Source organism: Monodon monoceros, unplaced genomic scaffold (genome assembly GCF_005190385.1).
Source record: "Monodon monoceros isolate NGI ecotype Baffin Bay Population unplaced genomic scaffold, NGI_Narwhal_1 Super_Scaffold_21, whole genome shotgun sequence".
NCBI lineage: Eukaryota > Metazoa > Chordata > Mammalia > Artiodactyla > Monodontidae > Monodon > Monodon monoceros.
In genome coordinates this window covers 77,127,869-77,267,821 of record NW_021703778.1, presented here as the reverse complement: position 1 = coordinate 77,267,821, position 139,953 = coordinate 77,127,869, and the positions used below count along the sequence as shown (strand labels likewise).

Below are 139,953 nucleotides of genomic sequence, written 5' to 3'. Positions count from 1 at the left end.
ATTCTGATACATGCTACAACATGGGTGAAACTTGGAATCATTATGCCAAGTGAAATAAGCCAGACACAAAAGGACAAATATTGTATGATTCCACGTATAGGCTGTACCTAGAATAGGCAAATTAGTAGAGACAAAGTAGAATGGTGGCCATCAGGGGCTGGAGGCAGAGGAGGGGGTGGGTACAGAGTTTCTGTTTGGCAAAATGAAAAAGTTCTTGAAATGGATAGTGGTAATGGTTTACTGCATTGTGAATGTACTTAATGCCAATGACTTGTACACTTAAAAATGGTTAAAATGGTAAATAAACTTCATGTTATATATATTTTACTACAATTTTTTTAAAATCTTTACCCTTGAAACTAATGTTGTATGCGAATTATATCTCAATTTTTAAAAAATCCAACACACACTGCCATGCAAAGCTCCTGCCACCTCTCCCTAATCTCAAGAGGGCATGGGACTTCCCTGGTGGCACAGTAGTTAAGAGTCCGCCTGCCAATGCAGGGGACACAGGTTTGAGCCCTGGTCCGGGAAGATCCCACATGCCACAGAGCGACTAAGCCCGTGTGCCACAACTACTGAAGCCCGCACGCCTAGAGCCCATGCTCTGCAACAAGAGAAGCCACCGCAACGAGAAGCCCGCACACCGCAACAAAGAGTAGCCCCTGCTCGCCGCAACTAGAGAAAGCCCGCGCGCAGCAACAAAGACCCAACGCAGCCAAAAATAAAATATAATAAAATAAAAAAAAATAAAAAGAGAGCATGTGCCTAGAATGATGGGAGAACCAGAAGTCTTGCCGAGTACAGGTAAAGCCACCACAGGCACGCGGTTCATCCCCTGAATGACCCTCTGTCCTAGCCTCTGCAAACTGATGCCGCCTCCTGTCGGCACCATGTCCTGTCCTGTCTCCGTGACTTTGCACGTGCTGTTCCTTGGCCTAGAACTCCAGCTCCCCCTTCACTTCCTGGCTAATGCCAGCTGGTTCTTCAGGACTCTACGGATGTGCCACCTCTCTGTGAATTCTCTCCCACCATGCTCGCTACACAAGCAGAGTTAGAGCCACCCTCCTCTGGGCATCCACATCTCCTTGGATGCCTGCATCAAGGAACCTATGCCGACATGTGCTGAATTTGTGGACACATAAGATGATACCACCCTCTTGAAGTGAGGCTGGACAAGACAGCCCAAGACATCAGAGAGAAGACTCCAGTTTCACTTGCTGTAGGTATTCTTAATTAAAGCAACAACAATAAGCCACATCGCTGATCAGAGGTAGAATCTGGGTTACTTCCTAAGCACTTTCAATTTGAATGTAAGCCATGGCTTAAAAGCAGTAGATTCATTTCTAGGGTCAAGCTTAATATTAACTTCCCAAGAGAATGCAGTGATATTTTGGTCCACCAGCAACTGAGAAAAAAAAAAGAAGATAAGGACTTAGAGAAAATCAGAAGAGCACCTAAAAGCTGGAGCTACACATCTCTCTAGGAGAATTTTTAAGTGGCCCCAACTAGAAGAATTTAAAACATTGATATTAGCTTAAAACCTTTATGATCTATAAAAATGATAATCTACCAATCAAGATTTGATTTCCTATTCTATTTCGGTACAGAGGATACTGAATTTACATAAGTAAAATTACATTCACTAGATGGATGGATAGACAGATAGATAAATAGAGACATGGAGGCATAGAGACATAGACATATATGTAACTAAAAATACTTAGATTATTTGAATCCTTGTAAATCCACGATGTGACTTGCACCCCTGCACATCTTATACATCAGCAAGTCCAGTACTGTGTCTATGTCCCTGTTTCCTCATCTAGACCGGGAACCACTTGAAGACAGGTCCCTTTGTTTGTGGTCCCAGCCCAACAGAGTTTGGCACTTTGTAATTTAATGAGTTAGTCTTTATTTCTCCAGCCCCCAGCACAGGATGTGGTTCTCAGCCAAAGCTTAGGATGTGCTGGAAAAAAGGAAGAAAGGACCCGACCACTGACACAGTGTCCTCCACTGTAAAATGGCCCGTCTCCTGACATAAGCACGTGGAGAAGCAGAAGTAGCTGCAGACAGAGAGCTGTGTGTCCCTGCTCACTAGTCCTTCCGCTGGGGAGGACAGCAGGAAGGTGAGGAGGCCCAGCAGAGTTGCCTCCATCGCTGAGAGGCCAGAATGCCTGAGTTCTGGGGCCACAAAGGCTGAGGCAGGAGCCGCTTGGAACTCTCCACGAGCAGCTCAAAATCTGCAGTTTGGGATGATGAAATCCAAGTGAAATTTCAAGACGAGACTGTTCACAGTAGCAGTGTTTGTAAAAGCAAAAACCAAAACAAACACAAACAAATAAAACCTGAACAATCCAAATGCTCTTTGAAAGGAAAATGGGTACATGGTGATAGAATCATTCTATGAAATACTGAACTGTAATAAAACGGGAGAAATCACAGCTACATACAATCGTATGAATAAATCTTAGCAACATAATGTTGAGTGAAGAAGTAAATCTCAGAAGATCACATGCAACATGATGGATGCCTTTCTATAAGGTTCACAACTAAAATCAAAAACATATTTTCACTCATCACAAGGAAAAAAAATTTTCTATTTCTTTAATGTTGTAGCTATATGAGATGATGGATGTTCACTAAACCTATCGTGGTCATCATTTCATGATGTACGTAAGTAAAATCATTATGCTCTACACCTTAAATTTATACAGCACTGTACATCAATAATATCTCAATAAAAACAGAAGAAAAACAAAAACAAAAACCTATTATTTCGGTATACACAGGTATGTGATTTTGGTAACATTACCCAAGCTCAACAAAACTTCCAGTTCTTCCTTCTTTCTAGGTACCTGCCCTCTTGAAATTAGGGAGAGCCATGGGAAGAGCTTTGGCAGTGAAACATCACCAAAGCGTTCAGTGTCACTTTGGAGCAGAAACATCTAACTACGTGTGCTTAGTTCTTACTCTCCTCCCCTCCCAGAGCAAACCCCAGATCTTAGTGTTGAATAGCAATCTCGTAGGATGGTGGCTGCACCGTGCCTGGGGCCCATGTCTGCTGTGGTCTCGGCCAGTCTACATTTATTTCTCAGCATGAGTGAGAAATAAACTTTTGTTGGGTAAAGCTACTGAGATTAGGGGTTATTTGTTACTGTGGCATAACCTAGTTTATCCTGACTGATACAATAATAAAATTATATTTAAAGTCAAGAGAATAATAAACACAAAATTCAGCATTGTAATTAACTCTGAGAGGGAGTCAGGAGAACAGGATAAGGTAGGAGCACAAGACAGGTGCAAATATTGTTAAGGCTATGGATCTTGGGTTGAGTTCTGAGCCCATACGTGTTCACTATATTGTAAACAAAAATATATCACTGTAAACTAATGACTTCATTAATTAAAGTGGCCCTGCATGGGCCAATAATGAGTGTGTCATAACCAAGGTTTGTGATTACCCAGCTCTGTGTACCTGAGGTCCATTTAAAAAGGAAAAGAAAAGAAAAGAGAGTGTCGTTCAGATATGAGCTGGAAACCCAGCCACAGTACCTGCTGAAGGGTGCTTGCCTCTCATCCTGTAGCAATGAACACCCGCCAAAGTGCGGAAGGAGGGCAGGGGACGAGCTCAGATGTGTGGCTTTTTCCCCTAATTCCCTGAGGTCCAGGGCCAGAGATGCCATTCCCCGCAGCCCCTCCTCCAGACTCCCCCAAGGAAACTGTCCAGCCAGCTGGTGGGGGAGGTGGGAGACAGGAGCATCACAGAGCCTTTGCTCCTGGCAGCTTATCAAATCCGCCCAAAGCCTCATTTCAATATATTTGCATGAAATGGTTTCATCCCAGAGTCTCCTCCTCCCTCTCCCCATCGCCCGCCCCCCCCCAGGGTGCTCGCAGGCCTGGCCTGGCTCAGTGTCCTCACAGGCCCCTGGACCAACACCAGGCCCCCTTTGATGATGTCATATTTACCAGGAAGAATTCTGCTTTTTCTGCACCCCGGGCATCATGAATCTTACATAATTTTTTCTCCTTCCACCATGATGCTAAAATCACTGCATTCGATGGGGAGCCATTGGGGAGTTTTCAGCAGAAGAGGATGTGGTGGGATTTGCGACTTGAAGGCTGCTCTAGTTACCAGTGAGGGACAAGGGTGGAGGCGAGGGGACCACTGGGGCAACAAACAAGGCATCCGAACTTGGGGTGGGGGGAGGGAGGCAGAGGTGTGGGAGGCCCCTGGGCAGACCGAGAGCCACTCAGAAGGTGGAATCAAGAACTTGGCAGAGAGTCAGAGAGGCAAAGCCTGACTCCACGGTCCCTGGGGAGGAAAGAGGAGCAGGCCTGCCACCCACCTGCTCCCGACATCACTCGGGGTGTGGAGAGGGAGAGAAATATCCGGGGAAATGCCTGCATGAAGTTGTGGCCTCTGGAGGAGACTGGGCCGTAGGAGGGGGTGAGGCGGGGATAGCCATTTATCTTTGAACTTTTAAAACTAGTTGTATATATTAATTTGACCCAAAAAACTCAACTGAAAAAAAAGCACTTAGAGCCAGAGCTCCTCAGTCATGCTTTCTTACACATGTGAGGTTCCAGGAGTTCATAGGCCAAGAAATTATGCCAAGTTGGGTTATGTGGGTGCGGGTTTTTTCTGAAAAGGGGTCTATATATTTTATTGAATTCTCAGAAGAGCCTGGTGACCTGGTAGTACTAATTAACATTTACATAACACCATAATTCAGGCTCTGCACTATATATATGTTCATTTAATCCTCACAGCAGTCCTGTGAGACAATCTACTGTCATCCCCATTTTACATATGTAGGAACTGAGGCACAGGGAGACTAAGCAAGGTGCTGAGGTTTGCTCAGGTCAGTGAGATTTGAGTCTCCAGAGCGTCAGCCACTAACCTGGACCCAGTCTGGTTCTATACTGAACTTGCCCAGACGGACAAGTAAGGTCCCAGGGCACAAGCGCTCACCCCAGGTCTGAGGTCAGACAAAGCTGGGCAGCCAGGGCGCGTGGACCTCTGTGCTCCCAGCCCTTCTCATGATCAAGTTCAGGGGCAATAGGAAATCTGGGCCCCTCACTGTCATCCCGGCCCATGACAGGAAAGGCAATTTTGTGCCAGGGTCAGCTCAGGAGCAAACATGGGGGAGGGAAGCCGCCTTCCAACACCCACTGGTACCCCTGCTGCTACTGGCACCCCAGGCGCCACTGCAGAGGCCAGCCTAGCCTGGCCGACCCCCTGCAGGGACAGGGATCCTCCTTCCTCAATAACCAAGCCTTGTTGTCTCCCTGGCCTCTCCTCCACACCTCTGCCGTCAGCCTCATCTGTGGCTGAGGACGAGCCCCAGGCTCTCCATGCTGGGTGGGCCCAGCACCTCTAGCCTCACTTTCCCTGTCTCTCCTCCCTGCTGTCTAGCCTGAGCAGGGGTTGGTCCCTGCCCACCAGGTCTTGTCCTCTGAAGCCTTGACTGGGTCTAGCCCCGCTCCCTCCTGGGAGTACGTGAGCCCCTCGGCCAGGCTGGAGCCCTCCCCCAGGGAACTGTGGGGCAGAGGCAGGGCCTGGAGTAGAGGCAGGGTAAGAGGCTGCCAGCAGGGTGGGGCTGCCTCAGGAAGTAGCGAGGGCCCTGCCCTAGGAGACATGTGAGCAGAGGCTAGACCCCCAGTCTCTGAGAGGGGCGTGGACCAGCGGTCACGCCCAGATCTCCAATTCTCCCTTTCTAGGACTCTGTGGGGGGCATGGCGACACTTACAGGGTGTCACAATAGCATGTACAATGGGCTCCAACCAGATGGACCTCAGAGCCTGCTCTACCTTGATTTCACAGAGGGACAGTGGCGTGTCCAAGGTGCCACAGCATCTTGAGGTGCACTAGGGGAAGGGCAGCCCTGGCGGGAGTGGGATATGTTTGGAGGAGTGGCTGGTCCCTTGAACAGGAGGATCCGAGTAGCTTCCTGGAGGACAGAAGACATACACAAGGGTCCCTCAAGGTAGATGGGATATCTTCAAGCAAAGCAGATGGCTGGACTCAGACATCCTGATGGTGGGTCTCAGTGGGGACGCTGAGAGCTTGAATGCCGAGCCTAGCAGGAGAGTCCCCTGTCGACAGCCCCCCACCCCGCAGCCCACCTAGGACAGAACCCACCCTGGTGCACCGTCTCAGCCTGACAGGGGGACTGCCCCAATTATCCTAACAGTGTGGCAGTCGGGGGGGGCAGTTCTGGGCCTCCCCACACACACCCTCCTCAAGTCGGAGCTCTGTCTGCCCACCACAGCCTTCCTAGAGCAGGGTCCTGGCACTCACCAGCCCCACCCACCTCCGGGCCCGGCAGGCAGCGCCGACACCGGAGAGGTTGCCCCAGCTGCAGCTCCTGAGCTGATTTTTCCCGGTTCCGGTGGTGACGTCAGCCAAGAGGGAGCGGGCTATTTTTAGCGGGTTCTCCGCTGCAGCGAGAGGGCTCAGGAGTGCCAGCGTGGTCGGTCCCACACCGTTCTCAGCTTTTAGCTCTTGCAGGGAATGATTCTCGCACCCAGCACGCTCTGATTACCAGGGTGACCTGAGCAGCTGCCAGACATCTCCTTGTGGGCTAAGCCCGCAGGCGGGAGACATGAGAGGAGCCAGGGCAGGCCTCCCCACCACTCTGGTGCCCGTCACATTCCAGGACCATGGGGGCAGAGGGTGGGGTGGGTGAGTGACTTCACTGGACTTCGTTGGCTTGATTGGCATAGCCTACCTGATGCTTCACGGGGTGTGAGGAACATTCCAGGAGCCCACCTGCCTCCGCCCTTTGCAGAATGACATGCCATGGAGGGGGTAGACATAGGTCACCCCAGGGAAGCGGAGCTCTTTAAGAAGGGCCCCGCGCACTCCCCTTGACAGGGGTCAGACACTCAAATGTTTTCAGGGGGGTTCAGCGGGTGCCAGGAGTGAAATGATCTGCTTTGCATGTAAATCGTTTGTGCCATTCTTCAATTCCACAGAGGGATGTATGCACACTGTGTTGATGGGTCTTCTCGTTTTTTTAAGAGAATTTTAAAATTCAAAATCTGTTGTGGAATCTCCCAGGTTTTAAATGTTGGCACCCAGGTCAAATTTTAAAAGAACATTGTGTGATTTAAACAAAACACATTCGGGAACCACACCTGATCCACAGGCCAGGAGATGGGAGCAGTGTTAACAGTGGGGGCAGCTTTCTAATGCCTCTCTTGCCCCAAACCAAGATGTGTCCCCATGGGAGGCCCCTCCATACCCGGGGGCGGAGCGGGCCTCAGGACCCCAGATCCCAAAGGACAAGGCACCACACATTAGGGCCCATCCAGCATTTTTCAAACAGTGATCCAGGGAAACTAGTTCCTAGAGCAGTTCAAAGATGTTCCTTATTTATGGGCAAACACTCTGGGAATCTCTGCCTTAATTAAAGAGAAACAGACTTCTTTACTACAGGACTTGTCTGATCCTTTAACATGCAACAAGGCGCCTTGTGAATCTCTGGGAGCTGAAGCATATGCAGTGCTTCTCAAAACAGTTCCACGCGGACCCCATTTTCAAGGCAGGCATACACATTAACTCTGGAAAAACACTAGTGTTCTATGGAATATGGTTCTGGAAGTAGGGCTCACAACACTGACCTAGGCAGTCCACAAACCAACATCCTAGGGTGGCTGGAGCACAGGAAGGGTGTGGAGAGGGGCATCAGAGAAGCTGAGACCAGCAGGCACTGGTCAGGAGCATGGCTTTGTCCTCAGGGCAGTGGGAACCACCAAAGGGTTTAGACAAGGAGGGGTGTAGTTTGGTGGACCACTCTCACTGCATGGCAAGCAGACTGAAGAAGGGACACCAGGCCGGAGGCAGGGAAGCTGGTGCAGAGGGGATGGGTCCCAGGGGTGTTTTGGAGGTGGAACAAATTGTCAGGACTAGGTGGCTGGAAGGCTGTGGGGAGTGTAGGAGAGGGAGGAGGTGAAGACGAGGCCAGGCGATAGGCTAAATGGGCAGAGCCCAGACGGAGGCTCTGAGCCAAAAGCGGGGAGAACTTCAGAGCCCAGGCTGGGAATCAGTCCTCTCCCTGCTCGTCTCATCAAGGAGCCAGCTTCAGGTAAACTTCAGCCACCTGGGGTTCCCATGGCAACCAGGAGAGAGAATCAGCTGAGAATCTGGGCAAGCAGAAGGTGGGGAAGGGGTCAGGAAGGGTTTCTGGCCTGATCAGTGTGCTGTGGGCCCCAGGGGTTCAGAACCTGGTCACCCCGTCCCCCAGGCAGCTGGCAGTGGCCAAGGAGTGGCCAGGAGAGAAAAGCTCCTACCCCCCAAGGCTCCTGATCCCGGAGCCAAGTTAGGAGGGTTGTGCGGGTTCTTGCTGCTGCAGTAAACCCAGCCCCGCTCTGGGACCAGGCCTGTGTCCCTCATCTTTCAGCAGCCCTGGTTACTTCCTCTGAGAGAAAAGGCAGGGCGATTCCCATGACTGTGTTTCCTGCTGCCCTCACAGCCACGAGGCTAATTTTAGCCCTGACATCAGCTTGTAGCTTGGGCGCTGGGTCGGAGAGGGCCATGTGTCTGCCCAGCTCAGAATGTAGGCCCCGGGAGCCCTACCCCCAAACGAACCAAGCAGCTCAGCCACACAGCCCTTCTGACACTCCCACCTCCACCCCCAGCACCCACCTCCCTCTCCACACCCTCGCCCACCCTCAGGCCTCCAGGAGCTGACCCTGCCCACTTTTCAGTTAACTCCCGAGGCTCTGGGCTCTCTCACCAACCGAGTTTAGACTGGTTGGCAGTCAGCTCCCCCAGTCCCCAAAGCAGAGCAAACATGCTACATCATCAATGTCGACAAAGATAGGATGCTTCCAGCAACCCCAGAACCACATGCTAACCACATCCTACCTTGTGGCGCTGGTCAAATATCACCCCTCCGTGAAGCACCCCTACTCCTCAGTCAAAGCTAAATTCTCCCTCCTCTGTGCACCCCAAGCTCCCTGTGTCCCCATATGTCACAGTTTTGGGACACATTGTCTCCCACATGAGACTCTAAGCCCCTGAGAGTAAGGACTGAGTCTTGTTCATCTCCGTCCCCCCATAAGCCGAGCATGGTGCTTGGCACACGGTAAGCATTACTGGAGCCCAGGTGGAGGGGGCCGGGGTGGGGGGCGTGAGTGTAGCCACGGAGGACAAGGCCGCTGAGCCCAGCTCAGCCACCAGTTTGCCCGGTGGTCGTGGTCCCCTGTCCCCCATCCCTCGCTCCAAGGAAAACAGCATCACTCCCAGGTCTGATGGCTCCCTCTGGGTCACCCTGGAGCCTATGAATGTCTGACCTCTGAGGCCACGCTGTGGGCTGTTCACTGACCGTTGGCCTGGTGGGAAATAACCCAGACCAGACTGTCCCCCTAAGTAACTTGACCTGGGACCTTCCACATGATGCAGTCAGTTCATGGCAGAGGCAGAAGCAAAGAGCATACGTCTAGAGTGGCCAGGATGTAGAGTCAGGACCATAATGGATATGTAGGAGATGAAGATGAGGAAGAAGCAAGGAAGAGAAGGAATAGTTCCATCCCGGGCTCAGCCTCAGCCCTCCCTCCAGTGATGCCCCCACCTCCCACTCAGTCCCGCCCACCCAGCCCCGCCCCAATCCCCGCTCTGTGCAGAGGCCCTGGGCCATTCTGCCTGGCAGGTTCGTGAGGCTCATTCAGTGCCTGCAACCCCCCTAAATAGACTCCCCATGCAGCCCAGGTGGTGGGTGACGGTCCAGCTCCCTCTTTCCCGGGTGGGCTCTCGCTCAGGGCAGGGAAGCCCAACCTTACCCCTCCCTGGAGGAGAAGGCTCAGGGACGGTGGAAGGACCGCAGCAGGGAGAACACTGTGCCCTCCCACAGAGGTCAATGGCTTCTCTGCTGGGGGAAAGTGGGCTCCTGAACACGGCTATGGGCCCCAGCTCCAAGGAAAAGACACCCCTCAGCTGTACAGGCCACAGGGATCAGGGTCTCCAAGTCCATGCCACTGCTCTGGGAGGAGAGACAGGGAGTTTCCTCAGGGCCTCTACTTGCCAGCCCACAGAGAAGGGTCCAGCAAGCCAGCATCAGACAAGGCCCGTGACCTCTCCAGCGGGTGCTAGAGAGCTCCCTGCCCACGGGCCATGGCCTCTGCTGTCCAGTCCTGCTGCAAGGACCCTGCTGCTTCACCTCCTAGGCTGGCAGCTATGGATGTGCTGGGCTGAGGCAGGATACCACTGGCCATGTGATTCTCCCCCTGGGTCTCAGTTGCCCCTTGTGTGAGCTCCTGAGGGCAGGACCCAGGGTGGCCCCTCTGTCTCCCAGTCTGGACCCTCTGTCTCCCAGTCTGGACATTCTCCCAGGCAGGGGTGGAGCTCTTCTGATTCTATCCAAGGGCACCAGGGCTGGGCACACGCCAGGCCTGACACAGATTTGTTCCCTCCCACCCCCCTGAGCCAGGAGATGCTGGAGGAGGGGAAGGTGGAGAGGCCCCAAAGCCTGGGATAAAGCAGGCCCAGGAATGACCACCCTGCCTTGCCTCACCCCCACCACAGGCAGCAGTCCCCGAGGAGCCACTTCTCCAGGAGAAGGGACCCAGGTGGCAGCTGGCGGTCATATAGCCATCTCAGAAATGCTCCTGGCAGCCAAACATAAGTGCCCGTGCCACCGTGAGTAGCACAGCTGATAAATTACCACTGAGGGTTGCACACACACCCCTTCTCTATTTACATCCGCCTTGGTGCCTAAAAATGGATATTTATGCATTTTCAATATTCAGGGCAAACGCTCCATCACTCAGCACTGCGTGGCTGCAGCACATCACCCCGGCCCCGCCGAGACATTCCTCTTCCACCTGGTGTGCTTCCAAGTACGGCCTAGGCCCTGAGCCCCTGCACAGCCCCCACCCCCATCTGCAGGCCTGTGTGCCCCAAGGGGAAGTGGAGGGAACAAAGGGCCAGGCCAGCCTCCCCACGGGGCCCCAGGGCCCACTCAGAGGCTGGGTCCCCTCCCCCACTTTACAAACCAGCAGCCAAGGCTCAGAGAGGTAGGGTGGCCTGGGCAAGGTCACACAGCATCTCCTCTAGGTCAGGGTTACACCCCCATGTCCCCAGGTGGAGTGACTCCCTCGTCACCAAGGAAAGTGGCAGAGCCGGGCTGTCTCTCCTGCTCTCCCAATCCTTCTTTTCCTCCTTTACTTGAGGTCTGTCTCCTCTGGCTCTGATTCTCTCTCTAGATTCCTCTCTGTGTCTCTGCACCTGGCTGGCTCTCACCAGCTCAGTCTCAGCGTCTCTCACAACTGTCTTTGTCTCTCCTTAGTGTTCCCATCTCTTTCATCTCTGGTCCCTGTGTCTCTGTCTTCCTCCCACACACACCCCACACACGCACCCTTTCTCTTCCTCAGAGCCCCTGTCCACCCTGTCTGAGATCAGGGTTGGGGGGAAGCAGATGTACTGATGTCCAGGAGGGGCCTCCTTGGGCCATCGTGTCTCCCCCACACTGGCCCTGTGAAAGGGGAGCCTCCACGGCCCCTGAGCTGAGAGACCCACAGAGCAGAGTGGGGCTGAGGTGAGAGGTTCAGGGGGGCAGATTTCCACTCACTGGAAGCAAGTGAAAGATGGGCTGAGTTTCCCATCCCAGGATCTGCAAGATTTCTACATCAGCCCAAACACTTGACTTTAAAGGACCCATCTGGTTTGGTGATTGGGGCTGAGTGATGGGGTCCTGGGCCTGCCCTGAGCTGAAAGGGTTAATGCCCTGGGCCCTGAGGACTTCTCACACCTGCTCCCACCCCCCCTTCACCTGCACCCCTCCAGCTGCTCCTTTTGCTCTCTCTCTCTCTCTCTCTCTCCATCCATCCCTCTCTCCCTCTGTCAGGAATGATAAGAATTAATTAAATGTGTCCTCAGCTCCTGTCTGCTCACTTCCCCCAGGGAATTAACCAGTCCCAGCACTTCAGGCCTTGTTAGATTCCAAGAAAAACATACCACTTGTGCACTCTGTAACATGTATGTGTGCACATAGCTGTCCCTGCGCACAAAAGTGCATGTCCCGTCTGCTGGCTCATCAACATGTACAAGACTGTGTACAACTCCATATGCGCTCCTGAATGTGGAGACACGTCAGGATGTTGTTGTAAATACGCATACGAGTATCTTGGTGTGGCCATGTGTCTACACCCTGAGTGGGCATGCACACGTGTGCATCGTATGTCTTCACATTTAGGTTCACTCTGTGTGTGGACAGGTCTCTACTGAGTCTCTGTGCTTGTACTGTGAGTCTGGGTAGACCTCATTACCATGCAAGTCTGTTTGGATGTAAATATATATGTCTCTGTGTTCTCTGTGTGTGTGTGTGTGTGTGCATAAACCTATATGTGCACATCTAACAGTATGCATGCACTGGTGCATGAGCATGTTGGGGAGAGCACATGGGCCGTGTGTGTGCGGTGTACACACACCCATACACCCTGACTGCCTTGCACTCACATCTCCTTCCTGGCTCCCCGGGAGCCGGCAGCCTTGTCCCCAGCAAGAGCCATATTGCCGCATCTCCAGAGTGATGATGGTGGCAGCAGTGGCAGTACAGGTGGCAGAAGCCCGAAGTTAGGAAGGGGGAGGTGGTGGAGGGGAAGACGCTCGCTAATGAGGCCACCTTCCTTGCCAGCCTGGGAGCTGGTGCCACTCATTATCGTCTCAGTAAGCAGCTCCCCTGGGAAGAGCTGCTGCAGGAGCCCTGCTCTCTCCCTCCCCTGGGATCCCTTTCCCCACCTCCCCACCAGTCGTAAGACACTGCAGGAGCCCTGGGCACCAAGAAGAAGGGCAGACAGAGAGGAAGGCCAGTGCCTGATCCCACCAGGGGACCCAGAATGCCCGCCTGCCTGCCTTCCTGCTGCCAGGAAGCCCACCTTTCAGCGTACTCCTCTGTGTCAGGACCTGGTCTCCAAAAGGCTTCTGGAAATCCAAATGTGCTCCTGGAGAAAGGAAAGCCTACGCACCCTGACCAGTCCCATCACAAACACTTGACAAGCCCCTCCCCTCTCGAGGCATCTGCAAACAATGAGCATGCTCCTGTAAAATAAGCACCAGGCGAGAGTCAGCTTGTCTGGCTGATAATCCCAGTGCTGTGTGACCTTGGGCAAGTGCCCATACCTCTCTGGCTCTTGGTTTTCTTGTCTGTAAAATAGGGGAAGAAGACTAGAGCCACTGTTCTCAAAGAATGGTGCATGCATCGTTGGTGAGATATAAGACTATTTTAGATAATACACAGAGATGGGCATCTGCTATTTTAACTATGTATTTATTTTCATGTATATACTCTCATGTATGTGTGTGTGTGTTTGTGTGTATTTAACTAGCACATCAGACCCCTGACTTCACAAACATTGCTTAAGACAAGGCTTAACACATTTAAATTTTTTTTTTTTAAAGAAAATGTTGGGGGTAGGAGTTTATTAATTAATTTATTTTGGCTGTGTTGGGTCTTCGTTTCTGTGCGAGGGCTTTCTCTAGTTGTGGCAAGCGGGGGCCACTCTTCATCGCGGTGCACGGGCCTCTCACTATCGCGGCCTCTCGTGTTGCGGAGCACAGGCTCCAGACACGCAGGCTCAGTAGTTGTGGCTCACGGGCCTAGTTGCTCCGCGGCATGTGGGATCCTTCCAGACCAGGGCTCGAACCCGTGTCCCCTGCACTGGCAGGCAGATTCTCAACCACCGCGCCACCAGGGAAGCCCCAACACATTTAAATTTTAAAAGTGAGCCAGTTTAAAGAAAAATATTAAGTAAATGAGAGGAAAGGCTAGCATCTGAGTATGACAAAGTCCTGGTGGAAGCTGACAAATGACTGTGGCCCTGGGCCAGAGCATCTCTGAGGCCCTTCCCTCTCTGAGAGGCAGTGGATTTAGGACCCCAGACCCCCGAGAATGAGAAATACACAGATTGGGCCCCGGTTCCCACCTTATCCTCATCATCACCAAGACAGACCATCATGAGGAGCGGCAGGAGAAGCTGCTATGCAGTAAGTGGGGTGGTCCCTCCTGGCACAGGCCCCCATGAGAACTCAGAGGACACAGAAAGTGTCCACACATGTGACCCCTTGGTGTGATTCAGGCCAGATCAGGCCGGGACACAGGAATGGCTGAGACCGAAGGCAGAGGTATGCGGGGTCTGGACAGAGAGGGCTCAGGCTGGGCCTGACGTGTCACGCAGAGTCGGCAGCCGCATCTCCCATAGAGCCTGGAGGGGAGGCTGTCTGAGCCCCCCAGGCCGGTGAATGAGCTATTCCACCTGTGCTGCCCAGGGAGGAGCAGCCTGTCCCACAGCCCCAATGCCTCTGTCCTCCAAGTGGCCGAGTGTGAATCCCAGGAATTTACAGCCCAGCTTCCAGCGGGATTTATGAGTCTGCCTCAAGCCTGGCCTGCAGGGAGTGGCCGCCTGTCAGCCCCCATCGCCCCCCATTGCTGCTGATTGATGAGGATGTTTCCTGCCAAGAAAAACTCCCCTCTGTGTTAGGCAGCAGAGGGAAAGTTTCCCAGGCCCAAGGGCCAGCCCCTCACCCCATACCTGTCCTCGATCTGGTCCCTTCTCCTTCCCTTACAGCCCACGCCTTCCCACGATCCCCCCAGCCCCACGCGCTGGCACCCAAACAGGAGGTGCGCCCAAGGATCCCAACTCCTGGGCCAGAGCTCCACCCTCCCAGACCTGCCACTTGCTCATCCCTTCCCAGTGCCCTTCAAAACAGATCCATCCCGGATCCCAAGGCTAAAATGCCAAATTCCAGAATGAATCACTGAGGGAATCCAGCACACACACACACACACACACACACACACACACTTCACAGATGAGGAACCAGAAGTCCAGAGAGGGCTGGGCCTTGCCCAAAGTCACACAGCAGAACAGTGGTGTGGCTGAGACCTGAACGCCCAAGACCCTGGACCCGTCGTGTCCATGTCTGGTCACGGCTGATTGTCACACAGTCACACAGATAGTTTTCATCTCCAGATGAGGACGCCTCCTCTCCAGAGAGCTGACGGACCTGGGTTTGAATTTCTCCTCTGTCACTTAGGATCTGAAAGTCACCACTTCTCTGTGCCTGTTTCCTCACCTGAAAAATGGGGCTCAAAAATAATCCTGACCTCCTGGGGTCATTATGAGGTTCAAGTGATACAATACAAGACAGAGCTGGGACCCTGGCAGTGCTCACTAGGTGGTGGAGATTGTCCTCCTGCATTCCTGATGTCTCAAAGGGCCCCACTCCCTGATTTGCTAGGGGATGGGATAGGGTAGTTTAGGGCAGCTGGAGCAGGAGGAAAAGGAGAAGATGTATGTGGGGCTGCAGGGCAGGACTGAGGCCATTTCTTGCTGGGGGAAATCCTGGAAGGGTCCCTGGAAGAGGTGACTTCAAGCAGAGGACGCGGAGCTCTACCTCTCTTGCTCTGAGGCCACTTGGGGACTTCCTGAACACCACATGGCTGAGGGGAAGCGCCCTGCCCTGGAAGCCAAGCCCAGCCCCAGCCCGAGCTGCTTCTCTGAGTGATCAGGGTCAAGTCCCTCCCCTCTCGAGGCATCTGCAAAACAGGGCCAGAGAGGACCGGAGAACACACTCTACAGGCATCTTCCAGCTCTGACCTTTATGCAAGCCCATCTAGACCCATCCCATGCAATACCTAAGTTTTACCACTGAGTGGAAGAAGAGAGCGCATCTGGAAGCCAGCCTCCCTGCAGCTGCTGTTGGTCAGTCCCTCGCCCAGCACCAGATGTTCTTTGCTCCCCCACACCATCAGCTGGCTCTCCAGGGAACCAGAGCTGAGTGATCACCCATATCCAGACATCTGCTTCTCCCCACAGCCCTGCAGTGCAGCCAGCATTCTCTACTTTTCAGATGGGGAAACTGAGACCAGAAGAGGGGAGGCCTTGTTCAAGGTCACACATCAGACATGGCAGAGCCAAATCTCTAACCCTTTTTCCCAGCCCCCCACAGCCAGCCCCCTAGCTGAGGCTGTGTGAAGGGAGGACTGGAGTCAGGTAGACTTGGGCTGGAATCCTGGTTCCCCCACCCCTAGCTGTGCATCACTAGGCAGGTTCCCCACCCTCTCTGATCCTTGGCTTATGTAGGCGTCTGGCACATGGCAAGTGCTGAACACACGAAGCCACTGCTTTGTTTCCGGTATATTTTACACTCCACGAGAGCAGACACGTGTCTATCTTACTCACCTTGGTGTCCCCAGAGCTAGCATGGGGTGGATGTTCAGAGAATAGCTGCCTGGAGGCCCTCTCCCTCCTGGCCCTGTCTGGCACTCAGCATAAGGGTCTAGCTTCTTCCAGTCCCTTCCACCATCCCGGATCAACCCATTTCCTCCCCCCCCACCCCGACCCTTGGCAGCCCACACCCACCCAGGCCCTGAGGTAGTGGCTCCTTCCCACCTGCTCACCTTTTCTCCCCGTGTCTCTCAGCCCCACTTTTCCCTGTCCCTGCCTCTCCCTCAGCCCCTGTCTCCTGCTGAGCCCCCGCTCTGCACCATACACTGTGTTTACAAGAAGACCATGACAGTTTTTTATTTCTCTCTTTTGTCTCCCTTCCTCCACTGAAGGGAACGCGCTTCCACTCTCCCAGGAAAAAAGGAAGACTCCGGAAGAGAAAGAGCAAACAAAGGACAGTGGGGCCATGGGTGTCCCCAGCCCCACCCATGGGCCACATGCACACGCGCACACACAATCCTCCTCTTGTCCAGGCCTCCAAGAGCCATTCTGTTATTTGGGGGGTTAATTGAAAAATGTCGATCTTTATTGTAGAGGATAAACTAGGCAGAGGGACATGGGGAGCAAGAGGGAGAGAGAGACGAGAACCAGAGGGAGGCAGAAAGACTTAGAGAGGAGAAGAGTCAGATGGGAGAATGTGGACTCAGAGAGGAGAGAGGAGAAGCCAGAAGGAGCAGGTCAGTGGCAGACTGTTCCCCTACAGGGAGGCTGGCAAGGCAGCTTCTGACCCCACCGGGGATCCCAGGAGAGCCGGGCGGCAGGAGCTCCTATTCGAGTCCTCCTGTCCCTGGGCAGCCCCTGGAGTGGGGTCTCGGAGTGCTGGGGGCAGGGAGAAGGGGTCTGACTTGGTCAGCGAGGGCTCACAACCACATGCGCCCCATCCAGAGGTGGGACCCCAGCCTGGAGGGTTGAGAGCCAGCCAGCAGTTCCTCTGCTCCCGGGATGGGGAATCATGCCCCAGCTCCATCCTGAGCACAGAGACCCTGCTGAGCTCCCTTCCCGAAGGGCCCCCCCCCCACTCCACTCCCTCTGCACGGTGTCGGGGAGGGGAGGGTTCTCACGGTTTATCTACTCTGAATCTCCAGGGCAGTGGGCTCTGCAAAGGAGCCTGGGGGGACATGAGTACTTACGTGAGATAAGGAGGCGCCTGGAGAGAGGGGTGTGTGTGGTAGTAAATGTGCGTGGAGTATGCGTGTGTCTGTGTCTATGCCTTTCCCTGGGAATGTAATTCAAGGCCCGCGTTTGAGTGGGTTTGGTGTCAGGGTGTGTGTGGAGTAGGACGCGCGTGCCTGCGCGTGCACGTGTGAGCAGTGCTGTCAGGAGCCTCTGTGTCCTGTCTCCATGCGTGTGTGGGTAAAGGACATGTGTTTGTGCACAACCCCTACCTGTGAGCCTGTGTGTGGTGTGGCAGTGTGTCCCCGCAGGCAGGGTCCCTCTTTTGCCCCTGGCCCAGGGCCATCATCCCCCCAGCCCTGGGAGCCAGAGTGACAGCTGGCCCTCAGAGTCCCTCCAGCAACAATAGAATGACGGCGACCTATCGTCCACCCCGGCCAGTGTCCAGGAGGGTTATGTGACTTCAGTTTTACCATCAAGCCCTGGCAGGGGTGACCCACGGTGGCCAGGCCTCCCCCTGGCCCTGGGAAAGGAGGGCGGAAGCGCTGGTAGGTGCCCTGCCATGCACTGACCCTCACCCACCCTCCTATGTCTGCCCCCGCTTGGAGAGCGCTGCTTCTCCTCCTCCCACGAAGCCACGCTCTGAATTCCTGGAGGGCGCAGCTGGGACTCCGAGGCACAGCCAGAGCCTGGCATAGGGCGGGAGCTTAGCAAATGTTTGTTGAACGAACGAATGATTGTGTCTGTGTGATCATGTGCCAGGCTCTGGGACCTAAGCACCTGAGGGCACAGGCTTAAGTCCTACAAGAATCAGACCAGGGCTTCCTGCCAGGTCAAGCGTGGCCCCCGATTTGTTCGGAAGGGGCAGGGTCATCACCCGGCCAGGACTGAGACGCCATGCCCACTGACCTTCTCCAAGTCATCTACATGGTCACCACCACAGGAGAGGCAAGGCCAACAGATGGAGACTGCATCGTCCAAAGGTCTGTCTCAAGCTAAATGACCCTGTCACTTCGTGAGCTGAGGCACAAGGGAGGCCCCATTTATCTTCTCTGGAGGCCACATCCCTTTCTTGGCGGGGCCATCTCTCTTCCAAACATCTTCATCCCCCAAAGATTCATACTGAATCCTCCAGCCTCCTCTCCTTCCCTTGGGACCTCAAACCAAGGGTTAGTTCTAGCTCTAGGGCTAATACCCAGCCCCTGCCCATAACTGGTGGCAGCTGGGGCCAGGCTGAAGGTCTGTCACAGACTGAGCCATGGAGGCAAAAACTAGGATTTAGTCCTAATGTAAGTCAAGGGTCTCACCCCAGACTGAGCCCTCACTCTAACCACACTGCCAAACCTGGTCACACATTGAACCCTGACCCTGTCACACATTGAACCCTGACCCTGTCACACATTGAACCCTGACCCTGTCACACATTGAGCCCTGACCCTGTCACACATTGAACCCTGACCCTGTCACACATTGAACCCTGACCCTGTCACACATTGATTGAGCCCTAACCCTGATCACAAACTGAGCCTGGACTTTTATTTAGAGACAGGCTATTAATTTGTCATAGAGCCAAAGCTGTTTCCCTGCCTCTGGGCCTCAGTTTTCTTCTCTTTTTAATGGAGGGCCTTGGGATGGGCTGAACGCTAAATCAGAAAACCCCTACTCAGCGGTTGGCCTGTAGCTTCCCTGACCTGGTGACACAAGAGAGCATCAGCCACTGCCACCTGCCAACCTCCACCCCTACACAACATTTTCAGCCCAAGCTTCCCTAATTTTTGCAGCCGCCGTGATAAATGGCATTGTCAGCAAAATGACATCTTTCCAATCTGCTGCAAGACAGATGGGTCCCCAAGCTCACTTGCTGTCTCTCGAGCCTGCCCAGACCAGCCCTGTGGACAAGTGGGGAGGACAGGACAGACACAATATCCCAGGCATGGGGGCTGGGGCGGGAGGGGGAGGAAATTTCAGGCCCAGAGTCAGGTATGACCCCAGTGGGGTTTTCTACAAGCCCCTTTTTTAAATATTCAGTTGTTTGTTTCTTTTTGATATTCCAAAGATATTCTCTGCTCCTTTCTATCTGAAATTAGTTCTTCAATACCATTTTCATTTTCAATTAAAACCTGAATATTGCTCAAATTCGCAATGATGAGCCACCAGACATTGGTTCCTAGTGGCCCTTTCCTCCTGCCTCCCTGTGCTTTGGGGAGAGTGGCTGCAGAAGGACGTGCTTCTGCCTGAGCCATCAGGCCTGGGGGACATTCAGCCTCCACTCCTCCTTCCCTAAGCCCCTCTCCCTCCACAGTTCCTGCCCTCCCTTCCCCACTTCCGCAGGCTGCAGAGCAGGTGTGGAATTCCTCCCCACATCTCCTGTGACCGGGGGAGCTGGGAGAGGGGCTGGTCCTAGGGCTGGGGACAAGTCGGAACAGGGAATCTGGATACCAAGAATTAAGGAAAGATGACTACCAGACCCTGAGACCCCAGCCTCCCCAGACACCGGCAGGAGAGCTGGCACCAGTCTGTCCAAAAGCGGCGGCGAAGCCAGAAGAGGTAGGGGCTGCGGGAACCGCCTGTACTCATGAGTGAGGCGATACTGCCCCCTCCTGGCTGGTTCATGTCTCTTCCTCTCCTCCTCCACGGGGCCCCTGACGGCTAGGCCGTTGAGGTTGGGGACACACAGGCAAATCTCCAAAGACAGCATGTGACATGCAGACCCTCCTCCCAGCAGCCCCCCTGCGCTTTGCCTATTCCCTAGGCTGATCGCTAGCTTCCAGGCTCTGCCCATCTTGTCCAACTTTCTCTCACTGCCCAAGGAATTCTGAAAAGACCACGTCTTATCTAGCCCCACTCACCAGCTATTCCTGCCCAGCTACAGCCCAGGCGCCTGCCCTCTGAGCCTCCCCCGGTTCCCTGCCCCTGTACACTTCGGTCCCACCTGCACACCTTCCCTCTCATCTATACCTCCACCAAGAATACCCTCCCTCCTACACACTGTCTCTGCTTGTCCTCTTGGGTTCCTCCCGCAGGAAAACTGCCCTGTCCCCCCAGCCCAGCCAGAATGGCTCCTCCCTCCTGCTCCACTTGCCCTGCTCCTCTCTTGGGGGCTGACCACCGTCAGGGATCAGAATCAAACAGTTCGGAAGCTGGAGGGAACTTGGACATCCTCCAGGTCCACCGTCCCCCCTCACAGAGGCCCAGAGAGGTGAGGGAGCTGCACAAGTCCACAGAGCACATTAGTGGCAGAGGTAGGCCTAGAACTCAGCTCCCCGGCGCCTCTGCCCAGGGCTCCTTGGAGGACATCTGGTGAGCCACAGCAGAACATCCCCCAGACAGGGACTCCTACTACACTGCCAGTATCCCCAGCCCCTCATCAGGGCCCAAAGAAAGCCACTGTGAGTGTTTGCAAAACGAAGGAATAAATGAAAATATTTATCTAATGCCTTCTATGTGCTGGACACAGCAGGCATCAGCTCTGCTACTTAAAACCTTGCTAAGTTGCTCGATTTGGTATAGAAACATAACTTCTGGGGACGGGGGGCGGTGAGTGCACCAGGAGGGGCCTCAGTCATGAATGTCAACAACCAGTGGGCACAGGTGGGGCGAGTGCTTGATGCCCATGGTGAAAGCGGGCATGCGGGACTTGTGCACCGTGACCTGCTGGATGTCATGGGAGCCGGGGCCGGGCCGAGGTGTGTGGTCCAGCGGGTAGGCAAAGCGCCTGGCCATGCTGTACATGGGGCTGCGGTTCTTGTAGACAGACGGCTCAGGCCGGGCGTGCATGGCAGGTCCAGGGCCTCCTGCCACATCCTCCTTGTAGAACCAGTTCTTGTGCAAGGGGCTCAGGCTGTAGCAAGGAGCAGCTCTGTTGGCGGGCAGGTTGGGCCCCAGCAGGAGTGGCAGCTGGTACTGGTTGGGGCCCGGGTTGGGGTCCATCACTCTGTATGGGCACCGGTAGCCAAAGGTGTACTTGGGAGCCCTGCGCTCCCCAGGCGGGTGGGTCTTCTCCAGGTGGTAATGGCAGGAGGCCAGGGTGGGGCTCAGGCCTGAAAGTGGATGAATGAAGGGGAGGGGTCTCAGGGCAGGAGCCAGGCCACATCTCCTGGTGTCCAACTAACGGGTCTAGGGAAGGAGCTGAGGTCTTGGTTAGCCTGTTATGACTTCTCTAGAACCACCTTAGCATAGGGCAGGAATATCACCGCCCCTGTGTGGGACTAAGGGATGGAGGTGGGGAGGGACTTCGGCCATCCTGATATCAGGATTGTGACACTCTTTTCATAATATAAAAACCCCAGGTATCATAAGAACATCACCCTTGGGCTGTCATTGTCCCTGTGACAGCACCAAGAAAACATCCTGAAATCACTACAGTCCGTGAACTCATTAACATGACAATATTGCTACCGTGACATGAGCCCTTTGATATTTTTATCATAACATCACCCTGCAACATACATGCATAACGTTGGCCTCAAGACATTAAGTACTGTGACACAGACACTGTGACATCAGTGTCTTGATATGACATTGCAGGGAGAGGCCAAAATCTGCAGACACACCTGGCGAAGGGAGTCATCACCCCTTTGCCCCTGCTCCTGTCCCAAGCATGGACCCCTATCCCCCAGCCTCCCAACCCCGACCTCCCTCTCCCGGCCCATCTTACGCAGGTTAGAGATGCGCTCTGCCATGGGAACCTGAGGGCAGCTGGACATTCCAAACCGAGTTATTTTAGGATCCAAGAAATAGCAAGGCCCAGGGCTGCATATGTCCATGATCCCTACAAGGCAGCCAAGGAAAGGCCCAGTCAGCCCCAGAGGCCGCCCCAGGGTGAGTCTGGCCTGCCTCCAGGCAAGATCCCCCTCCCCCAAAAAGGATCGAAGGCTCCTTTCCAGTTCCTCGGGCTCTTGAATGTTTCGGGAGCCTTGATTTCCTCATCCGTAAAATGGGGCTTTTAACACATGAACTTGTTCAGAGGAACAGATAAAATAACAGCTGCGCAGGAGTTTGGTCAGCCCCCACCCCGCCGGGGATTGGTGCCAAGGGGATAATAATAGGCATAGTGGCTACTGTTAGTATGAAGAAGGGACCCAGCCCTGGAAAGGGGGTTCCCCTGCTGAGGAGGGTGTGTCACCTCTGGGAGGGGCCGAGGTCTCAGACCCCCAGATACATGCCCCTGCCCACCTTCTCCTCTCACTGGCCTTGGCTGTCATCCCCAGCTCTTTGATGGCCCTCTGCTCCCCACCTTCCAGGGGGTTCTAAGCCACCTGGGAAGCTTTGAGGCCACCCCCCACCACCACTTTCCCTCCACTCACCAGCTATTCCTGCCCAGCTGCTATGGCAGTTGAACCCATGGCAGCCAGAGTGGAAGGGCCCCAGCCAAAGACCACACAGAAGGGAGACCCTTCCAGCTGGATGCAACAGGTCCCTTCGAAGCTCCCTCAGGAGGTCCAGTTGGGAAATGCCCAGAGTTGCCTTAAGAGGGATGGGTCACCTCGCACCCCTGCCGGCTTCCTTGTGGACCAGCAGGCCACGTGGGTGTCCCACTCAGGACAGGCCTGGGTTCCCAGGCCTCTGGCTACAGATCATGACTCCTCACCCCTCACCACAGCCCCAAACATCCAACAATAGTAATCCTACACCCACGGGGATGATGGTGTGGTGAGCACTCACGCTTCTCCGAGTGTGGGGTGTGTAGGGTGTAGGCCGGCTCCCGGAACATGGAGACGTCATGGTCTACGTAGCCCGTGCAGGATGGCCGGAGGTATTTAGCAGGCCCCGGACCTGTGAGCACCGACAGGGTGGCCCTCAGCCTGGGCCCGCCAGATCAGAGGCAGGGGAAGCCCCAAATACAGTGTGCCTTAAGAACTCTGAGGTCTTTGCTCTCACTGATGTCACCCTGAGACAAAGACCACCATTGAGGTGCTTCCTTTGGGGAAAGGGTTCCCAGATAAAATGTGATTTCCCTTGGACAGGCAATGCATAATCAGAAAAGTAAGAGTTACAAGTAACTGAGACCTTATTCTGTGCCGAGTACTATGCTGAGCATTTTCTGTGGGTTATTTCAGTTAAGCCTCTCGACAATTCTGTAAGACAGATACCCTTGTTTTTCCCATCTTACGGGTGAGAAAATTGAGGCTTAGAAATATCAATTTACCCAAAGTCACACAAGCCGTTATTGTGAAAATTCTGAGACACCAGCCAACAGAGCCTAAACGTTTAATCACATACTAAACCACCTCCCACATAGAGCAACCATCGGTCATTAACAATGTAGTAAGAATTAGTTTGTCTGCCTTCAGTTGAGAGTAAGATTCAAGGGAAGTGAGGAAAGCTAGAGCTGGGCTAAAGATGCCACAGAATCCCTAGTCTTTTTCCAAAACTGGCCTCACTTCAAACCCCTTCCTCCCACCTCTCCTCCCCCCTCCCCCGCCCAAAAAAATTCCCAGCAGCTAATACCGCCTGCAAAGTTTAGCTTGGAAGTGCTGATCTTCTGTGGCTTTGAGGAGAGTCTGCAAGGGCTTTGCAGGAGGCAGGACTGGAAGGCTAGGACACCTTCAGCAGCTCTGCAGAGAGACAAATGAGCCCAAGCCCAGGTCTCACCTTTAATTGTTGCCAGGACAACAGGGGTCTGCTTTATCTCCTGCCCTGAGGGCACCTGCACCTTCTTCTCTGGCTGCTGCCCATAGAACACAGGGTTCCTGACGCCCTTGGGTAGTTTCATGTCTGGGGCCAAGCAGAGGGCAGTAGCAGCAGCTGAGAGACCCTAAGCAGCAGGAAAGGAGCTGGGCCTGGGTGGGGCCTGTTCCAGGGGCCCCTGCCCAAGCCCCTCTTTCCACTTTCTCTCCCTGATGCTAGAGGCTGTGTGGAGGCTGGGAAGCAAGACAGTCCTCCTGCTTGTGCAGCTGAGGCCGTCTGGGGTACAGCCAGCTGCAGGGCTCGGCAGGCTGGAGCTGGGGATGACATCACTGCAGAACTTAGACTGTTTATTTCCTCCAGTTGCCGTGGCGCCCGAACTGTAGCGTAGAAATTCTACGCTGGCAGCTCAGCTGTGGAACCCTGAGAACTCGGCCCCCCTGTCCCTGTTCCCAACCTGGCTAAGTAGCCTGAGGGTCCCCAGAACCTTGGGGCAGGAAAGAAAAATGGAGAAGTGGAGTGACAGATCCAGCTCTTCACTCCTGGTGGGTGCCCTGAGGTTTCTGAAAGAGCGAACGGGTCATGGGTGAAGGGTTCTTGCCACCTGCACAGCCCCCTGGGGTGGTCCTCTGTTCCCTGTCCCTCCCACCTATCTCCCAGGCTCTGGACATGCCCTCCCTTCTATCACAGTCTTGGGATAGTTTTTTCTTGGGAAAGTATCAAGCCAATTATTTCACACTAAGATGTGACTGTCTGATAGCTTCCCAGACTCCTATTCCACAGTGTCTTTAGGGATCCACATCTAGCTCGAGGAATACTTGCCTGCTGCTGGCATTTCAGGTAGGCACTGGGGAGCAAATAAAGGAGGAGGGAGGGTGGTGCTGAGGCCTCAAGAAGCTACTTCCTGTGCCTGCGGTCAAGAACACCCCCTGTGGGGGCGGAAGTGTGAGAGAAAACATTGAGGGATAGGGAATATACCCAGCTACCATATGATTGATGGATGAGCCCCAGGGCTGAGGAAATGCTAGACACTCCTTCACCCTGAAAAAACCCAGAGGCTCAGGGGCCCTGGGGCCTGCTTGCACCTAGCAGTTCATAGCTCAGACTGAGGGTTTGATCTAGAGGGGTTTCCATCTCGGGGAACAGATGACCGCTGGCTTTAGAGAGAGTGTCTGTCACAGCCCCGGTACACAGATAAGGAAACTGAAGACAAGAAAGGGGCAAAGACTTGCCCAAAGTTTCCCATTACATTAGTAGCAGAGACAGAACCAGAACACAAACCCCAGAGCTCTCTTTAGATCCTAGCCTCTGATCTAATGGAAACCAAACCATGCTCTGAACTCATTCCAACCAACAGGCGCAATGAGGACTCAGAGCAGACCAGCCGGGTGTGCTGGGTGCTCCAGAAACCCCTTGTGGGGCTGAAAGGCTTGGAACAGAAGGCAGGGCTCCCCCCTCCACCAGCGGCAGCAGATCTTTCCTGTGCCTCTCTCATAACCCGTGGGGCAGCCAAGCCTCTGATTTCTGGAGACAGAGGGCTGGGCAAGGCTGGGATTGGCCCAGCCTCAGCTGGTCTCGGGCCACAGGCAGTGCCTCTTCCTCACCTCCGTCACTGTCAGCTTTTCCTGGAGGAAGCTGCAGGCCTGCTGGGCCCAAGCCCTGATGGTCCCCTCATGCTGATAGGGGCCAGATGTGGGGCTGGGCTGGGCTGGGGGGAAGGTGGTGATCTACACGTATTTCAGACCCAGGGAGCCTTCCTAACACCCACACGAACACTGTTCCTGTCTGCCATCCTTGTGCCTGGCTCTCTTAGGGAAACCAAGCCACTCTACACCCCGGAATGTCACAAGCCACCCCACTTCTGCTCCAAAGGCTCCCTTCCCTCCAACTTTAACAGAGACTTAGCTCACCTCTGGAGACAGCCTTTGGGTAGCTTCAACACTGCTGCTCTGTCTCTCAGAGCCCAAGGTGGAGCAAGTCCCTGGTTTCCTTGGTATCCACCCAGGCAGTGTCTCCTCCCTGACAAGACCACGTCTCCCCAAGACTCCAGCATCCAGGGTGCCCCACTTCATCTCTCAGGGGCGCCATCTGTCTTGACGTGTTGACCTGGTGGCCCTGACTCATGGTCTGCTTCCCCAGCCCCCAACTCCTGCTATTACCCCGGTGACTTAGGCCTCCCCAGGGACCACCCACCATCCCTTGGCCTCCCAGGTCCCAGACCTCCTCATCTCCAAATGCCTCTGCTCCACTCCCTCTCAGCCACCCTCCCCAGCACATCCTGGGCTTCTCACCCTCCTCCCAGGAGCACCATTCCCTGTCCTTCCATTTCTGGCCCTGTACAGATTGCCTGCTATCACTGAGGTCCCATCGGTGACCCTGCACCTCCTCCGCATCCTTCAGACTGCCCTCCTTGTCCCACTTCTTTGCTGGTAAATTCCAGCCCTGAGTCACCGTGTCTGCCTTGCCCTCCTGCACCACGCAGCTAAAAGCTGCTGGGGGTAGACCCATGACCCCCAGACCCTGGACTTTTGTCCATGCCGCCCAGTTGCCCATGTCCGCGCTGGTCAGCTTGCTCTCTCCCTCTCCCCAGAGATCTTTCAGACATGGCTTATTCCCCTCTGTGTGCCTGGCCCTCCCTGCAGCCCCTGCTCTACCTCCTGCTCTACCTCCTGCTCTACCTCCTGCTCACCAAGGCCAGAGGACATCAGACTGGCCTTGGACTCAAACCCTCCATACTGCGCTGTCAAAACCAGCAGCTTCCATCTGCTGTCACCTGCTCCCACTTCCCTCCTGGGGCTTAGGAGGACCCACCAAGACCTCCTCCCATCTCCTCTGTGTCTCAAGAACATTTCACTGTCCATTGTCACCTTCTCCTTTCTTTAAAGGAGCCTCATCTGGCTCCTTGTTATCATGTTCTACGTACTCTGCATCCCTTCCATCTATTAAGAACCATCTAACACAGGAAACTATATTCAATATCCTGGGATAAATCATAGTGGAACAGAATATTTAAAAAAAGAATGTATACATATGTATAACTGAGTCACTTTGCTTTACAGCAGAGATTGGTACAACATTGTAACTCAACTATACTTCAATTAAAAAATTTTTTTAAATTACTGCTATCGAAAAAAATAATTTAAATGTTTTTTAAATTTAAAAAATAAGAACCATCTTCCTGGCCACGCACACCTCTTCCCAGTCCACAGACAAACTTCCCCAAAGAGGCATTTTTCCTACAGTCTCATTCTCACCTCCCTTTCACATTCTGACTCCCTGCAGGCTGGCTTCAAGCCCATCGCTGCACCTAAACTGTGACCTGCATGTGGAAGATGCTGCCAGTAGCCACCTCTCACCCTCACTGGACCAGCTTTTCAGCAGCACTGGGCCACAATGACCGGCCACTGCCTCCTTTTTGCAGGACCTCTTCCTGGTTCCAAGATGTTCTGGTCTTCCTCCCATGTTCCCATTGCCCCTTCACAAGCTTTCTTCCTGGCTCTTCTTCCTCAGCCTGACCTTTCAGTGTTGGCATATGCTCATTAATTGCAAAGGGAAAAACAGTAACTTTACAGGGAGAATCTTGGCAGGCACCACCCCAACCAAGGGATGTAGGTTAACATTATTGGGACTTCCCTGGTGGCACAGTGGTTAAGAATCCGCCTGGCAATTCAGGGGACACGGGTTCAAGCCCTGGTCCACGAAGATCCCACATGCCATGGAGCAACTAAGCCCATGCACCACAACTACTGAGCCCACGTGCCACAACTACTGAAGCCCGCACGCCTAGAGCCCATGCTCCACAATAAGAGAAGCCACCACAATGAGAAGCCTGCACACCACAATGAAGAGTAGCCTCCACTCGATGCAACTAGAAAAAGCCTGCACACAGCAACAAAGACCCAACACAGCCAAAAATTAATTAATTAATTAATTTTTTAAAAAGAGTTCTTTGTACATTAAAAAAAGAGAGCCACACTGGTTCAACACATATATACAATGGAATATTACTCAGCCTTAAAAAGAAATGAAATTGAGCTATTTGTAATGAGATGGATAGACCTAGAGTCTGTCATACAGAGTGAAGTAAGTCAGAAAGAAAAAGACAAATACCGTATGCTAACACATATATATGGAATTTAAGGGAAAAAAAAATGTCATGAAGAACCTAGGGGTAAGACAGGAATAAAGACGCAGACCTACTGGAGAACGGACTTGAGGATATGGGGAGGGGGAAGGGTGAGCTTTGACAGGGCGAGAGAGAGTCATGGACATATACACACTAACAAACGTAGTAAGGTAGATAGCTAGGGGGAAGCAGCCGCAAGGCACAGGGATATTAGCTCGGTGCTTTGTGACAGCCTGGAGGGGTGGGATAGGGAGAGTGGGAGGGAGGGAGACGCAAGAGGGAGGACATATGGGAGCATATGTATATGTATAACTGATTCACTTTGTTATAAAGCAGAAACTAACACACCATTGTAAAGCAATTATACCCCAATAAAGATGTTTAAAAAAAAAAAAAAAGAGAGCCACACTGGTTCAAAATAAAGAGAGAATAAAAAGAAAAAAAAAATCATCAACAATGGGACAGATAGATGCTGTGTACCTCCTGAGAGGATGCACTGAGAAGGACACAGGATCACTTCTGGGGTGTTCCCACCAAGGGTACATAACCTGAATCTAATTGCAAAGAAACCAGATAAACTCAAATCAAGATTCATGTTCCAAAATAAAATAGGTCTGTACTTGCCAAAAACGGCAATATCATGAAAGACAAAGAAACACTGAAGAACTTTTCCAGGTTAATAGAAACTCAATGTAGTTTCTATTCAAATGCAATGTAGGAGACAGGAGTTTCTTTTGCTATCAAGGATATTACTGGGGAAATTGGCAAAGCCAGAAAAAAACCTGTAGCTAGTTAAAACTATCGTACCAATGTTAGTTTCCTGATCTGGGTTCTGAAAGAGAAGGTCCTTGCTCTCAGAAAATACATATTGAAGTATTTAAGGATAAAGGAGCATTATATCTGCAACTTACTCTCAAAAAATTCTTACAGGCAAAAAATATGTATATACGTAGAAAAGAATTTAAAGGTGATAAAACATTACCATTGGGACATCTAGGTGAAGAGTATGTGAAAAATATTTGTAATGGCCTTGCTACTTTTCTCTAGGTCTGAAACTATGCTAAAATAAAAATTTTTGAAGAAAAAAAATGTTGGTGTCTCAAAGTTCAGTCCTGCAGTCTTTTATTGATCACTCTCTCATATATCACAGCAACAAAACATGTATGCAAATTTGTTTAAAATTTGTTTCCTATAACCATAAATAATAAATAATTATTAAATTTAAAAAAAAAAGTTCAGTCCTGGGCCTTCCTCTCCCATTTCACCACCCTCCTCTCACTGGGAAGTATCCCCACTTGTTGCTTCAATCCCATTATCTGTACCCCAACAATTCCCGAATATATATGTCTCTGGCTCAGATCTTCTTAGGAGTTTAGACTCCCATATCTGACAGCCTGCACAGTGTCACTCGAGATTCTCACAAACATCTAAAAGTCAATAAGCCCAGAGCTTTCCTCATGAGATGCTCCCTGTCCCCCATTTATCTCAACGAATGATGTTGCCACCTATCCAAGCCAGAAATCTGGGCTTGTCCTGGACACCTCCCTTGTCCTTACTCCCCACATCCAACAATCACCAAGTCATTTGGGGAGCCTGTGAGCTCCCAAAGGCAGGGCTCTGTCACTTACCCTTGTGTCTCCAGCCCCCAGCATAGTGCCCTGACATATGGTAAGTGCTTAAGAAAGGTTTGTGGAATGAATAAATGAGTTGATCCATTGATTGATCAAGGAAAACATCATTCCTCCTCATGGGAACAGAGTCTTACTTTCTGAACCCAGACACAGACCCAGTCTGGCTGACTGGACTGCAATTTACATTCGTGGAGGTCTGTTTCAGTTATCTCTTGCTGTGTAACAAATCATCCTCAAAGCCTAAGAGCTTAAAATAGCAATACACATTTATTATCACACACAGTTTCAAGAGTTTAGGGGCCAGGAGTTTAGAAGTGGCTTAGTTGGATGGATCTGGCTCCAGGTCTCTCCAGAAGTAGCCATCAAGATGTCAGTAGGAGCTGCAGTCATCTGAAAGTGTGACTGGGACTGGCACATCCACTTCCTAGACGGCTCACTCATGTGAATGGTGGGCTGGTGCTGATCATTGACAAAAGGTCTCGGTTCCTCTCCACAGGGGCCTTCCACAGGCTGCTTAACTGTCCTCAGGCCATGGTGGCTGGCTTCCCCCAGAGCAAGGCAGAGGCCGCCATGTCTCTTGTGACCTGACCTTGGAAATCATACTCCTTCATTTCTGCAATGCCCTATTGGCCATTGGGATTAGCCTTATTCAATGTGTGGGCGGTGACTCCACAAGGTTGTGAATGCCCAAAGGTGAGGACCATTGACGGCCATCTTGGAGGCTGGCTACCACAGGTTTGTCACTATACAAGGACACCTAGCCAATGGGGCCAATAGGAGCTGAAATTCAAGCTGTATGTTCTTGGGTGAAGTGGCTGAAGACAGCCCTGCCAGCTTGCTCCAGCTGCCTCTTGGTCGTCAATCTTGCCTCCCCTTCAAAGGATTCCTGGAAGACGTGCAGAGAACGCAACCCTGGCCTCAGCAGGTGCCCTCATCATAACCACCAGGCACTGCCCTTCATAGTTTATAAAGCCCCAGCACCTCTGTTGGAAGGCATCACCCAAGCACCATGGCGGTTCTACTGTTTACAAATGAGGGAAAAGGTGCCTAGAGGTGAAGAAACTTGCCTGAGGCCACACAGAAAAGGCTTGGCGGAACCGGGCTTCTGGCTCCTAACCCCACATTCTTTTCACTGCCCTGCCCAGTCGCCAGCTCAGACCCATGTCTCCTAAAGCCCACTGAAGCCTCATTCCCAGTTCTGAGCAGGTATTTCTAACCCTCCTTTTGGGAGCCCCACCCCAGCCCCCAAAGTACCTGTCCCACGTTAGACCCTGAGCAAGTATGTTCACAAATGTTCCCTCCAAACGAGGACTATTCATTCCCCCTCCCAGAGGCTCTCTCTGCAGCCAGCTGAATGTCCATTGGTGGAGCAGAGCGGAGGTAACAGCATGAACCAATATTTAGAAATAGCACAACCCCAGGAGGAGTCAGCTGCGGCCAGCTGGTCATAGCCACTGAAGCCACAGCCTTTGTGGACGTGGTGTGCAAGACGACTTCCTATTCCCGGGAACAGAGGCTCTGAGAGGGTCCTCTACCACCCCCAGCCCCCGTCTCCCCGAGACAGCTTTCCCCTGGCCAGGGAAAGCCCTGCCACCGGCCACCCGACCACAGCCCACAGCCAGCTCCCAAGGGCAGCAAACATAACATTTCAGCTCCTGAATTGTGCAATTGTTGGGAAGAGCTGCCCCCATCCCTCCTGATCCTGGCTGCCTGCACTTGGAGGAGCCCCACGGATGCCGCCAGCCACGAGTGGGAGCAAGACCACTCCTAGCATAGGCCCTGGCCTGGGGCCCACCACCGTGGAGCTCCTGGTCATGTGACTACAGGGCCACGGAATCGGGGCCAAAAAGCCCATGTCCCCTTGCACAGTAGTGGCCTGAGTGCTACATGCTTCATGGCAGAAGGCCACTTCCCTGAGGTTAGGACATAGCGCGAGCTGAGGCACTGTCCCATCTAGGACACAAGCACCAGCCATTTACCAGCAAGCTGGCTTTGGCCACAAGCTCCCTGGGTGGGGCCCAGGCGGTCAGGGTGCAAAACACAGAGGCATTCAGATGCCAGGCCCTGGCCAAGGGCAGGACTGAGCCACGGCCGCTGCCAGAGCAGGTACTCTTCGTCCAAGAGGCATGAGGATAAGAATGACCGGGGGGCCTGGCCAGCGCGCCTGGCTGAACTCCGCCAGCAGAGAAGCGGCAGTTGTCTGTTCTCCCAGAGGCCGATCACGTGGGGAAACTGAGGCAGTACACACCACAGGTCACTGTAGCTTCAGAAAAATTTGAATCCTCCTTCATCCCTGGGGTGTGGGCATCCTTCTTCAAGTGTGTTCTGAGTCTTCCTCTCCCCTATCCCAGGTACCGTGTCCAGTGATTTGCTGGGAAGAAATCTGTCCAGGGGGCCAGGAGGCATTGACTCAACTACATGTGCCCTGGGGGGCACTGGGAGAATACAGAGATCAGTACTCGAGGGAGTCCATGGAAAGGGAGGTCAGTGGTGAGAAGGAAGGCTGCGAGGGCTTCCTGGAGGAAGGTGAGCTACGGCCACAGAGGCAAGGGCAGTTGGGGATGGTAACCAGGGACACCCGGCCACACAAGCCAGAGAAAGTCAGGCTTGAGGAAATCAGAAGGCAGAGGAAGAAGGCCTGAGGATGCTAGAGAGGCCCTGGTGGGCTCTACTCAGGATGGGGATTTGGTGGGGGCTTCAGCGGGGGCATGCCGAGGAGGCTGGGGAGAGGACAGTTGAGGAGCAGGCACTGCCTGGTCTAACAGCCTTTGCTCTGAGACAGTAAGAGGAAGTCAGGGGTCAGTTCCCAGGCAACAGGAGGCCTCAACTTTCTGCCAGTTTTCCTGGCATGAGGCTGCTCAGCACCAGTCGGGAGGTCAAGTTCTAGGCTATAGGCTGAACAAAGGCCAGGCCTATGTGCGCCGGTGCCCCAGCATCCCTTCTCCACTAGAGCTGCAGTTTTCTCATCAGTGAAAAGGGAACAATGTCCCCCAACACACACACTCCCCAGGGCTGTCAAAAAACCAGGTCAATGTTTTGTAAACTGAGAAGCCCCAGCAGAGAAGCCAGTGTGGGCTATTACTGCCGTGCTGGTTGCCATTATTTTTCCAGGCCTGTGTTTCTCTCCCCAGTTAGCAACCAGGCAGGGGGAGGCTGCAAGCTAATCCTGACCTGAATCTCAGCTGTGGGCAGGAATTCCGTCTGGAGGCTCCACAGACAGACCAATGACTCCTGGTAGCGGTGGGTAAATCTGTGTGGGTGGGGATCAGGGGAGGACATGGGAGAAGATGGGGAGGGGGAAGGATGGGCAGATGGGGTGGGTAGAAAGCTCCACCCACATTTTTGATTCATAAGCAAAAGTCTTCTCCTCCTTTCTTTTTTCATTTCTAAAAAGAAATCTCTTTTCCTCCAAATGTTGTCTTCTCAGCAGCCTCCGCAACTCTGGGCCCACACTTCGCCAGTAATTAGCCCTTAACAAGGACCAGGTGCCTTGCTGACCTGGGGAGAAGGAAAAACAAGGGACAAGTGCAGAATCAATGGCTTTATTGCCACCGAGGCCAGCTGAGCACAGCCCCGACCCAGGCTTCCTAGGGTGAACCGGATGGGAGTTGTTGCATTTGCCAAAATCCCCACAGAACGGCAGCAACTGGCTTCTTACTCAACCCCAGCATGCATTTATTGAGTACCTACTGTATGCAGCTGCCTCTGGAAGCTAAATGCAAACTTTGAGACACGTGGAGGATGTGCAGCAGGACTACAGGGCAAGGAGGAAAAAAGACAAGCATATGTTGAGCACCTGCTGTATACCTCGGGCTGGGCACTCGAGGTACGTTAAAGGATTTAATCCTGGGACTTCCCTGGTGGCGCAGTGGTTAAGAATCCGCCTGTCAATGCAGGGGACACGGGTTCGAGCCCATGTCCAGGAAGATCCCACATACCGCGGACCAACGAAGCCCGTGAGCCACAACTACTGAGCCTGAGCTCTAGAGCCTGCGAGCCACAACTACTGAGCCCACATGCCACAACTACCGAAGCCTGCATGCTTAGAGCCCGTGCTCCGCAACAAAGAAAAGCCACCGCAGTGAGAAGCCCATGCACCGCAACAAAAGAGTAGCCCCCGCTCGCCACAACTAGAGAAAGCCCACACACAGCAACAAAGACCCAATGCGGCCAAAACTAAATAAATAAATTTATTTTTTTAAAAAAGCATTTAATCCTCACAAAGCCAATTTTACAGATGAGGAAACTGAACTACAGAGAAGTGAAGTGACTTGCTCAAGGTTGGACAGCTAAGCAGGAGAGCTGGGATTTGAACCCAGAGCCCTGGTTACCACTGTGCTGTGGTGGTAAGAGCCCTGGGCTTGGGGTCAAAGACCTGGCTCCACCTCTTTGCAGCTGTGTAGACTTGCTCAAGTCCCTTAATCTTCCTCAGCTTCAGTTTCTTCTATTGCAAAACGGGGCAAAATTTTGTTGCAAACTCTGAAGGGCTGTACCCATGGTAGGATTGTCATCAGGCAAGGGGAGGAGCTGGGGAGACAGCAAGTGGTGGGATGGGGTTGGGGGTGGGCTGAAGCAGGCAGGTGTGACAGAGAGATTCTGATGGAGGAAAGGAGGGGGAAACACTCCAGGGGTACTCTTCCACCCATTCACTGGACAGAGAAACCGAAGCCAGGCACCGCTGATGCTGGGGCTAGGCAGAGCGCAGGAAGAGCCTCTAGGTGCTGGACGCTCTGCGATAATATTGCCCTTTCTCCTGCTTGGGACAAGGCTGATATTGTTGCCTGGGAGGGAACCAAGAGGAGCAGGACCCCAGCCTGAAGCTGTTAGGTAGGTGCTAAATCCAGGGTCAGATTTCCAGGAGGCAGCCCAGGAAGCTGAAATAGCCAGATTCAGGAGTCAGGCGGCCTGGGGTTCTGGTCCCATGTGGCCAGGGACCTACTCTCCATCTGGCGGCCTTGCAAGAACCACTTCCAGCTCTGAACCAGCTTCCTCCTCCATAAAGTGTGGGCAGGAGTGTTGTCACCCACCTTGCAGGATTAGTTAGAGGCAACTAAATGATACCAGGGAGTTGAGAATCCCTCCTGCCTTGTGGGAGACTCTAGAACATCTCTCCTTTAGAGACTGGGAAACTGAGGCCCTGTCAAGGTTGCAATGCCAGTGGGCACAGAGCGGGGTAGAACCTCAGGCTGGTGCTTCTCTGTCCAAATGGCGTCCTGAAGAGACTTCAGAGGCAAAGCAGCCCAAAAGCTGTCTGTGGGGTAGTGGGCATCTGTCCTTCCTCCTAGGCCTGGCGTGAGGACGCCCCTGCCACAACCCAGGCGAGGGCAGAGGGCAGAGGGCAGAGAAGTGACGGGACTAGCTCAGCTCACATCTCCTCCCGGCGCAGCTCTCCGGGAGCCCTTGCGCCAGAGCCCAGGAGGTCTGGGCTCCTCTGGGATTTTGTCCCAAATCTCTAAGGTGGAGCCTGGGACTGATCAAGCTATAAGGGTCCCCTGACCCCTGACGGGGAGGAGCAGCCCAGCACGGGCCCTTTAAGAAGACTAGGGGTGGGGGGCAGACAGGACAGCCCCGGCCTGAAACCGGAGCGCGCGCGCCGGTCGGCGCCTGCCCCGCCCCCGTGTTAAGTAGGCGGCGGGACGCCCGGAGCCCCAGCCCGCGCCAGTTCTCTCCACTCGAGACTCTGGCGTCCAAGCTCAGGGCTCCGAACTCCGCTCCTCGCCAGTCCCGCTGCCCAGCCCGCCGCGATGCGCTCCAGCCCGCGGCTCCTGCCCTCAGCCCCCGCCCTGACCCTGGCTCTGACCTTCGCTACGTTGGCGGGACCAGCATCCACAGGTGAGTGAGGGGCCTGAGACGCCGACCTAGACTGGCAAGAGCTGTGGAGGGTTTCTTAGGTAGAGGAAAGGGACAGGAGGACCCAGAAGTGGCCCCCAGACTGGGAAACGAGGGGACTGCACTTCTGCCACCCCAGGTTGGGGTCTCTGGCAGTACCACCCCACCCCCAGGGGATGCAGGACCCCCAGCCATGGCTCTCGATCTAGGGGGTCATGTGGGCCCTGGTTATCTGAGGTTGGCCCCAGGGTCACTTCCCTAGGGTGTGGCTCTGTGCAGGATTGTTCTCTAGACCCAGTGGAGACACCCCAGTGCCGCCTGGGCTCCCTGTTCCCAGCAGGCTTTCTAGGACTGAGTTGGTGCCCAAAGGACACATAGTGACAGTGAGAAGCGAGTTCCCCACCTCAGACACCCAGGCAAGGAAGGGGGAGTGCCGCAAGGCGTGAAATGGGGAGGAAGCCACCCTACCCCATCCTGTGTGGGGCCCCACAAGCACCCCAGCCTCCTGGGGCCTCCTCCAGCTGCGCCCCAGCTCTGCTCCTGTTCCCCTTGTTCCTGGGTGCATTTTCTGTCTGGCCTCTTCACCACCACCTTCCTCCTGGCCTCCTCCTCCCACTCCTGTCTTCTCTGTCCTCTCTCCTCACTGAGAAGGCCTAGTTGGTGACAGACAGGACCACCCACTCTTCAGCCTCCTAGAGGCAGGGCTGGTGCCCCTCAGATATCCTGTGCCCCTCAGACAGCTCTGGGCACCCCCCTGCCACACCTCCTCGTCCCAGGCATTGGTGCTTGCTTCCAGCAGAGACTGCCGTCTGAGAGGTGCTAGGATGTAACCGTCTCTATTGCAATGCCAGAAATCCCACCATTATGGCATTCTTCCCTTAGTTAAGGCATGGTCTAGTTATGCCATAAGAACTGTGGCCTCAGGACCCATCAGTCATTACTACCCATGTATGTATGAATCAGTGCTTCAGCCTACATCTTTCGGGACCATTCCCAAGAACAACTTTGAGCAGAAGGGCCTGAGTCTCCCTTAGCAGGGACCTAGGCCACACCCCTCTCCCCATTAGATGGGGAAGCCAGTTAGAATGGACAGTAATCACAAGGCACCCAAAAGGGAAATGAGTCAGGGGAGGACCCCCCAGTGGAGTGAGTCAGAGCTGGATCCCCAGGCTCCCTGTTCCTGTCCCCAGGGACCCCATCTTTCAAGGTCTCAGGGCCTGGGTTGTGGGCTGGGCCTCTAGAGGGATAGGAAGGGGGCATCTGAGCTGACTAGAGAGGTCTGCTTGCCCAGCCTCCAGCCAAGGGAGGGACTCCGGTACCCACCTCCTTGGGCTTCAACTGAGAGCCATTCTCAAATACCTTCTCAGCATCAACAATGTGCAGACGTTGTGCTGGGCAGTCAGGAGTGCACAGAAATGCATAGGCTGGACTTGGACTCATTCAGGAGGCAGAAAAGCAAATTAAAACTCAAACAGCAATTCCGATCGTGTCTGCAAAGATCCAGATGAGGAGAATGGTGAAGAGAAATTCAGAGGCAAGCTGGGGCGGGGCAGAGGGTGATCCTTGAGCCAAGCCTTGGAGGATGGGAAGGGGGTCAGAACTCCAGGCGAGGGCTCGACGAGCAAAGGCTCTGAGGGCGTATGAGCAGAGGGAGGTTGAGATACGAGTTCCAGCAGCCTGGCTGGAAGGTATATATATTTTGAGCACAAGCCAGGAAGAGCCATTGGGCTGGGGCACAGAAACCTGAGATGGCAAAATGCAGTCCACCGCCTATACCCTATTGGCAGTGGGGAGCCGGCGAAGCTTTTAGAGAGGAGAGCAACATGGTGCCAGTGGGGTTTTATAACATCAAGCTGACCCCGGCCCTTAGGAGGGATTTGGAAGCGGTGAGGGGGTGGGCGAGCTAGTATCCTGTCCCCCTCACAGGCAGAGCTCCCCTCCAAGAGCCCACCTCTGTTTCCATGCCATGTCCCCCTCTGTCCCCCGTCCTGGTCTCTGCAATAGGGACAGCCCCTACCGAGGAAGGTATCACTCCCACCCCTCCTGGACACCCATAGCCTCAAAGGCCCCCAAGTCTCAGGTACCAGAGTGAGGCACACTGGGATGCTTTCCCTGCACTCATCAACATTCCAGGCATCCAGGTCATGGGACCTGAGAGTCAAGCACCTTTGGAGACCATCTGGGCCAACCTTCCAATTGTACAGACGAGGAAACTGAGGACCCAGGGAGGAAGCAAAGTGCTGTAACCCACAGAGAAGCCCAGCTGCCCAACAAGAGCCCCTAGTCGCACTTTGTGGGAGCTCCCCGCCTGTGTGGGCGGCTAGACTTGACCCCTGTGCCAGTGTGGATGATAAGTGTCGTGTCCAGCCGCTTCTAAGCCCTGTGGGAGGCCCAGCAGAGCCACAGGCATTGGGGAGATTGGGTCTGAGCCGAGACTGGGTTTGAGCGGATGTGCTTCCAGCCAGGGGGTACAGCACAAGCAAAACTGGGAGGCCAAAGTGAGCACAGAGCATGCAGTGCCGGTGGCTCCCGCACCTCCTCCCTGCCTGGCATAGCTGACTTTGAAAGGCAGAGGGTGAGGGGCTCACGTGGGACTCAGGCGGGAGTAGCTGGCAGAGAGGGTTTCTGTGTAATCTGGGTGAGGGCTCTGAACCGATGGGGGTGTCTTAGAGAGCAGGGCTGGGGTGGGGACGGGGGAGCCTCAGGTGCAAGGAATTGAACCAGGGTAGATTCTGTTGCCTCTAAGGATGGTCTGGGGGAACGAGTGGTGCTGGAGACAGCCTCTCAGCCTTGTGTGTGTCTGTGTGTGTACGTACACTGCCCCAGCCCTCTAGAGCAGGGCAGGGGCCAGGGCCCTAGGCCCAGCGCCACCCACCCCCGGACTCTGAAAAAGCTGTTCCAGACCAAGTGTAACTGAGCCCCGCTCCCAACATCCACCCGCCTGCCCAGCCAGGACAAGAGCCTGTCAGTGCTGCCCGCCTGGGGGGCCCGAGGAGGGGGCTGCGCCAGGTGGGCCAGGCGGCTGAGTAAGGGCCAGAGGGGAGTGGGGTGTGAGGAACCGGGCATGCTGCCAAGGAGGGGGTGGGCAGGGGAGGGGGAGTTGGAAATAGCCCTGACTACACACTCACTGGCGCACACAGATGTGAGCCCGCTCAACCGTGCACACAACCAGCGGTACTCGCAGACCTGGGCTGGGTGGGGCCTTCAGGCAAGGAGGTGAGGACAAGATGGGGGCAGGGGGTGCTGAGCTGCGCTGGGGCTCCTATTCAGTGCCAAGAGCAAATAAACAAGGGGGCCTTTGGGTCTGGGACTTGAGCCTGTTCCCTTCCAGGTCCCTCCGCTCCTTTACCGCCTTGCCGCCAACTCCTGGCCCCATCCAGCTCCCCTTTTGCCTCCAACATGCCCCTGACCCAGCGTGGGTCCAGTTCTGTAGAGCCTTCCAGAGTTACGACTCCTCCTCCAGGTGCAGGCTTAGGGTATGTTTCAGAAATACTGTATTACTATTATTACTGAGTGTGTATGAGTAATTTTTGAATGAACCGAATTTGTATGAACAGTTTTGTACTTGGATTCTCCCTGGGGTAGGGGCTCCTGGCTCTCTGCTTCTCAGGAGGGCCCGTAACTCCAGACAGGGGAAAGGATGGAGCTCTCTTACAACAGAGTTCCTACCTCCCGAGACACCCTGTGGGGGGCACTAGCCATGTTATCCTGCAGCTTCACAGCAGCCCTATAAGTCAAGAAACATTCCCCATTTTACAGATGAGGAAACTGAGGCTCTGAGAACGAGAAGGACTGGCCTCAGGTCCCTCTTTGGGTACACAGGCCATGGTGTTCTCACCCCAACAACAGCCGCCTTTCAGGATCAGGCCAGGTGGGCAGCCACCGACCAGTGGACTCAGGCCCCCCAGCAGAGGAGAAAGACAGGTCCTCAGGAGAGAGACAGGTCCCTGAGGACCCCAGATCTCTGTTCCCATCTCTGCAGACCCCTCCAGCAAGTGACCCCTACCTTTCCAAACCCTCCCCACTTCCTCACAGCATAAGCAGATCTTCTTCAAGGAAGCCCACCACTCGTCCACCGACAGCTGGGGTGGCAAATGAAGCCCCATCTGTCTCAGATGTAGGGTAGTGGCTCTGGGGCTGCCATCAAGGTGGCTTGGTGGCATGGCTCACTCATCTTCTGGACAGTGCCTCTCCTGCTGACCATTCCTTCCTCCCACTCAGCTCCTGCCCACGCCCATGCCGCTCCCTGCCTGCAGAAGAGCCAGCCCTGCCAGCTCTGACGTGCATTAGCCAGGCCTCCCGCCACTGCTCATGCTAAACCGTTTCAGTGTGTGTGTCTCTTGCGGTTTAAGTGTCATGGTGGGTCAGTAAGGCAGCCTCCCCTCCCAGACCTCACTGCAGAGACTCCCCAGCCCAGGCCAGCCCCCCATGGTTCATAGGGAAACCAGGGCCCAGAGAGGGACAGCTATTTTCTCAGAGTCACACAGCAAATCCTTAGCAGGGTAGGGGGTAGACCTCTCTGCTGTTTGTCCTTGTACCCTGGTTTGGGTGTGGCCTTCCCCACAGGACCAGCAGCTCCCCGAGGGCAGACCTCCCATCTACTTTTCTCTGAGGTCTCCACTATCTTGCTGCACCCAGGACTGGGCCCACAAGGGGCATAGAGATCACTGAGCCAACCAGGGGTTTTTGGACCGTGTCCAAGGTGCTCCGGGGCTTTACATTCCCATATCTGGGAATACGGGATGCTGGCACCACCCCGATCCATGCATAGCAGTCTCATGAACATGTGTTTACAGATCGGTGTTTTACGTAAGATACAGTTTTGATAAAGTGTTCTGTGGCTTAAAAGAAAGGCTTGAAAACCAATTAATTGCTTTGAGTTAAAACATACTGAGAGCAGGGGAGAGTCAGGTCACATACAAGAAAGGACTTCCTGGCTTTCAAAGAATACAGATCAAGATTGATATCAATGGCCCCTGGAAGGTGTCCTTCCCCAGGTGGAGCAAAGTCTGGGGACTTGAAGGCAGGGAGCAGAATGTAGTCCCAGCTTCCTCCCAGCCAGCCCTGGGGACCTGGCCTCTCCTGCCCCAGCATCCCATTCCTGTCCCTCTCGGAACCAAACGGGACACTCCTGAGTATCCAGGTAGACAGCAGCCTCATGGTGCCACCTGCCTGCAGGCCCAAAGACACCATGGCTGTGGCTGGGCCCTCTCTCCCCCCAGTAGATCAGCCTCCACATTCAAGGTGATGCTGTGTCCCACAGGCTGGCTGATGAACTAGACCATCAGATAATAATCCATAATCCCTGGCACCCTTCCACCTTTGCCCAAGCTGTTTCTTGCAACGGCTCTTTTTTCTTCTCTCCATCCTTCAAGGTCCAGCTCCAGCATCACCACCCCTGGGAGGCTTTTCCAACCATTGATTATTCAGGCCTACAGCCTGGTCTGCCCCCCTTCTGAGGCCCTGCCCTCCATCTCTGTGAGATTACAGGCCTTTCTCCCCCTACCTTCATCTGGCCCCTGCCCCTGTTCTGTGACCCCCATCAGCGTGACACCCAGTAGGTTTACGTACATGTGTGTGCAGACACACACTTGCAAACGCACACACACACATAGTGTTCCCAGAAGCCTGGCTCAGGGCCTGGCAAAGAGAGTGTCCACCCCGGAGCCAGAAGCCTGGGGGAAGCCCCCAACTCAGGACACAGCCCCCAGCTCCACCACCATGCCGGGGCCTCTAGCCTGCGCCATCCTTCTCTCTGGGAAGATGGAGAGGGGTTGGAGGAAAGGAGACCAACTTCCGTTCCCACCTAAGAGCAGCCCCCACCCCCGCATTCAGCTATAAATATCAGTGGGCCCAGGATGCTGATTCCCACAACGCCAGCCCTCCCTGCCCCTTCCCTTGTGTGCAGTGACTGGGGCAAGTCCAGCTCTCCTACAGCTGGAGGCCAGCCAGGCAGGCCTCCAGCCCAGACACACACACACACACACACACACACACACACACACACAGACACACACACACACTTCTCACCGTGGTGAGGGCAGGAACGATTCACCCTTTTTGGGCGTCTTGGAGCAGCTAAGAGTAAGCTTCCCTCCCGCCCCTCAGTCCTGACTCAGGCCCCACCTCTCCCTCCTCTGAGTCCTCAGCTCCTGGAACCTCTGCAGGGCTGGGGGAGACCGGAGGCCAGGCTCATGGTGGTAAAGAACATGGTGTTAGAGAGCTTAGAATTTAATTCCAGCCTCAACACCGGTGACCTGGCCTTTCTGAGCCTCAGTTTTCTCCTCTCTGAAATGGGATAAATAATTCCTGCCTCCTTTGTGTGTTGGGGATTAAAGCCCTTTGCCTGGAGTAAATGCTCGGTAGGTGCCTGGTCCTGAGGTTGCTGTTATCCTGTTATTCCCATCTTCTTCTGGAGTGGGGCAGGCCCAGCAATGGTGGCGGGGGACGGGTGGGGGGTGGTTCCTGCTTAGGAATCTTTGAGAAAGTTTCCAAAACAGGGGATTGGAGAGGATCTGTGTGGGACGAAGTGACACGGAAAGGGGGAGGCAGGCTCCCAGGGGACCTGTCAAGCCAGCCTCTGCCCGCCAGCCCAGGACCCTTCAGAAAGGGGGGTGGGGATGGGTCCTGCATCTGAATGACTCACTGGGCTGAGGTCCACACACCTCTCCTGTGTGAGGAGAAGCAGGACAGCCCCTTGCAGCCCCACCCCAAAGCCTAACGGTCCCTTGGATGGAGATGGTTGAGCCAGGACGTAGCACAATCCATCTGTTGAACGAATGACCAAATGAAACTCAGACCCTCTCCCAAGAGCGGATGGGTGGGGACGGAGAGAAGGAGCAGGTCTCCGGACCTTTTATAGGATGGGGAGCCTAGAAGCCTGTCTTTTCCCTGCTCTCTGCCCACCCTTCAGGGGCCCCTCTGGAGGTAGGGGCTGGAGGCCAGGGCCCGGTGATGTGAGGCGGCTCCCATGAAGCTCCCTGGGGCTATTACCACCACTCATTAAGCAGTCGTGGCTACATCATGAGGAGCAGGACCCAGAATGAAGGACTGAGGGATTCTGTCTCTCCTGGGCTGCTTGGACCACCAGGGGTAGTGGTGACGCCTGAGTCCATGTACGCGTAAGATCAGAGTTGGCGGAGGAGAGGGGAAGTGAGTCTTGGGAAATGGCTACAGAGCGGGGTGAGCAGCCTTGGGGAGTGCCAACTGGAGGGACACTCTGGATAAAAAGCCTGGGCCCCCAAGTCAAGATCCCAGTGTGGGGGCATCCTCGGCTTTCACCCCCAGAGAGGTAACCTTCTGAACAGACTATTGGGCAAAGACTGGTCAGCTCCCCGAATGTGTGCTAATAGAATCCAGGCTCCTGCCCCCGGCTGAGGCTCTGTCTCTGGACATCTGGTGCCCATGTGCTTCCGGACACTCATCTGGAGCCCAGCTGAGCCTCTCCAGGGGCAGGTACTCAAATGGGAGCCCATCCTTCCAACTGTTGACAGCCCTGGGATAGAAGAGATATTGTAGGGACACGAGCCAAATGTGTAATGGCAGCCCTTGGGATACCTGGCCCTGCTGTGTGGCCTTGAGCAGACCTCTGTCCGTCTCTGGGCCTCTGGGTAGGATCTTCATTCTCCAAGGTCAGCTCTAAAATTCTGAGCTCAAGCCTCTTGGGAAAAGGACAAAGATCTCTGCTTCTCTCCAGAGAGAGCCGGCTGCTTATCTGGGTCCACACAGCAAGGCAGGCTAGGCTCAGAACAGGGCTGAGAGGCGGCCCAGCCTGCCAGAGCTCTCTGGCATCAAGAAACCGTTTTCCTAAGTTGGCACGGAGCCCTGGGGCTCTCCTGGGATGAGAGCAGCGGCTCCTCTCCACCCCCAGTTCCCCTCTTCCACCCCCAACCCCGGCCCCAGCCCCACCCTACCAAAAATAAACCCAGTCACCCCATCTTGTACCAGCCAGCCCCACCCAGCCCCTCCAGAGCCAGTTGAGTCACTGCTCAAAGCTGCTCCTTTTTTTAACTGTCTGAGTCACCCGTTGTGGCTGTAGTTCCATGACACATGCCCCAGGCTGTAGCCATCCCACAGCCCCCAACGGCACAACCAAGGGAGGGGAGGGGTCTGAATAGAGGCTGGCAGCAGGTGTGAGCCCAGGCCATAGCCTCAGCCTGTAACTCCTCCAGGCCCGGGGAATTCACCTCCTAGCAAGTCAGAGCCCAGACCTGTCCCCAGCAGTCCTGGAACTGCCCTGCCCGCTCTGTCCAGGACAGTCCTTCCACGATCTTGGTGACAAAGCCCGTGTGCATCAGCTCTGCCCCCACAGCTTTGCTTTGCCTCCAAACGGACCTGGGCCTCCCAGCATTAGACTGCCGGGAGCAGAGGGTCTCCAGGTCCTGGGGGTGGGAGAAGTATGCAAGGCCTGGCCTTCTTGGGTACAGGCCACAGAGATGCCTAATTCTTGCCCTTTCTCACCTGGATCCAACGGACCAGTCTGCCCAGAGCACTGTGAAGACTTTCTGTGGGACGGAACCCCCCACTTCAGATCTCCCCTTGCTTCCTCTATCTCCCCTCTATTCAGGGCGTCCGCTGGGCTGCAGATCTCTCTCCCCAGACCCCTGCCTGTCTCTGTGTCCTCACCAAGGCTGTCTCTCCATCTCTCTCTCCCCATCCCTGCGCCTCTCTCTCTGGCTGCCCTGTTCTCTTTCCTTTACCCAGTGCGCTGGCAGGCGGCACCCGCATCCCCAGAGGTCCTTCTCTGCCTCCCTCCTGTGCCTTGCAGACACGTAACACACCCTCACCTCCGCCCATTCCCACAAAGGACTCTGGGCCCCAGGGGCCGATTCTGAGAGAAAATTTCCATCCTCCTCACCCAAGTCCCCTCCTTCCCCAGCCCCAAAGAGCAGGCTACATCCTGTCCCAGGGAATGTCAGGATCCCACAGGCACTTCCTTGGGGGCTGAGAAAGGGGGGCAGGGGGCCTGGGAATGGCTCCACCCCCAGCGCCTGCCTGAGCGGGAGCCTGCGCAGCCTCAAACCCCATCCATCTCCTGTCTGTGGCTATGGCCTCCAGCTATAAATAGGTGTTCTGATTCTATTTTCTTTAAAAACAAGCACCAAACTGTCACCACAGGCCCAGAAAAACTCTCCCTGGCTGGGGCAGTGCCCCACTCCGCCCCAGCCATGGTGTCCAGCCTCACCCCACCCCCGGCTGCAGGCACCGGGGCCCTGCAGGGCAGAGAAGGACTGAAAGAAGCTTGGAGGTAAGACAAGTGGGGGGCAAAGCTGGGGCAAGCTCCCAGGTGCAGCCCCTCGCTGCTGGGTCAGCCAGGGAATGTGGCACCCCTCCTGCCCTGTTGGGCCCCTCCCTCCTATCTTGCCATCTCCCGTCACCAGTCTTGTCCCTTTGAGGCTCACAGTGTTAACAGAGAGAGGTGACAGTCACACAAGTCCCCAAGCCACGGTTGAGTCTCTTTGCACCCCAGATGCGGAGAAGGAGCTATGGGGAAGGGTGGGGGAGGACTTCTTCCCTGAAGGGGCATGAGGGCATTTCACAGGCAAAAAGGAAAGAAGAGCTTGCTGGGCAGAAGGCCCAGCCTGAGCGAAGGCCAGAATGGGGACCTGTTAGGTGCCCAGGGTCTGGTGAGGCTGGCACGTGGGGTGTTCAAAGGAGTGAACAGGAAAGCCTGGCGGGGCAGGGGCAAGGTCACCCAGCACCTTCAGTGCCACACCAGAGGGCAGGGTCTTGATGGTGGGGCACTGGGGAGCCATCGAAGGCATCCAGGCAAGGGAGGAGGATGGAGCACCTCAGTTTAGGTTAACTGTGACTGCACCTAGCAAAGGGAGGCAGCAAAGGATGGTGACCATGTGTCTTGTGGCATGGCACAGAGAAGCAAGAGGGGGAGACAGACTTGAAGGACAAGTAATGGAGCCGAATGGAGGGAACATTCATTCATGGTCAGGAAGAGGGAGAGGGTCAGAGCAACTCTCAGGTTTCTGCCCAGCGGTGGGTGCGTGTGGGGCCTTCACTGGGTGGTGAGCAGGTTGGAGGAGAGATGATACTGAGTCTGGCTTGAGCGGGTGGGCTTGGGTTTGGGGGTTCCTATAGATGTTCCTGGTGTAGACGTCTAGGGGGCATTGACAGGCAGGCCTAGAGCCCTGGAGACTTGGTGCTTGAGACAGAGATATGGGTACGACAGCAAAGAGGCAGTGCCTGAGGTCAGGGGAGAAGAGGTCGGCTGGAGAGAGGGTGGCAGAGGTGGGGCACAGCTCGGTGAGTGCTGACGGACTGAAGGGGTCTGCGGAGTTGTCAGATGGGGGTACTAGGCAAGGAACTATTCCAAGAGGAGTCAGGCCTGTCCAGCAGTGGAGTGGGGGCCGGGGGGTCTGGGGATCTCTGGCAGAAGCTGGTTAGCACAGAGGCCACCAGCAAGGACACTGTGGTGTCCTGGTCCACCCTCCTAGGCCAGGCACAGCACCAGTGCCAGGAACTTGCTCCGCTGCTTGGCTGCTGTGAGACAGCAATGCTGTTAGAAAATCCCTCCTATAGGGCAAATGTCACCACCATTTGATCCTTGCATTCCCTTAGGTGCTCACGTTTCATCTGTTGGTACCTGTGTATGGGCCTCCTGGATGGCAGATGCGCTGGCCCGGAGATACAGGCCCTGGGTCCTGTCCTCGAGAGCCTCCAGTCTAGCCAGGCCTGTGGCCTCTCAGGCCAGAGGTGGCTGTGCTGTACCCACTATAGTGATCACACCTCCCCACCAGCCCCTTCCTGCTGGGCTGGGCTGGCCAGGGGCCAGGGGTGTGTGTGTGTGTGTGTGTTGGGGGGATGATCCCTGACCCAAGCCTCTGCTACCCCCAGTCTCCTGGATGTGGGACTTCTGTCTGTGGGGTCATCCCACCCCTCTTTCCTATATTTCAGATGGGGGAACTGAGGCACAGATGGCTGTGGCTTCGCCAAGGCACACAGCCCGTTGAGCACAATCTGTGCCAAATTCATCCAGGCTTCTGTCCAAACCCACAGTCATTGCTTCCACTATCCCCCATCCCAGCTCGCACACTCACTGTCTCCAAGGCCAGCCTGCCAGGCTGGGGGAAGCCCTGAGACACCTCCCCAGCAGCCCTGCCCTTAGCGGTTTCTCATCCCAGAGCGATGGGGAGACTTGGAGATGACCAACAGCCGTCCCACCTCTGGCTTCTGCCCAAGAGAGGGGCTGGCCCATCAGAGAGCAGGCTTCTCACCCTGGGCAGAGCCCACACCCCCTGCCTCTCCACCCTCATCTCTCACCTCCAAGACCCCCGTGGGCATGGGTAGCACTATCAGTGGTTTCTGGAATGTGCCATCTGCATCCAGCCTTGAAGAAGGTCCCTCCCTGATCCGGCCAGCCCCAGACCAGACCCCATCCAGCCGCACTGGGAAAGGCCAGCTGCCCAGCCCCAGACCAGACCCCATCCAGCTTTCCCCTCCCTTCCTCACTCCCTCCCACCTCCACCCCTGACCCTGAGACAGGGGGCTGAGGACTGAGGACCGAGGACCGGAAAGGAAGGGAAAAAAGTGTGTCTTCCCAGGCAGGAGGCCAGCTCTCACACCCTCCTCCCACTGGGGCCAGCCACAGATGCTCCACTTCCGATTCACAGGCAGCAACAAAACCCACCCCCACCCTCCCTGCTTCTGTGTGCACACACCCCTCCCTGAACCCACAGCACTCAGCTCTGGAGCCACACCCACAGGGGCTCGAATCCCAGCCTTGCAGCTGCTCATCTTTAGGCCCTAAAACAGATGACTGCTGTCTTTGCCCCTCAGTTTCCTCACCAGTAAAATGGGAGCAGCTTCACAAGGACCCTGTTGCAGTGGGGAACTGCAGACCCATGCCAGGCGAGGGTCCTTCACTCTGTTTCTTCCCTGCCAGGACCCCTACCTCAGCCTGGGCCCACTGAGATGAGGATCCCACCTTGCTTCTGGGGCCAAGAAAGCCAGAAGGAACGGGATGTGGAAAAGGGCATAGAAATCCACTCAGCTGCCCTATAAGGAGGAAAATTATAAGGCAAGGAAAAGCCGCTCAGAATTGCTCCATGCCACAGCAGCCCCACCCTGGGGAGCAGCAGGGCCTCCACAAAGACTCCATTCAGGGCCCCGCTTCCTCCACACCCCTGCCCTCCAGCCTGGGTGGACTCTGGGCTGCTTCTTCCAGCAAAACCTCTCATTTTCCCTCCCACTTCCTCTGTGCCCCACGTGGCCCCAGGGTTGGAACATGTGGCTGGGATCCCAGGACACCAACCCTGCCCCTGTCGACGTCTGTGGACGAAGCTCAGCATCTCCCACCCCACCCGTTCCCTGCTTCCTCTCCAGGGGTACTCACCTTCCAGAGGGGATCCCTGAATTGTAAATGTTCCCCAGTGTATGCCACTCAGTGTGGGTGGCCTCCGGATGCCTGGTTAGAGGACCAGTAGCTGAGGCCAGTGACCAGAGTCAGGGCTCAGCCAATAGCTAAGGAAACTGTTGTCCTGCCCTGGCCTCCGTGGCCTTGCAAGGAACCAGAAAGGCAACCAAAGACGTCAAGTACCCCGAGAGTGAGTCTCAGGGCTCAAGAGTTCTTGGAGCGAGGAGGGATGGGGCCACCTTGACCCCAGCGAGGTCTTTGTAGTGTTGAGACGGGGAGGTGGTCAGACAGGGCCTGGCATTCCTGCTCTCTGTTGAGACAGCTTTTGTCTCCCAAGAGGAAGGCTGCTTCTTTAAGTCCCATGTGATTTTGAGTTAACCTACCGATGTTCCTATGGCTGTGGCTCACAGGGCAGGAGAGGAGCAGGTGGTCGGTAGGCCTCTGGGTTATTCCCCGGTCTGGAATCAGTGGCTAGGAGAGCCAGCGCGGTGAGCACAGTGGGTCTGCAGGTGTGTGAGCCTCTCACAGGCAGCCAGCCCTGGCAGGTAGTGAGCCATCTAGTCTTGGCTCTATGACCCCTGTGTCACCACCAAGGGCAGGTTATGTTGCCCCTTTGGTCTGACCTGAAGTCATCCCTGTAACTTTCCCCCGTTACCTTCAGTGGTAACAGGCTTGGTGGAAGGTCATAGCTCGGTTTGGGAGGGCTGAGCTTTGGGGGGCTATGGAACATGCTGAGAGAGGGGCAGACACCTGAATAGATGCCGTGACCGCTTCTCCCTTGCCCCAGAGCCCAGGGAGGCAGGCGTGGCCAGGGAGTCGTGGTCCAGTACCCAGAGCCAGACTGGGCCCACGGCACCAGATCCTCACCTGCCCACACTCACCTCGACCCGCTGTGACGCGTGGCGCTGCCCTGCACTCATTCACACTCAGGCCCACACGCAGCCCACTGTGTCCGTTCAGGAGTCTGCAGTGCTCTGTGGGGCTGAGTTCTCATCTCAGAATATTTGCTTTCCCAGCCCTGAAATGGGCGGGAGCAGTCAGCCTCACCGGCAGTCCTGGGAGCTGAAGCTCTGGTTCTAAATCAGAGGGAACTTTGCAACCCACCCTCCTCAGGGGTCCCCTGGCTTGGCGGCAGAGTGCTGGTAAAGAAAAAGCAAGTCCCTTGGAGGCGTGAGAGGAGGGGATCAGGCCTGAGGTCCAGAGGACCTGGGTGATGGGAGCAGAGCCCCGGGCCCATCCCTGCTCTCACACAGGGCCGGCATTCAGCCCGCAGGTGGGCCACTCACACACACACACACACACACACACACACACACACACACACGAGGGGAGACAGAGAGCCCTTCATCCCTGCCTTGGCCCTCCCGGAACATCCCCCCCCCCCCCCCGCAGCTCCCCGTCAGACTCCCTCAGGGGGACTCTCCCGGCCTCACCACTGCCTACCCAGGGCCGGGATCTGGAACCAGGATCTGTCACCCCTGGTGCCAAACCCCAAGAGGCTACAGTGGAAAAGCCCAGCTTTGCCCCCTCCCTCCGCAGCTGGCTGGTGGGGTGCCCCCTCCTCACTCTCCTCGATCCTGTGCACAGCAGCAGGCTCACTGCCAACATCCTGCCTTTTCTGTCTCTCTTGGTTTTTCCTCCCCCATCTCCTTCCTCAGGCCTCCGTCTGGATCCCTGAGTTCAGTCTTTGTGGAGGAGGGGGTCTTTATTTCTCATTCTCACTTTTACTGTCTTTCTCAGGCTTTCTGTATCTCCCAGGTTAGTTCTCCTCTTCCATCCCCGTCGCTACATTATTATATTTGTGCGTGAATGAATGAATGAATGAATGAATGAATAATGGTTCCCAAGTCTCTCCCCATCCGTCTCTCACCTCCTGCTCCGCCTCGGTACCATCCCCACATCCTCATGTCCAGGTCTCCCACCACCCACCCTTGACTGTGGGGCCGGGCACTTTCCAACGGCCATCCTGCCGGCAGCTCTGGGCTCCCAAACTTTCTCCCTTATAAAGTCAGGCAGCAGCATACACCCAGGAATGCTGCTGCTGCCCGTGACGCACACCGGCTCTGGGGCCGCCTGGCTGCTCCCAGGCAACCAGGAATGTGGTGGGAGGGAGCGCACAGAGATTGACTGCCTGGGGTGGGGTGCCCAGGCAGGCAGGGCTCCAACAGGTGGCAAGGCCAGGAGCTGCAGGCTTTCTGCTTCTCTCTGTCAGATTGCTTCTCCCTTGGAGCCTCAGTTTATCTGTCTGGTAAGCGGAAGCCGAGTACCCTACTGCAGACAAGGGCCACAGAGAACTCTGATGTTGTGGAACCCATCACCAAGGAGTGAGGGTCCCAGGGCTGGGGAGGCAAGTCTGGCTCTCTGGACTGTTCTGGGGCAAGGGCGGTACTCCCAGTTACAGCCGGGATGGGACAGAGGGAAGAGGGGGGCCAAAGACCAAGAGAGGGAGAGAAGAGGAAAAGCAGAGGCAGAGACAAGGGAGATGTGGGACAGAGACGGGGAGAGAGACAGACTGGCCAGCCCCAGGGGTTCTGAGGACCCAGAAGGAGCAGGGTCTGCAGCAGCGCCAAGACTGGAAAGGCACTCATGCTTGAGACCCTGCCCCTGGCCAGCCTGGGAGGGAGTGGGGAGCCTGAGAGAGACCGAGAGGCCAAAATCCCGCTGATAGGCAGAGGGTTGAGAGCCATGATGGAAGTAAGCCTCGTGTTTGGGGTCCCCCAGGGACAGGGACCAGGTCCCCATTCATAAACATCCTAGGAGTGGCCCAGGGAGCCAGGAGATGCCAGCATAACCCATGCTGTGCCAGAGGGTGGCTTGTTGGGGGACCTTGGCCTAGGCTTCATCCCCCTGTGTGAGAAAGGGCTGCAGTGGGGATGGATACAGACTCTTTCTGTGCCCCCAGCCCTCCTCTCAGGAAGAGGGATGGAGAGCCCACCCTGGGCCCAGACAGCAGTGCCCTGTTCGTGGGCAGGAAGGGTGGGAAGCTGTGGGATTCTCCACCTTCAGCAAACCTCTCGGGTGGATGGGTGCCGGGTGGGAGGGGCTGCAACCCTCCAGGAACACACTGCCCCTTTCATGGAGCCAGGCACAGCCAAAGTCATGGCGGACGGGCACCGAGGGGCAGGACAGGCCTGGGCACAATCACTGCTCTGTCCTGGCAGCTCCCAGCCCACACGCATACACATGCACAAGCACACAGCCTTATGCAAACCCAAAATACACTCCCAGCAGCCACCCACACACTTGCACACACATGCAAGTACACATCTACACCCCCCTGGACATTCAGCTGTGTATCCTCTTCCAGGCAGAGAAACCCATACCTGTGGCACTCGTCCTGACCCTCCTACTTGTCCCCCAGACCCTTTGGGGCATCCTGCCCCCCCCCATGCCAAAGGCCTGGAGCCACCCAAGCAGTCCACACCATTAACCCTCCGCACACTCACGTTTGAGAGCAGACCCAGACCAGAAAGGGACGTCCAGGACTAATCCCCACAGACAGGAGGAGGAAAGAGTGGGAAGGAGTGCCCATTTTACAGAATGGTGACACTGAGGCCTGAGTTGGGCCCCTTCTTCTGGCCCAGAGGGCAGCACACATAGCTGCTGCAGGCCTGAACTGGTGTTTTGATGAATCATGGGTCTTCTTGGCCCAGGAGAGTCAAGGACAGTTCTCCAGGCAGTAATGATGCCTCCTCTCCTCCCCCCACTGCCCTGACACCCCTCTCAGGCTGCTGAGCCTGGTGTGGCCCATGCTTCTTTTCTCTCTACTCCTCTGTCTTCAACATTTCCAGAACCTGTATATCCCTGCCAGTCTCTTGTCCTTGCTTCCCTCTGAGACTGCCCATTTCCCTCCCTCTCTGCTCCTCTACACAACCCTCACCTCCCCCAGGAAGCCCTCTGGGATTGACTCCAAGCTCATGACTTCTTTATCCTGCATCCCCTCTCCATTTGAAGTCCCTCTCCAACTGTCCCCCTGCCCCCAGCCCAGAAAAGGGACTCTGGGTTCTTACAACTGCAGCCCATCAGAGACAGTAAGAGAGGCAGCAGAAGGAGACCAGGAGGTGGGGGGAGTGGCACTGTCAGAGTTTCCAAAATCCTGGCCAGCAAGGCCTCAGAGGCCTCCGTTGGGGCGAGGGGGCTGCCCGGCCTGTGCGCTCCCAGCAGCACAAGGCAGCTTGTGTGAGCCCTTTCCCGCCTGGCCCCGCAGGAAACAGCAGGGCTCAGCCCCTCAATGGGCCCATTCAGCCCCCAGCTCTCTGGAAAGAACCTCTGCTTCCTGTCACCCTCCCACTCTGGCCTGGAGAACCAGGCCTAACAGGCTGCTACTCTCCCCTGCTGGGAGGGTGCTGGAGGCAGGTGGTTCAGTAGTTAGAGACAGCCAGCTACTTAAGTTCCTGCCTGCTCCTCAGCTTGACTGTGCCCTGACAGGTTGACATCCACCTTTAGCAAAAGGGAGTGTGGGTGAGGGCTTGTGCTCACTCCCACACAGGGGAAGCAGTGGGCCCCCAGCTCCTGCGTGGCAGGCAGGTAAATGTTTAGCAACAGACTCTCCTGGAGACAGGGAGCCCTGATTTGCAGTGTTTGCCTCTTTCCGTGGTATAAATATTCTCACCGGGCAGCATCACCTGGCTTGCAAAATTCCTGAAAATGTAACAATCGGCTCTTGCCAGCCGTTCTGAGTTCCTACGTGCCACCGTGGTGGCTCCATCCTACGGGGCCACCTGCCCCGACTCTTCGGCTGTGGCTGCCCTCAGTTTAGCGTGCTGCGTTTTGTCCTTAAGAATCGATGATCTTGCAGATAAAGCACCCCCGTAGGTGCCCGCCAGCTGCCAGTTCCCTGGTCTGTCCCTCACGGGCACCGAGGTGTCCTGGGCCTGCTGGGCCGTGTCCGCCCGAATGGTTTTGCAGTTCTCCTTTGATTCATCTAGCTTCCCAAACAAGGCTCTGGTGTTGCCAGCAAGTGCTGGCCAGAGGGGATAAGTAGAAGGGATTTCAGCTCAACCCCGGGGGGAGGAGCATCATCCTTCTTGGACATCCCTCCGTCCCTCCAGGCTGTGTTGGCTGCCCTTAGGACAAACAAGTCTGGGACTCTTCCAGTGGCTGATGCTACTTCTTCAGGTGCATGTCAGCTGGCTCAGGCTGCCCGGGGACCAGCATGTATATGGCTGGTGCCAGATCATTCCTATCAAGGCCATCAGCCTTTACTCACTCTCACCGGATTTAAGAGAAGCCCAAGGGGGGGGCGGTGAATCATCTCTGTAACCCATTCCCGTCTCCCCAGCCCTGGATGTCAAGTGGGGAGAGTCGACATTATATGTGGCACTAAACTCCACAAAAGGAATGGACCAGAAATTGTGGCATCGGGTTAGAGGCCAAGGGAGGCTAATTCGGGGAAACTGCCTGGAGGGGGTGACAACTTCAAAAGAGGAGGTGTCCCTACCCAGGGACCCCTGACCCTGGGAAACCCCAAATATGACCGCCTGTCTTGGGAGGCCCTCTGGCCTGCCCATCAGGCCGTCATCCCCTCCCAGGCCTTGTCTTCAGCCTCAGACCGAGGCTTGAAGAACTCAGCTCGTCATCCCTGGCTTCCTGGCCATGGTGGAAATAAAGGGGCCGGATCTGACCGCTCACCGGGGACCTTTAATAGCTAAGCAGCAGGAAGCAATACAGGGTGATGGAGGAAGTTTGGCCCATTTTGGGTCCGGCACTGCACGTGGTCTCCATCTAGCCTCAGAGCCTTTGCTCTTTGATGGACTCAGGCCAACAAGCTGCCCCCCCTGACCCCCAAAGATGGCTGGGAGCATGGCCCAAGAGAGATGCAGGGATGGGTGGGTTGCCTGACTTACCACCACCAGAGCCCAGCTGTGGTCCCAGCCAACCCAGGGGCTAAACCATACGGGCGCTTAGGAGAAGGAATTTGAGCAGAGATCAGTTTGGGTAGAGGTGGTTCTCCTAGAGCTTCATTCCTGGGGGTTTTGACCATCGGGCCAGGTGATCAGTCCAGTGGCCATTTCCGTTTGAGCCAGACCCAGGATGGAGATTCCTCTGCGGCCCAGGGGAAGAGAGCCAGAGCTGCCAAAGGCCTCTGGCCCCAGAAACCTCCGAGGAAGAGACCTGAGATGCTTGAAATGCTGGGTCTGGCCTCCTTCAGAGCCAGGGTCTGGGCTGGACACAAGGTGAGGCCGTGCCTTCTGGTGCCAGGACCAAGCAGGTGCTGGGACCAGCTGAGGCCACGGGAGAGCGCCACATAGGAGAACCGTGAGGGTGTACCAGCATGCAATGCCCTCCCTGCAGCCCACCCGTCCACCCTGCAGCACCTCTCCTCCAGGCAAGGGGCTAAGCTTCACCACAGCTCTCTCTGTCACACAGCCTCCTTCTTCGGAGAGAACCACCTGGAGGTTCCTGTGGCCATGTCTCTGACTGACATAGACCTACAGCTGGAGTTTTCTACGTCCCAGCCCGAAGCCCTGCTTCTCCTGGCGGCAGGCCCGGCTGACTACCTCCTCCTGCAGCTCCACTCTGGACGCCTGCAGGTCAGTGACATCTCCCTGCTGGATTCCTTCTCTAGCTTTGAGTGGCCCCCAACCGGCTGTGTGACCTTGTGGGAGTCACTTTTGCCTTGAGGTCTCAAGTTCCCCACTGTGAGATGGACAGAAGCATCCCAGAAGGTGTGACTTCCTCGTGAACCAGCTCTGCCCTCCTGCCCTCTAGCCACACTTCTCACCACGACCCCTGGCCGGTCCTTTGTGTCCTGACCACCCTGGCTGCTTTCAGCTCCCTGCCGCCTTGTGGTCTCTCGCTTTTGCTCACTACACTCCCTCTGCCTGGTGCAAGCCTCACTCGTTCCCTGCACCTGCCTAACTCCAGCCTCTCCTTGAAGTCTCAGCATGGGCATCCCTTCCTCACCTGGACTGGGTCCCCTCTCCTGGGTTCCAGCACCCCCGTGCGCTCCTCTGGCATAGCACCAATCACCCTGATTCACCACGGTCTGTCGATGATGGAACGACCAATACTGCCACAGCTTCCTCAGTTTTCTGTTTCATCCTTCAAGTCACCACAAGCTTTATTAGCAAAGAGTCTTCTGGCAAGGCTTCCCCCTAACCATGAAGAGTTTGAGAACATGAGGTCTTAGTCCAAATTTGGGGGAGCCATCTGCTTCCACACCCCAGGGGAGAGAGGCCTCTTGTCCTCTGAATCCCTCAGCTGCTTTCAGTCCATCTGATGCTGCCATTGCTTCTCACTGCCACAAGGTGTCACTGTTGAACATGGCCTGGTACAACCTAGCACTGATGCTCTTCCTCCCTGCCAGGTATATTGATGCCACACCCCTAGAAAGGTGCTCCATACGTGGACTCTCAAGGCCATACGTTCTTAGTGCTCTGCTCTTTCAGTTTCCATACCACCCATTTTACCATCTGGTTGTGGGAACACCACACCAGAGCCAGCTCTGGTGTCAGTGTCCTGGGGACAGAACCATGTCTCTCTTCTCTCCCCAAGGACCTCCCCTTGGACAGGTCAAAACACAGAGCATCTGATTGGGCTCCCCATTTCTGAACAGTGAGCCTGGCTGCCTCAGTGACCCCACGGTGTTTTGGTCTACTTAGGGGGACTCATCAGGGGATTCCCAGGTGCCCATTGTGCCAGGGGAAGAATCTTCCGTATTCCAAGGTGATTTTTCTAGCACCTCTCACCCAAGGAAAGAGGGGAGACATAAAAGAATCTAGGCTGAATCTCTAGGAAAGCATCTTGCTGTATGACAGGTCTGTGTGGGCAGGGACCACATCGGATTCACATCGGGGTCCCCTGAGCCCATCCAGGCCTGGCACAGAGATCACTTTGGTGAGTGTTTGGGGGATGCGTAAAGAGATGGCAGGAAAGGGAGAGGAGTGACGTGAGAAGCTTTTGTCCTAGGCCCTCTGCTCTGGGGACCCCAAGTGTGGGGGACCAGTTATGCTTTTACTGCAGAAGTGATGGATTCAGTGTGCCTCCCCCATCCCCCATTCCCCCGTCTCTCCTCAGGTCAGATTTATCCTGGGCCAGGAGGAGGTGAGGATGCAGACCCTGGCAGAGACACTGCTGAGCGACTCCATTCCCCACACTGTGGGGCTGACCGTGTCAGACAGCTGGGCCTTGTTGTCAGTCGATGGGCTCCTGAATGCCTCCGCCCAAGTCCAGCAGGTCCCCCTGGAGGTCCCCTATGGGCTCTTCCTGGGGGGCACCAGGAGCCTTGGCCTGCCCTACCTGAGCAGAGCCAGCCGACCCCTGCGGGGTTGTCTCCACACAGCCACCCTCAATGGCCGCAGCCTCCTTCGGCCACTGACCCCAGACGTGCCTGAGGGCTGTGCTGAGGAGTTCTCTGCCGGTGATGACGTGGCCATGGGCTTCTCTGGGCCCCACTCGCTGGCTGCCTTCCCTGCCTGGGGCACTCGGGATGAAGGCACCCTGGAGTTTACACTCACCACACGGAGCCGGCAGGCACCCCTGGCCTTCCAGGCAGGGGGCCGGCACGGGGACTTCATCTACGTGGACATATTTGAGGGCCACCTGCGGGCTGTGGTGGAGAAGGGCCAGGGCACTGTATTGCTCCACAACAGCGTGCCTGTGGCCGATGGGCAGCCCCACGAGGTCAGTGTCCACATGGATGCTCACAGGCTGGAAATCTCCGTGGACCAGTACCCCACACGTACTTCCAACCGTGGGGTCCTTAGCTACCTAGAGCCACGAGGCAGTCTCCTCCTTGGGGGGCTGGATGCAGAGGGCTCTCGCCATCTCCAGGAACACCGCCTGGGCCTGGCTGTCAACGTCTCCCTGCTGGGCTGCCTGGAGGATCTCAGCATCAATGGTCAGAGATGGGGGCTCCGGGAAGCCTTGCTGACTCGCGGCATGGAGGCTGGCTGCAGGCTGGAGGAGGAGGAGGAGGATGCCTATGGCCCATACGAAGCTTTCTCCACCCTGGCACCCGAGGCTTGGCCGGCTATGGAGCTGCCTGAGCCCTGCGCCCCTGAACCGGGGCTGCCTCCGATCTTTGCCAATTTCACCCAGCTGCTGACCGTCCGCCCCCTGGTGGTGGCCGAGGGCGGCACAGCCTGGCTGGAGTGGCGGCACGTGCAGCCCACGCTGGATCTGAGCGAGGCCGAGCTGCGCAAATCCCAGGTGCTGTTCAGCGTGAGCCGTGGGGCCCGCCACGGCAAGCTGGAGCTGGACATCCCGAGTGCCCAGGCACGGAAAATGTTCACCCTCCTGGACGTGGTGAACCGCAAGGCCCGCTTCGTCCACGATGGCTCCGAGGACACCTCCGACCAGCTTGTGCTTGAGGTGTCGGTGACAGCTCGGGGGCCCGTGCCCTCCTGCCTTCGGAGGGGCCAAACGTACATCCTGCCCATTCAGATAAACCCCGTCAACGACCCGCCCCGCGTCATCTTCCCGCATGGCAGCCACATGGTGATCCTGGAACACACTCAGAAGCTGCTGGGGCCGGAGGTCTTCCAGGCCGATGACCCAGACTCCGCCTGCGAGGGCCTCACCTTCCAGCTCCTCGGTGTCCCCGCCGGCCTCCCCGTGGAGCGCCAAGACCAGCCTGGGGAGCCAGCGACCGAGTTCTCCTGCCGGGAGCTGGATGTGGGCAGCCTAGTGTACGTCCACCGCGGCGGGCCTGCCCCGGACCTGACGTTCCGGGTCAGCGACGGGCTGCAAGCCAGCCCCCCGGTCACGCTGAAGGTGGTGGCCATCCGGCCGGCCATTCAGGTCCGCCACAACACGGGGCTGCGCCTGGCCCAGGGCTCCACTGCACCTGTCTTGCCCTCCAACCTGTCGGTTGAGACAAATGCTGTGGGGCAGGATGTGAGCGTGCTGTTCCGACTCACCGGGGCCCTGCAGTTTGGGGAGCTGCAGAAGCAGGGGGCGGGCGGGGCAGAGGGCACCGAGTGGCGGGCCACACAGGCCTTCCACCAGCGGGACGTGGAGCAGGGCCGCGTGAGGTACCTGAGCACCGACCCGCAGCACCGTGCCGAGGACACCGTGGAGAACGTGGCCCTGGAGGTGCAGGTGGGCCAGGAGACCCTGAGCAATCTGTCCTTCCCAGTGACAGTCCAGAGAGCCACGGTGTGGCTGCTGCGGCTGGAGCCTCTGCACCCCCAGAACGCCCAGCAGGAGGCCATCACCACAGCCCACCTGGAAGCCACCCTGGAGGAGGTAGGCCCGAACCCCACCGCCTTCCACTATGAGGTGGTTCAGGCCCCCAGGAAGGGTAATCTTCAGCTACAGGGCATGCGGCTGTCGGACGGTCAGAGCTTCACCCAGGATGACCTGCAGGCTGGCCGGTTGACTTATGGGGCCACAGCACGTGCCTCAGAGGCAGTCGAGGACTCCTTCCGTTTCCGGGTCACAGCCCCGCCACACTTCTCCCCACTCTACACCTTCCCCATCCACATCGGTGGTGATCCAGACGCCCCTGTCCTCACCAACGTCCTCCTCTCGGTGCCTGAGGGTGGCGAGGGCGTCCTCTCTGCCGATCACCTCTTTGTCAAGAGTCTCAACAGTGCCAGCTACCTCTATGAGGTCATGGAGCGGCCCCGCCACGGCAGGTTGGTGTGGCAGGGGGCACAGGACGGTGTCACTGTGGTGACGTCCTTCACCAATGAGGACCTGCTGCACGGCCGGCTGGTCTACCAGCATGACGACTCTGAGACCACGGAAGATGACATCCCCTTTGTGGCTACCCGCCAGGGCGAGGGCAGTGGTGACGTGGCCTGGGAGGAGGTACGGGGTGTCTTCCGGGTGGCCATCCAGCCCGTGAATGACCACGCCCCTGTGCAGACCATCAGCCGCGTCTTCCACGTGGCCCGCGGTGGGCAACGGCTGCTGACCACCGATGACATGGCCTTCAGCGATGCTGACTCCGGCTTTGCTGACGCTCAGCTGGTGCTGACCCGCAAGGACCTCCTCTTCGGCAGCATCGTGGCTGCAGGTGAGCCCACTCGGCCCATCTACCGCTTCACCCAGGAGGACCTCAGGAAGAGGCGGGTCCTGTTCGTGCACTCGGGAGCCGACCGCGGCTGGATCCAGCTGCAGGTGTCCGATGGGCAGCACCAGGCCACAGCGCTGCTCGAAGTTCAGGCCTCAGAGCCCTACCTCCGTGTGGCCAACGGCTCCAGCCTTCTGGTCCCTCAAGGAGGCCAGGGCACCATCGACACAGCTGTGCTCCACCTGGACACCAACCTAGATATCCGTGGTGGGGATGAGGTCCACTACCATGTCACAGCTGGCCCATGCTGGGGGCTGCTGCTCCGGGCTGGCCAGCCAGTCACAACCTTCTCCCAGCAGGACCTGCTGGATGGGGCCATTCTCTACAGCCACAACGGCAGCCTCAGCCCCCGTGATACCCTGGGCTTCTCTGTGGAGGCAGGGCCTGTGCACACAGATGCCGCCCTACAAGTGACCATTGCCCTAGAGGGGCCACTGGCCCCACTGCACCTGGTCCAGAACAAGAAGATCTATGTCTTCCAGGGGGAGGCGGCTGAGATCAGAAGAGACCAGCTGGAGGTAAAGGGCTGAGGGGGTGAGCAGGGATATGGGCCAGGTAAAGGGGATCCTTCCCTCCAGCCTTCATGCCACGCGTGCTTGGATGGTTTGGGATGTGCCTGTAGTGGCTTCTGGGCCAGTGTGTGTATGTGCCTTAGGTATGTAACTGTACATGTGCATGTTGGGTGCCTGAGGGTTTCTGGGGAGTTTATTGTACATACAGCTGCCTCTGGGTTACGTGTTCCTCCACATGTCATGTGCACACATGTACATGCTGTGGCCAACCATTCAAATTCCTGGGCCCCACCCAGACCATAGACTCTGATGTGGAGCCTGAGAATCTGTATTTGAACAAGAGTAGGCTCTCTGGAGGATTTTAACAGGTACAAACTTTGAGGACTATAGGTCTTGAAGACAGGCTTGGTTGCCCCCACTGCCCCGCTCCCATGTCCTCAGTTCTTTTTTTTTTTTTTAATATTTATTTATTTATTTTTATTTTTGGCTGCATTGGGTCTTAGTTGAGGCATGCAGGACCTTTGTTGCGGCTTGCAGGCTTAGTTGCCCCGAGGCATGTGGGATCTTAATTCCCCCGACCAGGGATCAAACCCACGTCCTCTGCATTGGAAGGTGGATTCTTAACCACTGGACCACCAGGGAAGTTCCCCATGTCCTCAGTTCTTTCCCCAGACCTCAGACCAGGCCTCAGGGTCTGGACAGGGCTGCTGACCACCCAGGAACCTCACAAAGCAACCACAGGCCATCCAGCAGACCCATTGCCTTGCTGTGCAACCTCACACCAGTTGCTTGCCCTCTCTGGGCCTTATTCTCTTACACTGCCAACTTCTGAGCCTCTTGTGGTTCTGGCTGTCTGGACTTTAGGGCAGACTGTGACTAAACAAGTCTGGTGTCGGGAAGTCTTCTGCCGGGAGAAGGCAGCATTTGAGCCAGGCTTTGAAGAGTCTGGGATTTAACAGCAGAGAACGGGGGGACAGTATTCCAGGCAGAGGGACAGAACAGGAATGTGAGTTTGGGGGTGGTGTATAGCCTTTTATGGCTGGACCATCAGATGAGGAAGCACCTTCCCTCCAGGCCCTAGACTGGACTAGGGTCTGCAAGCTGCCTGGGGCCTGTACTGTAGGAGTCTGTGTCGCTGAGAAGGATGGGGCACCCTCTTGTGGCAGTAGCATGGCAGGGGGAGTCAGTGTGTGTGTGTGTGTGTGTGTGTGTGTGTGTGCGCGCGCGCATGTGTGTGTGACATATATGTGTCTCTGTCCAAACATTTGTGTGTGGTGAGACTGTATGTCCGTGTCACTGAATCTGAGGATGTGTGATTGTGTACATCGCCGAGGGAGTGTGTACCTCAGAGGCTTCAACAGCCTCCTTCTGTGACCCCTCTCACAACCAGGCAGCCCAGGAGGCAGTGCCACCGGCAGACATTGTGTTCTCAGTGAAGACCCCACCGAGCTCTGGCCACCTGGTGATGTTGTCCCACCGCGCCACGGCAGCCGAGCTGCCCAGCCTGGACCCTGTGCACAGCTTCTCTCAGGCGGCGGTGGACGCGGGCAGGGTCCTGTACCTGCACTCCCGCCCTGAGGCCTGGAGTGATGTCTTCTCCCTGGATGTGTCCTCAGGCCTGGGTGCGCCCCTCGAGGGCATCCACGTGGAGCTGGAGGTGCTGCCCGCTGCCATCCCACTGGAGGCGCTGAACTTCAGCGTCCCCGAGGGCGGCACCCGCACGCTGGCCCCTCCACTGCTCCGCATCACTGGGCCCTACTTCCCCACGCTGCCGGGCCTTGACCTGCAGGTGCTGGAGCCACCCCAGCATGGGGTCCTGAAGAGAGAGGAAGGACCTCAAGACAGGACCCTCAGCACCTTCTCCTGGAGAGAGGTATGGTCAGGGAGGCCCAGGGTGCAGCCCAGCTCTGGGGGCAGAGTCTGGGGGTATGCACAGATAGGAGGCAGGAGCCCGCATTTACAGAGCACCTCATCTCACCCTCCCTCACTGGCAGAGAGAGATGAATGTCCCCATTTCCTCCACTCCTTCATTCCTTTGCTCTGGGAGAAATGATTGTCCCCATTGCCACCTGCAGAAACTGAAGCTCTGGAGGAGTCAATCTCCTCCTGCACCCAAAGGCAGGTCATGAAACGTGCTGGGCCTGAGACCCACGGTGGGTCTCAGGCCTGCTGGGGCCTGACCTCTAGCCCTGGGCCTGCCTGCAGGTGGAACAGAAGCTGATTCTCTATGTGCATGACGGGAGCGAGACGCTGGCAGACAGTTTCGTCCTAGTGGCTAATGCCTCAGAGATGGACCGCCAGAGCCGTCCCGTGACCTTCACTATCACCATCCTGCCTGTCAACGACCAACCCCCCATCCTCACCACAAACACAGGCCTGCAGGTGAGAGCGTTCTAGGACCACCTCCCACCTCCCCTCCCAGAGAGAGGCCAGCACATAGCTCCCCGTCTGTGAGCTTCAGTTTCCTCCTCTGTAAAATGGGGATCCTGCCACATGCCTCACTAGGTTATTGGGAAGAGAGAAGAGCAACTGCACTGAAAATAGAACACAGGTGTGGGGCTTTATTACTGGACACTTATAAGTGTAATAGACAGCCTTGTGAATGGACATGCTTGGTCCTGCTGTTCCCTGGACTCACCCTCATCAGGAAGCTTTTTCCATGGCTCAGGACCAGGACTCCTGAAGAAAGCTCTTTCAGACCCTTAAGGGTGGATTCCGACTGCTCTCTACTCCCACCACCAGCTAGTGAAGGCCACCGCTTGGCTGGCCAATCCCCTGCCTCTTACACTGCTGCAGAGTAGTGGTGCGCCCATCCAGCAGAGGTGGAAGTTGAGGCCCAGAAAGGTGGCAGAACTTCTCCAGGGTCACAGTAGAAGTTACTGGTGGAACAGAAAGGGTGTGGCTTGACCAGGGCCGCACAGCAGGGTAGCAAATGGGCAGGGCCTTGAATGCTGACTTCTAGAGTGTGGACTCTGGGTCCGCAGCAGCCATGGAAGGTTTCAAAAGAAGGCTGACTTGGGCTGTCTGTGACATGGGGCTCTGGGAATCTTTGGTCGTGTAGGATGTGCCTGTGGAGAGCAGCCCCGTGGTGGGGGGGCCAGCAGAGGTTATAGGTTTCAGGCTAAGGGCTGCCCTGGAACCACAGTCAGATGGTGCTGTGTAGCACTTCAGCCACCAGGTGGTGCTGTCCACCGTATTTGTGCCAGGAGCCCTGTGCTGAAGCCTGGCATCTATGCCTTGCCACCTTCTTTCCAGAGCTCTGGCTGAGGTCAGCCTTGGGCTGGGGGAGGGAATCCCAGAGGGCTCAGTTTTCCAGGTATGGGAGCCCCTCCCCAGTACTGCTCACAAGTTGCTGACCCAGCAGGACCTGTAACAGGACCCTTGGAACAGGAACAGGATCCTGCCCTGCTCGCAGGTGGGAGGCTTGAGGGGGGCTCCCCTTCACTCTGAGCGTGGGGTGGGGCTGCCTGCCCCCAGGAAGCCTTCACCCACCTGCCTGGGGGCTCGTGATTGCACTGGAAACACCTGGGCCCCCATCCCAGTGCTGTTTCTGTGCTGCAAGACACTCGCCTCTCCAGCTCACCAAGCCTCCCACCCCTTCCCTCACCAGGAAAGGGAGCCCATTTCTAAGTATCCTGGGCAGACAAAAATCACGATTCCCATCGTGTGCCAGCCCCTGCCCAGACTCACCATGGAGGGTCTGAAGGGAAACCCCTGCCCTGCCAGTGAGCCACACTGAGCAACACTTTGGGTCAGGGTTGGGGATCTCTGGGGAGGGGGTGAGAGCTGGGATCTTCTTGGGGTTCATGAGCTGGCCTTGACGGACAAGCAGGACTAGAGCAGATAGAGAGCAGGGAGCCTGGGCATGGGAGCCCTGGGCCAACAGGGGAAGATGAATGAGGTGGAGGGCCCTTTGCGCAGGGGAGCCCAGATGGTAGTGTGGTTGGAGCCCTGATGGTGGCCCCAGGGCCAGGGAGGAAAGAAGTGGGTAAACTTGGTGGGGGCAGAACCTTCGCACGCTTGTATCCCCAGATGTGGGAGGGGGCCACTGTGCCCATCCCTCCGGAGGCCCTTAGGGGCACAGACAGCGACTCAGGCCCTGAGGACCTGGTCTACACCCTTGAGGAGCCCAGCAACGGACAGGTGGTGCTGCGGACAGCGCCGGGCGCCAAGGTCCACAGCTTCACCCAGGCCCAGCTCGACGGCGGGCTCGTGCTGTTCTCACACAGAGGTGGGTGCTGAGAGGTGGGGGTGCCCCGAGGATGGGCGCCGGCGTGGGCCAGCGAGACCCAACTCCACGTCTGTCCTAGGAGCCCCGGACGGAGGCTTCCGCTTCATCCTATCTGATGGCGAGCATACTTCCACTGGACACTTCTTCCGGGTGACGGCCCAGAAGCAGCTGCTCCTCTCACTGGAGGGCAGCCGGACGCTGACCATCTGCCCAGGTGGGTGTGCCATGCCAGGGGCAGGCTGCCTCCCCAGCAGTCACAGGCCTTGCCCTGCCTCCTGGTCAGAGGCTGACCGTCCCCTTTTGCCTCTCGCAGGGTCCATCCAGCCACTCAGCAGCCAGAGCTTGAGAGCCAGTTCCAGCACAGGCACCGACCCCCACCACCTGTTCTACCATGTGGTACGGGGGCCCCGGCTTGGCCGGCTATTCCACACCCAGCAGGGCAGCACCGGGGAGGCCCTGGAGAATTTCACTCAGGCAGAGGTAAGGACCACTCTCTACAGCCACCGCTTAGACTCCATCCAGCGTCGAGTGGCCCACTCTGCCCCTGGACACACATGTAGACACGGGTACCAGCTCCAGCCTCGTTGGCAGCCACTCCCTGGGGCTGCCATGGTCCAGGTGCTGCATGCCCCGCCCTCCAGGAGCTACCAGGCTGGTAGGGCAGATGGGGCTTAGCGTTCCAGGGGGAGGAAGAAGGATGCGGGGAGTCAGGGCTATAGGGTCCCAGGGCAGGGATCAGGTTCTGGGACTTGGCTTCCAGAAGGAACTGCTGTTGGACCCTAGGGGGCTGGAAAAGGCACACTGCATAGGGGACCCTAGACAATCCAGTGGCTGGTGAGGGGCAGTGTTTGGTCTGGAGGGAATAGAGTTTGAGATAAAGGCAGCTGTTGGGCTTGTGGGCAGAGGTGTGAGCCTGGGGCTCAGCTCAAGAGCCAGCCAGAAGCAGAGTGGGTCCTGAAAGCAGACGAGTGCACAGAAGCAGCTGAGTAAGTCAAACTGGGAGTGGAGCTGCCATCCATCCGTCATGGCAGCTTCAGGACACAGCTATCCCAGAGCACAACAGAGGCCACCAGTGAAAACTAGAACTCTCAGCCATGGGAAGAGGCAGACCGCTAGGCTGCCTCTGCTGGGATCACAGAGCTCTCTGTGCTAACTGTGCCAGTGGGGCCAGCAGCCATCACTTAAATTAAGGCCCCTTCTAAGTGCAGGAGGTACCAAGCATTCCAGGGCAGCCTTGGTTTTCCCTGAAGGCGGAGTGGGGTGGGGTTGTCTTTCAGGCATGGGGAAGGAAGTAACTTTAACGAGGGTGGGAAGATTTCTCAGGTTGCTGACATCAACATCCCCCAGGCCTGGGTTCTCTGTTCTCCCAGCTTCTGCCATGGCTCCCTTCCTGCCCCTCCCCACAATGAAATATTGAGCAGGCTACAGCAGCTGTGCACCCTGAATCCCTGGGAGGCTTTGTTATCGGATGCCCAGGAAGGGGGAGGGAACAGGATGAGCCCTTCAGGCCCCTCCCCCACCCTGCAGTGCTTCCCTCACACCCCACCAATCTGAAGGACTGAATTGAATGGCCACCAGGGGGCCAGGCTGGCAGCGCCACCCAGGGAAGCTGGGAGGAGGCTTCGTGGCAGACACACCCTCCCCCCTTGGAGAAGTGGGCAGGGCAGGACTGGGTGGTATCTGACAGTGCCACTGTGCCACAATACTCTGAGCTGGGTAGGGCAGGGACCAGGTGTCCCCATTTTACAGATAAGGAAACTGAGGCTCACGAAGGTCAGGTGACTATTTAGAGCCCATGGCTAGTGAGAAGCAAAACCGGGGCTATGCCTTCGGACTGCTAGTCCAAGATTCTTTGACCAAAGGACACTACTGATTCCCAGAGGTCAGGGACCCCTCCCCACCTTGCCTGTGACTTACTTCATCCCCAGCCAGACACCTCCCACCCACAAGTAGCTCCTGTACGCAGGCATCCAGGCTCTCACTCCCACTCCTGAGGGTCTCCGTTTCCTTCCTGCCCACCCGTCAGCCTGAGCCAGAGGTTACAGCTGGCAGTCCTTGCGGGCCACAGCTGGCCCACAGATGTGTTTTATTTGGCCTGCACATGCATTTAATATTTTAAAATTAGGGGATCTCACACACACCAAAAAAAACCAAAACCCTGATTTCCGTTTCTTAAAAGGCCTGTGTTCCCTCTTCCGGCCATCAGCTGAAGAGCAGCTACCCCTTTGACTGGGCTCTGCTCCCCTTCTCGACCATGCAGGGCTCCCCACTTCACCACAACCCCACTGCTCCTAGAATCTCCTGCACGCTGTGACCCCAGTCGGCTTCCATCTCACTGTTGCATAAGTCTTGTTTTTCTGAGAGAAGGAAAATAGTTCCCTGTGTCTCCTAAAAGGGGAAAACAGAAGATAAGCCAAGAGGACACATTGGGATTAGAAGGGGGAGGGAACGGATTTCTTGATGGAAGTGGAGACTATTCCTTGGTGTTTAACAGCAGACGGCCCTAGAGAACAGTGGGTGTGGCTGGAGTGGAGTTGCCATGGGAGGAGTTGGAGGAAGTGAGGTCATGGGTAACGGGGTCACATGGGGTCTTTGAAGCCAAATGGCGGTGAGCCATTTCACTGTCTGAGCAAGAGAGACAGAACCTGACTTTCGTTTTTAAAGACTCACTCTGATTTTTGCATTAAGGACAAACTGTAGAGGGGGGTGGAGCAGGGGCCAAAGCCAGGACACAGTTAAGAGGCTCTTGTGGTAATCCAGACCAGAGATGATGGTGTGTGAGAGGAGGAGAGGAATCAGGGGTGACTCCAGGGTGTGGGGCCTGAGCCACTGGAAGAACAGAGCTGTGCCCTCTGGAGTGGGAAGGCTGGGAGAGGCGGGGCAGGTCAGGGATTGTCTGGGACATGCTGAGTTTGAGACGTCCCTCAGACATCCTCGAGGAGCTGCCCAGGAAGCAGGTGGCTACGAGCCTGGAGTTCAGGAGAGCACAGCCCGGGCTGGAGATACAAATAAGGGGGTCATCTCATGGCTGGCATTTGAGGACATGAGACCCACCAAGAGCACATGGGCAATGTCTGTAGATAGAGTCTCAAGGCCAAGCCACAGACATTGCGGAGAAGGGGAGGGACCAGCCAGAGCATCTGTGAAGAAACGACTAGTGAGGTTGGAGGAAAACCAAGGGAGCAGAACTTCCTGGAAGCCATCGGGTGGGCTGGGGGAAGGAATGCTCAATTGTGTCCAGTGCCTCTGAGAACCAGCCGCCGGGTCCAGCAACACAGAGGCCATCGTGCCCTTGGTGACAACAGGAGTGGAAGCCCGGGTGGAGTGCACTCGAGACAGCATGGGGGAGAGTATAGACTATTCTTTTTGGATTTTTGCAGCAAAGGAGAGCAAAAGTGCGGGAGGTGGGACAGCAAATGTTGGTGTAAAAAGTGAAGTCGAGAAGTTTCTTCTTTACGTTGGGCGGATAGCATAGTTGCGTAAGGATGGGAATAATCCGTTTGGGGGAAAATTGATGCCATGGGAGAAAGACAGGAGTTGGTAGAAGCAGTGTCTTCAGTAAGGAAGAGGGTAAGGCATTTCATGCAAAAGAGGAAAGACCTGCTGTTGAGAGAAGCACGGATAGAGCATTGCTTTTCCCAGGGGCTCAGAGGTTTGAGGTGACTTGCCCAAGGTGGCAGAGCTGGGATTTGACACAGGCATCTGGCTCTAGAGCCTGGCTCTTCACTGTCACGTGACTGTTTTCTGGCGACCCACTGAGTTGGTGAGGGAGAGCATGGGCTACAGACATAGAGCGAGGCACAGTGGGGAGATCCTCCAGGGAGGCTGGGCTCCGAGGGGCTGTCAGGGAGACCCAAGTGCCCAGTGCTCCTGGGCACCACGGGCTGGACCTGCCCCTTGTCCCAGTAGTGGGCTTTCCCCGCAGGTATATGCTGGGAATGTTCTGTATGAGCACGAGATGCCCCCCGAGCCCTTCTGGGAGGCCCATGACGCCCTGGAGCTCCAGCTGTCCTCACCACCTGCCCCTGACATGGCCGCCACCCTTGCTGTGACTGTGTCTTTTGAAGCTACCTGTCCCCAGCGCCCCAGCCGCCTCTGGAAGAACAAAGGTGAACAGCATGGTGGGATGGCAACGTTGGGGGGGCTGGACACTGGGAGAGGCCCAGATAGGAGGGGACACAAGGCCAAGGTCAGCAGCTCATGTCAACTCCCAGGACCTGGTAAATTATAGGGAGGGTGGGCAGGTGGGGAGGCTTTGAGGTCAGAAGGAGGGACACGATCCTGGTCCTCCTGGGACCCTGAGCCCCAACCTGGGGTACCTGGTCTAAGGAGGGAGGGACAAACCTGGCCTTGGGGACCCTAATCTGAGGGTCCATGGCTCTCCCCTCAGTGGATGGGACCTTCATAGCCTGTGTCCCACCCCCAGGTCTCTGGGTCTCAGAAGGCCAGCGGGCCAAAATCACCACAGCCACCCTCGATGCCTCCAACTTCCTGGCCAGCGTTCCGGCCCCCCGGCGCTCGGAGCACGATGTGCTCTTCCAGGTCACACAGTTCCCCCAGCGGGGCCAGCTGTTGGTGTCCGAGGAGCCCCTCCACATCGGGCGGCCCCACTTCCTGCAGTCTGAGCTGGCCGCAGGACAGCTTGTATACACCCACGGCGGCGGGGGCACCCAGCAGGATGGCTTCCACTTCCGTGCCCACCTCCAGGGGCCCGCGGGGGCCTCCGTGGCGGGACCCCAAACCTCAGAGGCTTTCGCCATCACAGTGCGGGATGTGAATGAGCGGCCACCTCAGCCGCAGACCTCCATCCCGCTCCGGCTCACCCGGGGCTCCCGCAGCCCCGTCTCCCGGGCCCAGCTGAGCGTGGTGGACCCAGACTCGGCTCCGGGGGAGATCGAGTACAAGGTGCAGCGGGCCCCTCACAATGGCTTCCTGAGCCTGGCAGGGGCCAGCCCGGGGCCTGTGACCTGCTTCACTCAGGCCGACGTGGATGCAGGGCGGCTGGCCTTTGTGGCCAATGGGAGCAGCGTGGTGGGCATCTTCCAGCTGAGTGTGTCTGATGGGGCCAGCCCGCCCCTGCCCATGTCCCTGGCCGTGGACGTCTTGCCCTCGGCCATTGAGGTGCAGCTGCGGGCACCCCTAGAGGTGCCCCAAGCTTTAGGGCGTGCCTCCCTGAGCCGGCAGCAGCTCTGGGTGGTTTCCGATCGGGAGGAGGCAGACGCAGCCTACCGCCTCACCCAGGGGCCCCGGCATGGGCATCTCCTGGTGCGCGGGCAGCCTGCCACAGCCTTCAGCCAGTTCCAGGTAGACCAGGGCGAAGTGGTCTTTGCTTTCACCAGCTTCTCCTCCCCTCACGACCAATTCAGCATCCTGGCACTGGCCAGGGGTGCCAACGCATCCGCCACGGTGAATGTCACCGTGCGGGCTCTGCTGCATGTGTGGACAGGTGGGCCGTGGCCCCAGGGTGCCACCCTACGCCTGGACCCCACTGTCCTAGATGCGGGCGAGCTGGCCAACCGCACAGGCAGTGTGCCGCGTTTCCGGCTCCTGGCGGGACCCCGGCACGGCCGCGTGGTCCGCGTGCCCCGGACCAGGACAGAGCCCGGGGGCGGCCAGCTTGTGGAGCAGTTCACCCAGCAGGACCTTGAGGACGGGAGGCTGGGGCTGGAGGTGGGCAGGCCAGAGGGTAGCTCTCCTGGACCTGCAGGCGACAGTCTCACCCTGGAGCTGTGGGCCAGGGGTGTCCCTCCTGCCGTGGCCTCACTGGGCTTTGCCACGGAGCCTTACAACGCAGCCCGGCCCTACAGAGTGGCCCTGCTCAGTCTGCCTGCTCGGACAGAAGCAGGGGAGCCAGGGAGCAGCACCCCCACTGGTGAGCCAGGCCTGGCGGCCTCCAGCCCCATGCCCACCGTGGCCAGGGGGCACTTCCTGGGCTTTCTCGAGGCCAACATGTTCAGCATCATCGTCCCTGTGTGCCTGGTCCTCCTGCTTCTGGCACTCATCGTGCCTCTGCTCTTCTACCTCCGCAAACGCAACAAGATGGGCAAGCACAACGTCCAGGTGCTGACTGCCAAGCCCCGAAACGGCCTGGCTGGCGATACGGAGACCTTCCGCAAGGTGGAGCCGGGCCAGGCCATCCCCCTCACAGCGGTGCCTGGCCAGGGGGCCCCGCCGGGGGAGCAGCCTGACCCAGAGCTGCTGCAGTTCTGCCGGACATCCAACCCTGCCCTCAAGAACGGCCAGTACTGGGTGTGAGGCCTGGCCTGGGCCCAGATGCTGATGGGGCCAGAGACAGGCTTGCACAGGCCCCGGCCCCAGAGAGCCCTGGGGACACCAGGGGTGGAGGGTGCTGAGAGGAAGCCCCAGGGGTCCGGGACCAAGTGGAGTCAAGAGCTGCAACCTCCCCCGCTCACTCTGAGCCAGGAGAACTGCAAGGGGCCAAGGGCAGAGGCAGGCTTGGAGTCAGTCCCCTGCCCTGGAGCTAGTGTGGGCTGTCAAAACCAGAGCCAGTTCCTAGATGGTCAGGACTCTGGGTCCTGGGTCTGTGACCTTGGGTAAGTCACACCTGACCCAGGCTGCTAAGAAGGCAAGGAGAAGAAAGGGAAGGGAGGGACAGATGGGGATTCCTGGCTTTTCCACTCCAAGCCAGGCCTCCCCTCATCTCTGCCCCAGGACTGAGAGGAAAACTTTTTCCCTTGGTTTTTTAGGGAGATGGTATTTCCTGGAGCAGAGGGCAGGAGAGAGTCCTCCCACTCTCTAGAAGGCATAAGCCAGTGGAATAATGTATCCAGGGTGTAAGGTGGGTGGGTTGCTCTGGGATGGGTTTATTTAAGGGGCATTGCAAGGAAGCTATTTAGCATGGTGCTGAGCTAGCCCAGACTGGTGGAGACCCTGGGGTGAGGAATAGAGGAGGGTCTGAGGCCAGCTCATTCCCAGGGCCCCGCCTTGATGGGCTGATGGCTAGACAAGCATGGGTCTGTGGCCCCAGAGTGGGCTGGGCTGGGGAGCGTGCAGGATCTCAGGCCATGGGCCCCCGCGGTGCCTGTGCTCCCCTGAGGACTGGGGCGGGTACTTGGGGGCACTCGGCTCCATGGGGCCTGGATAAACGGGGCTTCTGGATAAGAGGTTCTGGACAGCCGTGTGTTGTTCGTCTGACCATGCACTGGGCCCTTGGCCACACTAGCCTGCACTCCACCAGTGTAGGCCATCCCGCCAGACCTCAGCCACCAGGAGAGATGGGGCCCGAATTCCCACCTGTGGCCGCACCGCACGGCTTGCAGGCTCTCAGTTCCCTGACCAGGGATTGAACCCGGGCCACAGCAGTGAAAGCCTGGAATCCTAACCACTAGGCCATCAGGGTCTGTTCCTCTCCATTCATCTCTCAAGAGATTGGAGCAGCAAAGATGAGGAGGGAGGGGGACTTGGGGATCCCAAGGCTGGGGGCAGAGGGGGACCACCAGAGGTGCCTTTCCTCAGCTCCCTGGAGATTTTCACAAGGAAGATTTCTGCTGGTCTTTACCCTTCCAACAAGAGGACCAGGAGTGCTGCTTCTCAAAGGCAGAGCAAGCAGCAAGGGTTCTGAAAAGTCAGCTGTCCCTGTACATGGCCCGAGAGTCCATCATGTGGTCAGCGATGGATCTGAAACACAGCATCCTCAGAAGGCCCTCGATGGGTTGCCGAGGAGCCACCACTCTCTGGTCCTTTCCCTCTAGAGGGTTTCCCAGGGTCATGGGCAATGGAGACAGATTCTGGGTCCCAGGGAATACCCCAAGCCCTGGAAGCAGGTTGAAGTCCTCAGAAGAAAAGCAGCTGGAGAGCTGTCTGTGCTCTGGGGGGAGGTGGGAGGGGGTGGCTGAGGCCTGAGCACAGCTGCACTGGGGTGGAGAGCACCGGCCAGGCTTCGGCAGCTGAGTGGCATCACCTATCCCTTGTGCTCGACATCTGTAACACCTGAACCGAGAGTTAGGGCAAGAGAGAAGATTCCCTCTCCCCATGGTGCTGCCCCTGGACCACCCTCCCCACAATGCCTTTCGCATTTCAGCATCCAGCCTCCTAGAGCCTCCCCCACTCTCAGAAGTTTCGGGGAGGAAACCCAGAATCCTGGTAGATCACTGCCGGAAGGGCCCCCAGAGAACAAAGAGGGCACTGAGAAAGAGGAGAAGAGGCTTGTCCAGAGTCTTACACAGCAAGGCAACCATAGAGTAGACCAGACCCCTGAGGCACAGCCAACTCCTGTTGCCACACTGAAAGCCTCCCCCTCGTGGAACGTGGCCAGGACCCGTAAGTGGGGGGCTCTGCAGAGATCCCTCCATACCCAGAGCTCGCGATCCTGGCCCCAGCTTCCTTTACAAGCCTGGTCTCTCCAGCACACCCCAGGCCAGCCTCATCCAGAGGCCCTGCCGAGGGGCATCTCCATGCCACACCCCACACTCTGCCCAGCTTCTCCCGGGAGCTCAAGGCTGCATCCGCAGGGCCCTGATATCTGGGGCCAGCCTCCACCCAGGGCGACGACCAGTTTCCCGGGGAGTGTAAGCCAAGACGAGGGTGATAGACCTGCCAGGCGGGGTCTGGCCTCAGCTCAGGTTTCTCCAGAGGCCCGATGACACCCTCTCTGTTCACATGGCCTGGCCTGGCCTGGCCCCGGTGACCTGGCACGGGCTGACACTGATCCGGCCCCCCCAGGCCTGGGCTGGACAGTGGGCAGGACCTGGGAGAGGGTCTTTCACTGGGACGCCAACCTCGGAACCCATTCTAAATGCGGGGCCTCAATTTATTAGGTAAATACCTTGCAGATTTCAGATATACACCCCAGGCTTAAGGAGGTTGCTACCCACCTTACAAAATAACTCACCATTCATTCCTTTAAGGAGCTGGTTCCTCCCAGGCACTGAGGATAGGAGCCAACCTACGCACAAGTGCTCAGGAATGTCCAGGAAACTCTGACCCTCTTACACACACACACACACACACACACACACACACACAATGTGCACTTGTGCTCACAGCTGTGCACTTACAGACCTTCAGAAACAACACAGAGATAAATACTTTCCTATGTAGTTCATATGCACACACACACAGGTGCACATACAAACTTCAGAGTTAAGTGCTCCTTGCCTATGGCCCTCTCACAGTCCCAGGAGCTGGCCACGTTGAGCCAAGGGCCAGGATGTCCTGCCCATCACCAGACCCAAGTTGACATCAGCAGAGCTGGGAAGTGACCCCACAGTAAGAAGGATGGTGAAGGGGGTGTGGGGAACAGAGTAGGGGTTGCCAGAGGAGCCCAGATCGCCAGGTCCCCAGCTTGGAAACCCTGCCCACCACCCTCAATGGTTTAGCCTCTTGGGTGCTAAAGATGGGGTTCCTTTTGAGCCCCTCTCCTCATGCTATGAGCTGGCCCTTTAAGTGGAGTTGCTATGGCAGCTGTGGAACCCATAGAGCTGGAACCATTGTCCTCCAATAGGAAGCAAGAGAAATGGTCCTCCTCCTCCTCCTCCTACCCCCCCCCCCCAACCAACCACTCCTGACCAGTGGGAACTGCCAGGGGTGCTAGCATCTTCCTCTGAGCCCTGAAGATTCCAGATTTTAAACGGATAGAGGTACCTGGGCAGCCCCCCAGAATTCTCTCTTTGGGTCTCCTGGTTTTTGGGGGGGGTTGGGGGGTTTTTTTGCTGTCAGTGGCTTTTATTGGAGTTGGGCACAGTTCCTGCCCTCGTGGGGCTCACAGTCTGGTGGGAGGGACGGGTGTGCAGACAGGAAGTTATGACACAGGGCAGTTTGGCATGGAGCAAGCATGGGGCTCTGTGTGAGCAGCTGTCCCTACTCTTATCCAAGAGGAACACAGGGAGTTCCTGCAGCACCATCAGTAATCTACCCACCATAATAGCACAGCTGCCCTTCCTGAGGGCTCCTCCGGCCGGGCACCACACCTTTGGTCACTGGGTCCTGATGCTGCTGCCACTGGATGTGTTAGTATACGTAGCATCCAGGCTATCCTCCGAGGGGTGCTGCAGCACCTGGGGTTGGCAGCAGTGGGGAGCTCATACTGCCCGGGGCTGAGGAGTCAGAGTTTGCAGAGCTTGGAGGCCACGCTGCGCTCGCTGGAGAGATGGGGTACACGGATGATGTCACGAGGGAGCCCAGCAAGTGAGTGGAGCCAAGATGGAGGCCAGACGTGCTGGACCCCTCTCTCTACAGCCCCTGTCCCATCCCGGGTCCTCTCATCGTTAATGCCATCCCTGGGTAGTTACCGCTAGGATTAGTCAGGCATTTTTGGCAAGGGCATTTGGTGCCAAAAATGCTGTGGGAGATGCAGATAGAAATTTACCTGGCCCTTCCTGAAGAACCCCAGACATGCCAAGGAGTAACTACCACACCATGTATGCCCTAACCCAGCGGCATGAGCTCGCTGGTGCGGGGAAGCCCAGAGTAGGAGGGCAGCTGGCTCTGGCTGCTTCCTTCTCTCCTTACAGAGTGTCGGGCCTTTCCGTGGAAGGAGCAGCAGGGGCTAACGTCAAGCATGACCAACCTACCTCCTGCTCACATTTCCATTCTCAGTGCAATGAGGTACAGTATTTAACTGATAGCTGCTGTCCTCATAAAACATGCCAACTCCTCAGAGAGCCCCCTGTGGCCACCAGGATAACGGTGGGTTGTGCTTCACATTTCAGATGTCCTAACAGCCCCTAAAGACAGGAGCAGCCCTTGGTTACGTCAGCCAGTGGCCAAGAAGGAATTTTCTACCCAAACGCAGCCTCAGCTGGGAGCTGGAAGAGCTCCCGGGGTCCCCAACATGGCGATGGCCAGCTCTGGTAGCCCAGAGCCTAGAGCTAAACCCAAGGCTTCCTTCTGATGCCTTGTAAGTTCACAGAGGGCTCAAGTGTCAGTCCTGAAGCCCAGATTAGATGGGCTAAGTCCTTGAAGCAGAGGAGGGTGAGGCCGGCAGCCAGGTCCGATCCAGTGGGGAGGGTTTGCAGGGAGTTGTCCACTCCCACCCTTACCTCCCAAAGACAGGTCCCTGGACAGTGCAGCAGCTCCCTGCACCCTGCCTTCTGCAATCCAGCTGGTCCTTCCCTCCCGGGCCCCTCCCTGCCTGCAGAGGGAGGGACTAAGGGAGGGGTCCAGCCAAGGTCACTAGTCAGTGCATTGGGTCTCCCCCAGGGCAGAGCAACATCAGCAGCAGAGGAGTGGAGAAGCTGCTGTCCGGCCCAGGCCTGATCAAGAAGGGAAGACGGGCCTCCCAGAGCTCTCTATCCTGCAGAGGGTGGGGAGCAAGAGAGGCTGGACGGAGGCTGCCAAGCTGTCCCTTCTGCCCCCCAAAGCAAGTGCTGGCTGTGACCCCCAGCCTATGTGCTGCCCTGGTACTGGGAGTGCCTTTGGGGCACCCAACTCCCCTCCCCTCCAAGGTTGCTGAGGCCCCCAAGGCTGGCGAAGGCCTCAGCCCTCTGCACCTTGTGGTAAACATAGTTCAGGGCTTCCCTGGTGGCGCAGTGGTTGAGAGTCCGCCTGCCGATGCAGGGGACGCGGGTTCGTGCCCCGGTCCGGGAAGATCCCACATGCCGCGGAGCGGCTGGGCCCGTGAGCCATGGCCGCTGAGCCTGCGCGTCCAGAGCCTGTGCTCCACAGCGGGAGAGGCCACAACGGTGAGAGGCCCACGTACCGCCAAAAAAATAAAATAAAATAAAAAAACATGGTTCAATGCTGTGTGCTCCCTTGGGTCAGTGTCCAGCCAGCCCAGTGCTAGGCATGGAGAGATGATTGGGAAACACCTATTGCCAGAATGTAGCCCTTTCTTTCCCACAGGCCCGGAAGGTCTCTAACCACCAGTCCCACCCAGACTTCCTTTCCCGGCTTCTCTCATCCCCCAGGAGGGCAGGCGAGGCTCCCTACTGCTGCTCTGGCCCCCATCCAGAGCCCAGGCAGACATTAAGTTTCTAAGGAGCCTGTTTGACTCTGTCCCTTCTCGCTTCTCTGTCTCTCCACGCCCACCCATGGCTCCCTCCCATCCAGACACCTGGGGTCTATCTGCTCCAAACCTCATGGGCAGAACATTTTGACCACATCAAATGTGGAAGCCCACCACAGAGTCAAAGAGGATTAAATAGGGCAGGAGCAGGGAGACCACCCAGAACCCCTCCTACTCAGATTCTCCCTGCTTCTCCAGCCCCTTCTCAGAACGCCCTGTGCCAGCTGGTTTAACCACCTGATCCCAGCCTCTATGGGCAAGGAGTAGAGCAGAGCCAAGTGTGGCCCCCCTCTCCCCTACCCACGGGACCCCCTGCATTCAACTTGGGAGCTTGGAGTCCCAACCTTAGAGGAGTGACTTGCCACCATCACACAGCAATTCACTGGCAGAGCTGGGCCTCCTGGAGGCTCAGAACCCCTCCAGATGCCAAGGATGTGTCTCTCAGCAGTGGGATTCCTGGCACCCAGAAAGGCATCGGGGCAAGTACAGGTGGGCCAGGGCTGCCAGACATATTGGCCGGGACAGAGACCTCCAAGAACCAGAGAGCGGCAAGGGGAGCCCTGCTGGGTCTTGTTGGGGAAGGCGGAGCCTGTTGTAAAGGGCTGTTGAGCAAGCAGGAAGGTAGGCGAGGCTGGCAGAGCCTGGGCACTCCTGGAAGGCGGTGACTCAGGCCGGAAGGGACCTTTCTGAGTCAGCCCTGCTAAAAGGTTGCCTTGTGGGGGTGGCACCTGGACAGGTGGCTGGGGCAGGGCCTGGGGACTCCAAGAAGGTTCCAGGTCTCAGCACCTTAGCCCTTGCGCTCCATGATCTGCCCTGAGAACCTCAGAGTCTGGCGACAGAACACATGAACTGAAGGAGGGAGGGCAGAGGCCGTGACTGCGTCTGCCCAACGAACTTGTACAAGTCCACCCACCTGTTTGAACTCATGATGGGATAATTGACGCTAGAGAGGATGGAGCCAGGCCTGGGGGAGCAGGCTGCCTGCTTTCTGCCTAGAGCCCCACTTCTTCATTTCTGCCCCATTTCCTGTCCCTACTGGCAGCCATGGGATGTGGCTAGCTAGAGGCCCAGGCCAGCGCCCACTCCTCTGCCTGAGTTAGGACCTATCAAAACAGAGCAACTGGGGGCTTCCCTGGTGGCACAGTGGTTGAGAGTCTGCCTGCCGATGCAGGGGACACGGGTTCGTGCCCCGGTCCAGGAGGATCCCACATGCTGCAGAGCAACTAAGCCCATGCGCCACAACTACTGAGCCAGCATGCCACAACTACTGAAGCCCGCGCGCCTAGAGCCCGTGCTCCACAACGAGAAGCCACCGCAATGAGAAGTCCGCGCACCGCAATGAAGAGTCGTCCCCGCTCACCACAACTAGAGAAAGTCCGCGCACAGCAACGAAGACTCAACGCAGCCAAAAATAAATAAATAAATAAACGAATTTATTTTTAAAAAAACAGAGCAACTGACCAAGGCTTCTTCTCAAAGGGTCATTGCTACAGCAAAGCTCTTAGAACAGCACCAGGCACATAGTAAACACTCAGTAAACGTTGACCATTGTGACGAGTTGCTGTTATAAGAGCAGTTGTTACTGAACAGCCTAGCGTGGGTCTGGTATGTTGTAGGTGCTTCACAAATGTTCAAAGTTGGGGTTATTGTTATTTTTATAATCTATTACAGGCATCACGGTGCCTGGCGCATAGTAGGTGCTGAACAAATGTTCAGTCTTCCTGGAAGGCCAAATGCAAGCATCCCCCATGTGGAGAAGAGGGACATGGAGACACTCTGCTTTGCTGGCTTGGGCAGGGAGAGTGAGGTGTACAGCAAGGGGTCAAGTTCTGGGTAGGAGAAGCCAGCAGCCCCACTCTGACCTCCTCCCTTCACCCCCGCCCCACTGATTCAGAGGACCTCCCTGAGGCTGTAGGGGGCGACCATCTGGCTACCTTGGAAGAGCCTTGGCTCCAGGGACCCAAGAGGGAGGAGGCCCACTGGAACCTGCCTGCCCGGGGGGGGGGGAGGAGGGCAGGGTGGTGGGGTGAACTCAGGGGGGTCCAGAGCTCCAGGGCCTCCTGGAAGAGGAGCCTAGGCTGTGCCCTGAAGAACAGGGAGTGCTGAGGCTAAGGCAGAGCTTGTGGAGGGAGGAAGATGATGCAGAACCTGAGCGAGGAGGCGATGGACCCTGGGGCCCAGACTGAGGGACACTCCTGTGGAAGCTGGGTCTGAGTGGAAGCAGCCCCGGGGAGGAAACTGGTGCTAGGTTGGAAGCACTTCTTCCCACTGCCCACCTCCCAGGGTCAACCCTTTACAGTGCAGAACTGGGGTGGGGAATGGGGGGCTCTGAGCCCTGGACCAGAACTCGGCACCCAGTTGCCCCCAGTTTGAGTGGCCTCAGTTGCCCAACTACCCAGGAGTCACCCGAGGAGCCTTAGGAGTTGGCCAGGATGGGATACCACTACCCCTCATACATACCTACTCAACACCCCACCCACCTGATGCTAGCCCAACAGGGCAGGTTGCACTGCCAGGGAGGAAGGGGGCTGCCTGCTCTGCCGGCTGGAACAGCACAGCCTCCTGCTATGCTGTGTGTGGAGAACAGGGAGGGGCTCTCCAGGCCACCTTGGCCTGGAACCCAGCCCTCCAGAGCAGGGGTGGGGGGATCTGATGCGTATCCCCTGCCCACACTTTCACACCCCATGCCTTGTTGAGAAAGAGGGAAATACTCCCCAGAGCAAGTCACTGGGTCCTGGGCGGTGTGGTAGATGACTCCAAGGAATGCATTCAGCCACCAGCTGCCGTGGCAACACACACGCATGCACACACACACACATATTCAAGGGACTGCCACATGCGGCCACGCACACAGGCATGTGCAGATTCACTCCCTGACAGCAGCCGACCTGTGCAAACCAGAACCCACACACACACCCTCCCCAGAGACCTGAGACACAGCCGTGTAGACATCCCGGGTCACTGGCTATGAGCCAGGCACCGTGCTGGGCACTGGGAATAGAGCACCGGGCAAGACAGAGTAACACCAGCTCCCTGGTAGGCTGCCCTCTAACAAACAGATACATTTAAAATCTAACTTTTGCACTGAAGTATTTGCAGAGGAGGTTGTGTGATGCTAGAGTTTCCTGGAAGCAAGTGTTATGGGGGAGTAAGATACTGGCCCAGGATTGGTAAGTGTTGAAGCTGAGGTGTGGACACACAGGGATCCGTTATATTAGCTTCTCTATTTTTGTATATGTTTGAAACTCTCCAAAATAAAAAGTTAAATACATACACATATATAATTGGCAATTGATAGAAAGTAAAATGAAGAAAAATAAGGCAGGGTAAAGGGACAGAAGACAAGAACTAAGAAGTTAAGGAAGGCTTCTCCAAGGAGGTGACATTTTAAGAAAAGACTTGAATTAACTGAGGTTCAAACCACACAGACATCTGGGCGGAAGAACATTCCAGACAGAGGGGACCAACAAAGGCAAAGGTCCTGAGGTGCAACAAGCTTGGCATATGTAAGAAATAGCAGTAGGTCTGGAATTCTGTGACCTAAAGGAACAGGGTTCCAAAGTGAGATCAGAGGCCCTCGTGGGCTGAGGTAGGAGTTTGGAATCTGGCCTAAGAATGGCAGGGTGTCCTGGAGGTTGAAAGCACGGGACAGACATGATTTGATTTAGAATATGGTCTTAAAAGATCACTCTGGCTCCTGTTAGACCATCGGGGAACGGGAGAGAGCAGAAGAAAGCTTGGAGACTACTGCAGTAGTCCAGGCAGGCGTGGCGGTGTCTTGAGCCTCACAGTGAGATGGTGAGACAGGTCAGATGTGGGATCTCTTTTGAGGAGCTAACAGGGCTTTGCTCACAGCTGGCTATGGAGCGAGAGATAGAGAGGAGCTAAGCATGATTCCAAAGCAGGACCAGAGCTTCGAGGTCAGGGGTGTCGCCTTTTCCAGGCGGGGACACGGGGAAAATCATGTGCAGCCAGATGACTGCAAGCAAAGAGCGTCCCGGTGGGGACGTACACACGGGCACAGGAGCGCGTGCCGGCCGGCCCCCAGTGAACACACAGGAGGATGCACACACTCCGGGACACCAGGCACAGGCACAGACACATCGCCCCACCTCGGCCTGCCCCACCCTGCCCCACGTGGAAGCCCCAGGACCAGAGCCCACACCCTCTCCAGCTCAGCCTCGGCACTCGCAGGATCCCCAGTCCTAGCATTTCCCTCCCAGCTCTCACTCCCATCCCCCATATTGGCCCCTTGAGCAAGGAGGCTCCTGACTCACTCTCTTCCTTCCCCAGAAGCCTGCCTCTGACCCCAGCTCCCTGCCCTTGGCCTCATCTGTCCAGCCGCCTCCGCCTCCACCGCAGCCAGATCCTGCTCACACACCCCAGCCTGAGGCCCTACAGAAAATTAGCATCGAATATTTGCTCTGATGCTCTCTATGGGCCAAGCCCTCTGCCCTTCCACCTGCTGCCTTGAAGGCACGCAGCTACCTCCACCCAATGCCCACCAGCTACCCCCACTGCCCCACTCCCCTCAATGCCCGGCACTCCTGCAGTCGCTCTACAGCAGGACGGTTGCCCCCACCCTGCCCAGCCTGCCAGCCTTGGAAGGGTGGCCTGGTGCAGTGGGAACAGCACAGCTCTGTGTCCAGGCAGAATCAGAACTACCACTGAGCAGCTGCATGATCTCACACAGGTGACTCAGTGCCCCTGAGTCTCCGTGTGCTATAAAATATTGGCAGTAGCTCTCACCTTCCAGACCGTTGTGACCGGTGAGATAACTCATGGGAGGTACTTAGCCCAATGCCCAGCCCAGAGTAGCACACGGTCGCTGTTGCGCACTCAGGCCCAGCCCTGACATCCACCCACCGTGTGGCCTTAGAGGGCTCATCCAATCAGTTTTCTCACTCATTTAGTCGGGGAACAATATTCTTGGCCCTGCCTCTCTCAAGAGCTGCTCAGAGGCTGGTAATCCCAGCTACTCCTTACTGGGCACTTGCTATGTGCTCATATAACCCTCCTAACCGCCATCTGGAACTCCTGTTATAAATGGAGAAATGCAAGCACAGAGCAGATAAGAAACATCCCTAAAACAAGTAGGTGTAGAGAGGATTTGCACTCAGGCTCAGCCACTCGGGTCCTGCCTCTGAGGAGTGGAGGGAAAGGGGCTTTGCTGTCTGGGGGGCAGCAAAGGCTGTCTGCTGGAGCCTCATTCTACCCTCACTCAGAGCACTGCTTCCAAAATGGCAACAAAGGGAATAAGGTCAGCCTGGAAGAGGCTCCAAGTGCCTCCAGGCTCCAACCTCAGGCATCAGCCATTTGCCTCCCAACACGGGTGGCCCAGGCCTGCGTACCACTCACAGCGGCTCGGTTACTCTACACGTCCCTCACTGGGCCCCATTTCCTGGCCTGTAAAATGATGTTGATAATCTTTTGCATACAGAGTGGTTGTGCAATACTCGCCATCCAGTGTCCACCACAGTGTCACTTGCACTGGGGGAGGTAGAAGCCCCAGAGGCTGGAGATTCAGGGGGAGAGGAGACTTGGACCCCTTCCCGGGTAGAACCAGACCTCAGGAGACACAGGGTAAGCAGCCTCCCAGAGCGCCTTGTGCTTGAGCGTGTGGTGGAGGCTGTGGAATGATTGTGCCAGCCCCTTGAGGTTCCCTGAGGCCCACAGGGGCAATTGAGGGAATCCGGAGTGCCCCAAACTGAGAAAGGGCCAGACCCACAGAGGCTTAAGGGTGGGGATCAAAGGAGCAGGTGGTGGGAAGGCAGGAGGTAGGGGAAAATGACCAAAGGGTCCAATGCTAACCTAGGACCATGGTGGGCACCACAGGCCCAGTGCCAGGGTCCAGGAGCCCTGCGAGAACCCACAACAATGTTTGCAGCCAAGGGGTAAAAAAGTAGCAGAACACCAAAACGCAAAAGAAAGAAAAGACAAAATCAAAATGAAGAAAATTTAATTAAATATCTACAAGACATTGTCAAGTAATTAACAGAACCCAGCTCAAGTAGGTATATGTGAACGACCTTTAATGTGGAATGCCAGCAAATTTTCATGAGTGATAGGATGAGGAAACTCAGCTTCTAAAATTCAAAGTGCCAGGGGCCTGCGCAGGGTCTTCAAATGTGCCATCCCCAAAACTTACATGCCTCCCTGGGGAAAGGAGTGGTCCCCAAATTGATGTCAGATTACTCTTCTGTCAGGTGGGTTAATGAGAAAGCAAAAGAGAAAGTCAGGTCAGTTACAGAAAAGTGAAGTGATGTTCCTCGCACATGTTCATTTGTCATCGGAGACCCTGAGTCACTGCAGACTCTGTGCAATGCTGCCCTCAGCCTCTTCATCCCTGGGGGGCTGGCAGGACTCACCGGACCCTCAAAGCCCCTGCACATTTCAGCAGTTGGTTTGCCAGCCTCCCATTCTTTCACAACTCTGGAACGAAGATCTGCTACCCCTTCTTCCTCCAGACCTACGTGAGTTCATCAAGGTGACTTTAGGGAATGAAGCCAGAGAGCTGGGCTCAAGTCCAGCCCCACCTCGGCCCCACTGTGTGATCCTAGGCAGTTCCCATCCTCCATCTGGCCAAGCCTCAGTCTCTCTGTCTGTGAAATGGAATAATAATGCCTACCAGGGCTGCCATGCGGACCAAGGAGGCCACAGCTGTGTGAGACACTGCTTTTTAAACAGACTGGACTGTATCGGGGTTTGACTAACAAAACAAAACCAAAGGAACAAAAGCTTTGTTGAACTCGGGAGTGGGGTTTCACAATCAACCCTTCTGAGCTATGTCTGGGGGAGGTGAATTTTTATGTTTCCTCATGGTCTTTTTGCCAGGGCTTACCATCTCCTCTTGCCCCAAACAGCGGAAGGAGGTACCAGAGCCACAGTGGTGGGGAAGCAGGTTGGGGTGGGTTGGGGGTGGGTGAGGGAGCCAAGCTGGCTTGGCTCCCGGAGGACTGAGTCAGCGGGCAGGCAGGCAGGGCGGGCCCAGCCCTCGAAGGCTCGGGGAGGAGATGGTGCAGGAATGTCCCTCCCGCCCAGGCCTGGGCCCTGCTCTCTGATGCCGCAGCTCTGCTCCGGAGATGCGAGGCGCCCGGAGCTTTGCTGAGCAGGTTCAGCCGGGGGCCTTCAGAGGCAGTCTGGCCCTGGGGACTGACCCAGGGGTGGGCAAGGCCAGGCCAGAACCTGACGGGAATTGGGCTCTGACCCTAGAGCGCACCCCCGCCCCACTGGGTGATGCAGCCGAATGGCACCGGCCACTAGACCTCAAGTTTCCCGTCTCCGCAATGAGGAACCGAACTTGCTGGTGTCAGATGACGGATGACCGCGGCTGGCTCCCCCAGGAGGAGGCGCAGGTGGAGTCCAAGAGCACCTAATTTGTGACCCATTGGCCATGTGCATGTGTGACTTCATGGCCGTGTGTGTCGCTATGGGAGTGTATGACCGTGCACAGTACTATGGTATGGCTGTGAGCGACGACGTGGCTGACACTGACAACATGTATGTGGGCGTGGACGAGGCTGTGAATGTGTGACAGTCTGTGGCACTGTGGCTGGGAGTGCAGTTGTGCAAGCACATGACCATGCACATGTGTGTGAGTGTGGAGCCTGCTGTGACCTGTGTGCCGTGCGCAGGTTGTATGGCTCTGTCCGCTTTGGGTTGGGCAACTGCGTCTGTGACCAGGCCTGGCTCTGCTACAGCCGTGGCACAGCTGTGGCATGGTGGTTCATGGCACTCCTGTGTCCAGGAAGCAATAGGATGCAGAATCTGAGGGCCGCCTCCATCCCCAACCCCCATATGTGGCCACAAAGCAGACTCCTTTCCTGGGCTGGGCCAAGACTGGGGATCAGAGGTCCCCCACCCCCCAGCTCCAGGTCCTGGTAGTTGCCCAGGGCAGAAAGAGAAGCCTTGTTTTCCACCCGCCTCAGGGAGGAAACTGGAGGCAGCTGGGCTCAGCTCAGTCTGGAACATCTGCCTGGCATGAGACTGAGGCCAGCCCGCAGGCCCAGCCACCACCAGGATACCCCCACACACACACTGGTCCCCAGTCCCCTGCCGAAAGAGGCTCCGGCCAGCCCAGACAAATCTCAAATTCCCCCAGCACTCAAACCCACACAGAGATAGAAAGAAACCAGAGAGAAGGGCTGTGACATCCTCACTTCCCATCACATGTACGTCTGTCCCTGCCTAGAGCCCTCAGGGTGCCTGGAGGAGGCCTGGCCCATCCCCAGACTTCACGTTCTGATGCTTTTCCTAGGCACAAGCCCCTCCTGAGAAAAGCGTCAGACCAACCCCTCACCCGGAGGATGGAAGGCATGGGAGGTGGGCCCCGCTCAAGAAAGAGACACAAGAGGGCAATACTATTCCCAGGGCAAGAAGCGTGAACAGGGGATTTTCCAGGCACTGTGTGTTGAGAAGAGCGTTCCCACCGCCCCAGCGCTGACTGGGCCTGGGAAGGAGACCCCCACCGCCCTGCCCATGGTCAGAGCGCTCACTGCAGAAGGCCGCAGTGAGGTTGGAGCGGGGAGGAGGTTAAGGGTGGAGCAGGGAAGAGGTTAAGGGTGGGAAGGTCCTCGGATGTGTTGGAAAATGAACGAAGGAGGGCAGGGAGGAGAGAAAGGAAAATTCCACAGAAAGTCCCAAATCTGACCTAATTTTGACCCAGGGCCAGGGGCCCATTCCAAAAGTTCCTCTGAGGACTCTCTGCCCTGAACAGGGAGCCTCTGCTGCCCCTTCCCCACTGCACCTGCCACCCCTTACTCTACCTCACTGCCATGAGCTCCCCTGCCCCCAGCCCGGCCAAAGCCTCCCCTGATGTCCAGACCCCAGCAGCCCTCCCTCCACCAAGTCCCCATTGCCCCAAGAGAACCGCGGCCCCCCAGCCCTCCTCTTTCCCGTGTGCAAACAGATTCCTGTTCATCCTGCCTGGGACACCCCCAAGGGCACAGCTGGGGGGTCCACCTCAGTTTCCAACTGGGCAGCCACAGCAGGCCTGGGCAGCCTGGACTGGACGGCTTGGGGAAGGACACAGGTTCTGAGACCCACCCCCTCCCCTGGACTGGGGCTTTCCTGGGGGCAAGGCTGGGATATGCCCTCCCGGGGAAAGGAACCCCCTATCGATTAGACTGTCCCTTCCTCACGTGACCTTCAGTCCTAGATCACAGAGCAGCAAAGCCAAACCCCTGGCAAGACTCCACCCATTTGAGAGATGAGGACAGTGAGGTCTGGGAAGGGTATGCATCCAGCTGGGGTCCAGGGCCACCCAGAGGTCCCCAGCTAGCCCCTGCCTCCAGCACCGTCCTCCCCCCAACTTCTGAGGTTCTGGGGTAAATGTTGTGCCCATCACGACCTCAGAATCTGGTCCAATCGCTCCCAGGGACAATTAGGGCTGTATCCTTCCCCACTCCCTCATGCCCCGCTGGGATCCAAATAAGGAGTCATATTTTTGTTATCTTAACTGTAAAAGGTTTATCAAGAAAACAAGAAAGAAAGAAGATTGAAGCAGCAGCAGCCAGGAACAGCCATGACCTCCTAGGGGCGGCCAGCAGTGGCACCTGTCAGTTCCCCCAACCCACTGCTGGACGACGCGCTGGCCTGGGGGTGTGGGGGGAGCCCCCTCGAGGATGTAAACATGGGTAGGAGACAGCACAATCCCACCAGGACCTGAACCGGCATCACAGTGAGGTTGGCTGTGGGCAGGTGGGCCGAGGATCCCTGGGGTGGTGGGTAAGCTGGCCCCTGGGAGCCTGAGGCCCAAGCCTGCTTGGAGTTTGGGAGCTATTGCTGGTGAACTCAAATACCCAGTAACTTCTGGGTGTCCCCTCCAGAAAGGTGCCACCAGGGTCCTGGGATCCGAGGCTTGTCTTAGCACCTTGAGCCCGGGGCAAAGATGCTGCATGGTCCCCTAACCAAGGGGTGAGGGGGCTCAGCTGGTGAAGGGGAGTCAGGAGGGAGTTGGCCTGCAGCCCCTCCTGCGGGTGGGGGGGCGGAGGTGGGGCGGGGACAGGGGCATGGGAGTAAGGCAGATCCCTCCCCTCTGTTACACAAGGGGACACCACTGAGGGGTGCACCAAACTTGCTTGGGAGGGGCTTCCCTGGTGGTGCAGTGGTTGGGAGTCCGCCTGCCGATGCGGGGGGCGCGGGTTCGTGCCCCTGTCCGGGAGGATCCCGTGTGCCGCGGAGCGGCTAGGCCCGTGAGCCGTGGCCGCTGGGCCTGCGCGTCCGGGGACAGCGCTCCGTGGCGGGAGAGGCCACGGCAGTGAGGGGCACACATACCACAAAAACAAACAAACAAACAAAAAACTTGCTTGGGAAAGGTAAAGGAGAGAAGACGGGGTCTTTCCATGCCTCCACAGTCTTGCCCATGCTGTCCTTCTCCTCTGAATGCCCTCCCCACCTACTGTCCCCACTTACTGTCTGCCAGGTCCTTGTCATTCTTCAAGACACTACGCCATGGAGTCATTCCTAACTGGCAGAACGAGTGGTCCCTTCTGCGAGCTATTTACCATCAATCTTTCTGTACTGCCCCTGCCTGTTTCTGGGTCTGACCCCCACCTCAATTGGGGACTCCCCAAGAGCAGGCGTGTCGCAGCCCTGGATGCCCAGTGTCTGACCCGGGGCCGCAGCAGGCCTGCGCGTCTGCTGAATGAACGAGGGGATGGTGGCCAGGTGAGCGAGCGCTATAGGCTCTAGGGGAGGCTAAGACCCTGGCCTGACCTCAAGTGACTGACCAGCAGCCCAGGCCTTGACCTGGAGGGCTCCTGGCCCCATCCTCACCCCTGCTGTGCCCCTATCTCTAAGGGGTGGGGGACTTCCCCAGGGATATCCATGACTCCCGCAAAGCCCACCCCTGACCAGCCAGGCACTGCTGGTGTGGGAAGGTCTGGAGGGCAGCATGCATCGCAGCCACCAGGCCCCAGGGGACACGTGGTCAGAGGCTGTCATACATGTGCAGCGTCTTCTCCAGCTGCTGGCCTACCCGCTGGTAGAAGAGGATCTGCTGGCGCAGGTAGCTCTGCATCATGTGCTTGAAGTCGAGCTCGCGGCGCTGGTGGAAGTGGTTCATCTCAGCCTGCAGGGCGAAGCCCACCACGCGGCAGCGCCTGCGAATGCCATCTGCCTCGTCCTGCGCCATGCGGCCCTCGTCACTCATGCGCTGGCTCTCCTTCACCTTGGCGAAGGCACCTGGCACGGGCAGAGCAGAGGACAAGGACAAGTTAGGGCTCCGGTCTCCCCAGTTCACTCCCTAACCCCACAGTGAGACCCGGGTCCAGGCAGACAATACCCTCATCGGCTGAACTAAGGCCTCACTCTTGGACTCCACAGAGTCCAGACCCATGGTCCAGCCACCTGGGTGTCTCCACCAGGATGTCCACCAAACCCTCACCTTCAGCACATCCTAAACCAGATGCACCATCTTCCCTCCAAACCTGTGGCGACGCCAGCAGCCCACACCTGACCTGCCCTGCCAGCTGATTGACTTCTAGGACCAGGCCGTCCCCACCCACCACAGGCCTCGTCACCCCTCACGCTGGCTCCCCATTCACCTCCAACATCACCTCCTCCAGGAAGCCTTCCCTGCAGCCCCAGTATATCAGGTGCCTCCCAGTGCTCTCAGGTGCCCTGGGCTTCCCTCTGCCACAGCTCTTACCACCCTGTGGTTTCTCTGACCGCTTCCTTCTGGGCTGTGAGCTCAATGTCTCTAGCATCCAGAACAAAGCCTAGCCCACAGCAGATCCTGGTATGTGTCTGCTAAGCTGATTCAACCTCACTGGACTGCTACCATAGGCCCCTCATGGGTCTCCCCACCTCAGTCTCAGCCTCTGAGAGGTTCTCCATAGCACCTGAAGAGCAGCCAAGCTGGGTACCCACAGCTCCAAGCCTCCCCTGGCTTCCTTCTGCCTGCAGAGCTAGGTCCCCCATTCTCCTGGCCTGAGAGGCCCTCTGGGAGGTGACCCCTGCACCCGTTCCACGCTGACCCCACGTTCATCAAATTCAGCTTTCTTTCCTACCTTCCTATCTCTGCCCCCGGATCCCTATGCGTAATTCAAGGCTCTGATGGGGTGCCACTTCTCCACGGAGCATCCCCCAGGCAGACCGCCTCCCTATCTCAGCTCACCAGGGCTCTCCCCACCCCCATCACCCAGCCGATTCTAAAACAGAGCCTCAAAAGCCACCTGGAGTTTTCCTTTGTGTGTGTCTCCCCACATATAGGCCCTGCTCCCTCCTCACCCCAGCCCCCAGGGGACTAGAGGAGGCCATTATAATAACCAGGTGACAGATGGGGGGTCAGGGGATGAACCTGGGGAAGGGACCCAATTTGGAAGAATGTGAATTAATCAACAAGCACTTGGTGAAAGAATTTCAGTTCTGAATTAACAGCACTTGACGGATTCCGTGCTGAAGCCGGTGGGGGCAGTTGCTGAGGCGGTGAGGCAGTCTCCCTGCGCCTGGCAGGTACTCCTTGCAGGGCTGTAGGGAATCCACTGTGTGAAGGAGATTAAGGAGGTGGGAGGGGTCGGCACTCCCCGAGCGCTTCAAAAGCATCCACTGCACACAAGTAACACGCTCGTTTTTCATGTTTCCCACCTCTCCCTTAAGGAGGTCTCTCATAGACCTTTGAAACGTATTCCTTTTACTCCAAGTTGTTCAAATGCATCCAGGATGCATTTATGGAGCATCTACTACAGGCTGGAAATAACTCTGAATGCCTTTAGAAGGAGCGGTACCTATATTAGATGGCAAGTGTGTGGCTAATTGGCAAAGAGTGGCATTTCGAGCGGACAGACTCAAATTTGGAGCATTTCCAGGGCTGCTCACACAGCACCTAAAAGAACTCTGCAGTCCCCAGCTCCCAGCCCACTCAGTCCTTTTGCCACCTTCTTTGAACCACTTCTCGCCTCCTGTTCCATACTGACTGCCCAGGTCTGGGCAGCAGGAGAGGAATCACCCCAAGGCCCAAGATGAGGACCCCTTGAGAGGTTTCGGAGCTGGAGTGGCCCTAGAGACTAGCTGTCCAACACCCACAGCCACCCCTCACTCTCCACCCCCACACTGTGCAGAGGAAACTCAGGACCTGGCAGGAGGGCACTTGCCGAGGGGCTCACAGCCTCTTTCCTGCTCCAAGAGTGGGGGATGCCTGGCCCAGAGGCATCCCTGCACAGCTGGGGTAGACACCACTTCTACTGCAAGGAGCCTAGGCCAGATCCCCCAGGCGTATGTGTGGGGCATCCAGACAATGGACTTAGGAATTTGAGAAGGTCCCAAGGGGTAAAAAGAACCATAAGAAGCAAAGTAGGAAAGAGCAGGACAAAGAAACTAGAGTCAGGCTTCAGCAAAGGGCACCTACTAGCCTGGATTCCACCTTCCTGAGAAAGTCTGGCTGCGCTGGGAGTGGACTTGCATTTAAGAAAGGTTTTCTTGCCCATGGCCTTAGAGGAAGGAAACTGAGGCCCAGATAATAGGAATGAATCTATTGCAATTGCTAGGTATCTGCAGACAGGCAGGGAGCCAGAGATGGGGGGCAAAGGCTGTGGGGGAAGGGGGAGGCCCCACCCTGCTCCCTGTCACCCCTCCACCCTGTGACTCCGATGTGGGACTGGGACCAGCTAACACTAATGCACCCCAGAGACAGACTGGGACTCAGGGCTCAGGCCTGTCTCCCGTCACCTGACACATTCCACCTAGGACTCAACCTGAGAGCTGAGGGCCCAGGGGCACCTCCTAACCTGGCAGTTGTCCTGTAGGCTGGGTCCCAGGAACAGGGAAAGGAGGGTTGGAGCTTCACAGCCCCAGGGTCCCAGACATATCCCCTAAACTGCCACCTTAATCTATCTTGTCCCTACCTCTTGGAGGTAGTTACCACCCACCCTAGGTTGAGGGCAGGAGGTCTGAGTCCTAGTCCCACTGTGTCACCTCCAACAAGGGCTACAGGTCTCCCCACTGTCAAATGGGACATGTTGGACTAGATGTGATGCTGCTGACAATTGCTCACAGCGGAATAGCACTTTAGAGTTTCCACATCAGTAAAATGGGATGGCACCTGACAGAGTAAGAGCTCCCCTCGCAACTATGTGCAAACTGCTTTTCAGTCCCAGCCAAGACCCAGCTGGTGGTGGCTCCTGGTGATACAATTCTTTGTTCTTCAGAGCCTAGGAGGGGAGGTAGAGGGAGAGCTAGATGATGGCCCAGAGCATAGAGGCTGGACCCACCTATTCCCCCAGGCAAGAACTTGGTCCTGCAAAAGGGCCACTTTGCCTTGGCCAACCTGAGAGCTCCATGGCCCCTCCACGCATGCTCTGTGGTCCAGGGCCTGCCTCCAGCCTGCCAAGGATGCCAGCTCAGTTGGTGCTAGAACACCCAACCCCCTCCCTGCTCCCTCCCCTTCTGGCTTGTCTACCCCAGGCACCCATCCCTTAGGGAGCTCCCTCCCCTATCTGTCTGGCACAGTAGAAACAGCCTGGCTGTGGAGTCAGAGACACCTGGGCTCCGGTTCCTGCTCTGATTATCATTCCTCCTCACTGCCGCTCACCTGAAAACGGAGGGAACCACACCAGTCTCCGTGGCTTGTGATGAGTCTCAGGACCGAGCCCTGCCCTGGCTGGCTCTCAGGCAGGGGCCCTGGACAGTCACTGTTGCCCCTTGTTGTCCCAGCGTAACTATTACTAAGGCTCTCTTTCACCCCCAAGATTGCCCTGGTTTGGATGGTAAATTACATGGTTGCCCTTCTCTTAGGAGACCCCTAAACTGAGCTCCAGGGGCTGGGCCAGTGGGCAGACAGGCTGGCACCTCAGTGCCAACCAGGTTCCATGGCCCATTTTCCTAAGTTTTCTTAGGTGAGGAAACTCTTTCAGGGTCACCTCAGAGGCAACATTTGTCCAAATCCTGGTCTCCTGACCTCTCCTAGGCCTCCCATCTCCTTCCTTCCAAGGCCTGTCCCACATGCTTGCCATCTTTCAGATGTATGAACAGGCTGGACAGAATCCTGGGGACCCAGGGCCCAATTTTCCTGCTCCTTCCTCTGTGAAAGGGCTCCATCCACAGGGCCAACATGGGATCCCCCCTCCCCCCATCAGGCTGTGGTTCCCCCAATTATGTCTCAGCCAGATTCCAAGGCCCCCTCCCTAACTTGCCCCACCACGGGCCTAGGAGTGGCAGTGCAGAGCCCAGAAGGGGGAAGAGTAAGCCCAAAAGAACTTGGCTTAATGCGGAGGGGTCCTCCAGGTCCGGGAAGGTGGGGCAGCCTCTGCCTGAGGTTGAACACATCACCCCAGGCCCCTCACCTTAGAAACACCTCCAGTGGAAACTCAGAAGTGGCCTCTCTCAGCCCTGTCTCCCTGCCCCAGGGTCAGAAAGGCCAGTGTGGCTTTACTCCCTCCTGCTTCAGTGGGAGCCTGGGAGTATGAGTATGGGGTTGTCTTCCTGCCCCCTGCTCTGCCCTGGGTGAGGGTCCCCAGACACTGCATGGGGGCAGCTGTTTAATCACTATGTCCCTGCTTCCCCCCATCCTGCTGCCCACACAGGAACATGCCATCCAAGGAGCTGGTTGAACCAGCTTTCCCAGGCCGTAGCACAGCAGTGAGCGTGGCTCCACTTCCGCACAGGGTGACACCTGCCCCAGTGGGCCCCAGCTACCAGCCCTGCCCAATCCCTGCCCAGAGCTCAGGGCCAGATCTAAGGCTTCACTCTGTCCTCGACCAGACCCTCCCCAGGAGTCTCTCCCCTACCCACCCCTTTGAAGGCCTAAGAGCTCACTGTGTCCGCCTTGCCTTCCCTTGTCTTACAGATCGGGAAACTAACTCCCCTGAGAGGGGAAAGCACTTCCCAGGGACACATAGCAAACTGGGGGCAGAGCCAAGACCAGAACGCAGGCCTCATGTCTCCTGAAGCCGAAAGAAGGGAAGGAGGAAGAGAGGAATGTGGAGAAGAGAAAAAAACGGCAGAGAGGAGGAGGAAGAGAAAGTGAGGGGAGAAAGGAGGCTGGGAGCTGGAGAAGTTCTAGAAGTTAACCTCCTGGTAAAGGAGAACAAGGCGGGTTTACTCCAGACTCTCCTGGGGACCAGGTAGTGTGGTGCTGTTTGCTGTCCCCCAGGCAGTCCAGAGGCCTGCCTCCTGGCCTCACCCAGAGGAAAACTCCCCACCAAGCCAGGCCCGACCTCAGGGCCTAGGGGCCTGGGAGCCAGCCCCACGCCCTGCAGACGTTCTTCCTTAGTTACCAAGCAGCCCTGGGGAGGACCACACCTCTCTCCTGCCCTGCCTGTAGTCCCCAAGACTCAGCCACCTGCCGGGTCAGCTCCTGACTCACTGCTCAGGCAAGAAGAGAAGCCAGGCTGGGGAAGGGGGAATTGGATGGACCATGGGGGTAGTGCCCTGGACCCCCGCTTCCTCCCCCAGCCCAGCCCGGGTGCCCCTAGGTGACCCGGCTATGAGTCACTTCCCTGGAAGTTCCTTGACAGCCCCACAGTAACAAGGACCCATCCTGTCCCTCCCGTAGGGAGGGGGCCGTGAGAACTGAACACATGGCTGGGCTTGGGAGGTGGCCGAGATGGATGCGTCCTTGGGGAGGTGCAGGAGGAAGGGTCCGTCCCAGCTGGGCCATGGACTCCTTGTGCAACCACCATTCTGTGGACGCAGCTTCTTCATCTGCAAAATAGGGGCAGCCGCCCTCCAGAACACAGATAGGGAGGGAGCTCACAGATAGCATATGCAGCGGTGAGAACGGGCTCTGCAGCTGCAAAGGCAGGGAGGCAAGCTTGTGACAAGTGGGAAGACAGGCTACACTCTGTGCTCTTGTTATCTGGGTCTGTGTCCATGACCCCTTGCGGGCTCCTCAAGGGCAAGTCCTGGGCCCCAGTCAGCTCCGTGTTCCCAGACCCCAGCCTGATATCTTGAAGGGCTCAAAGCATGATGGGTAAATGAGTAAATGAGACAGAAACAGAGAAAACGAATGAATGAATGAACGAACGAACAGACAACAAGAAGGTAAGCAGTGAACTCCATGAGGACAGGGATCAGACCTGCCCATCATAATATCCCTTAACCTAGAATAGCACCTGCCACCTGGTAGGTGCTCGACACACTTGTTGAACATATGAATGAGACAGAGACAGAAAGACTAGCTGCACCGTTCTGCGCGGTCTAGGCCATCCTCATACCCCCAGTGCCCAGCAGAACGCAGATGCTGTAAGGATCTCCAGCCCACACTGGCTCTTACCTTTCTGCAGGTGGATGATGTCGGGGAAGTTGGAGAGCAGGCCCTGGTAGAGAGACAGCGTGTCAAGCATCTGGAAGAGGTCGTTCTTGGGCTGCTCGGCAAACATCTCACCCACGGCTTCATAGGTACGGCCCGTGTGAGAAATGGCGCTGTTGAGCGCTTCGGAGCTGAAGGGGGGGTCCATCTGGAAGGCATGACTGATGGCCTGGAAGGCATTGCCCAGCTTCTGGAATTCCTTGCGGAAGCCCCCCACATGCTTGCGCACCAGCTCCGATGCTACGGTGCTGAGCTGCAGGACGCTGTCGTCCATCTTCTTGCTGAAGGCTTTGAAGGTGTCCACACGGTCCTCCACATCCTGCAGGTCCTGGTGCTCTGTGGGGATCTGGAAGGTAAGCAGGAAGCTGGCGCCCACCATCTCGTCCTTCTCGGCCCGGCGTTTGCCCATCTTCCACTGCTTGTCATCCAGGCAGCTAAGGAAATGTTGGAAGCCCTCGTACTGGGACAGCACGGGGTGGCTAGTCATGTGGTCCATCCAGAGGATGAGCCGCCGCTTCCGCTTCTCAATGAAGTCCTCCTCGAAGCGGCCTGTGGCCTGCTTCTCTGGCAGGTGGGGCACCGAGATGACAGTGAACTTGTGCAGCAGGCGGTTGTAGAGCCAGTCGAAGTGTTTGTAGCGCCTGTAGACAGGTGAGCCAGCGTGTGTGGGTGTGAGCTTGTAGGAGATGTAGCTTTTGATGCCCTTGAATTTGGTCTGTTTGGTGGGGTCCTCCACGGAGCAGGCAAATGGGTGGGGGTTGGCCTTCCACTGGGGGCCACGAGGGCCCATTTCAATGGAGTATGTCTCAGCGATCTTGGCCATCATGGGCACATCACCCAGGATGAAGGCCTCCACGCCAGAGCGCACAAAGCACGAGAAGCGGTTGAGGTTGCGCCCCACCACGCTGCCTCGCTTGGCAGATGCCAGGCTGTCCTGCCGCTCCAGGGGTGGCTTGGGCCGGAAGGCCATGTGTTGGCTGGGGTAGGCACCAGGGTAGGAGAGGTTGAGTGGGGGGTGCCCGTTGGTGCCCAGCCCACCAGCCCGTGGTTCCTCCACCACTGTGCATCCATCATCCCAGTCATCCCAGTCATCATCATCATCCTCCTCGAAACTACCCTGGTTTGAGAGGAAGCCACTGCCCCCACCACTCCAGGAAGGGTCTGCCACGCTGGAGCCGTCATATAAGCTCACCTGAGTGCCCAGAGAGCCTGCAGGACTGCTGGAGTAGTCGGCATGGTTGGAGCTGGTGCCAGAACGGATGATCTCCACGTAAGAGGCAGGGAAGAGCCCTGTCTCACCGCGGCTGTTCTGGCCCTGCAGCCATCCATCCAGCGAGGTCTCGCTGAAAACAACTAGGTCCTCATCCTGCTGGATGCTGATTTCCTCCTTGTTCTCGCTGCGGAAGTCATAGAGGGCTCGGCCTTTTAGTGCCATGTCTGGGCCAGTGGTAGAGAAAGATGAGGACAGAGTCCTGCCCAGAACTGGGGACACTTGCTAGGGTGTCCAAGAATGCACTAGCAACTCAAGGTCTGCCACAGCCCTCAGTCTCTCAGCCCCTACGGCAGGGTCTCAGCACCCACAGATGGTGTCGGGCCTCCCTCTCTTCAAAGCAATGTCCACGGCCCAGAAACAGGTCTCCCTGCACACGCCTGTGAGCAGGGAGAGCTCATGTCCATGGTCTTCCTCCCTTCCTTCCTCAGCCCCTAAAAGGGAGAGTCTCTCCTCCTCCCACTCCCAGAAGAAAAGTCAAGTGACTCGGAGAAGTCAGCTCTGAGAGGGCAAGAATTTGACACTCTCCACTGGAACAATGTTCTAAAATAGAAGAGAATCACTCAGAAACCACTGTCCCAGAAACCCCAGCAGCTCTGGCTCCCAGCTCCTTCTGGCTCCACAGGCCTTGGGAGGCTCTCACATTCCTCTGTAGATCTGCTCCTTCCTCCTTCCTCCTCCTCTTCCTGGGCCACTGGGTTTTCAAAAATCCAGAAAATCCAAGAGGGGCAAGGAGAAAAGCAGCAGCCTCCTGAATCGAATCCAAGGGTGGATGTGTCCGGCTTCACAACGAGCCAGGCCGGGAAAACAAGGACTGAGGCTTACACAACAGGCCGCCAACGCTTCGACCCCGGCGGTCCGGCCCGGCCCGGCCCCCAGCCCCCAGCCGGCTGGGGCGCCCTCTCCCCGCCCCCAAGTGACCGGCCCCCGCCCCGGGGAAAGGAGGGGACGCGACGAGGCGCTCGGGCGACTTCTGGCCACTAGCTGAGTGGCCTCTTTTGTTTGCCTAATTCCTCAGCAGTTTCTGAGCCTGAAGCTGACCCAGATCTGAGTCCAAGGACCCCCGGCCAAAGGTAACCCCGCGGTAACCGGTCCCCGTACGCGGGACGTGGACCCCCACCCTTCGCGTGCACGCACACACTCAACAGGAGTTTGGAGAGTGAGCTCTGGAGAGCAGATGGCCCGGCCGACTGTCCGTCCTCCGCTCTGCCCCGCGGGGTCCCGCCGGTGGGCGGCGGGCTGCGCCCCCAGCCCGCCTTCCTCTCCAGCGTTCGCAGCCCCTCTGCGCCGCCAGTGAGAAGCCAGCTCCAAAACAACAACAAAAAAGGCGATTCCGGGAGGTGGCGTCCCGAGGAAGGAGGGAATAGCCGACGGGGGGGAGGTGAGGCGGGGGGGAGGTGAGGGGTGGGGAGAGGGAGGGAGAACGACAAGCAGGCTGGGGAATTGGGCGAACTCCACAGCACTTCCGTGCGTCCTGGCTGGCCGCGGACTGCCCGGCTCCGCCCTCCCACGGGCCTGGGGCTCAGGAGCCGGGGCTCCCGCCTACTCCTCGCTTTTCCTTCTGGCAGTCACCCTCACTCACTTGCGCTGAGATCTGGATGCGAGAGAGAAAGGAGACGGTCGGGGAATAGGGCCAGCCTGTCCGCCCTGGCTGGGAGACACCTCTCACCCCGAGGGGCTTAAGCGCCGAGCGACGGAGCTCTGCGGCCGCCGCCTCGCCTCCTCGCCTCCTCGCCTCCTCGCCTCCTGGGCTCCGTCACCCTCCTGCCTTTTCCGCGACGCAAGTGAGGCAAACTCCTAAAGTTTGTGAAGTGCGGTGCTTACAAGAAGGGCGCCAGAGCCGGGACCCCGGAGAGAGGGTGGAGGAAGGGCGTGGAGACCCGCAGACGCCCCCCTCTCGTTCCCCTGCCCCCCTCTCGTTCCCCTGCCCCCCACCCCAGCTCTGGGGAGGGAACGGGGCCGTGGCGCTGCCCGGGGATTGCTCTCTGGAGGGGGCCCCAGAGCCAGCGGCGCCCTCATGGAAGAAGACTGAGAAGGTTTGGATAGTTTAGATACGGGCTGCTGCGGGTCCTAGTACCCTAGCCAGACAAGGCCAGGAGCAACCCTGTCTTGGGCGACTTCCTTCGGGGCGGGGGAAGACAAGACTCTATATCTGTAGCGACGGTAACAAGACCCGGCAGGATCGGGTTCCGTGTCGCTTCGTGCGGCGGCCGGCGGAGACTGGATGTCCTGTCTTTGCCGGCAGCACCCAGGAGAGAGGAGTGGTCGGGGTAGGGTTCCGGGAAGAGGTAAAGGGGACTTGACCCTGGGCATTGATTCTGCCAGGCACTGTGCTGGGCACTGGAGATTACAGTACAACAAGGCAGACGGAGAGTTTGACACCCTCTTGTCAAATGACAAGTCCACCCTCTTGTTCTTCATTCTTTCATTCTGCCTCTCATTCATCCAACCTTCCACTCAAGGAAACATTAACTGAGTATTCTGTACCAGTCCCCTTGGTTTACAAAGACGAATAAGGCATTGTCCTTACCTACCAGAAGCTCAGATGTGTCAGGACAAGTAAAGAGATGTTCCCTGCCCGGTGAGACCAGTGCCATGAAATGTGAATGGGAGGGCACCTATTCCAGCCTGGGTTGAGCAAGGATCAAGGAAGGCTTTCTGGAGGAGGAGGTACCTAAGGTGAAGCAAAGGCTTTGGGCCCTACTCCCCTTCCTGGCTAAGCCCTGGAGCCTTGTCTACCGCTCTAACTAGAACTTCCTTCCCCCTCATTCTCATTCCTCCCACTTGTTGCAGATTAACTGGCACAAGGTAGCGCTATAAAGGTGGGCACCTTAGGCTGTTTTGAGGGGTGTAATTTGCATGCCTCTGGCTCCAAAAACCAATTTCACTGGTGCAGTGAGTAGATCCAATTCCCTAGGCAGAGCTGGCATTTGGCCGGGATACAGGCTTATGTCCAAACCCCAGAAGCCCAGGTATTAACTTACACAGAGAAATTCAACTGTCAGGCAGACCCAAATATTTGTATCAATAGATCAAGGCAGTTTGGGCTGCTTCTTAGGAAGCCCAGTTACCAGAAGTTTAGCGCAGGGAACCTGGAAACCCCAAGAGGGGAAGAAAGGATGGTATAAGTCTCTCAGCCAAGAAGCCTTGAGATCTTGTCCCCCGCCATAGGGGCAGTCTTGATTCTAAGGACTCAGTTCAGCCTAGTATCTTCAGGACCAGAGCCTGAATATGTTTCCCCAGCTGCTTTGGGGGCACCCCTTTTCTTTGATCTTCTGTTCGCAGAGCCTCTCTCCAAGCTGGGTTTAAGAGTAGCAGCTACTTCCTTAGTGCTTGCTGAGTGCTAGACTCCTGTAAACATTTTACCTTTATTAGCTCACTTAGTACAATTGATGGGATCTCTGCTCACCCAGCTAGGGGCCTAGTGTAGCCCCACCCCACTGAGGGGCCCCCAGCCACCACCCTGGTGGTCTTTAGTTGGTTCCCAAATACTTCAGTCACATATTTATGCACATTTACACCTTGGATTTACTCTCATATCTGTTCAGGGGTGGAGGGAGGGTGGTTTCTATCTCACAGTGGCCACCTTATTTCCAGGTTCTTGGGGGAAACTCATTCTGCAGCTTCACAGAGATTTCCAGAACCTATATCTTCTATTTCCAACCCTCTTCAAATCTCTGGGTAACAGGGCCCGCAGTTACTAATCTCAGGCAACTGCACTAACTTTTGTGGTTCCCTACACCCTGCCCATGCCTTTGGAAAAAGTCCCTTTATTAAATTCTCCTCACATTACTCTAATTGGAGTGTGTTCTCTCTTTCCTGATGGGACCCTGATTTGGACACAGGAAACAGCATCCATCCCCCATCCAGATAGCTAACTTTCCTCCTTTAGGAAAGGAATCAGCAAGGGAGAGCTGTGGCCAGTGGTTTCCAGGCTAACTCCGCTGGTGGCAGCGTGGTGAACACACTGGACTATTACTATAGTGATGCAGACAAGAGATGATGAGGGCCTGAGGTAGGGCAGGGGTAATGGGCTGGGGAGAAGTAAATTTGAGATTCTATGGGGGTAGAACAGACTGGAATGACAACCAACAAGATGTAGGTATTGAGGGAAAAGTCAACCCACATCTTTAGAACATAGATTCTCAACTCCACTTTCCCCACCAGCTATTTCCCCATTTATGTGCTCACCTTTGCAGCAAATTCCTCAAAATAGCCATCTCTACTAGCTGCCTGCAACATCTTTCCTCCCTTTCTCTTCTTAAACCCCTCTAGCCATTCTTTCACCCTCACACTCCACTGAAACTATGCTTATCAAAGTCATCAGTGACCTATTGGCTATTCTCAGCCCTCCTCTTAGCCTCTCAGTAGCATTTGACCAGGTTGCTCACTACTTCCCCCTGGATACACTGTCTTCACTTGCACTGGGGAGACCATACTCTCCCGGTTTCCCTTCTACTACACTGGTTCATCCGCTTCTCTCCAATAATTCTTTTCTTTTTTTAAGATTTATTTATTGGATGCTTTTGGGGTCTTCGCAGACCAGGGCTCGAACCCCTGTCCCCTGCATTGGCAGGAGGATTCTTAACCACTGCGCCACCAGGGCAGCCCCTCTCCAATAATTCTTAACACTAGAGTGGGCTATTAGTTAAGTGGTCCTCTTGTCTTTTTCTCTCTATATTCACTTCTTTGACGATCTCACCCAGGCTTATGGCATCCAACACCATCTTTCTACCAATAATACCCCAAATTTTAAATCACCAGCCCAGGCCTTTCTCTAAAATACCAGACTCAGGGAATTCCCTGGTGGCCCAGTGGTTAGGACTCTGCACTTCCATTGCAGGGGGCACGGGTTCAGTCGGGGAACTAAGATCCTGCATGCCGCAAGGTTTGGCAAAAAATAAAATACCAGACTCACATATCTTTCTCCTTGACATCTCCCTTTGAATGTCTAATAGACATCTCCAACCGAACATGTCCAAAATTGAATTTCTAATCTTGCCCCCCAAATCTGACCTATTTGGCAGCCTTCCCCATCTCAGGTGATGAGTACTTTCTTCCACTTGCTTAGGTCCAAAACTGGAGCCATCCTTTGACCCTCTCCTTATTCTGGGACTCCTCTCTCATTGGCATCTCACAACTGCTTTCCTGGTCCCAGCTACCACCTCTCTTGCGTGCACCACCACAACAGCTTCCTAATGGCCTCTATGTTTCCAGCCCTGCCTCCTAAGAATATGTCTATTCTCAACACAGCAGTCAGAGCGATCCTTTTCAAACATGTTAGATGTCAATTCTCGGCTCAAGACCCTTCAGTGTCCTCATCTCACTTAACCTAAAAACCAAAGTCCTTAAAAGAGCCTATGGAGCCTCTGTTATCTGAGCCCCCTTTCCTCACCCCCTAGAGCACTCTGCTCCAACCAAGATGACTTCGTTATTCTTCTTCTGATATGCCAGGCACACTCCTGTCTTAAGGCATTTGCACTCACTGTTTCCTCTTCCTGAAATGTTCTTCCCCTAGATATCCACATGGCTAACCCCCTATGAAATATCACCTTCTCAGTAAGACCTACCCTGACATGCCCTGCTTAAAATTACAGCCCGTCCTCATCCCAAGCTCTCCTATATCCTGCTCAGTTTTGTTTCATGACACTTATCACCTGCTAACATATATAGTTTACTTATTTATTATGTTTATTGTCTGGGGAGAAGGAAGTTAACCAAGAGTCCTCCTGCAGACACATTGAGCAAGGGCTGAAGATAGAAGGGAGTGAGGCTGGGGGAGTATGAAGGGTGGGGATAAAGTGCAAACTGGGAAAAGGTATTTGCACCATAGATAACTGATTAAGGACTAATATCCAGAACATACAAAGTACACCTTCAAATCAATTAGAAAAAAGCAAACAGTCTGTATTAGTTTCCTATTGCAGCTGTAACAAATTACCACAAACTTAGTGGCTTAAAACAACACAAATTTATTATCTTACAGTATTGGAGACCAGGAATCCAAACTGGATCTCACTCGGCTCAAATCAAGGTGTCAGCAAGGGCTGTGTTCCTTCTGGAGGCTCTAAGTAAAATTCCATTTCCTTGCCTTTTCCAGCTTCTAGAGGTTGCCCACACTCCTTTGCTCATGGCCCCCATTCATCTTCAAAGCCAGCAATCACACCTCAGACTTCTGTATGTATCACCACATCTCCCTGACTCTTCTGCCTCCCTTTTTCACTTATAAGGACACTTGTGATTACATGAGACTCACCCAGTTAATCCAGGACAATGTCATGGTCTCAAGATCCTTAATTTAATCACATCTGCAAAATCCCTTTTTTCATGTAAGGTAACATTCACAGGTTCTGGGTGAACATCTTTGGGGGGCCATTATTCTACTTACCCCATAATCCAATAGAAAAATACACAAAAGACACAAAGAGGCATTCTATAGAGGAGGAAACACATATGAAACCTTTATTCATCAGGAAATGCAAATTAAAATCACAGTTAAATACCATCACACACTCATCAGATTGGCAAATATTTTAAAAATCTAACAACCAAGTGTTGTCAAGAATGAGGAGCAAAGGGAACTCCCATGCACTGTCAAAGGAATATAAACTGGTACAGCCCCCTTGGAAAACAATTTGGCAATATCTAGTAAAGCTCAACATGCACTTCACATGTTCATGCATACTTTACATGCATACTTTACAACTGAGCAATTCAACTTCAAGATGTATACTATTCAACAGAAGCTACTACATATGTGCAACAGGAAACCTACAAGAATTTTAATAGTAGCACTGCTAAAAATATTCCCTCCAAAAAAATCCAACAGGAGATGGATTAATAAATTAGATAGAACCAAACAATGGAATATAATGCAACAGTTAAAAAAAAAAACTGCAGCTACAGATAAAAAACTCCACACGATGTGATGTCTTCTAAGCAACACTTCTCAAATGTCAGTGTGCATGCAAATTACCTGGGGGTCTGGTTAAAGGCAGATTCTGATTCTGTAGGCCAGAAATGGGGCCTGAAATTCTGCATTTCCAACAGCTCTCTGCTGATCCATGGACTACACTTTGAGTAAGAAGGTTCTCAGTATTTAGGGATGCATTTACAATGATAAAACTATTTTCCTTTTTAAATTTTTTTAAATTAAAAAATTTTTTCTTTTTAAACAAATGGTAAAAATAAACACTAAATTCAGGAGAGTAGATACCTTTACCTCTCACTGGGGGAGTGGCTGGAATATGTAGATGAAGTGGTCCTGGTGATGCTTTCTTAAACTGGCTCTTGGGTCCACAAGTATTCATTATACTTTGTATCTTACATATAGTATATTCCATATATCAAATATATTTTAAAAAAACAATGAGAAGCATACAAAAATAAAACAAAATGATAGGCGAAGAAGCTAGGTGGCGTCAAAGTCTTGGGCAAATAAAGAAGTTAGTCCTGTAGCGCTACACTAAGCTAAAACAGATATAACTAGCAGAAAAAGTGTTAAGTTAACTAAATACTCGGCACCAGAAATGCACCCTGTCAAGCTAATTCGTTTGAGCCCGGATTAAAGGGTCAGCACTTGTACTATCCAAGCTTTTCAAACTTACTGGGTTTTATGAATCACCTGGCATTCTTGTTAACAATACAGATTTCCAGGTGACTCCGGTGTAGATCCCGATTCTGTGGGTGTAGGAAGCAGCCTGGGAATCGGTATTTCATAGGTTCGGTGGCGCCTAGCCCCACTTGGCAGGGAGAAACCGTTCCGCCCGCCTGCTAATGGACCTGGCGCTAGTGGGCGGTGGGCATACCCGATCAGCCCCGGCCGGCTCGGGGAAGCCCGCCGCGAGGTGGGAGGACCCCCCCCGCCCGCCACGGTCAGCACAGTAAATTCAACCAAACTAGCGCGACAGTCACCCCCCTTTCCCGGAACTGGCCTCTTAAGCCAGTTTCAGAGAGGCACTGAATGGCAGAAATCTAAATGAGAGGAAATAATTACGGCACTAGGTGATTAATTCTAGACGACTTAAAACCGCGCAGACTCGTCTTTGGGGCCGCCCCCTCTCGTCCCAGGTGTCTACCAGCGCTCTTTCCCCGCCTCCCTCAGAGAACGCGAAGAAGAGAAGAATCGCGAGATACGGACGCGGGGCGTGGCCCCACCCTGACCAGTGGAAACAGAGGGCGTAGCACTGAGCCTTTCTTTTATTGGCCCAGGGTCCCCAGGCCCGGTCTAGCAGTGCTGAGGCGGAAGTCGCGCGGGCGCTAGAAAGCGCGCTGAGCCACGGGTCCTGCAGCATCCAAGCCGCCGTCATGGTGCGGAAGCTTAAGTTCCACGAGCAGAAGCTGCTGAAGCAGGTGGACTTCCTGAACTGGGAGGTCACCGATCACAACTTGCACGAGCTGCGCGTGTTGCGGCGTTATCGGCTGCAACGGCGCGAGGACTACACGCGCTACAACCAGCTGAGCCGTGCTGTGCGCGAGCTGGCGCGGCGCCTGCGGGACCTGCCGGAGCGCGACCCGTTTCGCGTGCGCTCCTCGGCCGCGCTGCTGGACAAACTGTATGCTCTCGGCCTAATCCCCACGCGCGGGTCTCTGGAGCTCTGCGATTTCGTCACGGCCTCGTCCTTCTGCCGCCGCCGCCTGCCCACCGTGCTCCTTAAGCTGCGCATGGCGCAGCACCTCCAGGCCGCCGTGGCATTCGTGGAGCAGGGTCACGTGCGCGTGGGCCCCGACGTGGTCACCGACCCCGCCTTCCTTGTCACGCGCAGCATGGAGGACTTCGTCACCTGGGTTGACTCGTCCAAGATCAAGCGGCACGTGCTGGAGTACAATGAGGAGCGTGATGACTTCGATCTGGAAGCCTAGCGGTCGCCAGGACTGCATTTTATTGATGGGGAAGCTGAGACCTGATGCTTGAGATTCTGTGAAGGCGCCCTCACCAAGAGTGTGTCAGCCAAGAACTTGGCTCCTCAGCTACAGGCCCTCACAGAGCCAAAGGGTACGCCCTTTTTCCACAAAATTTTCTTAGCCTTTGGACAATTGGTAATTAAATGACTGCCTTAAGAGACAATGGGAAGCGGTTTTGCGCTGCCCTGGGGAATTGTTACATTCTTGTACCCGAAACATTGTAGTGTGAAAGCAATGATTTTTGGCGGGGGGGGGCTACCCCGCCCCCAGCTTTCCTTTCATTTCTTTGTAGCAGGACAGTTTAGTTTAATTTGTACTTAACCCGAATTCTTGCGCTTGTTCGTGATTAAGCTGTGTACAGATGTTGGAGAGTTTGGTCTCAAGTTTTCATAAAGTGAATGAGATTTTAGTGTTCAGAGTCCTTTCTCTTGTTTAAAAGAATGCTCTCCTAATGCCAACAAATAGCTTAACTGCTCTTTAAGTGCAAATTTCTGTCTGGGTTTCTCACCTAGGGTCACATCTATAAGTCTCCCTGGCTCAGGAATCCAGAGAAGACTAGAGACAGCAGCGATCTGCCTGTGGGTGAAGACTGCAGCAGAGCCTGCGTGTGGAGGTTGCAGAATGTTGTACAGGGCTGGGCAAATTTGTCAGTTTACCAATCCCTTTCTCGGAATGAGTGTTTTGGCAGAGCTCTTCCCCACAGGACTTCCTGTTGATATTCCAGCCCCGGGAAATACCATATTAGAGGGCTGAAGTGTTGGCTTGCCTAAGGAAATAATCACCCTGTAGCTTGGCCATCTAGCGGTTAGAAGTGGCCCAGGAGGTTCCTGGAAACTTCTTATGAATGGAGCCCTCAGGAGGCCCCAGGGCTGCCTTCCCGGAGCAGCACCTGCACAGCCTCTGCCCATCACAGCCCGCCATGGCTCCCTGCCCAGCCTTTAATTTAGACAGAGATTAATTCTAATTCCCCAATTGGAATGGGTTTTACTGAAAGAAGCAAAGGATGGGTTGGGAGTCAGGGAGCCTAGCCTGATGACAGTGGAGGAATGTGAAGCAAGAAGATCTGCTCTAATCCACCCCCCTCACTGGAAGGGAGAGTAGGGAGACTACCTCATTTATCCAAGACTTGTACAAGGAGAATAATAGAATGCCAAGACCAATGGATTGCTTTTATGTGTGCCTTCTCCATTTCCGCAGGTGTAAGGCAACATTTGGTGAAGAAACAAGGGAAGGTGACACTGGGGAATGACAGTAATAGCAAATGCTTCTACTGTATGTCAGGCACTAAATGCATTACATATCTTAATCCATTTAATCCAACAATCCAATGACGTGGGGAACCCAATTCTCTACTTTTCAGATGAGGGAACAGAGGCAGAGATGGGTCAAACTGCCCCAGATTGTATAGCCAAGAAGTAGTAGAGCTGGAATGCTCCTTTAAGAGTCGTGTGAACATTGGCACAGCCAGCCCAAGGGATACATCAGGATTTAGAGAGAGTCCCTGAATCAGTTTCTAAGCCGTCAGAGAAGCAGCAGCACTAGCCAATGTTGTTGGTCCCCAACAGGGTGCTGTGTAAAGGTTTGAACAAGGAGCAGGCACTGAGCTGCTAAGCCTTGGCTAACATTCATTGAGGCCCTGCTTGTGCTAGGCTGCCCATTTGCTTTTCCCAACAACCCTGACAGGTAGGTGGTGTTATTCACACCTTTTCAGTTTGGCACACAGATTTGGGACAAGAACTTGTCCAAGACTGTGGTTCAAGTCCAGGCTCATGCAACTCCAAAGGCCATGTTTTTTTTCAGTGCCATTCCTTTAGGAGAGGAAGGAGAGAGAATCCCATTCATCAGCTCTGGTGGCTAGGCATAATCTTTGCCCATTTGAGGAGGGCTCCCAGGATTAGGGATCTCATGGGGGAGAGTTTGGTGGCTGTAGAAAGCAGGAACCCCCTGCGGCCCTCCAGCTCTCACCAGGCCCCACAGGGCAAGACAGGTAAACGGGTCCCTTTGGTGTAGTTGAATCCTGCCCTTATCACCCAAGCAGATACAACTTCAAAGTTCGCTTGAAGGAAACTGGGTTTAGGAACTTAGGAGTAAAATTCAAGATTCTTCAGAAAAGCTATAACTTTTCTCCTTTGGGGGAAAATGAGAAAGAAATGACTTATCAGAACGTGTAACCAGAAACTTTGGGCTTTAAAAAAAATAATAAAATTGGGGACATCCCTGACGGTCCAGTGGTTAAGACTGTGCGCTTCCAATGCAGGGGGCGCGGGTTTGATCCCTGGTCAGGGAACTAAGATCCCACATGCCGCGTGGCGTGGCCAAAAAAAATTTTTTTTTAATTAAAAAAAAAAATGAGGGACTTCCCTGGTGGTCCAGTGGTTAAGACTCTATGCTACCAATGCACGGGGCACAGGTTCAATCCCTGGTTGGGGGACTAAGATCCCACATGCCGCACAGGGCAACCAAAAAGAATAAAAAATAAAACTGCAACACAAGCGATTCAGAAGGAGGCTAAAGCCGGACTGCCAGGTCTGGATTGGGGCTTCTGTGCCTACTTGCTGTGTAACATTGATTATTTTACTTAGCCTCTCTGTGCCTCCATTTTCCTTGTCACAGATATATGGTAATAGAGGGTGGGAGGAAAGAATGCAAAATTATTGTTTAATGGGTCCAGAGTTTCTATTTGGGGCAATGAAAAAAATTTGGAAATGGTGGTGATTGCACAACATTGTGAATATAATTAATACCACTGAATTGTACACTTAAAAATGGCTAAAATGACAAATTTTATGTTTTATATATATATATATATATTTACCACAGTTTTTAAAAAGTGAAAAAAAGGGGGGTGGGTAATAAGAGTACTGACATTAAAAATTATAGAGAGGGACTTCCCTGGTGGCACAGTGGTTAAAAATCCGTTCAGTACCTGGTCCAGGAAGATCCCACATGCCGCGGAGCAGCCAAGCCCATCTGACACAACTACTGAGCCCACATGCCACAACTACTGAAGCCTGCGCGCCTAGAGGCTGTGCTCTGCAGCAAGAGAAGCCACCGCAATGAGAAGCCCGTGCACTGCAACGAAGAGTAGCCCCCGCTTGCTGCAACTAGAGAAAGCCTGCACACAGCAACAAAAGACCCAACACTGCCAAAAATTAATTAATTAATCAATTAAAAATTATAGAGAGAAGTAAATGGCATAATTCCTACAAAGCCCTTAGAGAAGCTCCTTGCATGTGGTAAAACCCCAAAGCTGAGCTCCCCAGCTGCTATCTCTCCCCAGGCCCCAGAAGAAGTACAGGGAGCTAAACATTTTACAACAACAGAAAAGCCTAATGGATTAAAACAATGTAAACACAGTGGGCAGCAGGGCAAATTGGTACCTTTCAGGAGAGCAGTTTTACAACATGTATCAAGAACCTTAGAAACATACATTATATACCCTTTGACCTAGAACTGCCACTTTCAAGAATTCAGCTTAAATTAATTAAGGATATTTGCAAAAAATTAACTACAAGGCTCTTCATCACTGTGTTTATAATAGAATATAACAGAAAAATTGAAAATGTATCCACAAGGGACTGATTAAATTACTAGATAGCCTTATGATGAAGCTCAACTACTAAAAATTATTGTAGCAAGATAGTTAAGGACTCAAAAAGTTAACAGTTAAATAAAACATAAAACAGTACCAATAGGGGCTTCCCTGGTGGCGCAATGGTTAAGAATCTGCCTGCCAATGCAGGGGACGCGGGTTCGTGCAGGGGATGCGGGTTCGTGCCCCGGTCCGGGAGGATCCCACGTGCCGGGGAGCGGCTGGGCCCGTGAGCCATGGCCACTGAGCCTGCGCGTCCGGAGCCTGTGCTCCGCAACGGGAGAGGCCACAACAGTGAGAGGCCCGCGTACCGCAAAAAAATAAAATAAATAAATAAATAAGTAATGGCGTGTAACAAACCCAACCCAAAACTCAAGAGCTAAAACAATAAGCATTTATTTAGCTCATGAATTTGCAGGTCAGCTGGGCACTTCAGATCTTTGCTGGGCTCACGTAGAGTTTGTGATTGAATGTGTGCTGGATTAATGACTGCTGACCTTGACTGTGCTTGCCCTTAAGTCTGGGGGTAGGCTGGCTGGCTGTCAGCTCGTCTAGGATGCCTTGGCTGGGGTAACTGTGGCAACTTGGCTGGGATGCATTTGTCTCATCCTTCAGCAGCAGCAATTAACCTGCATGACATTTTAATATTACTCTCAAGTTGCCTGTGGCGGGTATGACTACCCAAGAGAGTGGCTCAGGCACAATGGAAAACTAGCTATATCACCACCATGGCCCCCAGGATGAGGCCCTGCATACAGTAGGTAATTAATAACTGCTTCAAATTCAGCCTCTTTGTTGTGACCAGCTAGGCTGGGATCAAGGTGAGGCAAGGGAGGTACCTAGGGCACTTGTCAGACCCCAAGAATGAGCACCTCCTTAAATTTTGCACCCTAGGTCCTAAAACTGTACACTTCAGATTGGGACTTGAACCCATGTGCCGGGACTCGAACCCAGCCAAAACCCATGGTCTTCCAACTGAGATCACACACCTGGTTTCAGGACTTAATGAAGCTCAGGCTCTTGATGTCTCATGGCAGAAAGAATTCAGTGAGAGACAAAGTGATAGGTGAGAAGTGGATTTATTTAGAGAGAAACACACTCCACAGTCAGAGTGTGGGCCATCTCAGAAGGTGAGAAAAGACACCAAGGTATGGGTTGTCAGTTTTTATAGGGGTGGGTAATTTCTTTTTTTTTTTTTATTTAATTTTATTTATTTTTTTATACAGCAGGTTCTTATTAGTTATCCATTTTATACATATTAGTGTATACATGTCAATCCCAATCTCCCAATTCATCCCACCACCACCACCCCCCACTCCCCTGCCACTTTCATAGGGGTGGGTAATTTCATAGGCTAATGAGTGGGAGGAGTATTCCAACTATCTCAGGAAGGGGCGGGGATTTCCAGGAATTGGGCCACCTCCACTTTTTGATCCTTATGGTGGGTCTTGGAACTGTCACAGCGCCTGTGGGGTGCCATTTAGCTTGCTGATGTGTTACAGTGAGCATATACTGAGGCTCAAGATCTAGTGCAGGTCGACTTGTCTGCCATCTTGGACCCATTTGGTTCTAATCAGATTATGTCATGTCCTCGGGCTATATCATTCTTTCAAAGGTTGTGCCCTGCCCCCTTGCCTCCTGTTTCACTCCATTTGCCTCTCCTTAGCTCCAGCCCTGGTGATAGGCATGGTGCTCTCAAAGCAAGGGAGAAATGAGTACAGAGGAGGCACGGTCCCTATCCTGAGAGGACAGAGGCTACAGTAAGCTGGCTACTTACATCTCTGGGTTCAGCTCTGGGCTCGGCCAGCCCAGCCAGGCCTCATGCTGTGTTTCCCAAGGTCTGGTCATTCTGAACCATTATCACACCATTTGCCATAGCCACTTCCCACTGGTATTATAGTATAGTAAAGAATTTAACATTGCCCCAAAAGGTCATCGCCCTTTCTTCTGGGAGGTAATCCCTAAACCTTTGGAATGTCATGTCTGTTAGGAGTGTCTTTGTTTGCCTGAGGTCCTTGGAGCAGTCAGATAACGACAGTGTGACTAAGGGTAGGGCTCTGAGCCAAACTCACAATGTGGTGGAGGGTGGGAACTTTGGGGCAGCAGCTGGGCTTCTTGAGGGGGCTGAAAACTGCCCCCAGGTGGACACTTAACCATTTCTGTGTAATGGAGCCCCAATAAAGACTCTGGCCCAGTGATCTTCTCTGGGTGGCAGCACTCCATGCATATAGTCATCCACGGATGCTGGCAGAGGAATGCTGTCCTGACCCACAGGGAGAGGACGATGGAAGCTTTTCAGTCTGGGCTTCTTCCCTTGGGTGACTTTAATCAGATCTTTTCCCTTTCCCATAACTGAGAATAACAACTTTCAGTGAGTCTTTCTAGTGAGTTATCAAAGCTGAGGGTGGTTTGAGGGTGGAGCCCTGTGAATTTGCAAGTGCTGTCAGAAATGAGGACAATCTTATGTTGGCTGAACCCCCCTACTTTGCATTTGGCTAACTCTCACAACTATTATTTTCTCAATCATTTTCTTTACGTTATCTTTCTTTTCTTTCAACTTAAGTTTATTTTAAAAGGAAACTGCCCAGGGAAAAGCTTTAAGGATGTTAGTCTTCTAGAATCGCACATTCAGGTCTAAGAGAGAAGGCAAGACAAATCACCTTGATGCCTTTGGACTTAAAAGTGAATCGAAGATATATTCTACACCAGTGAAATTACAGAATAAAAGCACTGAAGTCATAGCAGGTGGATGTCAGCTGAAGAATGTCGCTCACCATCTGGCTCTACAAGGATTGAGTCATCAGTCACTGTGGTCGCTGACCTTCAACACACCCTAAAAGGAGTTCAGAGTGGCGATGAGGCATGAGGCACTCTGTGCTCTGGGAAAACTGGCAGAACAGGCCTTCAGATAGTTAGATATTTTCAGGAGAACATTTTATGAAACTAATTTCTTGCACCTTCCCTCATTTAGAAAAACACTAAAAGCATTAACTAAGGTATTTGTTCCTTGTGACTAGCAGTAGCCTTCTACCAAGATGTGTGCTTAATTGCATGTACCCCTTCTCCAAAATCACATATGTGCTGCCCACCCCTGCCACTACCTTTTAGGAGCAATTCCTTGGAGGTATCTGAGAGGCTGTCTGCTTGGCTACAGTCCTAAATCCCCAAATAAAACAAACTCAGCTCTCACGTTGTGCATTTTTATTTCAGTCAACATAGGTTAACATATCAATATTTCCCCATTAACAAACACCTACTAATACCTGCTCGAAATGAAGGATACATTCCACAGGAGATAACTATAAGCTTTTTTTTAATTCAAATATAGTTGATTTACAATGTCATGTTAATTTCAATAAGCTTTTAATATTAAAATGTCTCCAGAGAACTTCCTGACAAACTAGCCAGGCCATTTTCATGAAAATAGGAAAATGAATAAGCATATATCGAATAAGAAAGCAGCTTCAAGGTAACATTGATTTTTTTAATTATAATCAAAGAAAAATACACTTCAAGCATTTTCCATTTCTTTTTTTATTGAGATAACACATACATAAAATGTTACCATTTTAACCGTTTAAGTGTACAGTTCAGTGGCATTAAGGACATTCACAGTGTTGTGTAACCGTCACCACCATCCATCTCCAGAACTTTTTCATCATCCCCAACTGAAACTCTGTACCCATTAAACAATATCTCTCCATTTCCCCTCCCCGCAGCCCCTGGCAATCACCCTCCTACTTGAAGGGTGAACATCTACTATGAACATTACTACTCTAGGTATGTAAAGAAAAACTCTTCTGTGTCTCTTCTCTACTCTACTACAACGCTACTCACAGAATACTTACTTCACTTCTGACACTTCCGGTCACCAAATGTGTGTGGCGGTTTTCACACATCAAGCAGTTCTGCAACACAACTGGTTGTCTACAATTCAATTCAGTTCTGACACTATCTATCTAGAGATAATGTCAGATCCCACAGGTTAAGGGTTCAGTCCCACAGGACTGCATCTCCCCTCCCCCAACTGAAACCGCTAAGTGTCGTTTCGGGGGGCTCTGAAGAGCTCCGGTCCTTTATGTCTCAGCACAGAAAGAATTCAGCGAGAGACAAAGTGATGGATAAGACGTGATTTATTAGAATAGGATGCCTGTGAAGCTTACAAGCAGGTGGGTGGGTGCCATGCCCTGAGAACATAGTGAGCTACAGTTTTATAATCAAAGGAAAAGTGGGGAGGGGGAAAAGAACATTTTCTTCCTCATTCTTTTTTTTTTTTTTTTTTCTTTTTGCGGTACGCGGGCCTCTCACTGTTGTGGCCTCTCCCGTTGTGGGGCACAGGCTCCGGACGCGCAGGCTCAGTGGCCATGGCTCACGGGCCCAGCTGCTCCAGGGCATGTGGGATCTTCCCAGACCGGGGCACGAACCCGTGTCCCCTGCATCGGCAGGCGGACTCACAACCACTGCGCCACCAGGGAAGCCCTCTTTCTCATTCTTGAGTAGACATCAAACTTCCATCATCAGCTCCTCCTCCAGGTTGGGCAGGGGAGTTTTCTTGTCCCTACATGGTCAGGCTAGGACTGTCATGGCACTATGGAAAAATTATTTCAAGTCTCAGTACTATGAGGGTCTTTCACTTTGAAATGTCACCTTTCCATAAATTATTGTTTTTTACGTGTGCAGAGAGCATGTCTTAGGGGTCATTCACTTACTGAGCTCACTTGGCAGGATGTGGGTCTCATGCCACCACTGTTTTATTGTTTGGGGGCATGTCTCATGCTTCTGTTGCATGGTTTGTTGCTAAGCAAGCCTACTTGGTTTTGTGGTTAAGCAAACCTGCTTTTCTGAATGATCATTAACTTACAGGGGTCTCCCAAGCTTTTTTCTTTACTTACAATCCCTAGTGGAGTTAACTATTTAATTACCTACTTTGTCCCTTTACTCTGCCCCATCACAATTTCAGGTGCCAATTAAAAATCTAGGTTATTATGCATGCTTTTGGATGGGCTGGCTATAAATCAGAGGTTCCCATGACCCCCCTTCCTGGCTAATTTGCTAGAGCCATTCACAGAACTCAGGAAAACGGCCTACTTATTAGATTGCCAGTTTATTATAAAAGGATGTGGGACTTCCCTAGAGGCACAGTGGTTAAGAATCCGCCTGCCAATGCAGGGCACACGGGTTCGATCCCTGGTCTGGGAAGATTCCACATGCTGCGGAGCAACTAAGCCCATGTGCCTCAAATACTGAGCCTGCGCTCTAGAGCCCATGAGCCACAACTACTGAGCCGGCATGCTGCAATTACTGAAGGCTGCGCGCCTAGATCCCGTGCTCCGCAACAAGAGAAGCCGCAGCAATAAAAAGCCCATGCACCACAAGGATGAGTAGCTCCCGCCGCAACTAGAGAAAGCCTGCACACAGCAACGAAGACCAAATGCAGCCAAAAATCAATCAATAAATAAATAGAATTTTTTAAATAAATAAACAAATAAAAGGATATAACTCAGGAACAGCCAAATAGAAGAGAAGCATAGGGCAAGTTATGGGGGCAGGGGCACTGAGCTTCCATGACCTCTTTAGATATGCCACCCTCCCAGCACCTCCACATTTTCAGCAGCTCAGGTGCTTTCCAAACCTGGTTGGTAGTTTTAAGATTTTTAATGGAGGCTTCATTACATAGGCATAATTGAGGATTATGATTAAGTCAACCTCCAGCCCCTCTCCCCTCCCTGGAGGTGAGGGGAGGGCATTAGACTAAAAGTTAAAACCCTCTGGGACTTCCCTGGCGGTCCAGTGGTTGACTCCCCTTCAAATGCAGGGGGCGTGGGTTTGATTCCTGGTCAGGGACTAAGATCCCACGTGCTGCCAAAAAAAAATTAAAACCCTCCAATCTCACATTGGTTCCCCTTGCAACCAGCCCATCCTTAGGGGCTTTCTAAAAATTACCTCACTAACTTAAATTCAGGTGTGGCTGAAAGGGAGCTTGCTACAAATAGCAAAAGACATCTTTATCACTCTACTCATATAGGAAACCCCAAGGGTTTTAGGAGCTCTGTGCCAGAAACAGGAATAAAGCCAGACGCATATTTCTTACTAGAAATCACAGTATAACAAACTACCTCATATAAGTGGAATCATACAGTATTTGTCTTTTGTGACTGGCTTATTTAGCAAAATGTCCTCAATCCACATTGTAAGATGTCTCAGAATTTTCTTCCTTTTTAAGGTTGAATAATATTCCATAGTATGTAGTATGCATGCACCACATTGTGTTTATCCATTTATCTCTCTATGGACACTTGAATGCTTTCACCTTTCGGCTATTGTGAATAATGTTGCTATGAACCTGTGTGTACAAATATCTTTTTGAGTCTCTGCTTTGAATTACTTGGGGTATATACCCAGAAGTGGAAATTTTTGATCACATGGTAATTTTATACTTAATTTTTTGAGGAACCACCATACTGTTTTCCATAGTGGCTACACCATTTTATATTCCCACCAGCAATGCATATGGGTTCCAATTTCTCCACATCCTCACCAATACTGAGTTTTGTTTTGTTTGTTTGTTTTTTAATAATAGCCATCCTAATGGGTGTGAAGTGGTATCTTGCTGTAGTTTTGATTTGTCTTTCCCTAATGATTAGTGATGAGCATCTTTTTATGAGCTATTGGCCATTTGTATATCTTCTTTGGAGAAATGTCTATTCAAGGGACTTCTCTGGTGGTCCAGTGGCTAAGACTCTGTGCTCCCAGTGCAGAGAGTTGGGGTTCAGCCCTGGTCAGCATCCCATATGCTAAAACTAAAGATCCTGCCTGCGACAACAAGGACCTGATGCAGCCAAATAAATAAATAAATAATTTTTAAATGTCTATCCAAATAAAAAATTAAAATAAAACTAAAAAAGTCTATCCAAGTCCTTTTATTTTTTTAATTTTTTATAAATTTATTTTTTTTATTATTTATTTTTGGCTGCATTGAGTCTTCGTTGCCGCATGCAGGCTTTCTTTAGTTGCAGCTAGCGGAAGCTACTCCTCGTTGCAGTGCACGGGCTTCTCACTGCGGTGGCTTCTCTTGTTTCAGAACATGGGCTCTAGGTGCGCGGGCTTCAGTAGTTGTGGCGCGCGGGCTTCAGTAGCTGTGGCGCACGGACTTAGTTGCTCCGTGGTATGTGGGATCTTCCCGGACCAGGGCATGAACCCGTGTCCCCTGCATTGGCAGGCGGATTCTTAACCACTGCGCCACCAGGGAAGTCCCTCTATTCACTCTTGATAGTGTCCATTTTTGTTGTTGTTGTTTTTGGGTTTTTTGTTTGCTTGCTTTGGCCACGCCAAGCGGCGTGCGAGACCTTAGTTCCCCAACCAGGCCTCAAACCTGGGCCCCCAGCAGTGAAAGCGCAGAGTCCTAACCATTGGACTGCGAGGAACTCCTGACAGTGTCCCTTGATGCACAAAAATTTTTAATTTTGATGAAGCCCAATTTATCTACTTTTTTCTTTTGTTGCCTGTGCTTTTGGTGTCATAACCAAGATATCACTGGCAAATTCAATGTCATAAAGATTTTCCCTTGTGTTTTCTTCTACGTTATAGTTTCAGTCCTAGTTTTTTTTTCAGATCTACTTATTTCTTTTTTTTTAATTAATTAATTTATTTATTTTTGGCTGCGTTGGGTCTTCGTTCTTGTGCGCGGGCTTTCTCTAGTTGTGGCGAGCGGGGGCTACTCTTCGTTGCGGTGTGTGGGCTTCTCATTGTGGTGGATTCTCTTGTTGCAGAGCATGGGCTCTAGTCACGTGGGCTTCAGTAGTTGTGGCTCGCGGGCTCTAGAGCGCAGGCTCAGTAGTTGTGGCACACGGGCTTTGTTGCTCTGTGGCATGTGGGAACTTCCCAGACCAGGGCTCGAACCCGTGTCCCCTGCATTGGCAGGCGGATTCTTAACCACTACACCACCAGGGAAGCTCTAGTTATTTCTTAATATAACTTTTATTTGAGAATAGTTTTAGATTTACAGAAAAACTGGGATGATAGTACAGTGTTCCCATGTATCCCACATCCAGTTTCCTTTATTATTAACATCTCGGGTCAGTATGGTACATTTGTCACAGTTAATGAACCAGTAGTGACACACTATTATAAACTAAAGTCCATACTTTATTTATTCAGATTTCCTCAATTTTTACCCAATGTCTTTTTTCTGTTCTGGGATCCTATCCAGGATACATTATATTTAGCTGCCATGTCTCCTTAGGCTTTTCTTAGCTTTTGCAGTTTCTCAAACTTGCCTTTATTTTATTTTTTTAATAAATTTATTTATTTTATTTATTTTTGTCTGCGTTGGTCTTCACTGCTGCACACAGGCTTTCTCTAGTTGCAGCAAGCGAGGACTACTCTTCATTGTGGTGCGCAGGTTTCTCATTGCAGTGACTCCTCTTGTTGCAGAGCATGGGCTCTAGGTGCGTCGGCTTCAGTAGTTGTGGCACATGGGCTCAGTAGTTGTGACCTGCAGGCTCTAGAGCACAGTCTCAGTAGTTGTGGCACACGGGCTTAGCTGCTCCGCGGCATGTGGGATCTTCCCGGACCAGGGCTTGAACCCGTGTCCCCAGCATTGGCAGGCGGATTCTTAACCACTGGGCCACCAGGGAAGTCCAAACTTGCCTTGATTTTGATGAAGTTGATAGTTTTGAGGAGTTGATAGTTTCAGGCATTTTGAACATTGTCCTTCAATTGGACTTGGGCATTTTGTGGGTTTTCATCATTATCTGAGGTCAGGGCCCTGCCTCCTGGGTGTATCTGTGTTGACACTGTTTGTTCTCTCAAGGTTTTTCTTTTCTTTCCTTTTCTCTTTTTCTTTTTCTATTTTTTGGCCACACTGTGTGGCATGTGGGATCTTAGTTCCCCGACCAGGGATCGAACCCATGCCCCCTGCAGTGGAAGCACAGTGTCTTAACCACTGGACCACCAGGGAAGTCCCTCTAAAGGTTTTTCATTGGAGCTGCTAGCTGAAGCTCACAGCTGTGGCTCTGCTTTAATCTGTAGTCAGGGCTGAATTGAAGAATGTGGATTTTATCATTTTCTCTTTCCACAAAACTTTTTGTATCACTACCGTAAATGGAAAAGCAGTTGCATTTGGAGCAAACAGGTAAAAATAAACACAAAGGAAACAATAGTGTTATTCATTATTAGCTGGCTACAGTTGCTGGCTGAAAGCACTAAACCCGAGATAGGCTGTCCCTGACTGGGTGCTTCTACTCACCACGCTTCGTGCTATCTCATGGAGTCCTCACAATAACCCCTGTGGGTACTATTATTACGACCATTTTATAGATGAGGAAACTGAACTTCAGGGACAATAACTTGCCCAAGTCACAGAGTTAGTAAGTGATGGAGGCAGTTTGAACCTAGGTCTCTCTGTCTCCAAGTTCCACACGCCTATGGCTTAGAGCAGTGATTCTCAAACTTGAGCAGACATCGGAATCACCAGGAGAGCTTGTGAGAACAGATACTGCCCATCCCCTCTGAGTTTCTGATTCAAGAGATCTGGAATGGGCCTGAGAACTTGCTTTTTTTTTTTTTTTTTGGCCATGCTGCACAGCTTGTGGGATCCTCGGCAGTAAAAGCTTGGAGTCTTAACCACTGGACTGCAAGGGAATTCCAGAATTTGCATTTCGAACAAGGTCCCAGGTGATGTTGGTGCTGCTGGTCGGGGTGTCACACTATGAGAAGCATGAGCCTTGTGCCTATAGCCCAGCCCTTGGCACAGAGCAACCACCACTGAAATGTTAGATCATCTGCCAACAGCTGAGGGGCAGAGGTTGGACCAGCTGCAGGGAAGGGTGGGCAAAAAAGAAAGTGAAGTGGAGTCTTAGCTCTGCAGATGACTGGCCCCGTGACTTGGGGCACATCCCTCTCCTGCTCTGAGCCTCATTCCATCTCCTCTCTGTAATAAGAGGAGGCTGAATCAGATGGCCTCTAATTTCTGCCCTGAAAGTTCCTGATTTGGAGGACAGGAAATAAAAAAAGTGCAGTCTGCACTTACAAAGAGACAGAGAAGAAATTAGAGGTGCTTTGCCTGGCCCAGCATCCCCACCCCTGACTCAGGATGAAAGCTGTGCAAGTTTGGTCTTGGCATCTGAGAATGGGCTCCAACTACCTGGCCCTGGGGAAGTTTCCAGAGGATAGCCCTCCTCCCACCCCCATCTGGGGCTGTGACTCTTCCCAGCACAGAGGGGCAATGTAGAGATAAGCCAGGTCACCCATTCAGCTCACCAGCTGAAAATCAGAAGTGAAACTAGACCTCTTAAAATATAGAACAGGCAATGTCCAATAGGGTAAAGATTAGGACTTTGGAATCAATAGGGCCTGGATTAAAATCCTGGCCCCATCGCCTTCTGGATGTACACAACCTGGATGAGCTGCTTCAAGCCCTTTAATCTGGGCAAGCAGTTTTATCCACAGGGAAGAGATTCTCTTGGGCTCACCTAGAGGTTGATTTATTGATTTATTTATGATGTAAGTAAATCAGTAAGGGAAAGGTTATCTTGGTTTTATGTTTGTTTGTTTTTTTCGGCTGCACCACGTGGCATGCGGAACTTCCCTGACCAGGGATGGAACTTGTGCCCTCCACAGTGGAAGCGCGGAGTCTTAACCACTGGACCACCAGGGAAGTCGGGGAAAAGTTGTCTTGTAATAAGAAGTTAAATACTAACAAAACAACATTTTTGAGGACTTGGTCTGTGCCAGGTATTATTCTAATCATCCGACGTGGATTGACTCCCTTAACGAACTACAACAATCTTATGAGGTAGACACTATTATTAGCCACATTTTACAGAGGGGAAAACTGAGGCATATGGAGGTGAAATAACTCCACCCAGGCCACAGAGCCAGCATGTAGCTGAGTCAGGATTTAGACCCAAGCCATCTAGCTCCAGAGCCTAAAACCCTAATCACTCTGATGTGCTTCCTGCAACCCAGAGCTGAGCCCCAGGGACCTTGTAGTGACGGAGAAGAGGTTTGCCGCCTCCCAGAGCTTTAGAGTCTCCTGTGACTGCAGTTTCTGCCTCCTGGCACATGTGAGTCCCACTGATACATGACTTTGTCACCCTCTCAGGTCAGCTTCTCCTTCCTGCCACAAATGGCTGAAGAAGCCCTCTCCTACAGGTGTCTCCAAGTGGGCGGTGAGAAGCATTGGTCCTCAAGATGACTTAGATGGTGGCCTGGGTGAGTTATTTCACCTCCATAATCTCAGTTTCCACCTCTAGGCCTTAAATAATAACAAATTACATGGGAGAAAGCTATTCCCTTTTCAGTTCCAATAACCTCAAGGGGAAAGTCTTCGCTGGGGGCTAGACTTGCACGTGTGTATAATTCTTGCTGACTTCCCCCTTTTAAGAACAATAAGCCCTCTTGGTTTTCTTTCCAGACTATATCCCAAATCCCACCCTTCCCACCATGTCCACTGCCACAACCTGAGTGCAAGTGCTGCTTACTGGCCTCCTGACCTCCATGCTTGCTTGGCTAAATTCAGTTCTCTACCCAGTAGCCAGTGTGCTCTCTCTACAGCTCAAATTCAGTTATGTCACAACTGTTTACAAACCTTCATCTGCAATGGAGGTAAAATCCAAACTACTCATTTTGGCCTACAGGCCTCTGTATCCCACCTGCCTCAGTGACCCCATCTCCCTCTGTTCCCCCTCCTCCTGGCCTTCTGTCTACCACTCACACAAAGCCTCTCTTTACACCCACTAGAAATGGTTGGTCCCCCCGTCCTTGTAACTGGCTCCTTCTCATCATTTAGGCCTAGATTCAAATGTCACCTCCTGGGAGAGGAGTTCCCCAACACTGTAACTTCAGCAGCTCCACCTGTCTCATTCTCTACCCAGCCACCTGAGCTCCCTGGTACTAGTCTGCACTCAGCTACAGCATCTATCTTTTGTCTTTCCTACCACAGTTGGGCTGTAAGCTCCTGAAGGGCAGGGACCAACTCAGTCTTGGTCATTTTGGTATCTCCTGGGCCTGGCACAGTACCTGACCGACGGCAGGCATTAAACACACATTTGTTAATTGACTGAGAGTGATACTCAGGGCTCCTGGCAAGAGCCTCCTCTTGAGAAGAGGGGGGACACCTTCCTGCCCTCAAAGTCCTGTTTTCTAGATAGAGATTCCCCTGCCTGTAGGTGCTTACGAGATTTTGGGGGGTACACAAATTCCACCTTAAATAACATTAAATCATAGCGTGAGAAAGTGGATCTTCTGTTCTCTGTGAATTTTTCTGATTACATAAAAGAAAAATTCTGTTAGTGTTACTCCTTATCAGTTTTCCAACACTTGCTAATCTCTGATTTTTACAAAGTCCACAGTCTTACAGTTTTCTACAGACATCAGTATGTAGCTAGATTATAACATTATACTATTTTCACTATAGAGTTCATAGATGCTTTCTATTAAAGTGGGAAGTGATTTAAGGTAATGTTATGGTGTTCCTCTTTCAAATAAATGTATTAGGCTTTTTAAAAAAGTAAATTGGTTTAAAGACATCAAATATAGGTGTATGTGTATGTGGCCAAGGTTGTGAAGGTGGAGTGCCAATGGCTACAGTTGGAGAATCACTGTTCCAGGTAGAGCAGCGCTTTATGGAACACTAACTGGCCCCAAATGAGCCCCTGGGCTGAGTGACATTTAGTTGGTTTTTTAGTGATATGGGAAGTTATTCAGCTGGTGTGAATGAGGGGCTGGAGTCTTTCTCCTGGACCTCAGTGCATGAATTTGTCCATCTCAGTCTATTTTCCTCCAACGTAGGGCCTTTGTTCTTTTCTATGACTTCTGTGGTCGTGGGTAGAGAATGGTGGTTCTGAGACACAAAATACTTAATATCCTGGTGTCAAAGTTTCCTAGTGAAGTCAGGTCCTGGGCTCTTCTTTGTCAGTCTCATAATCAGCTTTTATTTGTCAATGCACCAAATAACCTAGTGCACAGCCTGACCACTGAAAGTTAGAGCTCACCTATGTAAATTCTGAAGTAAAAAAAAAGAAAAATTGGTCTTCCACAGCCCCAAGCACCCTCTACCCTCCCTGTCAATCTGACCTCCAAATGGACGGAGTCATGTACATAAAATATGCAACAAGTCCACACCTTGGACTCAAAATGTGCTAACTTTGTGTACGTTGTTTCTGTAGTGTGGTATTGTAATATCCAAATTCTCTGTAAGTCAGACATGCAGCAAACTTAAATATTTGGCTCAAAAGCCGTGTAACTTTGGCCAAGTTGCTTAACCTCTCTGAGCTTTAGTCTCTACTTCCTTGTGCTATTTTAAGATTAAATAAGATAATTCATGCAAAGCACGGGGTCTGCCTCAATGTAAGTATTCAATAAATGGCTATTCACAGTTTTATTTTGCATCTCTTCAATCTTAGCCCACAAAGGCTGCTCTCCAGTTTTATTAAGTTCCTAAATCTCGGCTGCTTCCCTCCACCCTTTGCACCAATTCATTCCTTCACCAGAGCCGTGCCTTGTGCCGGATGCAGGAATCAAACAAGGTCCCTACCATTGCCAAGCCCACAGCCGAGAAGGAAAGAGAAACTCCTAAAGCGAGCAAATGGCTGTAATCGAGGTTTCTTTCCAGTGTTCTAAGGGGCGAATGGGTAGGGGACGACTAATTGTCTGAGACTTAGTGGTGGGTGTATGTGTGGGCGGGGGAGGGAGTCATTCAGGCAGCGCTTTCCCCGTATAAAGCATGGTCACGGGAGAGGGAGCGGACTGTTGGTGCACTCCTAAGGACTGTGCGTATCTGGGGGAGGCGGCAGGATCCAGGGCCTGGAGGGCCTTGAACGCCCGGCCACGAGACCGGGGTTCCAGCTATTGGCGAAAGTAACCCGGAGAAGCTTCTGCCCAGGAGTGAGGCTTCGGCCCGGCCAAGTCACCTTGCAGGAGGGTAGCAACACAAAATCAGAAGCAGGACTCCCGCCCGGACGGACTGGAAAAACCCCGGTAGTTGAGGGCGGAAGTAACCGCAAGCCCGTGACAGAACCGCGGAAGAACTCCCGGCGTTCTCTACGTCCGGAGGAGCCGGAAACTCCCAGCGCTAGGTGGGTGAGCCCGGAGGCACGGCGGCGGCCAAGGGAGCGGGGCCGGCTCTCTAAAGGCAGCTGATTGGTCGGCCCCCGGCGGCGGCGTTGGCGGCTGCGCGTGGAATTGTCACCTCGACCTGGTGAGTCGTCGGTTCTAGCTTGGGCCCCGCCGGCTCCCGAACTGCCCCTGGGCGCCCGGCTGTAACTCTCTGTGGCCGGCTGCACACTCCCGGCTTCCCGAGACATGACCTGGAGGGGCAGAGCGAGGCCGGGGCCTCTCCTTGGGCGCGCTTCCACTCTTCAGTTCCAGGCTGTCGGGCCAGGACCCCTCAGGGATTTTCTTTGTGGGGGAGGGGCGAATCATGCAAGGCCTAGATGACCCCATCCATAGAGAAAAGCTGTGCGCGCCTGTAGCAGGGAGGGCGGCCGAGTGGAGTTCAGTTCCCCCGGCCGCATTGAAGCCCGGTGGGAGACGCTGAGGAGGCCTAGATCCTGGCTGCGGGATTCGAGGCGGGGCGCCCCCGGAGGGGGAGGAGGAGGGAGAGGAGGAAGAGGCAGTAGCGGGGTACAATTGGAGTCTGGAGCTCGGGGGAGGGGCCTGGGTGGATCGGAAATGGGATACAGGTGGAGTTTGAGACCGCCAGCTCAGAATCCTTGGAGTCATCATCCTCCGAAGAATGGGTTGAAAGAGCAGGAGCCAGCCAAGGACAGCCATAAAGGGAGGTACAGCCAGCCGCCCCAGTATCCAAGGCATCAATTTTAAGAAGGATTTTATGCTTCTTGGCAGAGCATGAACCCACACCGAGATAAAGCACGATGAGGCCTAATAAATGTATTTTAGATTGGGTCATTACTTTGGTAAGACGAAGACATAATGAATTTTTAAAATATTTTATTATGGAAGTGTTCAAACTTACACAAAAGTATAGAAAAATACAGAAAATAGCATACCATTTAGGATCCTAAGTACTTATCACCCAGCCTCAACTATGAATGGCCACCCCGGTTGCATAACATACATGTTAAGACACGCCTCAAATCCACACATAATATGCTAATCTTAAGTTTTAAAAAGGTGGGGTTTTTTGTTTTTGTTTCTGTTTTTTTCGTGTTTAATGGGTATAAAGGTTCCATTTTGCAAAAATAATAGAGTTCTGGAAATTGTACAGCAATGTGAATGTAATTAACACAACTGGAGTGTACATTTAAAAATGGTTAAGTGGGGCTTCCCTGGTGGCGCAGTGGTTGAGAGTCTGCCTGCCGATGCAGGGGACACGGGTTCATGCCCCGGTCCGGGAAGATCCCACATGCCGCGGAGCAGTTGGGCCCGTGAGCCATGGCCGCTGAGCCTGCATGTCCGGCTCCTCAACGGGAGAGGCCACAACTGTGAGAGGCCCGCGTACCACAAAAAAAAAAAAAAAAGGTTAAGTGGTAAACTTTTATGTCATGTGTTTTTACCACACACACAAGAAAAGTTCCTTTCAAATTAGAAAAAAGAAATCTAGGGAATTCCCTGGTGGTCCAGTGGTTAGGACTCGGCGCTTTCACTCTGGGGGCTTGATCCCTGGTCTGGGAACTAATATCCCGAAAGCCGCGTGGTGCGGGCATTAAAAAAAAAAAAATCTAATGCTGTAAATTAAGAAAGAAAATCTGAATTCAAATGTGCAATGGAAAATAACTCTTTGCCAAGTAGAGGCCCATAGAGTTGTATTTTTAACTGTGGAGGTTCTGCAATCAACCTGTTGGTTTTGAGGCTCAAGAGCATTGGGACCTGGACTGGGGTGGAGTTTAAGCACTGGTGGTACCCTCTGGTTTATACTAGAACTTGAAGGGTTGGGCCAGGCCAGGTGTGTGAGTAAAATTTCTCCCAAATGTTCCTCTTTTCTTGCAGTCTGAGGCACACTTTTTTTTTTTTTTAATTTTTTTTTTCTTCCGGCCGTGGCGGCTTGTGGGATCTTAGTTCCCCCACCAGGGATTGAACCTGGGCCCTTGGCAGTGAAAGTACAGAGTCCTAACCAATGGACTGCCAGGGAATTCCTTGAGGTGCACATTTAATCTTTAGGTGAGCTCCTGTGCTACCTCATACCTTCATTCATGGAAGGGTGAGTGAAGTGTGACTTCACATCTTTCTCTCTACTCCCGTTCTTTAGGGTGGCCCTTGGTAGTCTGTCTCCAATATGATTTACTCTCTATCTCCCAAATGTACCACATGTCTGTCCTTCACATTTTCTAGAGCAGCTGGTGTTAACTGGGAGGCAGCCTTCCATATTTTAGCTCTTTTCGAAATGAGTCCTGCATAGGTAGCCCTGAAACCTTCCTTCTGCCCACCCCAAACAAGCAAATAAACAAAACAAGCTATAAAGCAAGAAAGTAACTGCCAGGTTTGGGTTTTTGGCTCCTCTTGTCTTCCTCCCTGGGCTCCAGAACCAGTACTTCTCCTGGAACTAAATTTTCTTGATATGAGTTGGCATTTATTGGAGAACTAAACAGCCAATCAGATAAAACTTGCATCGGAAAATTACATATTTTATTTATTTATTTAAATTTATTTATTTTTGCCTGCCTTGGGTCTTCGTTGCTGTGTGCGGGCTTTCTCTAGTTGCAGTGAGGGGGGGCTACTCTTCCTTGTGGTGCGCGGGCTTCTCGTTGCGGTGGCTTCTCTTGTTGTGGAGCACGGGCTCCAGGCGCGCGGGCTTCAGTAGTTGTGGCTCGTGGGCTCTAGAGCGCAGCCTCAGTAGTTGCGGTGCACGGGCTTAGTTGCTCCGCGGCACATGGGATCTTCCCGGACCAGGGCTCGAACCCGTGTCCCCTGCGTTGGCAGGTGGATTCTTAACCATTGTGCCACCAGGGAAGCCCTACATTAAAAAAAAAAAAAAAAAAAAGTTAAAAAAGAAAATTACATTAGTTATTGAGTAACAGCTTTTTAGAACTATTCAGGAAAAATATTAGATGATCGATTACTTCACTGCATGTCAATGATTGTAAGAAGGAATTAATGACAGGGTCCCTGGTGAATGATGGCAAAGAGCAAAAGTTAGATTCAATCACAAGGTGAATTTGATTGATGTTGAAGTTTATACACTCAGAGCTATCAAAATGCTCATTATTAAAATATCTGCGAGAAAAACATTACTGCTCATATGTAACTCACTTACCCTTTAACTTCTTTTTTTTTCCCATAGAAATAATTGTGATTTTGGATTAAGTGAGGTTTTTTAGGAATGTAGCCATCATGTTACACCATAACTGCCTGTACCCGAAAGGTGATACAAAACGATTGAACAATTTTCTGATGTTTTCCTTTGTAGGGAAGATGGAAGAGCTGAGTCAAGCCCTGGCTAGTAGCTTTTCTGTGTCTCAAGATCTGAACAGCACAGCTGCCCCACACCCCCGCCTGTCCCAGTACAAGTCCAAGTACAGTTCCTTGGAGCAGAGTGAGCGGCGCCGCCGGTTACTGGAACTGCAGAAATCGTAAGGGATACTTTAACTCCTTGGCTTCTCTCTGGAGGCTGGGAGCTGTGAACCATTCAGGAGGCTCCAGGCTTGTCTCTACAGAGCCACCTTCAAAGTGGACCCTTTGTAGGTTGTTCTTCTTGCCCACAAGTTTGGGAGGGGTAAATCCTGGCAGAGGTAGACATCCTTTACACCCAGAGCTTGGGAAAAATGAGGGAGTAGGGAGAGACTGAAGTTTGAAAGCAAAAGCTCAACTCTCTGGTTAAATTTTTCTTTTCTTTTTTCCTGGCAGCAGTACTGAGCTTTGTAGTTTAGGGACTTGTGAAAGCCACTCCCATACTTCCACTCCCCACATTCCCTGTGTGCCTTCTCCTGCAGTCTGACTCCTGGCTTTGGTGTGGGCTTCCTGTCTTCCTTCAGCCCAGATGTTTCTGTGGAGCCCTTGGGAATTCAAGACAATTCCACAGGGAATCTGAGGAAATGTCTTCCATACACTTCGGTCTCAATACCAAGATGAGCAAACAGGGAAAGAGATTGATTGCAGGATAGGAGTGTTTGAGGATGGGCTGCTCTGAAGGCAGGGCCTATCCTTTTATTCTCAGTGCAACATAGGCCTCTTCTGGTTAAGGAATTAAGGATTAGGAGGAACTATCGACAGCTGCATTTTGCCCACTGCTTCATCACTAGATGTGTTTAGCAGAGATGGTTCCCTGTGGCCTCTGGGTCACTTGCAGATTACATTCTCAGATCACGCATTCCCCCGATCCCCAGTTTTTAAAAATTGTGATTAATTTGGAATAGGCAATATGTTCGTATGGTTCAAAATTCACAATACATAAAAGAGTATATGGAGAAGGGACTTCCCTGGTGGTGCAGTGGTTAAGAATCCGCCTGCCAATGTAGAGGACATGGGTTTGAGCCCTGATCCAGGAAGATCCCACATGCCGCGGAGCAGCTAAGCCTGTGCACCACAGCTACTGAAGCCTGTGTGCCTAGAGCCTGTGTTCCTCAACAAGAAAAGCCACCACAATGAGAAGCCCCCGCTCGCCACAACCAGAGAAAGCCCGCATGCAGCAACGAAGACCCAACACAGCCATAAATAAATAAATAAGTGTTTTTAAAAAAGAGTATGTGGTGAAAAGTCTCCCTCCAAAATGTCAAGTTCCTCTCTCTCTTTTTTTTTTGGCCATGCTGAGCAGCTTGCAGGATCTTAGTTCCCCAACCAGGGATTGAACCTGGGCCCACGGCAGTGAAAGTGCCGAGTCCTAACCACTGGACCGCTAGGGAATTCCCAACATCTTATAGTACACTTGTTACAACTAATGAACAAATATTGATACATTATTATTAACTAAAATCCATACTTCTTTACTCAGATTTCCTTAGTTTTTTCTAAGTGGCCTTTTTTGAAAGTTAGGAACTGCAAAAAGGTCTGGCTGTTCCTCAGAAAGTCCCAGAAGCTGTCCTTGTCTCAAACTTCTCACTGCATCTCGGTGTTTCCTCTCTGCAATCCCTGGGAGCCTTCAGACGGTATATCTGCCAGGCAGGGAAGTGTCAGCTCTCACCTGGGGTGGAGATGGGAGTCTAGGGTGGGGTGGGTAGGAGTAGGATCAGCCACTAGCGAACCCTGAGAATTCCTTTAAATATTGTACCTTGCCTATTCTTAGGAAACTGAGGAAAGCTGAGTGTGTTCAGAGGGAGTTTCCTATTCAGGATCTGTGAGGAGGTGGTCACTAGTTAAGGCTTACAAAGGAAATTTTGTCATCTCTTACCCCACCACAATTCCCAAGTTGCTCTTGAATTTGGAGACTTTGAATTACATCTGTCACATTTCAGGGTGTCTTCCTATAAGACGTAAAGACCTGTCCTTATGCCTTTTCTTTTCTCAGAAAGCGGCTGGATTATGTGAACCATGCCAGAAGGCTCGCTGAAGATGACTGGACAGGGATGGAGAGTGAGGAAGAAGAAGAAAAGAAAGATGATGAGGAAATGGATGTCGACACTGGCAAGAAGCTACCAAAACGCTATGCTAATCAAGTGAGTGCTCCAGAGAAGATTAGGCGCAGCTGGTCCTGCTCCCTTTACTGTACAGTCAAAGCTCTTTACTTGCCCTGAAGAGGAGGATGAGGCAGGAAGAAGGAAGAGCATCTGCAACGAAAGTGCTGATGTACATAAAAGTTATGAGATGAAGAGAGATGACTTACAGTTTTGTGTGCTGACAAGGGTCACTGATAGAGTCTGGGTAGTGGGTTTGGGAATCATTACCCCATGCTGTTAGCAAAGGCTTCCGGCCTGCTGCATTTAAAGCCCCTGAGCTACTGATATGCTAGCGGACGCCATTCTTTACTAGTCGTTATACAGCCGTTTTGGATCAGGCCTGCCCAGCCCAGCACTGTCCCCCACCCCATCTCCCAAGCTGGTAGTCTTTCCCAAGTGGTGGACTAACATGCCAGCCTTGGGTCTTCACACTCAGGTGGTAGGAGCTTGGAGGTCCTTAAATACTGGGAGCCTGCCCAGCCACCCCAGGCCAGCCAGTTGGCCTAGGTGAGGTTGAGGCCATGAAACAACAGATCACTATAACAAACTTGACTAAGTGGCCTGTTGATTCCAGAGAGGAAATCAGTGTGGCTTGTGGCGCCTTAGGTGAAGCAGGCATGGAGACTGTCCAGTGCTCTAGGCAATCCAGTTATTCTCCAAAAGGCAGGGCATGTGTCTGAGTGGGGCTGGGGGTCTACCCTGCTATTGTCTACTTCTCTCTATAACCCAAGTGTCTTGTCACTTCAGAATCCTCTCCCACCTTAAGAATATGGTTCCTGGGCTTCCCTGGTGGCGCAGTGGTTGGGAGTCCGCCTGCTGATGCAGGGGACATGGGTTCGTGCCCCGGTCCGGGAGGATCCCACGTGCCGCGGAGCGGCTGGGCCCGTGAGCCACGGCCGCTGAGCCTGCGCTTCCGGAGCCTGTGCTCCGCAATGGGAGAGGCCACAACAGTGAGAGGCCCGCGTACCGCAAAAAAAAAAAAAAAAAAAAAAAGAATATGGTTCCTGAGTGCACACATTCCCATCCTCTTTCTCTGCCTCAAATATAGCACAGACATCTTCTACGACAAAGTACAATTTAGTTCTGTTGAGCAAACATTGTTTTCTTGTTGTTTTTAAAATTTTTTGGCCATGCTGCGCAGCATGCGGTATCTTAGTTCCCTGACCAGGGATCGAACCAATGCCCTCTGCAGTGGAAGCACAGGGTCTTAACTACTGCACCACTAGGGAAGTCCCGAGCAAGCATTGTTTTGTTTTGTTTTTGTTTAAAACAGAATGTTGGCTTTTTAAAAAATATTTATTTATCTATCTATCTATCTGTGCCGGGTCTCAGTTGCGGTACGCAGGATCTTTGTTGCTGCATGTGGGATCTTTAGTTGTGGCATGCAGGATCTAGTTCCCTGACCAGGGATCGAACCCCGGACCCCCTGCATTGGGAGTGCGGAGTCTTAGCCACTGGATCACCAGAAAAGTCCCCCCGAAGCAAGCATTGTTGAAGGCCCTGTTCTATGTTAAGCTAGGCTATTCTCAGGGGAAGATAGATGTGGGCCAGAAATAGCCCATGCACTCCTCTAATAAGTGTAGATTATGGTTTTTGCAATAAGAAAGTGAAATTAACTTCCAACAGAGAAGGAAGCAGGGTTGTGAAATCAGGAAAAGCTTAATGAAAGAGGAGACAGTTTGGAAACATGGGTAGGACAGGTGGAGGTACAGAGCATTTCAGGGCATTGCAGGCCGCAGGATCAGGCTGAGCAAGAGCCCAGAGGTGGGAGAAGAATATATGATGTGTTCAGGAGGGGTGTGCAGAGTGTGTGTGAGGATGGAGCAACATAGGGTAGGGGGAGGAGTATAGCAGAAATATGTACAAGGTTTTAGACTCTGGGTCTAGATTGTGAGGAACCACCAAGACTTTTTGAGCCAGGGACAGAGGTGGGACTTCATGTGATGACTACCACATCAGTGTAGAAAGGCCTGGAAGAGAGAGACTGTGGTAGGGGGCTTAGGTTTGCTAAAAGATCTGATGAGTGCTAAGGGCAGTGGAAGTGGGAAGGAAAAGAGGTCATGAGTATGAGAGATGTTGCCAGGTGGAATGAACAGAATTTATGGCTAGGAGAGGCGATATGAGAAGCGGGTAAGGGTTTAAGCTCAGGTCGCATGGACTGACCTCAAAGTCAGGCTCTGGGGCTTCCCTGGTGGCGCAGTGGTTGAGAGTCCGCCTGCCGATGCAGGGGACACGGGTTCGTGCCCTGGTCCGGGAGGATCCCACATGCCGCGGAGCGGCTGGGCCCGTGAGCCATGGCCGCTGAGCCTGCGCGTCTGGAGCCTGTGCTCCGCAACGGGAGAGGCCACAGCAGTGAGAGGCCCGCGTACCGCAAAAAAAAAAAAAAAAAAAAGTCAGGCTCTGTGTTGACCATGGGCAAGTTACTTAACCAGTCTAAGTCTCTAGTTTCTTATCCGTAAAATGGGACATCGTAATAGTACCTATCTCATAGGATTGTTAGAAGGATTAAATGAAATAGTGTACCTTAAATACCTAGCCCAGAGCCCATAATGAATGCCCCACAGTATTAGCTGCTACTGCTATTTTTTTAAACAGCCATATTGAGATACAATTCACATAACATACAATTCACCCATTTACAGTGTACAATTCAGTATTTTTTTAGTAATTCACAGAGCTGTGCAACCATCACCACTATCTAATTCTAGAATATTTTCACACCCATTAGCAGTCACTCCCCATTTCCCCTTCCCTCCAGGCCCTAGCAATCACTGATCTCCTTTCTGTCTCTATGGACTTGTCTATTTTGGACATTTCGTATAAATGGAATCATATGAGATACATCCTTTTGCTTCTGGCTTCTTTCACTTAGAAGGTTTTCAAGATTCATTTATGTTGTAAATGGAATCATATGAGATACATCCTTTTGCTTCTGGCTTCTTTCACTTAGAAGGTTTTCAAGATTCATTTATGTTGTAAATGGAATCATATGAGATACATCCTTTTGCTTCTGGCTTCTTTCACTTAGAAAGTTTTCAAGATTCATTTATGTTGTAGCATGTGTTAGAACTTCATTCCTTTTCATGTCTTTTCAAATAATATTCTGTTGTATAGATATACCACATTTTGTTTATCCATTCATCAGTTGATGGCCTTTTGAGTTGTTTCCACTTTGGGGCTATTATGAATATTGCTGCTATGAACATTTATTTACATGTTTTTGCATGGACATATGTTTTCATTTCTCTTGGGTATATACCTGGGAGTGGAGTTACTAGGCCATATGATAACTCTGGAACTATCAGACTATTTTTCAGAGTGACTACACCATTTTACATTCCCACCAGCAATGTTTGAGAGTTTGTTTCTCCACATCTTTGCCAATACTCGTTATTGTCCGTCCTTTTGAATATAACCGCCCTAGTGGGTGTGAAGTGGTGTTTCATGGTTTTGATTTTCATTTCCCTAGTAACTAATGATATTGAGCTTCTTTTCATGTGTTTATTAGCCATTCGTATATCTTTGGAGAAATGTCTATTCAAATCCTTTGCCCGTTTAAAAATTGGGCTATTTGTCTTTTATTATTGAGTTATAAGAGTTCTTTATATATTCTAGATACAAGTTCCTTATGAGATACATGATTTGCAAATATTTCTCATTCTGTGGGTTGTCTTTTCACTTTCTTGATGATGTTTTTGGCAGCACAGAAGTTTTACATTTTGATGTAGTCTGATTTATCTATCTTTTGTTTCGTCATTTGTGCTTTTGGTGTTGTATTACTGTTATTCTTTAAGGGAGTGTTGATTATGCCTTGGGTTTAATTGAATAACAGAGAGGAAGGTGATGATATTAATAGGGCACAGAATGCAGAAGGGGAAGGGTGGGTGTTTCAGGGATGGGAGGTACTTGGGCAACAGAAGCCAGTGAATTCTGTTTCGGCTATGCTGAGTTTAAGGTACAGAGAGGACCAACAGAGAAAGAGATAGCAAATGGACAGCTGGAAATATAGGTTTGGAGGAAAGGAAAGAAGTCTGGAGATGAAAAAGAAGAGAATTAGGGGACTTCCCTGGTGGCGCAGTGGCTAAGAACCTGCCTGCCAATGCAGGGGACACGGGTTCGAGCCCTGGTCAAGGAAGATCCCACATGCCATGGAGCAACTAAGCCCATGCGCCACAACTACTGAGCCTGTGCTCTAGAGCCCGCAAGCCACAACTACTGAGCCCGTGTGCCACAACTACTGAAGCCCGTGCACCTAGAGCCTGTGCTCCACAACAAGAGAAGCCACTGCAATGAGAAGCCCGTGCACCGCAATGAAGAGTAGCCCCCACTCGCCACAACTAGAGAAAGCCTGCACATAGCAACAAAGACCCAACGCAGCCAAAACAAAAAAAAGAGAGAGAATTAGGAGGCATCATCTTAGAAATGACAAGTGAAGTAGATGAGTTCCACCCCCACGGGGGGAACAGCATCTAAGAGAAAAAAGGGGGACCTAAAACAGCCCCCTGAAGATTATCTACATGTTTTGGGGGAGTGTGTGGAGGAATGTTTGGAGGAAAAACAGAAAAGTACTGTCATGGGACCAAGGGAGCATGTGCCAAGGAGGAGGATGTGACTGGCAGCATTACACCAGGAGTAGAGGAAGGAGGGGGAGGTGAGGGAATAGAGGTACTTGGCTGCAAGGAGGTCAAGTGGGGCTGTGAGGTAGCAAATCTGGACTGCGGGTGTCAGAGTGGGTGGGAAGGCAGCAGCAAGAAATACGAAGTAGTTGGAGGGTGGGAGGGAGGGAGACACAAGAGGGAAGAGATATGGGAACATATGTATATGTATAACTGATTCACTTTCTTATAAAGCAGAAACTAACACACCATTGTAAAGCAATTATACCCCAATAAAGATGTTAAAAAAAAAAAAAATACGAAGTAGTTGAAAAAAGAGAGAACGTGGAATATCTTAATAGAAATGTAGAGTGATAAAAGGTTTTCATTTTTGCCTTGGTTTTGAGGATTAGGGGTTAAGTATTTTGTGGCCTAAGGGGAAGGAGAGATGGGAGAGATGAGAGATTTGGTGGGAAGTATTAATTGATAGGCTAAAGTCTTGTATAGATGGGAGGGACTAGTGATGAATGGAAGAGTAGATTTTTTCAAATTCATTTCACCACAGCCCTTTTTTTTTTTAAATTTAAGGTAGATTTCCTAACATCCTTTAGTATAGTATTTGGGTCACTAGTTTGGGAAATGATCTAGTTTAGAGCATCTCAAGGTCAGGGACTTGATTCATCTCTGAGGTATAGCCCCTGGAACATAATGGTTGTGATAATGGTAGGTGGGTGGACAAAGTAAGGAAAGATAGAGGGTCCTATCCCCCCATACAGGAGGTGAAGTAGTAAGAATGGATATGGATGCAGATAATGAAGGTGAGAAGTTGAAGTTCACAGTGAGCAGGAGATGAGTTGACTACTAAGAGCTAGTGGGGTGGAGGTCCCACTGTCACCCTTTTCTGTTCTCATTCTTTTACATGTATTTTTATTATATATATAGGACGTGAATTCTTTGTCATTGTAAACATGGGAGAAGCACAGCCCTGTTGATTTTTAACACCATTTTTTGTGTTCCCAGTTAATGCTCTCAGAGTGGTTAATTGACGTCCCTTCAGATTTGGATCAGGAATGGATTGTGGTCGTGTGCCCTGTTGGAAAAAGAGCCCTTATTGTGGCCTCCAGGGTGAGTAGCTGCTCCTGCCCCCGGCACCAGCATGCCTGGCCTGTAGCGGGAGGGGTTCTCTGCACACTCTGTGTTCCTTATCTGCCACAGCAGCTGTCCCTGCCATGGGGATTGAAACGCTTTCCTGCAGGAGGGATTTGATGAGAGCCATCTTTGGGCTGATGGCACCCCTGCAGAATGTGGAAGCAAGAGGGTAAGGAGACCTTGATGCCTGACAAGAATGGTAATTGTCCACACAGGGTTCTACCAGTGCCTACACCAAGAGTGGCTACTGCGTCAGCAGCTTTTCTTCCCTTCTGCCAGGAGGCAACAGGCGAAACTCAGCAACAACAAAAGGTACCTACATACAATTGACTGTTCATTAACTTTTATAATCAGTGCTTGGTTAGTTGCTTAGTTAGTTGTTTTAAAGACCCACTTTAAAAGCATACTTTTGAAACTGCGCACAGGTAATATCCTGCCCACTGGGCTCTCCCTCAAGGTCAGGACTCCTCAGTAGCAGAATAGTTGCAACTTGTGAGGCCTGCTGGGCAATAAACCCCTAAATTAAAGTCAGTGCACCTTTCCCATGGACTTCCATCACAAGATGACAGGTGCAGTTTTCTGGGGAAAGGACCCCCAGAAGGCCAAATGTAATGTACAGTAAGCTGTTGCTGCGGCTTCCTGCCGAATTCCCTTTTCTCCTTTCTCAGTGTCCTAATCTTAGCTTATTCCTCTCACCTGGGCCCAGCCAGGGAGACTAAGGTCACGAAAGTTTGCCCGGGGTCATTCAGCGAGGAGTTGGCAGAGCTGCCAGAACCGTTCTCTCACCTCTGCCTGCCCAGGCTCTGCTGGTGGTTATTCCTGCCCTCTGTTCTGAGCCCTCTATTGGCTTTTTTTACTCGAGCCTGAAATGCGCTTCCACCTCCCCTCTACCCTGTTATTTTAGTCCTCTGATCCCAAAAGATTGTTCATATCCCATCTCTTCCATGAAGCATTTTCTGGAACTCTCGTTTTTCTTAGTTTGTGCTGTATAATTCAGGTCTTGGTTCTTTCCTCTGTAATCATCTTATCTCCTTAACTGGATTGTAACTTCCTTAAAGGCAGGGATTACTTATAGCTAATATTCCCCACAGAACACAGTGCCTGTGTTAGGAACTCAAAAAGTAATTGTAAACTAAAATGGAAGATTACTTCCCTTCAAACTTGAACTTCTCTAAGGTGAGTAAATGTCCCAGTTTTTCTAAAGGTTCAGAGTTCACACTTGGCATTGCCTTGATCCTTCTTGTGCTGTCATACCTCAGGTCACCCCTAGACTGTGCCAGGTAGCCAGAAAAGGCTGTGAAGAACTTTGTCCTGTAGTGCTGGTGCTTGCTGTGGGCACTGAGGATTGTTGGATTCAGTTCCCAAGCCCCTAAGATGGGGCTCCCCAGATTGTGGTGGAGGGAACCCTGATGGGAAGGGGTACCCTGTACTGACTTTCTACTTTGTGTCTCCAGACTACACCATTCTGGACTGCATTTACAGTGAGGTGAACCAGACCTACTACGTTCTGGACGTGATGTGCTGGCGGGGACACCCTTTTTATGACTGCCAGGTAAGGACTGATACTCCCCTCATGTCTTCTCCTGTTTTCTCCTCTCCTCCCAGGAAAGTGCCTCAGCATGTGTGTCTAGTACGTGACCAACTTCTTGGTGTGTACAGGATGTGGTATATCAAGAACATTGTCTAATGTTCCTTGCATCTTTGGGTGTGTTTAAATTAGCTTCATTTATAAAAAGAGGTAGGAGGAACTAAGGGAAGCATAGCAATTCTTGAGGGGAGGAAGGAGAAACAGAGTGTAGGGTAGGCTGGGACTTTGTAGAAGCTGTAACCGCCCCCTCCCCTCTCTCCAGAGTGTGGGAGGCTTGCTGGCAGGGAAGGTTGCAGGTGAAGGGGATGCTGCCTTGTGCAGGCGGCACAAGGAAGAGAAGGTGGAATGTTAAGCACCATCAAATAGACTTCTGTCACCTCCACTCTTCATCAACCACATCTTGACCCTGAAAATGTCAGGGCCTCCTTGGTATGACCGTAAGGCTTCAAATCTCTGAGGGGTTAGCTTTGGAAGGAGCTTTTCCAAATGGGGAGAGGCCCCCTACCCAATATTCTCCCCTTAGGTTTCACCTTCCCACAACATTTTTCTCAGATTGGTGATTTTCTCGAGTGACAGATGCAGTCATCAGAGAGAGGCTAGGTCACCCCACAGGGTCCATCTCTGCTCCTATGCTCCCCATCGTTGTCCCAGTTTTAAAGTGGTGGGTTTTTTATGCTCCCTGTCAATTAGTTTATCATAGTGGTTCTCAGAATGTTGAATGTGTGGCCTCAGAAGGTTGTTAGTAATGCAAATTCTTAGACCTACTGAATCAGAAACTCTGGGGATGGGACTTACGTTTTAATAAACCTCCAGGCGATCCTCATGCAGGCCCACGTGTCCAAATCACAGGTTATCACCACAGGCTGCTTCTTTCTGTAGCCATTACCCCAAGCTAGGTTTCCAAATTGTGCTAGGTGCTGGTACTTCAGAATTCTAGCATGCATCTCATTCAAAAAATAATAGCCAAGGGACTTCCCTGGCGGTCCAGTTTAAGACTCTGCACTTCCAATGCAGGGGCCATGGGTTCAATCCCTAGTCAGGGAACTAAGTTCACACATGCTGCACGGTGTGGCCAAAAGATAAAAAAACAAAAACAAAAACAAAAAAATAGCCAAGACCTGCATTGCTCAGCACTTTGTGAGCATGATCTCATTGAATCCCTTACAACTCTAAAAAGTAAGTATGTACTATTGTTGCTACTCCTCATCATTTAGATATGAAAGCTGAGAGCCACAGATGTTAAGTACCTTGCCCAAATGCAGAGCCAAGCCTAAAACTCAGAACTCAAAAATTCAATCGAGGGACTTCCCTGGTGGCGCAGTGTTAAGAATCTGCCTGCCAGTGCAGGGGACACAGGTTCAAGCCCTGGTCCGGGAAGATCCCACATGCCGCAGAGCAACTAAGTCCGTGCACCACAACTACTGAGCTTGCGCTCTAGAGCCCACGAGCCACAACTACTGAAGCCCACACGCCTAGAACCCATGCTTCGCAACAAGAGAAGCCACCGCAATGAGAAGCCCGCGCACCACAGCGAAGAGTAGCCCCCGCTCACCGTAACTAGAAAAAACCCACGGGCAGCAACGAAGACCCAGTGCAACCAAAAATAAATAAATAAATAAATTTATTTTTAAAAAAAAGAGAGAGAAAGGCCGCGCAGCAACGAAGACCCAATGTGGCCAAAAATTAATTAATTAATTTTTAAAAATTAAAAAAATTAAAAAATAAAAATTCAATCAGGAACATATTTTCCTATAATTCTGTTGAAGGATGTTTCATAACATGCATTTACAACCTACAAATTTGATAACTAAAGCCACCTATATTTTGACAATATAAAGAAAAGATTGTGGGTTTTTTATTTTTGGTTTTGGAAATTAAAAAAAAAGAAAGAAAGAAAAGTCCCTAAATAACAACAGAAGCATATGTATCAGTAATTTAGATCAATAGTAATTTGGAATAAAGTAGTTTATGTGAAATTACAGCTATAAAGTAGTTTCTAATCCTTAGGTAAAATAAAACAGAGGTTAACATAATGTGCTTTGGAGTTGGTGAGTCCTGGTCCCATAGTATTTCTGTGTGCACCTGGGTGAGTGATGTAATCTCTCTGAGCCTCAGAGTCCTCACCTGTAAAATAGAGATAATAATAATAAAATTCTCGGGACTTCCCTGGTGGTGCAGTGGTTAAGAATCTGCCTGCCAATGCAGGGGACATGAGTTCAAGCCCTGGTCTGGGAAGATCCCACATGCCGCGGAGCAATTAAGCTCGTGTGCCACAACTACTGAGCCTGCGCTCTGGATCCCGCGTGCCACAACTACTGAAGCCCGTGCCCCTAGAGCCTGTGCTCCGCAACAAGAGAAGCCACCACAGTGAGAAGCCTGCGCACTGCAACAACGAGTAGCCCGCACTCGAGGCAATTAGAGAAAGCCCACGTGCAACAACGAAAACCCAGCACAGCCAAAAATAAATATTTAAAAAAAAAACAAAAACAAAAAATAATAAAATTCCCAGAGGATGGTTGAGGATTAATACGATTATGTATGTAAGGTCCTTAGCATGGAGCCTGAGACATAGTAGGCCTTCAGTGATAAATGTTGGCATTACTACTATTAATAATTCTATTGGATTTTAAGGAAAAAATATTTGAAGATTTTATGAACATCTTCCTGACCTTACGGCAGTGTTTTAAGGGAAATGAGGGTGAGAGAAGGGCTTAGGTCTTCATAAATCAGGTGGCTGTTTTTTTCCCAGTTTTATTGAAATTAAACTGACGTGCAACACTGTAAGTTTAAGGTGTATAGCACAATGATTTGACTTACATATAGTTTGCAATAGTTACCTGAGTAAGTTTAGTTAACACCCACCATCTCATATAGATACCAAAAAGAAAAGAAAAGAAAAAAATAAATGTTTTTTTTCCCTTGCCATGAGAACTCTTAGGATCTCCTCTCAACAACTGTCATGTATATACCAGACAACAGAGTTAACTATTGTCATTGTGTTGTACTTTCCTTCCATCCCTAGTACTTATTTATCTTATAACTGGAAGTTTGTACCTTTTGACCATCAGGTACCTTTTTAGAATGGGGTGTTTTTGTTCGTATTAGAGTTTGAGGTGAGCAGTTTTTAATCTTTCCCTTTCTCTTCTCTGGCAGACTGATTTCCGATTCTACTGGATGCATTCAAAGTTACCAGAAGAAGGACTGGGAGAGAAAACCAAGCTCAATCCCGTAAGGCCTGGTGTTAGGATTGCAGAGTTCTTTGTGGGGATTGGTTTGGATTGGTCTGTTATCTAAATAGAATCATTATGAATGAAATTATCTTTTTTTTTTCTTTTTGAGGCAGCATGGCATAGTGGGAAAAGTATGGACTTAACAGTTATCTAGATTCCAGTTTTCGCTTTAACAATTACCAGGTTAAGTTAATATCTTTACTTGGCCTTAGTTTCTTCATCTGTTTAATAGCGTTAATAATACCTACTTTACAGGGTTGTTCTAAGAACCAAATTATATAAATATACAAGTCTTTCTAGCGTAATACTTATGGTGAGCACTCAATAAACAGTGGCTGGTGTAAAATGCTAATAACTGTTTTTATTAATAACACTGTTTAGAATTCTCCAACTGTAGCCTGCATCAGCAGCCTCTGGAGGCTTGGTAAACTGTAGGCTCCTGGGCCTCACCCCCAGAATTTCTGATTCAGGAGGTCTGGGTTAAAGCCTGAGAATTTGCATTTCTAACAAGTTCTCCAGTGAAACTGATACTGCTGGTCCATGAACCACACTTTGAGCACCTCTGCCTTTGTATCTGAGCTAAGAGTGACCTCATCTAGTCAGTCCCCTCTGTTTATAGGTTAGTATATAGGCTCAGAGAAGGGACTGCCTTCCCCAAGGTCCCATAGTCCAGGATGATAACCCAAATGTCTTGGCTCTTCGCTCAGTGATTAAATATGGGACAGTTGTTTTCATTGCATTTTATTAGTTAAGCCCTGTAGACTGGCATTTGCTTGGGTTGCTTACAGCATTTTTAAAAGCAACTGAATAACCAGTTACAGGAACAGTAAATGGGACCAGTACTTCCAGTGATGTTATCAATAAGGTCCTAGAAGAACATGCACTGAGGAAAGGGAACATGGGTACTACTTTCTCTGAGATGCTGTTCTGTGTGCGCTACATGTACTATCTCATTGCATCTGCATAACAATCCTAGGAAGTAGATATCTTATTATCCCTTTTTACAGATGGGAAAATGGAGGCATATGGAGATTAAATGATTGACGGAGCTGGGATTCAAACCTAGGCAATCTGACTCAGAGGTTGTCATAGTCCTAATCACTTTGGTATACTGCTTCAGTGTAAAAACTTTTGCTGGTGTGAAAGGGGCTTCACCAGTCCTTCATTAGGGGCAACTGTCATAGAGCTGGGAGAATAACATAGAATCCCTAAACCTAGCACAGGGCAGTGGTTCTCAGTCCTGACTGCATGAATCAACTGGAGAGCTTAAAAAAAAAAAAAGACTGGATCCCACCCCAGAGCAGTTCAGTCAGAATCTCGGGGTGGTGCTTGGGCATGAGTAATTTTTAAGAGTTTCCCAGATGGTTCTCCTGTATAAAGCAAGGTTGAGAACTCCTGACCTAGTAATTCAGAGGATAAGTAGAGGGGAGTGGGTAGGGAAGGATGAGACTGAAAACTTCTCTTCTTTGATACAGCTGTTCAGTTGCTGGAACCAATATTGTTTGTAACATGTACTAATTCTTTGTTCTAATTTACGTTTTAGTTTAAATTTGTGGGGCTAAAGAATTTCCCTTGTACCCCTGAGAGCCTGTGTAAGGTGCTGTCTATGGATTTCCCTTTTGAGGTAACAAAACCATTGTTTTTATTGCTCTGATCTGATTGTAAGACACAGGGAAACTTGGTTATACAGTCTTAAGAGAGCCTCTGACTTTGCTGTGTCAAAGCATCAGAAAAGGGCTAAATGCTGACTCTTGGAAAAGGATGTGCTCGTGGCCCTTCATAGCCTCAGTGCCACCCTGCCAGATAAGTCAGAATGCCAGAGCTGGAAGGGCCCTTGAAAGGACAGCTCATCTAACTCCCTCATTTTACAGATGGAGAAACTGAGGCCCAGAGAGGGGTGAGGTTTCCATTCCTAGGTCCTTCTTGTGTGCCTCTTTCTGCTACAAGCCAGAGAACGAGGCCCCTTGTTTGACTGCCACAGCTGGGGCTTCTGTGACTGACAGACTGCAGGGCTGTGAATTCCTAATCCTTCCTTCCTCCGAAGAGCAAATGGTCCCCAGGGATGGCAGTGCTTGCTGAGCAGTGGCATGGCAGTGGGGCGACCAACTTGTCCAAGGTTGCCCAGGACTTCCCTGGTTTTAGTGCTGAAAGTCTCACATCCCCAGAATCTCCTCAGTCTTGGGCAGTCTTTTGTCATCCTCAGAACCTGCAGTTACCCTACAAGCAGACTTCCTTTGCCCATGATACCCTTTAAAATTCTGCCTGGTCACCTGCAAGTATTTGCTTGAACTGGATATAATTTTGCTAAAAGGATCACAGCTTCCCAAATGATGAAATGGCAAAGGCTGAGTTGCCTTCATTTCTGGGAGTCAGTTAAGAAGGCGGTAAGAACACCATCTTTGTTTATAACCCTTATGCCCCAGTGACAATAAATGCTTTTCAGAGATGAGTCACTGAATCACAGAAAAGAACATATGGGACTGTGGGAGGTCTTCCCGTTGAGAAAAACTGAGTTTCCCAGAACATAGCTCACAGACAATTTAGGAGGAGGTTTAGGCAGCCAGCAATGGTTGGGGAGCAGGGCTTCTCGACAGGCTGTTTCCCCTGCACTCAGCAGTCCAGCATCTTGGAGGGGCTTGTCCAGTCCCCTGGCTTTGTTCCCGGTGTGGAGCACATCCCCCACTACAGAGACCTCCGGGTGGTGGAAAGTGAATGGGATTTGAGGAGAGAAGACCTGGGTTCAAGCTGAATTTCTGCTTCATACTCACTGTGTGTTTGAGGGAGGCTCCAGAACTCCCTGAGTCTGAGCAGCTCCATCTCCCAGACACTTCCATGGTGGGTAAGAGGGTGAAATAGTAGGTAGGAAAGCACCCTGTAAACGGGAAAGTACTTTTTATGTTTTTATTTTCTAAAATTTAGTTTTCTAGGCCATTTCTTCTTTTAGAGAAATTCATGTGTGAGAAACAAAGACTCTTTTTCTTCTGGCAGTGACCCAGAAAAAAAGAGCTGGACCACAAGAGCTACCCCAGTGCATATAGGTCTCCTACAAACATGTGGCCCCAGAAGTCATTCTGATCCCTGGTTTTCTTTCTTGTAGGTAGATGGGCTTCTCTTCTACCACAAGCAGACCCACTATAGCCCTGGAAGCACTCCTCTGGTGGGCTGGCTGC

At 53.3% G+C, this 139,953-nt stretch overlaps 5 protein-coding genes across 5 annotated transcripts in view; 3 read left to right on the top strand and 2 right to left on the bottom strand.

Moving 5' to 3' along the window:
* Positions 1-20,762: 20,762 nt before the first annotated feature.
* ODF3L1 (outer dense fiber of sperm tails 3 like 1) lies at positions 20,763-24,061 on the bottom strand. Its single transcript, XM_029239739.1, has 4 exons — positions 23,941-24,061; positions 23,011-23,121; positions 22,004-22,117; positions 20,763-21,386 (listed from the first exon to the last, which is right to left on the bottom strand). The coding sequence occupies exons 1-4, from the start codon at positions 24,059-24,061 to the stop codon at positions 20,905-20,907; spliced, it is 828 nt and encodes a 275-aa protein (XP_029095572.1). The 3' UTR covers positions 20,763-20,904.
* An 11,310-nt stretch (positions 24,062-35,371) lies between these two features.
* On the top strand, positions 35,372-71,098 carry CSPG4 (chondroitin sulfate proteoglycan 4). The gene is made up of 10 exons (XM_029238311.1): positions 35,372-35,562; positions 54,296-54,459; positions 55,946-59,467; positions 60,852-61,334; positions 61,667-61,843; positions 63,494-63,692; positions 63,772-63,906; positions 64,006-64,172; positions 67,618-67,801; positions 68,119-71,098. Exons 1-10 carry the CDS (start codon positions 35,475-35,477, stop codon positions 69,945-69,947), a joined length of 6,948 nt encoding a protein of 2,315 aa, XP_029094144.1. The 5' UTR covers positions 35,372-35,474; the 3' UTR covers positions 69,948-71,098.
* A 13,427-nt stretch (positions 71,099-84,525) lies between these two features.
* Positions 84,526-95,036, bottom strand: SNX33 (sorting nexin 33). The gene is made up of 2 exons (XM_029239631.1): positions 92,870-95,036; positions 84,526-86,841 (listed from the first exon to the last, which is right to left on the bottom strand). The coding sequence occupies exons 1-2, from the start codon at positions 94,338-94,340 to the stop codon at positions 86,588-86,590; spliced, it is 1,725 nt and encodes a 574-aa protein (XP_029095464.1). The 5' UTR covers positions 94,341-95,036; the 3' UTR covers positions 84,526-86,587.
* A 7,385-nt stretch (positions 95,037-102,421) lies between these two features.
* IMP3 (IMP U3 small nucleolar ribonucleoprotein 3) lies at positions 102,422-103,551 on the top strand. Its single transcript, XM_029236312.1, has one exon. It carries the CDS (start codon positions 102,483-102,485, stop codon positions 103,035-103,037), a length of 555 nt encoding a protein of 184 aa, XP_029092145.1. The 5' UTR covers positions 102,422-102,482; the 3' UTR covers positions 103,038-103,551.
* A 17,169-nt stretch (positions 103,552-120,720) lies between these two features.
* The window catches only part of SNUPN (snurportin 1), a 19,755-nt gene continuing 522 nt past the window's right edge, over positions 120,721-139,953 (top strand). The window contains exons 1-9 of the mRNA XM_029239348.1: positions 120,721-120,871; positions 124,040-124,202; positions 126,074-126,221; positions 131,837-131,941; positions 132,181-132,277; positions 133,420-133,517; positions 136,707-136,781; positions 138,327-138,407; positions 139,881-139,953. The exon at positions 139,881-139,953 is cut by the window's right edge and continues 522 nt beyond it. Of these exons, the coding sequence (XP_029095181.1) occupies positions 124,045-124,202; positions 126,074-126,221; positions 131,837-131,941; positions 132,181-132,277; positions 133,420-133,517; positions 136,707-136,781; positions 138,327-138,407; positions 139,881-139,953 (835 nt within the window). The 5' untranslated portion in view covers positions 120,721-120,871; positions 124,040-124,044. The remainder of the gene's footprint in view (positions 120,872-124,039; positions 124,203-126,073; positions 126,222-131,836; positions 131,942-132,180; positions 132,278-133,419; positions 133,518-136,706; positions 136,782-138,326; positions 138,408-139,880) is intronic.

What these genes read in the sequence shown, in the direction of transcription:
- CSPG4 (XM_029238311.1), top strand. Translation starts at nt 35,475, where the DNA reads ATGCGCTCCAGCCCGCGGCTCCTGCCCTCAGCCCCCGCCCTGACCCTG. An exon ending in TCAGAAGAGACCAGCTGGAG is followed by an intron (nt 59,468 to 60,851) that starts GTAAAGGGCTGA and finishes TCTCACAACCAG; the next exon opens with GCAGCCCAGGAGGCAGTGCC. An exon ending in CCACAAACACAGGCCTGCAG is followed by an intron (nt 61,844 to 63,493) that starts GTGAGAGCGTTC and finishes TTGTATCCCCAG; the next exon opens with ATGTGGGAGGGGGCCACTGT.
- IMP3 (XM_029236312.1), top strand. Translation starts at nt 102,483, where the DNA reads ATGGTGCGGAAGCTTAAGTTCCACGAGCAGAAGCTGCTGAAGCAGGTG.
- SNX33 (XM_029239631.1), bottom strand. Translation starts at nt 94,340, where the DNA reads ATGGCACTAAAAGGCCGAGCCCTCTATGACTTCCGCAGCGAGAACAAG. An exon ending in CATCATCCACCTGCAGAAAG is followed by an intron (nt 86,842 to 92,869) that starts GTAAGAGCCAGT and finishes TGCCCGTGCCAG; the next exon opens with GTGCCTTCGCCAAGGTGAAG.
- ODF3L1 (XM_029239739.1), bottom strand. Translation starts at nt 24,061, where the DNA reads ATGAAACTACCCAAGGGCGTCAGGAACCCTGTGTTCTATGGGCAGCAG. An exon ending in TGTCCTGGCAACAATTAAAG is followed by an intron (nt 23,122 to 23,940) that starts GTGAGACCTGGG and finishes CGGTGCTCACAG; the next exon opens with GTCCGGGGCCTGCTAAATAC. An exon ending in AGAGCGCATCTCTAACCTGC is followed by an intron (nt 21,387 to 22,003) that starts GTAAGATGGGCC and finishes ATCCACTTTCAG; the next exon opens with GCCTGAGCCCCACCCTGGCC.